The sequence below is a fragment of the Dendrobates tinctorius genome, unplaced genomic scaffold, assembly GCF_039654945.1.
Source record: "Dendrobates tinctorius isolate UK_male_01 unplaced genomic scaffold, ASM3965494v1 ptg000010l, whole genome shotgun sequence".
In the NCBI taxonomy this organism is placed as follows: domain Eukaryota; kingdom Metazoa; phylum Chordata; class Amphibia; order Anura; family Dendrobatidae; genus Dendrobates; species Dendrobates tinctorius.
This window is the reverse complement of record NW_027361678.1, coordinates 14,336,047-14,457,942: the sequence shown is the minus strand read 5'-3', so window position 1 is coordinate 14,457,942 and position 121,896 is coordinate 14,336,047. Positions and strand designations below refer to the sequence as shown.

At 47.9% G+C, this 121,896-nt stretch overlaps 4 protein-coding genes and 1 pseudogene across 9 annotated transcripts; 4 read left to right on the top strand and 1 right to left on the bottom strand.

Annotated features, from left to right (window-relative positions):
* The first annotated feature begins 3,274 nt into the window (after window positions 1-3,274).
* Window positions 3,275-11,860, top strand: VASH1 (vasohibin 1). 3 transcript variants are annotated; one of them, XM_073587576.1, is made up of 8 exons: window positions 3,276-3,467; window positions 3,981-4,081; window positions 4,165-4,253; window positions 4,812-4,868; window positions 5,143-5,217; window positions 9,298-9,679; window positions 9,756-9,862; window positions 11,485-11,860. In XM_073587576.1, exons 2-8 carry the CDS (start codon window positions 4,001-4,003, stop codon window positions 11,552-11,554), a joined length of 861 nt encoding a protein of 286 aa, XP_073443677.1. In that variant the 5' UTR covers window positions 3,276-3,467; window positions 3,981-4,000; the 3' UTR covers window positions 11,555-11,860. The 3 variants fall into 3 exon arrangements, with proteins under 3 accessions (XP_073443669.1, XP_073443677.1, XP_073443683.1); XM_073587582.1 differs by having other exon boundaries at window positions 3,277-3,435; XM_073587568.1 differs by having other exon boundaries at window positions 3,275-4,081.
* Window positions 11,861-11,913: 53 nt separating this feature from the next.
* ANGEL1 (angel homolog 1) lies at window positions 11,914-33,591 on the bottom strand. 3 transcript variants are annotated; one of them, XM_073587546.1, is made up of 9 exons: window positions 33,445-33,591; window positions 26,970-27,251; window positions 14,483-14,691; window positions 14,254-14,323; window positions 13,605-14,171; window positions 12,985-13,095; window positions 12,807-12,861; window positions 12,367-12,536; window positions 11,914-12,294 (listed from the first exon to the last, which is right to left on the bottom strand). In XM_073587546.1, the coding sequence occupies exons 2-9, from the start codon at window positions 27,208-27,210 to the stop codon at window positions 12,080-12,082; spliced, it is 1,638 nt and encodes a 545-aa protein (XP_073443647.1). In that variant the 5' UTR covers window positions 27,211-27,251; window positions 33,445-33,591; the 3' UTR covers window positions 11,914-12,079. The 3 variants fall into 3 exon arrangements, with proteins under 3 accessions (XP_073443647.1, XP_073443654.1, XP_073443637.1); XM_073587553.1 differs by having other exon boundaries at window positions 33,473-33,588; XM_073587536.1 differs by having other exon boundaries at window positions 33,441-33,586.
* A 145-nt stretch (window positions 33,592-33,736) lies between these two features.
* On the top strand, window positions 33,737-57,105 carry LRRC74A (leucine rich repeat containing 74A). Of its 2 annotated transcripts, none has more exons than XM_073587515.1 (13): window positions 33,737-39,416; window positions 39,603-39,781; window positions 39,871-39,978; window positions 40,046-40,139; window positions 41,409-41,458; window positions 42,377-42,458; window positions 42,892-42,977; window positions 45,004-45,198; window positions 47,445-47,540; window positions 47,626-47,769; window positions 51,566-51,670; window positions 52,023-52,108; window positions 56,274-57,105. In XM_073587515.1, exons 1-13 carry the CDS (start codon window positions 39,335-39,337, stop codon window positions 56,662-56,664), a joined length of 1,698 nt encoding a protein of 565 aa, XP_073443616.1. In that variant the 5' UTR covers window positions 33,737-39,334; the 3' UTR covers window positions 56,665-57,105. The 2 variants fall into 2 exon arrangements, with proteins under 2 accessions (XP_073443616.1, XP_073443624.1); XM_073587523.1 differs by having other exon boundaries at window positions 39,848-39,978.
* Window positions 57,106-57,619: 514 nt separating this feature from the next.
* On the top strand, window positions 57,620-70,974 carry LOC141099774 (uncharacterized; annotated as a pseudogene).
* Window positions 70,975-103,131: 32,157 nt separating this feature from the next.
* IRF2BPL (interferon regulatory factor 2 binding protein like) lies at window positions 103,132-106,680 on the top strand. The gene has a single exon (XM_073587501.1). It carries the CDS (start codon window positions 103,505-103,507, stop codon window positions 105,587-105,589), a length of 2,085 nt encoding a protein of 694 aa, XP_073443602.1. The 5' UTR covers window positions 103,132-103,504; the 3' UTR covers window positions 105,590-106,680.
* Window positions 106,681-121,896: the final 15,216 nt, after the last annotated feature.

The window sequence follows — 121,896 nt, the reverse complement described above, 5'->3', positions numbered from 1 at the left end:
TATCGGGGATGCCTCCTCATGTATTGGGGACCTCTCCTCATGTATTGGAGCGCATCTTCACGTATCCGAGACCTCTCCCTCATTTGAGATGAGCGACTTTGCCTTGTTTTAGGGTCGAGTCGGGTTTCATGAAACCCGACTTTCTCAAAAGTCGAGTTGAAAATCGGCCGACTATAGGGAAAAGTCGTGAAACATGAAACCCAATGCAAGTCAATGGGGAGAAAAGTCGGCAGTGAGTGGAGGACTGTAAACACACCTGGCATGAATTTTAACCCCAGAGGCGGCAAAATCTCTCTCTCTTCTCTCTCTCCCTCTCCCACTCCAGCTACGCTACGCTTCTCTCATTGGCTGAAAAATGTCATGTGCAAGCATTCGGCGAAACCCAACTTTGACGCTTGGGTTGCCGACCGCATGGCCAACTTCACACTGTGGTCGGGTTTCGGTTCATGAAACACGACTTTGGCGAAAGTCGGCGACTTTTGAATCTGACCGACCTGTTAGCTCAACTCTACTCCTCATGTATCGGTGACGCCTCATGTATCGGAGCACATCTTCCAGTATTGGGGTTGTCTCCTCATGTATCGGGACCTCACCTCATGTATCGGAGCACATCTTCATGTATCCAGGACCTCTCCTCATGTATCGGTGACGCCTCATGTATCAGAGCACATCTTCATGTATTGGGGATGCCTCATCATGTATCAGGGACCTCACCTCATGTATCAGAGCACATCTTCATGTATCGGGGACCTCACCTCATGTATCGGGGATGTCTCCTCATGTATTGGGGCACCTCCTCATGTATCGGGACCTCTCCTCATGTATCGGAGTGCATCTTCATGTATCGGGACCTCTCCTCATGTATCAGGGGAGCCTCAATGCACTAAAATGTCAGAAATCAGAGCAAGATCAGAGCTGGGAGAAACTGGAGTGAAAATGGCAAAACTCACGTTTCTGCGCAATTCTGAGTTGCGCCTTAATTTTATTTCAAAGGTTTTTTCTACAATTGAGGAGTGAAAGCCTCGATGATTCGGGGACTCAGATTTTCCCTCTTTCTGCTTCTGGGATTTGTGTGAAATTCTGATGTAGATTTAGGCTGTGTGCACACGTAGATTTTGGTCCTGCGGATTTTTCCGCTCAGATTTATAAAAATCTGCAGGTAAAATTTCAGGTCAAAAGACCTGCGGTTTAACACCTCCACAATGGAGAAGGTGTGAAACCGCTGCGGATTCCGCACAAAGAATTGACATGCTGCGGATTGTAACCCGCGGAAAAATCTGCAGCATGTGCACAGCGTTTTCCAGTTTACCATTGAAAACAATGGTACTGTACAACGCACCTAAATCTGCTGCGGACCCACAGAGCCTGAAACGCTGCGGATCCGCAGCAGAATCCGCACCGTGTGCACATAGCCTTAGGTGACATTAATGCAGAAATGTGGAAAAATATTTAGGCTGTGTGCCCACAGTAGCGTTTTTAGGGGTCAAACTGCTTCAAAAACGCTTAAAAGAAGCTTCCCAATCATTTTAATGCTTTTTGGCCTTTTTGTGCCAATGGATGCGTTTTTTACCGCTAAGGAAACACTTAGCAGCTAAAAACGCAGCATGTTCATTAATTTTGCGGCTTAGTCTGCGTTTTTAGCTATTTCCTATGGTCCAGAAGACGCGCAGAAAAAAACGCATGGAAAACGCGCAAAAAAAAGTGCGTTTTCTGGGAAGGGAGTCCGATTTTGTGACTTAGGCTATGTGCACACGCTGCGGATCTGCAGCAGTTCTGCTGACAATGTACAGTACAATGTAAGTCTTTGTGATTTACAATCTGCTGTGCACATGCTGCGGAAAAGCTGATGTTTTGAATCCGCAGAAATAAATGACGTGTCAATTCTCTCTGCGGATTCCGCTGCGGTTTGCCACCTATTCCATTGTTGAAGTGTCAAACCGCAGGGGAAAACCGCTGGCCAATCCGCAGGTAAAACTGCAGGTCATATTACCTGCGGTTTTATCTGCGGATCCGCAGAGTGTGCACATACCCTTAGGCTATGGGCCCACGTAGCGTTTTAAAACGCTCACTAAAAACCGGACTCCTTCCCAGAAATCGCACGTTTTTTTCCGCGCGATTTCACCCCGATTATGATCGCGATTTTCGCCTGCGATATTCAAGCACTTTCCAAGCGATTTGAAGCATTGCTTGGAAAGTGATTGACAGGTTGGTCACACTCGTCAAACATAGTGTTTGACGAGTGTGACCAGGTTTTTACTATTGAGGCCGCCGATGCGGCATCAGTAGTAAAAGATAGGATGTTAAAATGTTAAAAAAAAAAATAAACAAATCGGGGTATATTTACCTTCCGACGTCCCGCGCTGCATTCCCGGCCTCAGCGTTCCCAGTAATGCCTTGCGAGACCTGTGATGACGTTGTTCTCGCGTTACTATAGCGATCTCATGAGACCGCTAGAGTCACGCGAGACTACGTCATTACAGGGCCTTGCCGCAAGGCATTACTGGGAACGCTTAGGCCGGGAATGCAGCACGGGACGCCGGAAGGTAAATATACCCCTATTTTTTATTCTTTTTTTTTTTACAGGGGTATGGTACCCAGGGCCTGGAGGACAGTCTCCTCTCCTCCACACCGTGGGTACCAACCTCACATGAGACGCTTAACTTCCCGCATGGTGGGCATAGCCACATGTGGGAAGTCAGCGATTCTCATGCATTCCTATGGGTGCGGAATCGCGGCAATTCTTTGCGATTCCGCACAAAAGAATGAGCATGATGCGATTCCGCCGCGGAAAAAAACGCAGCATTAGCACAGCATGTGCGGAATGCCATAGGAATGCATGGGGGGCGTTCTGTACACGATTTTTAAGCGTTTTCGCGCCGAAAATCGCGGCAAAAACGCTTAAAAATCGCTACGTGTGCACACAGCCTTAGGGTTCACAAAGCTCCAAGGAGCAGAGTATGTGAGTGACGGCGAAGTCCATGAGACAGGCGAAGCACGGTGTGCTGGCACACAACAGGACGGCTGTCGGGCGGCCCCTCGCTGATTACAACGGACATCGGATGAATGTGCCGCGAGCGGAGGATCAGTGCCACCAGTCACACGCCGTCCCTTCTCGGCCGTTCACTCCAACCAGACTGGGTGAGGTGACGTCAGTTCCTGCATAGCTCCGCCCTCTGCTCTCATAGTCAGCTCCTCATTGGTCGTAGTTTCATGACGTAGTGTTCCGTGATTGGTTTCTGATATTAACACTGTCGTTTCTGGGCACCTCTTTAGAGCTGCTGGAGATAACGGACCCCATAGCATCTCAAGGGTTAATGATGCTCCAGCTGTGACAGGGCGGCTCCTCCAGGAGAGCAGGGGCTTTGTGTTCGGGACCCTGGAATCACGGAGCCACAGAGCAACGGGGCCGGAACCAGGACGGGAGGCGACTGCCGTGTGAGGGGTCCCGGGAGTAGGGGGTCTGCCCTGTGAGAGTCTCAGCATTAGGGGGTCTGCCGTGTGAGAGGTGTTAGGATTAGGGGTTATGCTGTGAGAGGAGGCTCCCAGGATTATGGGGTCTCCGCATTAGGAAGTCTGCCTTCTTAAGATCCCAGGATTAGGGGGTCTGCCTTGCGAGGGATCTCAGGATTAGGGGGGGGCTCTTCTTTGTGAGGGTCCTAGGATTAGGGGGTCTGCCGTGTGAGAGCTCTCAGGATTGGGGTCTGCTATGTAGGTGATCTGCTTTGTGTCCTTGTATTTGGGGGGCTGCGGTTTTGAGGCTCCAGGTATGAACAGTTGTGGAAAGTTGACTGTTCCGAGTTGCTTTAGGGCTCTGGAACAGGAATCGGGGAGTGATATGCGGGGGCCGCAGGCCTGCCAGGGTTTGTCTAGCACCTGCTGACAGTTGTGTGGAGTAGGAATGTCTGAGGGACTTCACAATGGGGTTGATGATGAGGATGGAGGGGTCCTATTTTATGTGAATAAAGGCGGTCTTCCCATAGATGAGCCCACATGGGAACGGATGTGGGGATACGTGGCACGGACTCATCCTGAGGGGGAGAATCTTGTTAGGCTGATACGGAACGCTGTGGATCTGCCTCGGGTAAGGGTCCTAATGGGGAAAAATCTGAGGCCCTACTTTCAGGAAGAGTCTAGGTTATCTAATGCTACTTCCCACATCCACAGTTGCCAATCCCAGCAGTGCCAACGCTGACGTCCGGAGCCTCTGTGCCGGAACGGGTGGAGGCCGTGCAGCGCTACATCCGAGAGCTGCAGTATCCTTCACCCCATTCTACCTCATCCCAGACTTTTATGAATGGAAAAAAGCAATATACTGGATGATGTGGTCATGTGAATGGTGGCTGGCACATTTCTGGTGGTGGTGGTATGACTGGTGGGTGGCACAGTCCCTGTGGTGGTGTGATGGGTGACCCATGAGTCGCACGGTCCTCAGGTGGGGTGATGTGGTCATATGACCAACACAGTTCTGGTGGTGGTCCCAGTCTTGGTGTGATCGATGTGACCAGTGGTTGCACGGTCCTGGTGGATGTTTGATGTGATCGATGGGTGATGTGGTCATGTGACTGGTGGTCGCTGCCAATTTTGTGTGATGAGAGCATATTTCTTTCCTCTTAAAAATCTTCTTGAAAAAACTTTAAATGTAAAACGCTGATGAAAACGGAGACGTCACACGCCATAGATCACTGAGATCCTAGAGAATTTTCCTCGTTTTGTCCATAGCAAACATCTGGTGGGCTCCGGAGGTGATGGTCTTCCTGATGGGGTCTCCAGGGTTCGAGACCGCCGACCTTTGACCTTAACTCTCGACTCAGATACAATCACACAGGGACCCAGTTCTTTGAAATCAAGAAGACGCGGCCACTCACTGGGTGAGATACACCAACGGTAACGTTTGGTTGTGGCATTGCACATGCCCCGTCTAGAATCCAGTGTCAGACGATTAGATATTGGGGTACAGAACCACACCTATGAACTACGATATGATGGGGCTGCAAAATAGTAATCGGGGAACATGGAGTGAAGGGAGCCGAATTAGCTGGTCTTAGACACATCCCCCCCTCCTCCTCTTGTGTGCCGAAATCTTAGCATCATGGTGAAAAGGGAATGATGGAGGTGACAGATTTTGTCTTCTCTCTTTCATAGGCTTATGGACCTGGCCAAAGAAATGACCAAGGAGGCTCTGCCGATCAAGTGCCTGGAGGCCGTGATTCTGGGCCTGTATCCTTTCAGAGGCAAATTTATACCATATATTGAGGGTAGAAGCATCACATCCAGAGCAGAATCCACAATTCTGCAACACAGGGTTAGGCCAGGGTCACACTTGCGTATGGCATCGGATGCGATACGCTAATGACCCTCGGCTCCTGCTCTGCTGCGAGCCGATTGTCATGCTACTGTGCTCCGAGCCTCTCGCAGAGAGAATTGGAGCACAGCTGTGGAGGTGAAGAAAGTAATTTCTTCATCTCCTCCGTTGCCGGCGTATATCGCACCGCACTCGGATGATATCCGAGTGCTGTGGAGTTGGTAAGCCAAACCTGCGACTCCAACTCCTCAATTTCCCTTACTCTGACTCCACGACTCCCACATATATTGCTTATATTTAAGTGAAAAAATTTATTGTAGTACAATGTGAACATCAGACATTTAATCATTTTTATGATACAATAATCAAGATATTTAGATAGAACATAATATATATTTATTGGAATACAACTTTAGGACACAAAAAACTAATAAATTGTAAATATGTAATACACTATGTAATATCGATTACATATATATTGTGTATATATATCACTATGTAATAATCTATATAAGTGGCAAAAAACAGTTTTCAACAAAAACATACTAAATAACATTTGTGCAGTCTATGAATTTGTTCTAAGAAATAGAATTGCCTCCATCAGATCCTCCTTCATAGAGGACCTCAAATCTGACCTAATCATTTTAAGGCTAGAGAACAACCTCTCTACAGTAACTTGGGTTGGAGGAAAAGCCGTAACTACATGGGCAACATCTCTAACAATTTCCGGGTATAAAGGAATTGCCTCATGCACAGTCAGTTTTGATGAACGGTTGAATTTTTCTATTTATTTGAGAGCAGGTGAAACATTTTGCTGAAATATGGTCAATCTGCTTGCTATAGGAGACGGAGTGAAATCTTTTTCTTTGCGGCAACGCTTTGCCTGCTCCATGTCATCCAAATACTTGTCAAAGTCAAACTCCTCATCTGATGATGAAGATATGGCAGCAGTAGCACTGTCAGGACCCAAGTCCTCTTGCGCCTGGCAGTCCTCCTGTAGGCCACTCATCCTAACTGCTACCTCACTCAGAGCTTCTTTTCCTTTAGTAAGCTGTTGATCATCAAGCAATATACGATGACTTGGGTCCACATAAACAGCTGCCAGAAGAATTTTATTTTCCAATAGCTGTGTCTCTCTCCGTTTCATTGAAGCAGAAATGCCATCTGCGATTAAACCTCCTCTTTGGAACAGGCAAAATAGCAAGTTCTTCCACTCTCTTATGAAAATGCCAGGAGTTAAATCCTCAGCTTGTAATTTTTTAGTCACGGTAAATGGGTGATTAAGCAATTCCTTCAATTCAGCCACCTGTGTCCATTGACCTTCATTTAGGGATACCTGAGGGTCGGCCATATCTATAAGAAATGGTTTTAGTCCAAGCAATCTCTCAATCATTAAATAAGTGCTGCCCCACTGAGTGGCTTGATCAACAATTGCCCCTTTCCCAGCACGTCTCTTCAAGATGGAATCAATTTTAGGGGTTCTGGCGGCAATAACCAATTTCCTCACTTTTCCAATCAGATTTCCAGCATGTCCCTCTTGCAGACTATCTCCTATTGCCACAGCTGCAGCGTGTGCACAACTTTCTCACTTTCTCCAGCTCGGGGCCCAGGAATCGGATCCTGTCCCCCTCCTCTCTCTGGTGAAGACGGCAGAAGACAGGACAGAGGAGGGGAGATTGCCCCCTGCAGTCTTGAGCCAGTGCAGGACGGGAGCACTGCAGCATACGAGTTTTGATAGGTGCGTGCCCGTTTCTAGGGGGGGCAGCTGCCCCTCGCTGGCTACGGCCATGATTCACACACAGCGTTTTTGCGGATCTGTTTTTTGCAGTAAAATGCAGTGACTCTGGGCATCCCAGCAAAGTCAATGGGTTTCAAGATATGACATTCAGACACATTGTTTTGTGAGGATCTGTTTTTGGGCTGAATGAGCATGTCAGTTTGTGTGGCGTTTTTCTAATCTGCTTTTGCTATTGAAAACATTATCTATGAGCTCAAAAAACTTTCAGGTGATGCGGTTTTTTAAAAATCTGATCTGCTTTTGCAGCTGAAAAACGTATCCTCAAAAAATGTAGGAAAAATGCTGTGTGTGAATGTAGCCTTAGATCAGGAATAGAACAGCCATTTATAGGACATTTCATAACTTTCCCAAATTCTTATGAAAAAATATTCAGCACATCCTGCATTGAACTACTGTACCCAATTTATTATATATTTTAGGAGTCGGAGTCGGTCCATTTTATATCAACTCCACCAAAATGAGCACCGACTCCACGGCCCTGATGTGCACTGCCACTCGCACCCTTAGTGAGTGAGCCGGGACTCGGTGCAGTTGTTCTCGCATGCCGATTCAGCATGAGAAAATAATCACAGATGTGATCTGCCACATAGATTAACACTGAGCCGAGTGCTATGCGATGTCTTCTTGCATAGCACTCGTCTGTATTCTACGGTAGTGTGACCCTGGCCTTAAGGCCCCGTCTCACTAAGCAATCTCGGTAGCGAGATCGCTGCTGAGTCACAACTTTTGTGACATAACAGCGATCTCACCAGCGAGATCGCTGTGTGTGACAGCGATCAGCGAGCGGCCCCCCTGCCGTTATCGCTGATCGCTGGAAGAAATCTCTGGACATTTCTTTGGTCGCTGGTCTCCCGCTGGCCAGCACGCATCGCTGCGTGTGACAGGCGGGAGACCAGCGATCAGGTGTAAAAAATAATTAAAAAATATAGTTATTCTCACCTTCCGACGTCGCGTTCAGCCATCCTGCCTCTCTCCACGCTCCGGTCCCAGTGATCCTTTGCACGAATGACCGCGAGACTTTGTTATCCCGCGAGACTGTGACATCTCGCGGTCATTCTCGCAAAGGATCACTGGGACCGGAGCGTTGAGAGAGGCAGGATGGCTGAACGGGACGTCGGAAGGTGAGAATAACTATATTTTTTATTTTGATTCTATTTTTTACAGGATGGCCAGCGATGCCGGGCGCTCGGCATCGCTGTGCTGATCGCTGGTGAAGCTGTCTGTGTGACAGCTCACCAGCGATCACATAGCGATTTACCAGCGATCCTGACACCTTCATATCGGTGTCGGGATCGCTGGTAAGTCGCTTAGTGTGACGGGGCCTTTAGTGTTGCACTCCGTGTACACGAGTAGATAAGTGACCTCGTGAGGCTTACATTGGCATAGAACTCAGTGTGGGAGGTTCTGAGAGGCTTACGTTGGCGTAGCGCTCAGTGTGAGTGGATTAAGGCTCCGCGAATCTTGTCGGTGTTGTGCTTAGTGTAGGTGAGTAAATGAAGGCTACACGAGGCTTACGTTGTGGTAGCACTCAGTGTGGGAAGTTCTGTGAGGCATACGTTGTCAGTAGATTGAGGTTCTGCGAGTCTAATTGGTGTAGCGGTTAGTGTAGGTGAGTAGATGAAGGGTACACGAGGCTTACGTTGGCGAAGCGCACAGTGTGAGTAGTAGGAGGCCCCGCGAGGCTTAAGCTGGCGCCATGCTCAGTGTTGGTGAGTAGATGGAGGCTTCACAAAGTCTTGCGATGGCAGTGTTCAGTGTAGGTGTGTAGATGGAGGCTTCTAAAGGCTTATGTTGGCACCATGCTCCGTGTAGACAAGTAGATTGAGGCTCCGCAAGGCTTTCATCGGTGAAACACTCACTGTAGGTTAGTAGATGGCGTGTTCTCGAGGCTTATGTTGGAAACTCAGCGAGGCTTACGTTGGCGCGTTTGTCTGTGGTTAGTAAAGGAAGGCTCCATGATGCTTGGGTTGGCGCAGCTCTCAGCGTTAGGAGGAGGAGGCTCTGCAAGGTTTATGTTGGCGCCGCGCTCAGTGTAGGGGAGTAGGAGACTCCGCGGGGCTTACGTTGGCGCTTAGTTCTATTATGTGTAGATGGGTGCTGCACTCAGTTTAGCCCTTGTGCTTCAATTCTGTGTTCATTCTGCACAGATCTGAGCTGATCAGACGTCTCCACTGTTTCCCTGAGCTCTTGTCGCCAGATATTTGACAAATCATATCTCCGGCCTTGAGCGCTTCCCCGTTAGCTTCAAGACTCAATTTGCAGGCGGCTGTTTTCGCCACATTGTGCTAGGACTGCACTGGGGCGGACACTTTGGCGCTATCGGCATCAGTCGCAGGGAAGATCTCATGTACAAGCCTCTTCGGCACAGGACTTTGAATGATCTGATGGTAGATTTCCAGGAAGCGTATGCTCGCTGCTGGCACATGCTCAAGAAGATAAAGATTGGTCCCTACGTGTCACATGACCCACACAGCGTGGAGCAGATAGACTGGAAGCACTCGGTGCTGGACGTGGAGGAACTGGGTGCAGAAGGGCTTCGCCGGGAGCTGGAGCGACACAGCAGAGACATGAGACTCAGGGTAATGACGGCGTACAGGTGGAGACATCCAGCAGGGCCTGGCCTTTTCCCATTTACAAATGTCTCTTTCTTCATAGATAATTAAGGGTCCCCCTTCACCTCCAAAAGAGCGAAGAAGAGAAGTCACCCCATCCCCTCAGAGAGGACAGGCGAGCCCTCAGCGCAGGGAGCGGCCGGAGAGACGGTATGGTGCTGCCTTTCTTTCCGCAGTTGCTTGTCGACGTTTCGCACAGATCTTGGATATGGCATTAACCCCTTTCTGCCAGCTGATGGGATAATACGTCAGCTGGCAGTATCCCCCGCTTTGATGCGGGCTCTGGCAGTGAGCCCGCATCAAAGCCTGGATATGTCAGCTGTTCAAAACAAGAAATATGCGCACCGCTGCCCCATCACGTGATCGGGGGTCATCGGTGCGTTGTCATAACAACCAGAGGTCTCCTCCAGACCTCTATGGTTGTTGATGACTGATTGCTATGAACGCCACCCTGTGGTCATTCTGTTACATAGAGTTGATCTGTGCATCACCTCTATGGAGCAGAGGCGATCGAGTAGTGGCAGTTTCTAGCCTCCCATGGAGGCTATTGAAGCATGCCAAAAGTAAAAAAAAAGTTTTTAAAAATATGAAAAAAAATTTAAAAAAAACCCAGAATTTTAAATCGCCCCTTCAAAATAAAATAAAATTAAACCTACACATATTTGGTATCGCCGCGTTCAGAATCGCCCGATCTATCAATAATAAAAAAGGATTAACCTGATCGCTAAACGGCGTAGCCAGAAAAAAAATCGAAACGCCAGAATTACGTTTTTTCCAAAAGATCTATCTGCACAAAAGTGGTATAATTAAAAACGTCAGCTCGGCACGCAAAAAATAAGCCCCACCCGGCCCGAGATCACGAAAATTGGAGACGCTACGGGTTTCGAAAAATTATGCATTTTTTTTTAGCAAATTTTGGAATTTATTTTTACCACTTGCATAAAAAAGAACCTAGACATGTTTGGTGTCTTATGAACTCGTAATGACCTGAAGAATCATAATGGCAGGTCAGTTTTAGCATTTAGTGACCCGAGTAAAAAAGCAAAACAAAAAACAACTGTGGGATTGCACTTTTTTTTTTGCAATTTCACCGCAGTTGGAATTTTTTTCCGGTTTCCGAGTACACGACATGGTGAAATCAACGGTGTCGTTCAAAAGTACACCTCGTCCCGCAAAAAATAAGCCCTCACACGGCCAAATTGACGGAAAAATAAAAAAGTTTTGGCTCTGGAAAGAAGGGGAGCGAAAAACAAAAAAAGCTCCGGTCATTAAGTAGTTAATGAGGCCAAATGGGTGGTGGTGAGATTGTGCGAACACTTGCTGATAATGCCCCATGCACATACATAATGCTCCTGCCTGTGCCAGATCCTGGCACTAAAGGTTCCGGCTGCACCAGAGACAGAGGGCAGTCCAGAACCATGGCACTATGGGCCAGAACTGCTGTACAAGCCGGTTAGCAACATGACATGGCTCTGTACCTCCCAGAGCTGCGGCTCATAGCTCTGCCCTTATGAAGCAGAGCTACAGTGTGAAGCATTGCGTTCAGACAGAGGAGTAGACCACACGAAAGTCTACAGCAGGAGCCCCATTACTGATCGTTCTGTTGCACATTGTCAGTGCTCAGCCTGGCTTCTCAGGTTATTAATGGACCACTGCCCGGTCAGCTTAACCACTGGGCAGTCATGATGGTGCATGGTACAACGGACTTTAGTGGAGATGTTTACGGGTGCCAGATCCTGTCCCTGATATTGGGATTCTGTTCTGTTTTTTAGGCCTTCAGGGGAAAAATCTGTGGACCCCAAGACTTTACCAGACCTCAGCAGCTACCAAATCCGGGTGTGAGGGACCGAGCCGGATGAACAGATGATCTTCTTACCTCGCCTCTCCCTGGACTTTCTCCACCCGGAGAATCCATGGAGCGACCCGATCTGACTCCTTGTGCATTATTTAGTGACAGGGTCACCACTACTGAGCGAGGGGCTACAAGTCAGAATTAACCCTTTACAGATTGCCTTATCACAAAGCCACATGTGCCAGCTTATCAGGGCCCAGCCCTGCTCTCACTCTGACCTTGACGCCGTGGCGTCGCACATTTGTCATCCCATTTATCCCAGCACTTCTTCTTCCCTAATAAAAGGTGTGATCTAAGCGTGGCCTCATCCGGCGTTAGTTCATGGGGGTTACGGGAGGAGCGCAGCCCATCTGGTCTCTTCTGTTTATTGGCGAGCCACATTCTCACACAATCCAGAATTAACATGACTTCTCATACACTGTGTACAGCCCCTGCTCCGGCCGGCGGCGCTGAAGACCTCCAGAGAGTAACTCTGCTATATATGAGAAAGGCTGGGCAGTAGTAAATCCTAAAACCTACAGAAGCACAGAGTCCTGTGGGGAGGGAGCAGCTGCTTTGGACTGCTGCGTGGTCCCTACTGACAGATCCAGGCTGAACCGCGCCAGAAGACACAAGTGATCGGAGCAACAGAAGGGGTTGGGGAGACCCTGCGCTGCCCACAAATCCTCCTCGGACAGAAGACACAGCCGCCCCAGAAGCTTCAGCTGAGCGTCCTTATAGAATCTCAGACCTGAAAGATACAGGACATGTGTGAGTCCGGCAGCACGCAGCAAACATGGCGGACGATGTACAAAGCACTCACCGTGCTTCAAGCTACACACTGGAATGGGCTCCGCCGAATAGAAAATGTAATCCACCACGCTGCCCGTGCCCAGCGGCATCGTCGTGACTTCAAAGCGACCTTTAGCTGGCAGAAAGTGGGTGTACACAGAGGTGAGGTCCAGATTGTGTTCCAGCAACAGGGGCTGTGACCTGCGGGGGGAGACATTAAGATAAAGGCCCCTCACACCAATGCTCCATTACAGAGACTAGTCACATCCAGAGCTGCAGTCACAGTGTTGATGGCAGCCTGTAGTTCTTCCATGCTGACCAATCACCTCAATGCTCTCAAAGACAGCAGAACTGGGAATGCAGCTCTAGCTGTAATGATGGACAGGGATCTGCAGCTAAAGGATGGAGTCATACCTGTCCCCCGGTATTGCTACTGTCCCACTTTGAGAGCAGGCGACTCACACTTAGTACCTGAATGATGGCACTCCATTGTCCAAGTGGTCGTGTGCCGGCTCCCTGCATGGATCTAGGAAACACAGCCGGGATGAGCGAGGAGACAGCGCACAGAGGGCGAAGCACAGAGGGCGAAGCACGAAGCACAGAGGGCGGAGCATGAAGCAGAGGGCGGAGCAGACACCACTCACCCTACCTGGCTTATTGTCAGTTACACCCTTCATCACAGTCAGGTGCTCAGGTCTCTGCAGGGCGCAGTCACAGTAACGAAGCTCCAGGAGGCGCTGACGACTGTATGTCTGTCTGTCTACAGCAGGAAAAGAGAGGTCAGTAATGAGCGTCCCCAGCTCCCATACGTAACATAGGCAGCAACACAAGCCCCCACCCCTCTCACAGAGGTCAGCGACACGAGCGGCCTGTGCCCCCACACTTCTCACAGAGGTCAGCGACACGAGCAGCCCGTGCCCCCACACCTCTCACAGAGGTCAGCGACACGAGCAGCCCGTGTCCCCAATCTCCACATTGGTCCCAGAACCCCTTTCTTGCTGGTTCATGAACTCAATATTAGACCAGCATCGAGTTCTGCAATCTGTCCCCAGTGCCACCTTGCACCCGCCATCAGACACAGCCTCGCATTCTCAGGACGCTCTGCACCCGTCGTCATCAGACATGGCCTCGCATTACCAAGGAAGTTCTACACCCGTCATCTGTGAACATGGCCTCGCATTCCCAGGACGCTCTGCACCCCTCGTCATCTGACACGGCCTCGCATTACCGAGGATACTCTACACCCGTTATCTGTGAACGCAGCCTTACCCTTCTTCTCTGCTGCCGGGTGAGTGATATACTGACAGCGGCTACTGATGCCCAGGAAGTCTGGCCACAGTGGGGAGGACAGGAGCCTTTGATTGAGGGTTGTGCAGTAGCGCTCCTGCCCTGACACCTTCCATGCGGGCACACCCCGGTAGCTGAGAACTCCGTTGTGCAGCAGTTGGTAGAGCAGAGAGTCTGGGGTGGCGTTCAGATCTCCGCACAGTATTATTGGGCAGTGAGAACCATCAAGAGAGCGAGACAGTTTCTCCACCTCTGCCAGGAGAAGTGCCAGCTGTGCCAGTTTAATGTCCCCTCTGCGTGGATTGTATAGGAGATGGGTATTGGCCACACACAGCGGGGGAGGAGCAGCACGGCCATCTTGTGTCCCTTCGGGAAGCCTTGGCTGCAGCAGTAGCACCAGTCCCACATTGTCGCGGTTTAAGACATCAATTGCGGGACGGAAAAATTCAACATGATTCTCGGCCAGCAGCATAAAACGTTCAGTCTTGAAGCAAGTGCAGCAGCCATCAGTCTTCCTGCCTGTGCGCCGCTTGTAGTGACAGCTGTAACCTGCAGGGGGAGACACAGTGCCCGTCAGGATCACATTGCACAACACTCCTGAGCCTCACACCAAGCAGCCAGGACACATTACCCAGTGCGCGGAGGCTCGGCTCCACCTGCTCCCGATAATGATCGCCCTGCACCTCCTGAAGACAGAGGATCTGAGGAAGAGCAGAGAGTAACACAGAGAACTACCAGGGGGCAGAACATGAAGGGCATGTACAGCAGGGGAGGGAGAAGAACAGCCCAGGCCCTCAGATGACACCATCCCATTCAGTGTATACTCATCATTGGGGGTCCCACTCCCTCCAGTGACTTACGTCGGCCTCCCAGTGCTGCAGCTCCTGGAGAATGTTGGGCCAACGGTAGTCCCAGCGCAGGATTACGGGGCTGCAGTGCAGGTACAGCTGGGGGTTCTGATCCACCAGGTCCTGGGACAGGATGTTGTATGACAGGACAGCAAAGTCAAACTGCTGCTCGTCAGGGAGAGGGGGTCCACACAGGTCCTGCCAGTCCCTCCACAAGAGCTCTGATCACACAGGAGAAGAGGATGAGTCCACACGTTAGGCCGGGATCACATTATGGCTGGAGTCACACATAACGTAAGAAAATCGGTCCGTTTTTTACGGCCGAGAATCGCATCAATGTTTCATGAACAGTGATCCGTATGTCATCTGTTTTTGATGCGAGGATGCGATTTTCTCACATCAAAATATCCGTGTGACATCCATATGGCATCCGTACGGTGAGATTTTCTTACCGGCTTGCAATATGGACATATAATGGAACCCAATGACAGGTTAAAACAGAAACGAAAGAATAGATATATACACATAGAATACATATATATACATCTGTGACCTCGTCTCCCGGTACTTTCCTGCACGAAACCTCTGATCCTCACAAGATCTCCTTCTCTACTCCCCTCTTATCTCCTCTTCCCACAATCGCATACAAGATTTCTCTCGTGCATCACCCCTACTCTGGAACTCTCTACCACAACATATCAGACTCTCACCTACCATCGAAACCTTCAAAAAGAGCCTGAAGACCTACCTCTTCCAACAAGCCTACAACCTGCAGTAACCACCAATCCACCAAACCGCTGCACGACCAGCTCTACCCTCGCCTACTGTATTATCACCCATGCCTTGAAGACTGTGAGCCCTCGCAGGCAGGGTCCTCTCTCATCCTGTACCAGTCATGACTTGTATTCTTTAAGATTACTGTACTTGTATGTATACCCTCCTCACAGGTAAAGCGCCATGGAATAAATGGCGCTATAATAATAATACATAATAATAACAGGTGTCCTGTTGTACAGAGCTTGGAGGATGGGTCCCTGGGGGTACTTGGGAAGACTTACCCAACATTATTCCTGATTTCTAAACTGTGGGAATGGGTTAAACAAATTTGTGGGGTCACCGGCCTAACCAGATCCTCTCCACTATGGTGTGTAATAATAATTTTCCGGAGTTTAAGGCACTGGGAAGTTTACCGGAATGGCAGGCAAAGGGGATATGCTACGTTTTCCAGATATTGGACCAGCGAGAGCTGAAACCCTTTTCTCAGCTGCAGGCGGAGTTTGGTCTTAGGGCCTCTGGGGTGTTTCAATATGCAAGGATGAAACATGCACATAGGGCTCAGAATAGGAGTGATCGTCTCAATATCCAGGGAGACTTGGTGTTGGAGTATGTTTGCGGAGATGGTTCTACGAGGGGGGTCATCTCCTCCTATAGACTTATTGCATACCCATCTGCTGGGATTTCCCATCAAGGCGAGGACTAAGTGGGAAAGAGAGTTGGGCTGCTTGGAGGATGAAATATGGGAGTCTGTTTTAGAATGGATACCGAAACTGTCTTTGAGTGAACCATACAGGCTGTCCCAGCTTTTTATTCTCCATAGAGTGTACAGATCTCCAGAGGTTTTGTATAAGGCTGATCTGCGATCTACCTCTGAATGAGAACGCTGGAATGTTTCATATGATGTGGACGTGTCCTAGGCTGTCTGGTTTTTGGGTGGGGGTTATAAGCCGGATAGAAGGTGCTTATAGATGCATGATCCCGAGGAAGCCGGTGGTTTGTCTGTTGGGATATGTGGAGGAGATAAATGTGGAAAATTCTTTCAAGTTGGCAATTGCCAGGCTGTTGTATATGGCTAGGAAGGTGATAGCGAGGAACTGGATTAGGGAAGAGCCACCGTTCGAGAGGAAAATATCTTAAATATGTAAAGCAGGTCACTAAGCTGGAGAAGGGAATCTACAAGAAGAGGGGAAAATTGGTGATGTATGATAAACTATGGATGCCAGGCTGGAGTTGGGGTGAGCTGAATGTATGAGTTATGGTCTTTTGGATATACGCCTATGGAATGCGCATCCACACTACTCTCCTTGATGATAATGTATGCTTTGGATGTATATAACAACACAGTTCAAGCTGACAAGATATCGTAAGCTGTCCGGGGGGAGGAGGGAGGGGCGGGGGGAGGCCTGTTTTTGCTTTGAGGGATTTGTTTGTTAAAACAGCAAATGTTTATCTCACTTTAATTATATTGATGTAAACTTAATAAAAATCTATTTGAGTTAAAAAAAATAAATATTTATAGTTCATAGAGTTCTACATATCATAATAGCTGCTAAATCAATTGCCGGCTTCTGTAAAATCATTACAGAACCTGACATGATATGGCACATGGTTTACATGTTTACATACAGTAAACCATGTCATATCAAAATGATTTATATATATCAGTGTTTAATAAATTTATTCGTTTGTGTTAGTAAAAATTTGGAACTATAGGGGTTAAATTTAAGGCTATATTCGCAGAAAAAAAATGCGTGAGCTCCCACGCAATTTTCTCCGCCAGAGAGGGAAGCCAGTGAGTGAGGACAGATATTAATATCCTAGGAAGGGGACGATGGTTATTGCCCCCCCCGGCTACAAATATATGCCCCCAGCCACCCCAGAAAAGGCGCATCTGTAAGATGCGCCTTTCCTGGCACTTAGCCTCTGTTCCCACTGCCTTTAGTGGTGGCATGTGGGTTAATAAGGGGTTAATGTCACCTTGCAATTGAAAGGTGACATTAAGCCAGGTTAATAATGTAGAGGTGTCAATAAGACACCTATCCATTATTAATCCAACAGTAGTAAAGGGTTAAAAAAGACACACACATTAATTAAAAAATATTTTAATGAAATAATTACACAAAGTTTTTGACCAAATAGAAAATTTATTATGCTGCCAATCCAACAGAATCCTTTGTTCTCCTGTAATCGAAAAAAAAAATAAAAAAACAACAATATCCATACCGCTCCGCAGTTAAGTCAGGTCCCCCGCTGCAATCCATCACAAGGGGTTAACTAGTTTACAACTGGGAACGGTACTAATGCTACCGACCCAGGCACTGGTCTCGGTTGTAAACTAGTTAACCCCTTGTGATGGATTGCAGCGAGGGACCTGACTGAATGGCGGAGAGGTATGGATATTGTTGGTTTTTTATTTTTTTTTCAATTACAGGAGAACAAGGGATTCTGTTGGATTGGCAGCATAATAAATTTGGTCAAAAACTTTGTGTAATTATTTCATTAAAATATTTTTTAATTAATGTGTGTGTGTGTCTTTTTTAAACCTTTACTAATATAGGATTAATAACAGAGGTGTCTTATTGACACCTCTCCATTATTAACCCGGCTTAATGTCACCTTGTGACATTAACCCCTTATTAACCCATGAGCCACCGCTAAAGGCAATGGGAATAGAGAGGCTAGGTGCCGGAATTGGCGCATCTTATAGATGCGCCTTTTCTGGGGTGGCTGGGGGCAGATATATTTAGCCGGAGGGAGGGGGGAAGCAATAACCATGGACCCTTCCTAGGCTATTAATATCTGTCCTCAGTCACTGGCTTATCCCTCTCTGGTGGAGAAAATTGCGCGGGAGCCCACGCAATTTTTTCCGTGATTATAGCCTTAAATTTAACCCCTAGAGTTCCGAAATTTTTCCTAACACAAACTAATAAACTTATTAAACACTGACATATATAAATCGTTTTGATATGACATAGTTTACTATATGTAAACCATGTGTCATATCATGCCGGGTTCTGTAATGATTTTACAGAAGCCAGCAATTGATTTTGCATATATTCTGCTATGTAGAACTCTATGAAATATAAATATACTAGCTGAAGAGCCCGGCGCTGCCTGGGCATAGTAACTAACTGTGGTTAGTTATAGCAAATTATAATTATCCTCCATCCCATAGTCCTGTGCCCATATACCCATCATACATATCCTCCATCCCATAGTCGAGTGCCCATATACCCATCATACATATCCTCCATCCCAGAGTCGAGTGCCCATATACCCATCACACATCCTCCTTCCCATAGTCCCGTGCCCATATACCCATCATACATATCCGCCATCCCATAGTCCCGTGCCCATATACCCGTCATACATATCCTCCATCCCATAGTCCAGTGCCCATATACCCATCACACATCCTCCATCCCATAGTCCCATGCCCATATACCCGTCATACATATTCTCCATCCCATAGTCCCGCGCCCATATACCAGTCATACATATCCTCCATCCCATAGTCCCATGCCCATATACCCGTCATACATATCCACCATCCCATAGGCCCGTGCCCATATACCCGTCATACATATCCTCCATCCCACAGTCCAGTGCCCATATACCTATCACACATCCTCCATCCCATAGTCAACCATTATGACATCATAATGAGCGAAGGGGCTTGATGACATCAGCGTCGCCATGGCAACTGTTATGAATGAGTCACTGGAGGAGAAAACAAAAATACAAGCTAAGTCGAGAAAACCGGAGAGGTTGGTAGCTATCGGATTGCAGACCCCTGATCCTATACACCACAACTAACAGTAGCCGTGGGGGGTTCCTACGGTGCCCTAGACCCCTCGTCACAGCCGGAGAACTACATAAGCCTAAAGAAGGAAAGGGGAAATCTAAACTGCCCCAGAGCAGACCCCAAAGCAATAGACAGCCCCCAACATGTATTGTCGGTGAAAAACAGATGAAAACACAAACACAGACAGAAAGACAGGCTGAGTAAACGATGGGGCCCAACTAACTAGATAGGACAGGACAGAAAAGATGCTGGCTGCAATCCGCAAAAAACCCTACCAAAAATGTCCCAACCGTCTGATAGGGAAAAAGGCCCTGAAGTCGCTAGACTTCAAAATCACTATATCAGCACTCAGGTATATTCTGAAAACAGAGCAAAGAGATCAACTGATCAGAGACAAAAATGGAATTCAGCCAGTCCCAACCAGGACTGGCTGAATACAAACACTAAGGAAACCAGACAAAATCTCAAGGAATAATAGCAGGGCAAAAACTTAGCTTTTAGTAGACAGGAACTAAGCTGGATGCAAGAGCTCAGAGCAGAAAGGATCACCAGCAGCCCTGCAGGGCGTCGGCTGCCTTATATCCACTCAGAAATTCCAGATGTCCAATCACACTCCGCCAGTTCAGATGACAGGTTCTTCCCATCCCAATCAATTTCACTACCTCTCTTCACCAGCAGAGGGAGTTCATCAGACATCAAAGGTGAAGGGGAGAATGAACTCACAACAGTACCTCCCCCTTGAGGAGGGGTCACCGAACCCTCATCCACGCCACCAGGGCAATCAGGATGGGCCCGATGAAAAGCACGAACCAATCTTTCGGCATGAATATCAGAGGCAGGGACCCAAGAATTATCCTCCTGGCCATAACCCTTCCACTTAACCAAATACTGGAGTCTCCGTCTAGCCAGACGAGAATCCAGTATCTTCTCAACCTCATATTCCACATTACCTTCAACCAATACAGGGTCAGGAGGTGCCACCACAGGAACTACTGGCTCAACAAACCTCTTTAACAGAGACTAATGAAACACGTTATGGATCTTGAATGTAACAGGAAGAGTCAATCGAAAAGAGACCGGATTAAGAATCTCCAAAATCTTGTAAGGTCCAATAAATCTAAAAAAAAAAAAGAGAGAGGAGCCAGCGCCGCTTAAGGATAGAACGCATAGGATAGAGTGCATATGCACATAATATCTAACTGTATTCAAAATGAGATATTTGGCAAAAAAATTGATCAATTCAATTGAGCCACCCCGCCGCGCCAAGGCAATCTCATGTGGGGGGTCCTACTCTACGTTTTTAATAAACACTGTGCCATACGGCCTCCTAAATACATTAAAAGCAAGACCACTTTAGGTGCAATCCGTACCTGAGCATATCTTGATCGCTCCCATGAAGCCAGATAAAGCAAGTGCAGATGAAGGCCAACCAGGTCTGAATGTAGACATGTCAGGTTTAGCCTCCACACTCAGCCCAACCAGGAAACATAGATGAAGGGCGATGCAGGTTCAAACACAGGTGCACAATTAAATAAAGCTTGGGGCAGGGTGGGGCTGCTGTGTGTGTGCACAGCAGCCTAGATCCATCACAGTGAATGGCGAACATAACCCAGCGCGCACGGCAAAAGTGGTGGTCAGCCACATACCAACATACAAAAAAAAAAAGAGAGGAGCCAGCGCCGCTTAAGGATAGAACGCATAGCATAGAGTGCATATGCACATAATATCTAACTGTATTCAAAATGAGATATTTGGCAAAAAAATGAATCAATTCAATTGAGCCACCCCGCCGCGCCAAGGCAATCTCATGTGGGGGGTCCTACTCTATGTTTTTAATAAACACTGTGCCATACGGCCTCCTAAATAAAAGCAAGACCACATTAGGTGCAATCCGTACCTGAGCATATCTTGATCGCTCCCATGAAGCCAGATAAAGCAAGTGCAGATGAAGGCCAACCAGGTCTGAATGTAGACATATCAGGTTTAGCCTCCACACTCAGCCCAACCAGGGTACATACATGAAGGGCGATGCAGGCTCAAACACAGGTGCCAAATATCTCATTTTGAATACAGTTAGATATTATGTGCATATGCACTCTATGCTATGCGTTCTATCCTTAAGCGGATATGCTCAGGTACGGATTGCACTTAATGTGGTCTTGCTTTTAATGTATTTAGGAGGCCATATGGCACAGTGTTTATTAAAAACGTAGAGTAGGACCCCCCACATGAGATTGCCTTGGCGCGGCGGGGTGGCTCAATTGAATTGATCAATTTTTTTGCCAAATATCTCATTTTGAATACAGTTAGATATTATGTGCATATGCACTTCATGCTATGCGTTCTATCCTTAAGCGGCGCTGGCTTCTCTCTTTTTTTTTTTGTCAAATAAATCTAGGTTTAAACTTTGGAGAAGCCACCTTCATAGAGATATTCTTTGATGACAACCAAACCATATCACCCACCTTAAACCGGGGACCAATGGTCCTATGCCGGTTGGAAAACCACTGGGCCTTTTCCTGGGAGAGAGACAACTTATCCACCACTTGGTCCCAAATCTGGTGCATTCTCTCCACCACAGTGTCAACACCTGGGCAGGCAGAAACCTCCACCTGCCCTGAAGAGAATCGAGGATGAAACCCAAAGTTACAAAAAAAAGGTGACAACAAAGTGGCAGAACTAGCTCTATTATTTAAAGCAAATTCGGCCAAGGGCAGAAATGAAACCCAATCATCCTGATCAGCAGAAATAAAACATCTCAAATACGACTCCAAAGTCTGGTTTGTTCTCTCCGTCTGCCCATTGGTCTGAGGGTGAAACGCAGAGGAGAAGGACAACTGAGTTCCCAGCTTGGAACAGAAAGTCCTCCAAAATCTAGAAACAAACTGAACTCCTCTGTCAGATACAATGTTCTCAGGAATCCCGTGCAAGCGAACCACCTGTTGCAAAAACAAGGGCACCAACTCTGAGGAAGATGGCAACTTAGGGAGTGGTACAAGATGGACCATCTTAGAGAATCTATCACAAATCACCCAAATAACAGTCATTCTCTGAGAGACAGGCATATCAGAGATAAAATCCATTGAAATATGGGTCCATGGCCTCCTGGGCACCGGCAAAGGCATCAACAACCCACTAGAGCGAGAACAAGGTTTAGAACGGGAGCAAGTCCCACAGGACTGCACAAAATTCCTGACATCACGAGACAAGGCGGACCACCAAAAAGACCGACTCACCAAATCTCTAGTACCAAAAATACCTGGATGACCAGCCAATGCGGAGCAATGAACCTCAGACATCACTCTCTTCCTCCACTGGTCAGGAACATACAATTTTCCAATGGGACAACGCTCAGGTCTGTCCTCCTGAAACTCTTCCAGAACACGTCTCAAATCAGGCGAGATGGCAGAAAGAACTACCCCCTCACCTAAGATGGTAGCAGGCTTGGTCACAATAGGAGAATCAGCAAAGAAACTCCTGGAGAGGGCGTCTGCCTTGACATTCTTAGTGCCCGGAAGAAAAGAGACCACAAAATCAAAACGTGTGAAAAACAAGGCCCACCTAGCCTGTCAAGGATTCAAGCGTTTGGCCGACTCCAGGTAAATCAAATTTTTGTAGTCAGTAAGGACCACGACTTGATGTTTAGCTCCATCCAACCAATGTCTCCACTCCTCAAATGCCCATTTCATGGCTAACAGTTCCCGATTCCCCACATCATAGTTACGTTCGGATGGGGAGAACTTTCGGGAAAAGAAAGCACAGGGATTCATTTTAGATGTTACAGGATCTTTTTGGGACAAAACAGCTCCTGTACCAATCTCAGAAGCGTCCACCTCTACCTGAAACGGGAGTGAGACATCAGGTTACTGCAAAACCGGAGCAGAAGTGAACCTTCGCTTCAGCTCCTGAAAAGAAGAAACAGCCTCCGAAGACCAATTCAGCACATCAGCCCCCTTCTTTAAATCAGTCAATGGTTTGGCAATACCAGAAAAATTAGCTATAAATTTACGATAAAAATTAGCACAACCCAAAAACTTCTGGAGGGCCTTCAAAGAAGTGGGCTGAACCCAATCATAAATGGCCTGTACCTTGGCCGGGTCCATTTCAATAGTTGACGGAGACAAAATAAATCCCAAAAATGAAATCCTCTGTACACCAAAAAGGCATTTCGATCCCTTGACATACAGGGAATTCTCCCTCAAAATCCGGAACACAGTCCGAACATGTTCCACATGAGAGTCCCAATCCCTGGAAAAGATCAAAATATCATCCAGATAGATGATCAAAAATTTATCCACAAAGTCTCGGAAAATATCATTCATGAAGCACTGGAAGACAGAAGGGGCATTAGTGAGCCCAAAAGGCATCACCAGGTACTCAAAATGTCCCTCCGGAGTATTAAACGCCGTCTTCCATTCATCCCCATGCTTAATGCGAATAAGATTATACGCCCCCCTGAGGTCAAGCTTGGTAAACTAGCAAGCACGTTTAACTCTGGAGAATAGATCAGAAATCAGGGGTAACGGATACTGATATTTAACAGTAATTTTGTTGAGGGAACGATAGTCAATACAAGGTCTTAATGAACCATCTTTCTTGGCCACAAAAAAAAACCCAGCACCTAAGGGTGAAGAGGGTGGTCTAATATGACCCTTCTCCAACGACTCCTTAATATAGGATCGCATAGCCTCGTGCTCGGGTACAGATAAATTGAAAAGTCGACCCTTGGGAAATTTACACCCAGGGATAGCTCAATTGCACAGTCATAACTCCAATGAGGAGGCAAAGACGCAGACTCATTCTCACTAAATACATCATAAAAATCAGCCAAATAGTCAGGAACATCATGCGGCTGGGGAGAGGTGGAGAAAATAGGAGCGTCACTAAGGGCACACCGACAACCCCAACTCACCACAGAAACAGATTTCCAATCCAAAACTGGATTATGGATTTGCAACCAGGGAAACCCCAGAACGATGGTATCATGCAAATTATGCAACACCAAAAATCTGCAATTTTCTTGATGGTCTGGGGCGACCCGCATTACCACCTGGGTCCAAAACTGAGGTTTATTCTTCGCCAAAGGAGTAGCATCAATACCCCTCAAAGGGATAGGCGTCCGCAGAGGTGTCATAGGAAACCCACAACGTTTAGCAAAATCCAAGTCCATCAGGTTCAGAGCTGCTCCCGAATTCACAAAAGCCTTAGCAGAAAATGTGGACAGGGAGCAGATCAGAGTAATTGCCAGAAGAAACTTAGGTTGAACACCACCCACCGCAAATGTTTGTGCAAAACGTTTCTCTCGTTTAGGGCAGACAGAAATAATATGAGAGACATCTCCACAGAAAAAACACAGCTTATTACGCCTTCTGAACTCCTGACGTTGCGCCCTAGACAAAACTCTATCACATTGCATAGGTTCAGACATTTGTTCAACAGATGGCAACACCGCTCGTGCAGTTTTGCGTTCACGCAAACGCCGATCAACCTGAATGGCTAATGACATAGAATCGTCAAGACCAGAGGGAACAGGAAATCCCACCATAGTATCTTTTATGGTTTCTGACAAACCCTTCCGAAAGAGAGCTGCCAAGGCACCATCATTCCAGGTAGTAAGGACCGCCGACTTTCGGAATTTTTGACAGTACAACTCTGCAGAATCCTGACCCTGGCTCAATGCCAACAGGGCCTTTTCAGCCTGATCAATAGCATTAGGTTCATCATACAACAACCCCAAGGCCTGAAAAAATGCGTTCACATCAGTCAGAATAGGATCATCAGGTTTCAAAGAAAACGCCCAATCCTGGGGATCGCCGCGCAGCAAAGAGATGACAATTTTAACCTGCTGCGCGGAGCTCCCCGATGAGTTAGGCTTCAAGGCAAAAAATAATTTACAATTATTCTTAAAATTCAGAAATTTAGACCGATCCCCAAAAAACACATCAGGAGTGGGGATCTTTGGTTCAGCAGCATGTGAATGAGCAAGATAGGCGGAAATTCCCCGCACTTCAGCAGCAAGCTGCTCCACACGATCAGACAACCGCTCAATCTCCATTGAGAAAAAATTCCCTCTACGGCCTCAGAGAAATAGAGGAAAAAATAAACACCAAAAAAAAAAAAAAAATTCTGACACTCTTTTCCTTTTTTCTTAATTCTTTCCTGCTATTGAGCACCCTAGAATCTGCGGTATGGCTGGTGATTCTGTTATGAATGAGTCACCGGAGGAGAAAACAAAAATACAAGCTAAGTCCAGAAAACCGGAGAGGTTGGCAGCTATCGGATTGCAGACCCCTGATCCTATACACCACAACTAACAGTAGCCGTGGGGGGTTCCTACGGTGCCCTAGACCCCTCGTCACAGCCGGAGAACTACGTAAGCCTAAAGAAGGAAAGGGGAAATCTAAACTGCCCCAGAGCAGACCCCAAAGCAATAGACAGCCCCCAACATGTATTGTCGGTGAAAAACAGATGAAAACACAAACACAGACAGAAAGAAAGGCTGAGCAAACGATGGAGCCCAACTAACTAGATAGGACAGGACAGAAAAGATGCTGGCTGCAATCCACAAAAAACCCTACCAAAAATGTCCCAACCGTCTGATATGGAAAAAGGCCCTGAAGTCGCTAGACTTCAAAATCACTATATCAGCACTCAGGTATATTCTGAAAACAGAGCAAAGAGATCAACTGATCAGAGACAAAAATGGAATTCAGCCAGTCCCAACCAGGACTGGCTGAATACAAACACTAAGGAAACCAGACAAAATCTCAAGGAATAATAGCAGGGCAAAAACTTAGCTTTTAGAAGACAGGAACTAAGCTGGATGCAAGAGCTCAGAGCAGAAAGGATCACCAGCAGCCCTGCAGGGCGTCGGCTGCCTTATATCCACTCAGAAATTCCAGATGTCCAATCACACTCCGCCAGTTCAGATGACAGGTTCTTCCCATCCCAATCAATTTCACTACCTCTCTTCACCAGCAGAGGGAGTTCATCAGACATCAAAGGTGAAGGGGAGAATGAACTCACAACAGGCAACCATTGTGACATCATAATGAGGGGCCGGGCTTGATAGCACACACTGTTTCCCCATTATGTAGATAGGGGCATTATGACATCATAACGAGGGGCGGGGCTTGACGCGCACACACTTTTTCCCCAGTATGTAGATAGGGGCAAAATTGTTTTGTGAATTGGAATGCGCGGGGTTAATATTTCGCCTCACAACATAGCTTAGGACGCTCTCGGGGTCCAGACGTGTGACTGTGCCAAATTTTGTGGCTGTAGCTGCGACGGTGCGGATGCCTATCCCGGACATACACACATACATACATACATACACACTTTGAGCTTTATATATATATATATGTGTATATAGCTATTCTTTAGTTTCTTTATTAAACATGTCAGTGTGATTGTATTGTATTGTGCACTGAATTTCCAGCTTTTCTAAAGGACACCGTTGCGCATTTCTTGCAAGTCACACGTATTTTTCTCGCACCCATAGACTTGCATTGGCGAGTCTCGGGCGTAATACGGTGCAAATCGAAGCATGCTGCGATTTCCTCCGCATGTATAATACGGTCGAAAAAAAAAAAATCGGATGATGGGAGCTGCCCCATAGATTTACAATGGGACGAGTACTATGCAATTTTTTCTCGCATAGCACTCGTCCATATTTTTCGCTAGTGTGACTCCGGTCTACCGTGTGTGATGCGAGAAACTCGCACGAGTCTCTCACATCAACACCCGGCGCTGCCGCCGGCAATCAGGACCGGAGCTACGGCTGCAGAGAAATACATGCAGCCACAGCGCCGGGTGTTGATGTGAGAGACTCGTGCGAGTTTCTCGCATCACACACACACGCTAGTGTGATCCCGGCCTTACCCACACAGACAACCTTCGCGTGCCCACACTGACCATGGTACATCACCGGCTGAGGGAGGGTCTGCTCCAGCTCTCCCATTCCCCATTTTCCATCTTCCTTCCTGTGCAGCATCCATTCCAGCACTGCAGAATCCTCCTGCCACGTGCCTCCCTCTATAGGTTTAGATGAGGGCTCCAACCGCAGTTCTTTGGGGGTCTTGTCTACCTCCTCGGGAGCACCCTCTGGAGATGACCCCAGGACCTCTCCACTGGTCGGGTTTTCTACACCGTCCATGGTTCCCTTCCTGCCAGCGGCACAGGAGCTAAAGAGAAAAACTGAGAGGAGAGCGTGTGACAGCGGCAAGAAAAGGAGATGCTGCAACGTCACTCATACACATCACGCATCGCTCGCACACACACGTCACCCATCACACTCAGCATGTTAAATATTGAACACGTCACCAATTTTCTAAGTAAATGTATTTGTAAAGGTGCTATTGTTATGAAATTATCCCGAGATATCGGTAACAATCCACACAGGAAAGAAATCACCATAAATTTCCATTAATTATACTGTATGTAATAATGAAAAATGACACCGGGAAAAGTACTGAATACATGAAGAGAGGAACAAAAATCCCTGGAAAGTCCTGACGCAGGCTGAGATCTATCAGGCCAGGTGCGCACAATCCGGAACTAGCAGCGTATGTTCGCTACGTCCAAAGCGCTGCCATCTGTTGAACGCAGGTGAATAGGCATGTGTTCACTGAACCGTGCGGCTTCACTGTGTTCAATACATTCTACTGGTGAAATTTCTCTTGCGAAGATTCGCGTCTTCGCAAGAGCAATTGACATACTGTGGTCTGGAGAGACATGTCGCATGTCTGGTGAGACTTGGGCGTCTTTCAACGCGTAGCAGGCATGGGCCTTCTGGAAATCCCATCCACTATGTAACATCTGGCACCTGCGGATTGGACGCTGCATAACTATGCAGCATCAAACCCGCAGCAATTCTTGATTGTGTGCACATATCCTCAGTAATTTTTGAGGCAATCCTGCCACTTAGTGACAAATAATATCAACTGGTTTACCTAATGGCCCATAAAAAGACGTCCCATTACTAAGGGGCCACACAAGAAACATCTCATGATGAGAAAAGTCAGTGAGATGTCTCAAGACCATCACAACCTTATTTTTGCAAAACATACCGATGGCATTGGTTACAGAAGAATTTCTTAACTACTGAAGGCTCCGGTGAGCACTGTTGGGGCCATAATCCAGAAGTGGAAAGAACATAATTTCACCATAAACCATCCATGACAAGGTGCTCCCAGCAAGATTTCACCATAAACAGGCCACAATCTGGTGCTCCCGCAAGATTTCACCATAAACCAGCTGCAACCAGGTACTCCCTACATAATTTCACCTTAAACAGGCCACAACCAAGTGCAAGATTTCACACTGCAGAGTGAAGAGAATTATCAGAAGAGTTGTCCAAGAGCTAATGACCACATGTGGAGACCTGCTGGAAGACCTGGAATCAGCAGGTACAAGAAAACTACAAGTAATGCACTCAACCTCCATGGCCTCTATGCATGCTCACAATGCAAATTCCATGACCTATATGCATGCTCAGCACGCAACCTCCATGACCTTTATGCACGCTCACCACGCACCCTCCCTGCTCTGTTATCATGCTCACCATACAACCTCCATGGCCTGTATGTACGCTCACCACGCAAGACCATGAAGGATCAGCACTTTGCTACCCAGCCTGACATCAATATTACGACAGCGGGATCACGTGGTAAGGTTTCTCCATTACAGACACCCCCTGTTCACACGGGCCCAGTGAGGCATGAGGAGTGAGGGTGTGGCCCATGCAGTCACTGACGTGGCACCACACTCGACGACAACCCTGACAGGCTGAGAGGTCCCATTCACTAGCAGCAGTGAAATAGCGCCTGGTCAGCCCGGGAAGACTGCCACCATTTCCTCGTTAGATATAAGACCGGTCCGTTAACAGGGTTATATTGGGCCAGAAACCAGCCCCGGCAGCATGGAAACCGGACATGTGGATCAAGATAAAAGAGCATACCAAGGTTAAATTCTATTTAATGGCCTTAAGGGCATACTAGACAATACACTATATACAAGATGGTTATACAAATACAGTGGTCAAATATGCAAATACAATAGTGGTAGGACAAGAGATATAAGCAGACTATATGGGTCAGATACAAGTAGATGAAAGGTCTGGCTTGCAGGGGAAAGGCTGCCACATGGTAGGCTTGTGGTTCTCTCTGTTGCTTGACCTCTCCCCAACACAATATGTCGTTGCGACCTCCCCAGAGAAAAAGCACTAGCCGAAGCTCTGCAGGAGAATTTAATCCCTTGGTTGGTCACAACTTTTTCCACCTACAGGATGGTCTTTTTCCCCTTCCCTTGGAGGTTTGAAACTAAATCTCCAAAACCTATGAAAGATTATAACTCTTTTCTGGACGGTCCTAGGGCAGCGGTTCTGGGTCCATCGGATCAGGTCTTGCTATGCGTTAAGACCAAACCTTCTTGTAGCTGTAGTGGTTTTTATAATCCCATGCCAAATAGGATACAAATGATTGACGTGGAATTATATCTCCTATATTCTTCACAAGCGCGTTTACAGTTTGCTCAACAACATTTAGACAAGCCTGTGAAATACTGGAGAATATAGTCTGGTAAGATTAGACCAACACTGAACTCTTTGCCGTAATACACACCGTGTTTGGAGGACACTGCAAAAACACCATACCAGCATTGGTGTGGAGGTGAGAACATCATGGTCTGGGGCTGTTTTTCAGTACACGGCACTGACAAACATCATATAACTGAAGGATGAATGGACAATTCCTGATAAAAATCTGCTGCCATCAGGATGATGAAGGTGACACGAGGGTGGGCATTTCAGAAAGACAATGATCCTAAACACACAGCCAAGGAAACCCTGAATTGGGAGTCAGAGACAGAAAATAAAGCTGCTAGAATGGAAGAGGCGATCACCGGACCTGAATCCAAGAGAAAATGTATGGAAGGAACTAAAGCCCAGAGTTCATAGAAGGAGCCAAGGAAGCTTCAGGATGTGAAGAGTGTATGTGTGGAAGAACGGGTCGAAGTCACACCTGAGCAATGCCTGTGACTAGTTTCTCCATACAGGAGGCGTCTGGAAGCTTCATCACCAACAAAGGCTTTTATATGAAGTATTAATTACATGTCAGTAAAGTGTTCAGTACTTTTCCCTGTGTCATTTCTCATCATTACACATAATTTATAGATATCTATGGAGATTTCTTTCCTGTGTGGACTGGAGGGGTCGTTACCGACATCTGGAGAGAATTCCACGACAATAGCTCCTTTATCAATAGATTTACTTAGAAAATTGGTGACGGCTTCAATACTTATTTCACCCGCTGTATAAGCACACACACACAAACACGATGTGTCAGCACACTGCGACTAATGAATACATGTCCCCCATTATTGCTGCAATTGTTAATAATGTAAAGGCACTTTATATTTTTTTAATCAAAAAATACAAACACCTCTAACCACGTCACGGTGCCCTTTTAATATGGAAGGTCCCTAACCACTACATATCCTACCTCTGTGCCAAAACTGCCCCATGTGAATGGGCAATGAAAAGGAAACCAGACATAGCTCGCAATTAAAACCTAAATGTGAGAAATAGAGGTGGATAAGGAGCTAAGCCCTGGAGGGCAAAAATGCTACGTACCTTCACGTTTATAACATTTGCAGCAATATTGGATTTCATGTATTCCTTAGTCGCAGTGCGCTGACACATCGCGTATGTATATGTGAGATGTTTGCATATTGGCTACAAAGCATTAATTTAACCCCTTACTGCCATCGGACGGAATAGTAAGTCAGCTGGCAGTATCCCCTGCTTTGATGTGGGCTCCGGCGGTGAGCCCGCATCAAAGCCAGGACATGTTAGATGTTTTGAACAGCTGACATGTGCCCACAATAGCCGCGAGCGCAATCGCGATCTGCCCGCAGCTATTAAATAGTTAAATGCCGCTGTCAAACTCCTGACAGCGGCATTTTAACAAGCGCTTCTGGCCAGAAATACGCTCACCGGTGACCCCGGTCACGTGATCTCGGGTCACCGGTGTGTCGGCATGACAACCAGAGGTCTCAAGGAGACCTCTATGGTTGTTGATGCCAGATTGCTATGAGCACCACCCGGTGGTCGGCGCTCATAGCAAGTCTGTAATTCTGCTACAGAGGCAATCTGAGCATCGCCTCTATGTAGCTGAGCCGATTAGGCAATGGCAGCTTCTAGCCTCCCATGGAGGCTATTGAAGCATGCCAAAAGTTAAAGAAAAATAGTTTTAAAAATTTTAAAAAATAAAAAATATATAAAAGTTCAAATCACCCCCCTTTTGCCCCATTCAAAATAAAACATTGAAAAAAAATTCAAACAAACATATTTGGTATCGCCAAGTTCAGAATCGCCCAATCTATCAATAAAAATAAAGGATTAACCCGATTGCTAAACGGCGTAGTGGGAAAAAAAATGAAAACGCCAGAATTATGTTTTTTTGGTCGCCGCGACATTGCATTAAAATGCAATAACGGGAGATCAAAAGAACGTATCTGCACAAAAGTGGTATCAATAAATACATCAGCTCAGCACGCAAAAGTCCTCACCCAACCAGAGATCATGAAAAATGGAGACGCTACGGGTCTCGGGAAATGGCACACTGTTTTTAGCAAAGTTTAGACTTTTTTTTCACCACTTAGATAATAAAGAACCTAGACATGTTTGGTGTCTGTGAACTCGCAATTGACAAAGGCTCTGGATGAGCTGAAACGTTTTGCTGCGATGTGGAATAAAGAAAATGAAATCAACACATGTGAGTGCCGGGGTTTCCTCTTTTCTTGGATGAATCATTCCCTCCACGTGCACGACGATAACGGCTGGAGTGCCGACTACTTTTCATTATCGTATGAACTCGTAATAGTAAAACCAATGGTTTCGTTCAAAAGTACAACTCGTCGCGCAAAAAACAAGTCCTCACATGGCCATATTGACGGAAAAATAAAAAGTTATGGCTCTGGGAAGAAGGGGAGCAAAAACAAACGCAAAACTGAATAAAGCTCCGGTCATGGTGGGGGTTAATGATAAAGGTCTGCAGGACCTATTTTTTTCTTTTAAGAGTGTGTGCCCACGTAAGCGGTTTTTTTCACGTTTAAGCGTTTTTACCTGCAAAAACGCTTACAAGAAGCATCCCATTCATTTGAATGAATTCTGTACTTTTTGTGCATATTGATGGTTTTTTTTCCGCGAAAAAAACGCATCGCAGTAAAAAAAAAACGCAGCATGCTCATTAATTTCGTGGAAAAATCCGCATTTCTAACTATATTCTATGAGACTGGGGACGCTCCGGAAAAAAACGCATAAAAACGCGCGTTTTCTGGGAAGGAGTCCGTTTTTTTGTCAGGAATTTTCTGCATACGTGGGTACATAGCCTGAGTGTAGCACATGCACACATCACATACAGCGCTGTGCAGAAATGGTAGACAGATACAGAATAAATGCGGCAGTCAGAAGCTTCAGACACAGAAGGGTTAACAGCCTATTATCAATTCACAAAATAAAAAGTGACTGAGGAAAAGAGAAATGTAAATCCCATCAGTGTGTGGTGACCACCTGTCACCTCCATCATCAGTATCTGCTCCCATCACCTCCACCATCAGTATATGGTAACCGCTCGTCGCCTCCATCATCAGTATACGGTGACCGCCCGTTGCTCTCCTATATTACACGAGACAGAGATACTGATGATGGAGGTGATGTGCAGTCACCAGATATTGATGATGGAGGTGGCGGATGGTCATCAGATACTGATGATGGGGGAGACTGGCAGTTACCAGATACTGATGATGGAGGTGGCGGATGGTCACCAGATACTGATGATGGAGGAGACGGGCGGTTACCAGATACTGATGATGGAGGAGAAGGGCGATCACCAGATACTGATGATGGGGGAGACTGGCGGTCACCATATACTGATGATGGGGGAGACTGGCGGTCACCAGATACTGATGATGGAGGAGACGGGCGGTTACCAGATACTGATGATGGAGGAGACGGGCGGTTACCAGATACTGATGATGGAGGAGACGGGCAGTTACCAGATACTGATGATGGAGGAGACGGGCAGTTACCAGATACTGATGATGGAGGCGACGGGCGGTCACCAGATACTGATGATGGAGGAGACGGGCGGTTACCAGATACTGATGATGGAGGAGACGGGCAGTTACCAGATACTGATGATGGAGGAGACGGGCAGTTACCAGATACTGATGATGGAGGCGACGGGCGGTTACCAGATACTGATGATGGAGGAGACGGGCGGTTACCAGATACTGATGTTTATATTTCTCTTCAGTCACTTTGTATGTTGTGAATTGATAATAGACCATTAACCCTTCTATGACTGCCGCATGTTTCTCACTCACTTGCCTGGGACTTTTGCACGTATCACACGTACGTCTCACACGTCACACGCTCCCGGCTCTGCCTTATGCTCCCGGATTCGTCGCCGCCTGGGGCTCCGCTCCGATCACTTCTCCTGGCAACTCTGCACGTGCTTCCGGCCAAAACAATAATACTACCATCCCAAGTCCGGTGTGACGTGATCTCTTCCGGGTGAGAGCAGTTGGAGATGCACGTTCTAAACGTAGTGACGTCAACGTGTTCACGCCCCCACATCATGTGACTCCAAGTTCTACACAGTGTACGCAGAGGAGAGCAGACGCCCGGAACACCCCACAGTTATGTACAGTCTCTCCCATATTTAGAGACCCCCGAACACCCCACAGTTATGTACAGACGCCCCCATATTTAGAGACCCCCGAACACCCCACAGTTATGTACAGACGCCCCCATATTCAGACCGCCGAACACCCCACAGTTATGTACAGTCTCTCCCATATTCAGAGACCCCCGAACACCCCACAGTTATGTACAGTCTCTCCCATATTCAGAGACCCCCGAACACCCCACAGTTATATGCAGACGCCCCCATATTTAGAGACCCCCGAACACCCCACAGTTATATGCAGACGCCCCCATATTTAGAGACCCCCGAACACCCCACAGTTATGTACAGACGCCCCCATATTCAGACCGCCGAACACCCCACAGTTATGTACAGAGTCAGACGCCCTCATATTAGGGACCCCCGAACACCCCACAGTTATGTACAGTCTCTCCCATATTTAGAGACCCCCGAACACCCCACAGTTATGTACAGACGCCCCCATATTTAGAGACCCCCGAACACCCCACAGTTATGTACATACGCCCCCATATTCAGACCGCCGAACACCCCACAGTTATGTACAGTCTCTCCCATATTCAGAGACCCCCGAACACCCCACAGTTATATGCAGACGCCCCCATATTTAGAGACCCCCGAACACCCCACAGTTATATGCAGACGCCCCCATATTTAGAGACCCCCGAACACCCCACAGTTATGTACAGACGCCCCCATATTCAGACCGCCGAACACCCCACAGTTATGTACAGAGTCAGACGCCCTCATATTAGGGACCCCCGAACACCCCACAGTTATGTACAGTCTCTCCCATATTCAGAGACCCCTGAACACCCCACGGTTATATGCAGACTCCCCCATATTTAGAGACCCCCGAACACCCCACAGTTATGTACAGACGCCCCCATATTCAGAGACCCCCGAACACCCCACAGGTTATGTACAGTCTCTCCCATATTCAGAGACCCCCGAACACCCCATAGTTATGTACAGATGCCCCCATATTCAGAGACCCCCGAACACCCCACAGTTATGTACAGTCTCTCCCATATTCAGAGACCCCCGAACACCCCACAGTTATGTACAGACGCCCCCATATTCAGAGACCCCCCCCGAACACCCCCCAGTTATGTACAGACGCCTCCATAGTCAGACACCCCCGAACACCCCACAGTTATGTACAGTCTCTCCCATATTCAGAGACCCCCAAACACCGCAGTTATGTGCAAACGCCCCCATATTCAGAGACCCCCGAACACCCCACAGTTATGTACAGACCCCCATACTCAGAGACCCCCGAACACCCCACAGTTATGTACAGTCTCCCATATTCAGAGACCCCCGAACACCCCACAGTTATGTACAGTCTCTCCCATATTTAGAGACCCCAGAACACCCCACAGTTATGTACAGACGCCCCCATATTTAGAGACCCCCGAACACCCCACAGTTATGTACAGACGCCCCCATATTCAGACCGCCGAACACCCCACAGTTATGTACAGTCTCTCCCATATTCAGAGACCCCTGAACACCCCACAGTTATATGCAGACGCCCCCATATTTAGAGACCCCCGAACACCCCACAGTTATATGCAGACGCCCCCATATTTAGAGACCCCCGAACACCCCACAGTTATGTACAGACGCCCCCATATTCAGACCGCCGAACACCCCACAGTTATGTACAGAGTCAGACGCCCTCATATTAGGGACCCCCGAACACCCCACAGTTATGTACAGTCTCTCCCATATTCAGAGACCCCCGAACACCCCACAGTTATGTACAGACGCCCCCATATTCAGACCGCCGAACACCCCACAGTTATGTACAGAGTCAGACGCCCTCATATTAGGGACCCCCGAACACCCCACAGTTATGTACAGTCTCTCCCATATTTAGAGACCCCCGAACACCCCACAGTTATGTACAGACGCCCCCATATTTAGAGACCCCCGAACACCCCACAGTTATGTACATACGCCCCCATATTCAGACCGCCGAACACCCCACAGTTATGTACAGTCTCTCCCATATTCAGAGACCCCCGAACACCCCACAGTTATATGCAGACGCCCCCATATTTAGAGACCCCCGAACACCCCACAGTTATATGCAGACGCCCCCATATTTAGAGACCCCCGAACACCCCACAGTTATGTACAGACGCCCCCATATTCAGACCGCCGAACACCCCACAGTTATGTACAGAGTCAGACGCCCTCATATTAGGGACCCCCGAACACCCCACAGTTATGTACAGTCTCTCCCATATTCAGAGACCCCTGAACACCCCACGGTTATATGCAGACTCCCCCATATTTAGAGACCCCCGAACACCCCACAGTTATGTACAGACGCCCCCATATTCAGAGACCCCCGAACACCCCACAGGTTATGTACAGTCTCTCCCATATTCAGAGACCCCCGAACACCCCATAGTTATGTACAGATGCCCCCATATTCAGAGACCCCCGAACACCCCACAGTTATGTACAGTCTCTCCCATATTCAGAGACCCCCGAACACCCCACAGTTATGTACAGACGCCCCCATATTCAGAGACCCCCCCCGAACACCCCCCAGTTATGTACAGACGCCTCCATAGTCAGACACCCCCGAACACCCCACAGTTATGTACAGTCTCTCCCATATTCAGAGACCCCCAAACACCGCAGTTATGTGCAAACGCCCCCATATTCAGAGACCCCCGAACACCCCACAGTTATGTACAGACCCCCATACTCAGAGACCCCCGAACACCCCACAGTTATGTACAGTCTCCCATATTCAGAGACCCCCGAACACCCCACAGTTATGTACAGTCTCTCCCATATTTAGAGACCCCCGAACACCCCACAGTTATGTACAGACGCCCCCATATTTAGAGACCCCCGAACACCCCACAGTTATGTACAGACGCCCCCATATTCAGACCGCCGAACACCCCACAGTTATGTACAGTCTCTCCCATATTCAGAGACCCCTGAACACCCCACAGTTATATGCAGACGCCCCCATATTTAGAGACCCCCGAACACCCCACAGTTATATGCAGACGCCCCCATATTTAGAGACCCCCGAACACCCCACAGTTATGTACAGACGCCCCCATATTCAGACCGCCGAACACCCCACAGTTATGTACAGAGTCAGACGCCCTCATATTAGGGACCCCCGAACACCCCACAGTTATGTACAGTCTCTCCCATATTCAGAGACCCCCGAACACCCCACAGTTATATGCAGACGCCCCCATATTTAGAGACCCCCGAACACCCCACAGTTATGTACAGACGCCCCCATATTCAGAGACCCCCGAACACCCCACAGGTTATGTACAGTCTCTCCCATATTCAGAGACCCCCGAACACCCCATAGTTATGTACAGATGCCCCCATATTCAGAGACCCCCGAACACCCCACAGTTATGTACAGTCTCTCCCATATTCAGAGACCCCCGAACACCCCACAGTTATGTACAGACGCCCCCATATTCAGAGACCCCCCCGAACACCCCCCAGTTATGTACAGACGCCTCCATAGTCAGACACCCCCGAACACCCCACAGTTATGTACAGTCTCTCCCATATTCAGAGACCCCCAAACACCGCACAGTTATGTGCAAACGCCCCCATATTCAGAGACCCCCGAACACCCCACAGTTATGTACAGACCCCCATACTCAGAGACCCCCGAACACCCCACAGTTATGTACAGTCTCCCATATTCAGAGACCCCCGAACACCACACAGTTATGTACAGTCTCCCATATTCAGAGACCCCCGAACACCCCACAGTTATGTGCAGACGCCCCCATAGTCAGAGACCCCCGAACACCCCACAGTTATGTGCAAACGCCCCCATAGTCAGAGATCCCCGAACACCCCACAGTTATGTACAGATGCCCCCATATTCAGAGACCCCCGAACACCGCACAGTTATGTACAGTCTCTCCCATATTCAGAGACCCCCAAACACCCCACAATTATGTACAGACTCCCCCATAGTCAGAGACCCCCGAACACCCCACATTAATGTACAGACGCCTCCATATTCAGAGACCCCCGAACACCCCACAGTTATGTGCAGACGCCCCCATAGAGACGCCCCGAACACCGCACAGTTATGTACAGTCTCTCCCATATTCAGAGACCCCCGAACACCCCACAGTTATGTACAGACCCCCATATTCAGAGACCCCCGAACACCCCACAGTTATGTACAGACGCCTCCTTATTCAGAGACCCCCGAACACCGCATAGTTATGTACAGTCTCTCCCATACTCAGAGACCCCCAAACACCCCACAGTTATGTACAGACGCCTCCATATTCAGAGACCCCCGAACACCCCACAGTTATGTACAGATGCCCCCATATTCAGACCGCCGAACACCCCACAGTTATGTACAGATGCCCCCATATTCAGAGATCCCCAAACACCCCACAGTTATGTACAGATGCCCCCATATTCAGAGATCCCCGAACACCCCACATTTATGTACAGTCTCTCCCATATTCAGAGACCCCCGAACATCCCACAGTTATATACAGTCTATCCCATATTCAGAGACCCCCGAACACCCCACAGTTATGTAGTCTCTCCCATATTCAGAGACCCCCGAACACCCCACAGTTATGTACAGATGCCCCCATATTCAGAGACCCCCGAACACCCCACAGTTATGTACAGACGCCTCCATATTCAGAGACCCCCGAACACCCCACAGTTATGTACAGTCTCTCCCATATTCAGAGACCCCCAAACACCGCACAGTTATGTGCAAACGCCCCCATATTCAGAGACCCCCGAATACCCCACAACCCCACAGTTATGTACAGATGCCCCCATATTCAGAGACCCCCGAACACCACACAGTTATGTGCAGACGCCCCCATAGTCAGAGACCCCCGAACACCCCACAGTTATGTGCAAACGCCCCCATATTCAGTGACCCCCGAACACCCCACAGTTATGTGCAAACGCCCCCATATTCAGTGACCCCCGAACACCCCACAGTTATGTGCAGACACCCCCATAGTCAGAGACCCCCTGAACACCCCACAGTTATGTGCAAACGCCCCATATTCAGTGACCCCCAAACACCCCACAATTATGTACAGACTCCCCCATAGTCAGAGACCCCCGAACACCCCACATTAATGTACAGACGCCTCCATATTCAGAGACCCCCGAACACCCCAAGGTTATGTGCAGACGCCCCCATAGTCAGAGACCCCCGAACACCCCACAGTTATATGCAGACGCCTCCATATTCAGAGACCCCCGAACACCCCACAGTTATATGCAGACGCCTCCATATTCAGACCGCCGAACACCCCACAGTTATGTACAGTCACTCCCATATTCAGAGACCCCCAAACACCCCACAGTTATGTGCAGACGCCGCTATATCCGGGACTTTCTCTGTGATGGGGGATGTTAGTAAAACCTGAGTTATTCGTGACGGAGGACGCTGTCATTACCGGAGGCCGTGGACCTCCCCACTAGGGGATATGTGATCCATGGTGTGGATTACATGCTGTCACACTTGTTGCCCACAGCAGCATGGCCGCCCTGTGCCCGCAGCTGCAGAGCCTCTCACTAGAGACCTCTGAGGACCAGTACGATACTGACCTGGACACTAGAGGTGAGTGCTCAGTGCCGTCATCGTCCTGCTGGGACAAGCGCCATGTTTTATCAGAGCCAAGTGTAAGTAGTGGAGTAATCCTATGCCATCCCCGACAAGCAGCCGTCCATCATGACTGCAGGCTGTCAGTGCCCGGGTGGTGCATGCCCTGCAGCACTGAGCAGAACTCTCCCCTTCACCCCTCAGGGTCAGAGAAGTCTCCCACCGAGTCCACTGACGGGAAGCACTTGTACATGCAGGCATGCCACGACGTGGGCGTTATACCTGCCTCGTACTTTCTCCGTCATATGTACAGGACACATGTGGATCTGAAGCATCATGGATTGGGGCCTCGTGGAGCCCGCGCTTTGGCTGCAGTCCTGCAGGTGAGTGTCCCACTGCAGTGTCAGTGGGCTGCAGTCCTATGTTAAGTGACTGCACATTCTCCGCAGCCGCCATGTTCTCTGTATTCCAGACTAACACAAGCATCACCCATCTCAGTCTGGAAGACAACTGGATTCAGGCCGAGGGGCTGATGCACCTTGTACAGGTGCTGAGAGAGAACAACTCCATCCAAGAGCTGGTAAGGATGGTGTGAATTAATGACTATGCCAGCGATATACTCAGGGCTGTACTCTTTGCTCCACCAGGACCTGTCTGACAACCACCTGGGCGTGCAGGGCTCAGATGTGCTCTCCTCAATGTTACTGGACAACCATTCCATCAATGGCCTCAATCTAGCGCGTAAGTTATTGCTCCACCCGTTGCAGGAAAGAAAACTCCTAACACAGCTGCTGGAAAACTACAACTCTCAACATGCCCTCGGAAGGAGGCTACTAATATATAACACTAGCTTGGCCCGTCCGAAATTTTTGCACATTGGTCGTCAGGTGCGCAGGCAATTTCAGAAAAAGCAAGCTGGTCAGATGTAAATGTATTTCATGAGCTGATGAACACAGACAGGTATTTATATATATAGATTGGTAATACAATAAATTGTTTTGATAAGTAGAGGTCAAAAAATGTCTTCTGGTTGAGGTGCCACCTGCAGGTCATTGTGTCTTTCTGCAGGTTTATGAAAATGAATGTTTAAACTGTATTTAGTGATAAAATCGTGAATGTGTGGTTTGTTTGGCTGTTTTCTTGCTGAAGGGGGCTAGTATACCTTTCAAATGGTGTATCATTTGTGTGTGTGTGTGCAGTATGAACGGGGATACAAAGGAATCACCGAAAAAGAGTGTTTAGACATAATAGAATAGATTACCAAAATAATGGCTAAAATTCGAAAAGAGCGAACAGTAACTCCCTAAACAGTTGTAAAGCCATAATGAAGGGAGATGACCCCAAAGTGTAAGACAATCTGACAACCTGCTTATAAACCATAGAAATGGCCTGAAGAGGGAAGAAAGGGGGCCGAAATGTGCAGGCAGTCAGTGGCCACATCAGCAGATCGCAGCGCATCCATACAACCTATAGCCATCCCCTGGACAGGCTCCAGCCGCACCTTTCTAGGTCACCAGTAAGTCAGGCCATTATGCACGTTACGTCATGTCGGGGAGGACATTTATCAACCATTTGGCTTTTTCACTTGTATTTATTTGAGGAATTCTCCTTAAACAGTATTTGGGCGCTTTGTGCTTCCCTCTGCCGTCCCTCCCTGCATCACAATACGACCGTCCCTCCCTGCATCACGATGGGACTGACCCTCCCGGCATCACGATGGGACCGTCCCTCCCAGCATCACAATGGGACCGTCCCTCCGGGCATCCTGATGGTAATGTCCCTGCCGGTATCACAATGGGACCGTCCCTACCGGCACCACGATGGGAATGTCCCTCCAAGCACCACGATGGGAATGTCCCTCCAGACATCACGATGGGAATGTCCTTCCCGGCATCACGATGGGACCGTACCTCCCGGCATCACAACGGGACCGTACTGGATGCTGAAATGTTGGAGCACAGCTACCTGTATAACAGTTTTCTTGTTCTTCATAACTTCTTTTTCTTTCAGACAATGGATTTGGCGATCAGTCCGCCAAGCACTTTGCCGAGGCCCTATCTGTGAGTATCTATGACCTTAGGATATGTGCACACAACATCTTTTTCAGGTGGCGCCTCTCTGAAAGCGGCCTGAAAACCTCTGAGAATGTGCTGAAGTCTGAGCCTAGGCATTTCTATGTACAATTGACTTGAGCACACTTTCAAGCTTTTGAACGCCTTGTAACGGTTTCTGGTTCTCAAAGACGTGAAGTGTTTATAAGAAGAGCTGGTCCATTCTTCAGTTGTTTTCCGCTCTTACTTTACAATACCAGTCAATAAGAAGGCTGAAAGACAGAAAAAATCCTAACAAGCACTAAAAAGGGAATGCATCAGGAGAAACCAGCACCATACCCTAAAGTGTGTTCCTCTTGAAAAAGTCAGTGGGTTCGTCTGTCTGAAAAAGACCTTGTGTACACATACCCTTAAACTTGTGTTCTTGTATCTTAGGGGCTTGTTGAGATGAGCATATGATATAGACGGTGCACACCAACCATCGCAGCTCAGAGGGCCGTCCACATGGCAGTGTTCTCACATGGACTGAATATCTGTTGAAATCATTCACATTTTCTTGAGAAAAATTGGGTGATTTTTCACACACTTTTCTGGACATGGCCTACAGCTGGGATTTCATACATTTATTTATTTTATTCACTTATATAGTGCCATTAATTCCACAGCGCTTCACGTACATTATCGGCACTGTCTCCATTGGGGCTCACAATCTAAATTCCCTATCAATATGTCTTTGGAGTGTGGGAGGAAACCCACACAAACACTTGGAGAACATACAAACTCCTTGCAGATATCATCATTGGTTGGATTTGAACCCAGTACCCCAGCGCTGAAAAGCTGCCGTGCTGCCCGTACATCACAGTAAAGACCCCCAGTTCCCATAATAGCAGCTTACATGACATGACACCCCACTTTCTCTGCCCACAGGCCAACTTCCGGGTGACCAAGCTGGATCTCAGCCACAATGAATTCTGCGAGAAAGGAGGAGAATATCTGGGTCAAATGCTCGGTGAGTGAAAGCTACACTCTGAGAGCGCAAAGATAAATGAAAATATATCACCCATTTCTTAATTAGTGCAAAACAGAGCTGATTAACAGATGTGTATATACAGTAGCTTGTAAAAGCTGGCATCTGGCATTGCTACTGCTGTGCAGAGGACTTGTCGCTGTGCGGCAACACATTTGAATTCAACTGAAATGAAGCTCTGCCTTCGACGGAGCCCTGGACTGGGCTGCAGTCGTGAAGGGGTCTAGAGTGCCTGCAGGCCACGTGAAGCAGCCTTAGGGGCTACATGCAGCCTGTGTGTTTGAGACCCCTGGTCTACACCATACTGTACATTGTAACAACCCATCACCTGTGTGATCAGAAGCAATAATGCTTGCAGCCTGAAGCCTTACTGTGAGTTGATGGACTCTGACTTTTCCTATACTGTCATTTTCAGCTGCCAGTGAGGGTCTCCGGGAACTGAATCTCAGCTGGAATCACATTCGGATGAAGGGTGCCATAGCACTCAGCGCTGGACTCAGGGTGACAATATACTTCAAAGATCTGTATTATACATGCACTATTTCATATACTAACCCTGTCAGTACCCCTCACCAGTGGCAGCCCTATACTAACACGGTGTCAGTCACCTTATCTCACCAATATCTTCCCCATAGTAATCCAGTGCCCATCACCTCTTCCCACCAACACTCACCCCATAATAGTCCGGTGCCCGTCATCTCTTCCCACCAACATCCACCTCATACTAGTTCGGTGCCCATCACCTCTTCCCACCAACACTCACCCCATAATACTCCGGTGCCCGTCACCTCTTCCCACCAACATCCACCTCATACTAGTTCGGTGCCCATCGCCTCTTCCCACCAACACTCACCCCATAATAGTCCGGTGCCCGTCACCTCTTCCCATCAACATCCACCTCATACTAGTCCGGTGCCTGTCACATCATCCTACCAACATCCACCTCATACTAGTCTGGTGCAAATCACCTCATCCCACCAACATCCACCCCATACTAATCAGGTGCCCTTCACCTCATCCCACCAACATCTACCCCATAGTAATCCTGTGCCCATCACCTCATCCTACCAACATCCACCCCATGCTAATCAGGTGCCCGTCACCTCATCCCATCAACATCTACCCCTTAGTAATCCAATGGCCATCACCTGTACCCACCAGCATCCACCCCATACTAGTACGGTGCCCGTCATCTCATCCCACCAACATCCACCCCATAATAATCAGGTGCCAGTCACCTCATGTCACCAACGTCCACCCCATACTATCCCAAGTCTTGTCAGCTCATCCCAACAACATCCACCACATAGTAATCCAGTGGCCATCACCTGAACCCACCAGTATCCACCCCATACTAATCAGGCGCCCGTCACCGCATCCCATCAAAATCTACCCCATAGTAATCCAGTACCCATCACCTCTTCCCAACAACATCCACGCCATACTAGTTCGGTACCCATCACCTCATCCCACCAGCATCCACCCCATACTAGTCCGGTGCCCGACACCTCATCCCACCAACTTTCACCTCATAATAATCAGGTGCCAGTCTCCTCATCCCACCAACATCCACCCCATACTAATCCAGAGCCTATTACCCCTTCCCACCAACATTCACCCTATACTAATCCAAAGCCTATCACCTCTTCGAACCAACATCCACCTCATACTAATTCAAGTCCTATCACATCATCTACCCCATACTAATCCAGGTCCTGTCATCTTATCCCACCAGCATTGACCCCATAGTAATCCAGTACCTGTCACCTCATCCTATCAACATCCACACCACATCAATCTAGGTCCTATCACCTCATCCCACCAACATCCACCCCATTCTAATCCAGGTCCTGTTACCGCATCTCACCAGCATTTACCCCATAGTAATCCGGTTCCTGTCACCTCATTGTACCAACATCTGCCACATACTAATCCAGGTCCTGTCACCTCATCCCACCAGCATTGACCCCATAGTAATCCGGTACCTGTCACTTCATCATACCAACATCTACCCCGTACTAACCCAGCGCCTGTCACCTCATTCCACCAACATGTACCCCATACTAATCCAGTGCCTGTTACCTCATTCCACCAACATCTACCCCATACTAACCCAGGTTCTGTCACCTCATCCCACCAATACCAATCCATGTCTTGTCACTTCATCCCACCAACATCCACCCCATACTAATCAAGTGCCTGTCACCTCATCTCAGCACAATCCACCCCATACTAATCAGGTGCCTGTCACCTCATCTGAATATCCTCCCCATACTATTTCAGTGCCTGTCACCTCATACCAACATCCACCCCATACTAATCAAGTGCCTGTCACATTACCCCAACACAATCCTTTCCATACTAATTCAGTGCCTGTCATTTCATCTGAACATGTACCCCATACTAATCCAAGTCCTGTCACTTTATCACACTAACGTCAACACATCTTACACAAAAATGTACTCTTTTAGATGTCTCCTGAGTCTTTGTTGAAAAGCCTTCCCAAGAATATTCTGATTCCACACAGGTGAATGGCATGCTTAAAGTCCTAGATGTGTCCTATAATGGCTTTGGCAATGAGGGAGCTCTTGCGCTGGGAGAGGCACTGAGAGTGAATAGTTCCCTGCTTCACCTCAATATCAGCTGTAACCGGATCAGTAACGAGGGCGTCAGACTTATTTGTAAAGGTCTGGAGAGTAACGAGACACTGGTCGTGCTCAAGGTAACACAAAATGATATGGGCAAACAGGTGGTGTGCAGAATCGTTCCGAGGGCTTATATTGAACTTATACAACATTATCAATCATGATCTACATCTTATACCTGCAGTCAGTATTATACACTATGGAATCACTGAGAAAATGGTGTCAGTGGACAGAGCCATGTCTTTATGTATTTAGGATTCCTTGTTCTTCTAAGGGTGTGTGCACACGCTGCGGTTTCTGCTGCAGACCCGCATTAGTTTTGGTCCTGCGTATCCACAGCAGTTTCTGCTGCGGTGTACAGTACCATTATAACCTATGTAAAATGAAATCCGCAGTGCAGACACTGCGGATTTTTCCGCACGGATTTGCTGTGGTTTCAAAACCGCAGCATGTCAATTCTTTGTGCGGATTCCGCAGCGGTTTGGCACCTGTTCCATTACAGGTGTCAAACCGCAGGGGAAAACCGCAGGCTAAACCGCCGAAAAACTGCAGATAAACCGCAGGTCTTTTGACCTGCGCATTTACCTGCGGTTTTCATCAAATCCGAGCGGACAATTCCGCAGCGTGTGCACACAGCCTTAGACAATCACACCTTATCTACCATGCTGGTCAAAAGTATCAAGAATTCTCCAGCATCCTCTTCTGTTCCTTATGTCTCACCCTGTGCTGCAGACACTTGACATTGAAATTTCTCTTTTGATCATGTTTCTCCAGTCCTCTTCCATGTTTGTGTTCTTTCCCTATTCTTGTACTGACCCGCCTCAGATGACACATCCCTATCCATCACGTTTCTTCAGTCTTCTCCTGTGTCTGGGTTCTTTTCCTTGTTCTTGTTGTGACAAGTCTCGGATAAGGTATCTCTGTCCATCAGATATTTCTCCAGTCTTCCCCCATGCCATCTTTTCCCTGTTGTGGTATTGTTTCTCCAGTCATTTCCAGAGTCCGCGTTCTCTGTTTTTGTATTGACCAGTCTCAGATGTTTCGTCTTTGTCCTTCAGATTTCGCCAGTCCTCTCTCATACTTGTTTTCTTTTCCTTATCTTGTATTGACTAGTTTCAGATGAGGTTTCTCTGTCCTTCGCACATTTGTCAAGCCATCCTCCTTGTGATATTTTCCCTGTTCTTGTATTGTTTCTCCAGTCCTCTTTCACGTCTGCGTTCTTTTACCTGTCAATGACCAGTGTCAGATGAGGCGTCTCTGTCCACCACATTTCTCCATTCCGCTACTGTGTCTGCATTCTTTTCCCTGTTCTTGTATTGCCCAGTCTCAGAGGAGACATCTGTCCATCACTAATGTTATACGCTCTGCTACATATAACTGGAGATGAGCAGTAATGGCAGCTGATCAGAGTGCTGTCTTCTCTGTCGAGATTTCATTTATAATCTGGTTCCAGATGTCTTTCTGGCAGTGTGTGTGTTACATATTCGTCATAGTTATACAGCATCCTTTCATCAGCCTTACTCATCTCATCCAATAGTGTCAACTGTCAAAGGAGGAATATATAGGTATAAAATACATATACTTTATTAATTACACATAGTAAAACATCATAAAAAAGTACAAAAAGTCAGTAATAAGGTGCACAAGGACGGAAAAAGGATGGACCCCCAGTGTCAGTTGCCAGCCTAGTAAGTAAACATATGAGCAGAGAGTTGCTCAATATAATAGATAATGTCAATGCTAAAATAATAACAGCGCTCATTAAAGCATAATGACCAATGCTTACCAATAATAGTAATAATAATAGCCCCCATCCTCTGGAATTCTTTGCCCCAACACGTCCAACTATCAACCACACTCGGATTCTTCAGACGGAACCTGAAAACCCATCTCTTCAGGAAAGCCTACAGCCTGCAATGATCCCTGCTGCCTCCTCACCACTACTGGAGCTACCGCCTCACTGGAGCTGCTGCAACCCCCCAACCTACTGTCTCCTTCTCCACCATCCTGTAGCATGTAAGCCTGAAAGGGCAGGGTCCTCTCTCCCCTCTATATCAGTCTGTGATTGTTAGTTTGTTTACTGTAAGTGATATCTGTAATTTGTATGTAACCCCTTCTCATGTACAGCACCATGGAATCAATGGCGCTATATAAATAAATAATAATAATAATAGAAGCAGGCAAAATGGACCGGGTCAGATCCTAAAAAGCCCCCTGGGCTTTTTATTGCCGCCGGCAATAGTGTCAACTGTACCTGATAGCTGAGCAGACACATTAAGAACTTTAGTTCTACTCTATTATATATGCTGTTTTCTCAATGCAGATGTCTAGAAATCCCATCACAGTGGAGGGTGCCATCACTTTACTAAATAGTATTACTAAGAGGCCAGAGAACAAGATTGAGGAGCTGGACATCTCTGTGAGTATACCAGGGATTTCTACAGAGCAACAAATGGATTTTATAGTGCATACATTAAAAGTCTTGTGCCTTCTTCAACTTCCAGAATGTTCTGGTTAATGAGCAGTTCTTGTCCCTCCTCAACTCGGCTTCCGCATCCCGTCCTGCTCTACATGTCCGGTTTGCTGGTAAAAAAGGGTTTGTCACCAAAAAACGTTCTGCTCGTCCAGATCCTATGAGGATCATTCAGGTGCCGCATATTATAACTTTAGACAGCCTTAGAACCTCATGTATGAAAACAATGGTCAGATGAAACCTGCCAGCCATAATACGCCACCCGATTTTGCCTCGTTTATAGAGGTAGACTGTCGTTCAGATGTGTACTGACCAAAATAATTTTACCGGTTGAACAAGCAGTTGGGTTGTTTGTTTAGACTGCGAGATTATTGTGAAATGAGTGTTTCTAGGGACACTCCTTCACTATAGTGTTACAGTGTAAATGGACCTTTAGGCCATGTTAGCACGTTCAGTATTTGGTCAGTATTTTACCTCTATTTGTAAGCCAAAACAAGGAGTGAGTGAAAAATGCAGAAGTGGTGACGTGTTTCTATGATACTTTTCCTCTGATTGTTCCACTCCTGGTTTTGGCTTACAAATACTGAGGTAAAATACTGACCAAATACTGATGTATGCACATGGCCTTATTGTCTGTGTAGAGTTTACCAGTGCGGTCAGCAACGTGTGCTGCTTCACAAAACTGTCTTAAAGTCAATCAGCTCTTGTTAATCCATGAGCTGCCATATAGTGCACAATTTTATATATATATATATATATATATATATATAATGTTAATCTTTTTTCTTCATAACAATTTTGGTTTTTGCAACAGCTATTTCAGTTTCATATATCTAATAACTGATGGACTCAGTTATATTTCTGGATTCAAATGAGGTTTATTGTACTAACAGAAAATGTGCAATCTGCATTTAAACAAAATTTGACCGGTGCAAAAGTATGGGCACCCTTATTTTCTTGATTTGAACACTCCTAACTACTTTTTACTGACTTCCTGAAGCACTAAATTGGTTTTGTAACCTCATTGAGCTTTGAACTTCATAGCCAGGTGTATCAAATCATGAGAAAAGGTATTTAAGGTGGCCACTTGCAAGTAGTTCTCCTATTTGATTCTCCTATGAAGAGTGGCATCATGGGCTCCTCAAAACAACTCTCAAATGATCTGAAAACAAAGATAATTCAACATAGCTTTTCAGGGGAAGGATACAAAAAGTTGTCTCAGAGATTTAACCTGTCAGTTTCCACTGTGAGGAACATAGTAAGGAAATGGAAGAACACAGGTACAGTTCTTGCTAAGCCCAGAAGTGGCAGGCCAAGAAAAATATCAGAAAGGCAGAGAAGTAGAATGGTGAGAACAGTCAAGGACAATCCACAGACCACCTCCAAAGACCTGCAGCATCATCTTGCTGCAGATGGTGTCACTGTGCATCGGTCAACAATACAGCGCACTTTGCACAAGGAGAAGCTGTATGGAAGAGTGATGCGAAAGAAGCCGTTTCTGCAAGCACACCACAAACAGAGTCGCCTGAGGTATGCAAAAGCACATTTGGACAAGCCAGTTACATTTTGGAAGAAGGTCCTGTGGACTGATGAAACAAAGATTGAGTTATTTGGTCATACAAAAAGGCGTTACGCATGGAGGCTAAAAAACACAGCATTCCAAGAAAAACACTTGCTACCCACAGTAACATTTGGTGGAGGTTCCATCATGCTTTGGGGCTGTGTGGCCAATGCCGGCACTGGGAATCTTGTTAGGCTGCGTTCACACGTGGCGTTTTTTTCGCGTTTCCGCAGCGGTTTTAACCGCGCGATTTTGCCGCGAAAACGCGAAAAATAAGCATCCCATGCATTCCTATGGGATTCCGCAATGCTGTGCTAATGCTGCGGTTTTTACCGCTGCGGAATCGCTTCGCGGTAAAAACCGCAGCATGCTCATTAATTTGCGGAATCGCGGCGATCCCGCACCCATAGGAATGCAATGTATGTGGCTGTGCACACCATGCGAAAAGTAAGCAGAACAATTGCGGATGGTACCCATGGTCCGAAGGAGAGAAGACTGTCCTCCGGGCTTTGGGTACCATATCCCTGTAAAAAATAGAATTTAAAATAAAAAATATTGTTATTCTCACCCTCCGACGTCCCGCGCAGCCTTCCCGCTTCTCTTCACGCTCTCGTTCCCAGTAGTCCTTTGCGAAAATGCTCGCGATGGCGTCCCTTCTCGCGGGATCGCGAAGTCTCGCGCTCATTCACGCGACGTCATCGCGAATTACCGCGAGACGTCGCGATCCCGCGAGAACTGACGTCATCGCGGGCATTTTCGCAAAGGATTACTGGGAACGGATGCGCGGGACGTCGGAGGGTGAGAATAACACCGTTTTTTGGTTTTTTTTTACATTCTATCTTTTACTACTGATGCCGCATAGGCAGCCTCAGTAGTAAAAAGTTGGTCACACTCGTCAAACACTATGTTTGACGAGTGTGACCAACCTGTCAATCAGTTCTCCAAGCGATGCTACAGATCGCTTGGAAAACGCTAGCATTTTGCAAGCTAAATACGCTTGCAAAATGCTAGTTTTTCCGCGGGAAAATCGCGGGAATTTAAAATGCGATTTTCCCACGGACTGGAATTCCGGAATTCTCGCGGTAATTTCCACGAGAGTTCCGGTACGTGTGCACTTAGCCTTAAAGTTGAGGGTCGCATGGATTCAACTCAGTATCAGCAGATTCTTGACAATAATATGCAAGAATCAGTGACGAAGTTGAAGTTACGCAGGGGATGGATATTTCAGCAAGACAATGATCCAAAACACTGCTCCAAATCTACTCAGGCATTCATGCAGAGGAACAATTACAATGTTCTTGAATGGCCATCCCAGTCCCCAGACCTGAATATCATTGAACATCTGTGGGATGATTTGAAGCAGGCTGTCCATGCTCGGCGACCATCAAACTTAACTGAACTGGAATTGTTTTGATCCAGGAACTCATTAATAGCTACAGGAAGCGACTAGAGGCTGCTTTTTTTTGCAAAAGGAGGATCTACGAAATATTAATGTCACTTTTATGTTGAGGTGCCCATACTTTTGCACTGGTCAAATTTTGTTTAAATGCAGATTGCACATTTTCTGTTAGTACAATAAACCTCATTTGAATCCACAAAAAAAAACTGTATAACTGAGTCCATCAGTTATTAGATATATGAAACTGAAATAGCTGTTGCAAAAACCAAAATTGTTATAAAGAAAAAAGGTTAACATTAATAGGGGTGCCCAAACTTTAACATATGACTGTATAATATAGTGTCCTGACAGCATCAGAGCGTTTGAACGAAGCTCAGAAAAAGATTGCCCCATGCAGTTATCATACTTTTCCCAATGTGTTCTGCAAAGTTCTGGCCTTTCTAATGGGATAAAAAAACCAAAGACAGAAACATAATAATTAAATACCCTGCAGTCATTAAATAGAATAGTGCATGAAAATAATATACAGTACTTAGTTAACATATTTTTTGATTAAAAAAAATGCAAATAGCAATCCCATCTCTTCACGCTGACTGTAATTGGGACACTCCTAACTCTAATATTAAAAACTTTACCGTTTGTCAAGTGACATGCATGTGGATAAGGGCTGAGAAGGATTGGCCCAAACGGTAAGGTTTTTAATGTTAATATTATTTTCATGCACTATGCTATTTATTTATTTACTGCAAGGTATTTAATCATTATGTTTCTGTCATTGTTTTTTTCTGTTCAGTGGCTAGTGTGAACGTGCGCTTACACACTGTGCATGCACACCAATTTATAGCCCAATTCCTACTTTTGTTTTTTTTTTCTATTTTTGGTTTTCAATGTTTGAGAATTTTTGTAGTCAAAGTTGTTATTGTGCGGTTTGATCCCATCCCCTGATGATTTGGTACAGTGACAGGAATATGTCAGTGTTGATCATGTATTAATGGAAGCTCTGTCATTCAGGATTTCCTAGATGAACACAAACTTCGATTGCTTGATTTTTTCAAGAACATGGACAAAGATGGCAGCATGAGCATTCCGGTCAGTGATTTCTGCAGATATATGGCAGTGAGTATTGTGCTCCATATCAAGTGTGAAATGTCTTTTACGGTCTTACAGACATTAAGGACCTTCATATGTAATTTTTTCCTTTATCAATAGCATTAGACTGTGATCAGTCATATAGTTTGTGCTGACATACTGTAGCTGCAGGAAGCAGCCTAGACACTTTGTGGATATCCCTTGACAATAGCAAGGGAATTCATAGCTTAACTTTCTGGTGCTATGTTCACTGCCAACTGCTGTAACATTGTAAACTCGAGACCAGTAAAGTCAGGGACTAAGAATAGGGTTGTGAATATCAATATAAATCATGGACAATAAAGTGCTACCTCAATTTCCCAAAATCTTCTTTCCCCAGGTGACAGGTCTGCCTTTGGATGCTACTCAGATGGATTCATTGGTGCAAAGATTGGATAAAGATCTGACGGGTACCATAGACTACAGGTGATATGATTGTCTAGTGTTCCCATCACTGTTTCCGGGTCTCTATTCTTGTCAGTCTAATATTATCGGAATGAAACTTTATCATTTTCTCTTGTGTCTTCTCTCCCTCCATTTCTTTTCTATCGCCATGATATTTCTCACCGAACCTCCTCTATCTTTTAATCTTCTTTCGTCAACATCCTCTCTTATCATCTCTTCTATCATTTCATCTTCTTTGTCCTGATATTATTATTTCCGTATTTTTCAGACTATAAGACGCATCGGACCATAAGACGCATCTAGGTTTTAGAGGAGGAAATTATAAAAAAAATTTGAATCAAAAAGTGATCAATTTTGTTCTTCTATCCCCTAGCCTGGTATATTTATCCCCATCCTGGTAGGCATGGCCCCTCATCCCCATCCTGGTATGCGTCGCACCAATCCCCATTCTGGTATGCATGGCACCCTCATCCCTACCCTGGTATGTGTGGCCCCCTCATCCCCACCCTGGTATGCGTGGCCCCCTCATCCCCACCCTGGTATGCGTGGCCCCCTCATCCCCACCCTGGTATGCGTGGCCCCCTCATCCCCACCCTGGTATGCGTGGCCCCCTCATCCCCACCCTGGTATCCGTGGCCCCCTCATCCCCATCCTGGTATCCGTGGCCCCCTCATCCCCATCCTGGTATCCGTGGCCCCATACCCATCCTGGTATGCGTCGCGCCAATCCCCATTCTGGTATGCATGGCACCCTCATCCCTACCCTGGTATGCATGTCCCCCTCATGCCCATCCTGGTACATGTGGTCCCCTCATCCCCACCCTGGTATGCGTGACCCCCCTCATCCCCTCCCTGGTCTGCGTGGTCCCCTCATCCCCACCCTGGTATGCGTGGTCCCCTCGTCAACACCTTGGTATGCGTATTCCCCTCGTCAACACCTTGGTATGCATGGCCCCCTCCTCTCCACCTTGGTATGCGTGGCCCCTATTCCCATCCTGGTATGTGTGGCCCCTTCATCCTCATCTGGTAGGCGTGGCCTCCTCAACCCCATCCTGGTAGGCATGGCTTCCTCATCCCTATCCTGGTAGGCATGGCCCCTCATCCCTAACCTGGTAGGCAAGGCCCCCATCCCCAGCCTCGTATGCATGGCCCTATCAGAAAAACATTAAAAAACCCAACTATTATACTTCCCTTCTCTGCGCTCCCTCACAGCGTCCTGTTGCAATGTCAGCGGCTATTTTATGCTTGTAAGCAGCGCATGGCAGTGACATCATGCGCTGTCTACAAGCCGAGGACAGCCGCCAAAATACTCACTGCTCCCTATGCTGGGACTTGTGGAGCAGTGAATATTCACTGATCTTTTATAGCGGGCACAGTTTTAGCCGCAGCCAGACGTTCATGTGTGCCCTTTACTAAAGGGAATCAATATTCACTGCTCTCCACTCCCATGGGTGTGGAGAGCAGTGAATATTCATTCTCTTTAATATCGGGCACACGTGATCACCCAGCAGCTGCAGGAGCCGGAAGCTGCTGCTCCTGTGCGCGCTATTAAAGAACAATGAATATTCACTGCTCTCCACTCCCATGGGCTTGGAGAGCAGTGAATATGAATCTCTTTAGTAGCATGCACAGGCGTTAGCTACAGCAGCCGGCTCCTGCCTCCTGTGACCCACTGCTCCGCTGTTGCCGCTCCCTCACCTCCCCATCCACAGCAGGTACATCCGGACTATAAAATGCACCCCCCATTTTCCTCCACATTTTTGGAGGCAAAAAGTTCATCTTATAGTCCGAAAAATACGGTATTATTTATATTTATTTTTTGAGTACCATTGATTCCATGTTTCTGTACATAAAGGGTTACATACAAAATATAAATTACCGTGAACAAACTAACAGTGACAGACTGGTACAGAAAGGAGAGGGCCCTGCCTTTGTGGGTTTACAGTCTATAGCATAAAAGGTAAGGAGACAGTAGGTTGGGGAGTTGCCGCAGCTCCGGTGGTGGTGAGGTGGCACGGGGTCATTGCAGGCTGTGGTGAGGCGGCAGCTCAGGTGGTGATGAGGTGGCAGCTCTGATGGTGGTGAGGTGGCAGGGGGTCATTGCAGGCTGTGGTGAGGCGGCATCTCAGGTGGTGGTGAGGTGGCAGCTCTGGTGGTGGTGAAGGTGGCAGCTCAGGTGGTGGTGAAGATGGCAGCTCAGGTGGTGGTGAGGAAGCAGCTCAGGTGGTGGTGAGGTGGCAGCGGGGTCATTTTTCAAGCTCCGTCTGACAGTTCCAAATGTGGTGGATAATCGGTTGTTTTGCGGCACAGAATTCCAGAATATGGGGGACACTCGAGAGATATCTTGGAGGCGATTGGGTGGGGATCGTATAAGTATGAAGTAGAGAAGGTTTTGAGAGCACCGGAGGTTGCGTGTTGAAGATATTGGGAGATTAGTTCAGAGATGTACGGTGGAGACAGCTTATAGACGACTTTGTAAGTCAATTTTAGTAGTTTGAGCTGGATACTTTGGGGAATTGGGAGCCAATGAAGGAATTTGCAGAGAGAAGTAGTGGAAAAGTGAGGAGAAAGGTGGATTAGTTGGGCAGCAGACTTAAAGAAGGACTGGAGAGGTGCGAGAGAGTGTTAGCAGGGAGACCAAAGAGAAGGATATTGCAGTAGTCAAGATTGGGAGATGATGAGGGCATGCACTAAAATGTTAGTAGATTCAACGTTGAGGAAAGAACGGATTCTGGAAATATTTTTGAATTGGAGGTGGCATGATGTAGTTAAAGCTTGGATGTGCGGTTTGAAGGACAGAGCAGAGTCAAGAGGTACTTTAAGGCAGCAGACTTTAGGTACTATAGGAAAGTGTAATGTAATTTATTGGGATAGATAGATCAGGTAGGGAAGATAGTGGAGATTGGGGAAAAACGATGAGTTCAGTTTTGCCCACATTGACCTTTAGGAAGCGTGATGATAAGGAGGTGGATATGGTTGATAGACACTCTGGGATTCTGGACAGCGGAGAGGCAACTTCGGGGCCAGGGAAGTAGACCTGAGTGTCATCAGTGTACAGATGGTACTGGAAGCCATGGGACTTTGAGTTGTCCCAGGCCAAAGGTGTAGATGGAGAAAAGTAGGGTTCTTAGGACAGAACCTTAAGGGACACCAACAGATAAAGGGCAGGATGAAAAGGTAGTATAGTGGGAGATGCTAAATGTGAGGTTAAAAAAGTAGGAGATCCAGGAAAGGTCAAGATCTTTGACGCCAAGTGAAGAGAGAATCTGTGGTAGAAAACAGTGGTCGACTGTGTCAAATGCTGAGGACAGATCTAGAAGGAGGAGTATAGAGAATTGCCTATTAGCTTTGGCAGTAAGACATTAGTAATTTTGGTTAGGGCAGTTTCGGTGGAGTGGTGGGGAGTCTGGGACAAAAGCCAGATTGTATGTTGTCAAAGAATGAGTTAGATTAGAGGTGGAAGGAAAGTTCAGCATGGACATGCTGTTAGGGAGTTTGGCGGCGAATTGGAGCAGCAATATGGGACGATAGCTGGACGTAGATGTCGGGTCGAGGGATAATTTCTTCAGGATAGGTGTGATAGTGGCATGTTTGAAAGCAGTAGGGAAAGTACCAGAAGTTAATGATAGAATGAAAAGATGGGTTAAAGCAGGGGTAGGGGTGATGGTGAGGTTGGAGAGGAGGTGGGATGGGGTCACGTGCACAAGTGGTGAGGTGCGATTTGGAGACATGAGTAAGCTGTCTTTCTGTGATGTTGGGAAGGAAGGATCTTCTAAATCTCAAGGACATCATCTTTTCCATCTCTATCTCTTATTCTTCTCCTGATCTCATTCCAGCTTCACGATCTTCAGGCCATCTTCTCTATCTCTTCTTCTTCCGATCTTATATCTCCATCTTCACTGTCTTCAGGCCATCTTCTTCGCTATCTCTTCCTCTTCTAACTCTCATGTTCTCCTCTCTCCATCTTTGCTTTCCCCAGGCAATCATCTTATCTAATGATTATATTACAGCGAGTTTCTCATTTTTTGTCTGTGCTGCTCTCATCTCCAGAACATCAAGACTTTTAGTGTCCATGTCCTTCTGTCATGACCACTCACAATACACAGTGGTTTCTTTGATCAACACAAACTGTATGTGATCTTTTTATTGGTTGCAGCAATTCTTGATTCCAACTTTCACATTTTCAGGAACTTTGTTGACTCTCGAAAAAAAATGATGAAAGAACAACGCAAACAACAGCGTCGCAGGGAAAAAAAAGAACGCCAGGAAAGACAGCGCAGTGAGAGAGCGCTGAAGTCCTTTCACACTGCAGTGAGAGCCCTGACTCCACCTCCTGTATTCAGACAGGCCCCAAGCAGTGCTGTCAGCTCTGCTCATTTTTCTGTCACTCCATGTAGCTCTTGGTATCAGGAAGGAGAGCCTGCAGAGGTAGCCAGTTCTCTACACATCCAAAATGCAGGCTCGGATGACATGGAAGTTGAGTGCAGTAACAAATCTCACTGGAGTTTAACTTCACAAAGTCAATCCGAACTTGTGACTCCAAAAAGAAACACCCCATCACCCACCAATATGAAGTGATAGGACATGCTATACTGAGGTGTTGAAGGTCAATGAAGAATGTCCAGTTAATATCCTGATTTATTAATCTCTTATGTTTATAGATGTAGTAGTCTCACCACCCCTGACCTTAGCAGCTTACAATCTAAACTCAAATGTGAGACAGTGTATTACTCCCATCATCCCTGCCTTCTAGACGCTTACAATCCAAGCTCCTTGAGTGTTGAAAACAATATTTAGCTCCTCGGGTCACAAATGTAAAGAAAAGTATTAGTGACCAACTAGACCTCACAGTAATGTGGAGCAGCAGGAGAAGAGGTAATGACACGTCTACCAGAATAATGCTGATCAACGCTAGATACCGTGTGCATTGAAAGCGCTGGAGAGGAGAAAAGTGTGCGCTCTTGTGCATTCATGGTGCACAGCTCACGACCAGAAATAAAGCTTCGGTCGAACATTTTCTGTCTCTGTATTTCTGTCTCATGACGATTTCATGGCACATAAGAGCTGCAGAAAGTGAGAGGGTTGATGACATGGCTATGGCATTATCTGCAGGGGCCTCCTGTGTATGGGCAGCTCCATGCCAGATTTTCATGAGTATTTTTTTTCTCCAATAATTTGACAGAAATTAAAGATTGGATCAGAAAATCTCCTAGGTTTCATGACTGTGGCCATGAGATATTGAGTTCTAGGGGTGTCTAGAGAAAACTGCAGTGTGGCCGCTGTTATATAAAGAACTCACAGCGTGACTGCTCTTACAGTACAGAGCTCCATAGTGTGACCGCTGTGAGGCAGTGAGGGGTGTTATAAGCGAGGGACGTTATGTGTCCCCCAGGATGCGCATAAGGCCGCTGGAGTGCATTGGAGTCATAGGCATAGCTGGTTCAAGAATACGGGCAGTGTGAACTGAGGCATATCCCAATGCCTGCTGTATGTTGTTTATTAGGCAACGCTGCAGCCCAAGCCTGCTGACAAGATGGAGGAAATACTAAGACAGTTGGCCCACTCGCAAGCGCAACAGCAGAAGTTGCAGGAGTGTCAGCAGCAGATCAACGCTTTGTTTCTGCAACAGATTGCGGCTCTGCGAGAGACATCCTACCCAGCGACCACGGTCCGTTCGGATGCCCAGCATAAAGTATGGTCAGCCTTGAGGAAGATGAGCCCTGAGGAGGATTTGCAGGCGTTCCTTACCGTGTTCGAGCACACAGCAGAGCTGGAGAGCTTGCTGATGTCCCAGTGGGCTGAAAAGGTGGCACCCTTCCTGACGGGAGATGCCCAGAAGGCCTACTTGGACCACAGTCGGGAGTATGCATTGGACTATGAGAAGTTGAGAGGTGAGATCTTTGCCCGACTTGGGGTTAATACTTATGTGCGGGCTCAGCGGGTGTTCCAGTGGTCCTTTGCAGAGTCTCAGCCTGCCAGGTCTCAGGCATATGACTTCCTGCAGCTGGTAAAAAAATGGCTTCAGCCTGAGGCCTTAACCCCTTTCCAGATGCTGGAGAGGGTGGTGGTCGACCAGCTGGTGATGGCTCTGCCAGCAGCCATACAGCATTGGGTGGGGCAAGGGAACCCGGGCACTCTGAGCGGTTTACGGACAATTAAAACTTTATACGGGACTCTAATTCACCTCGGCTATCACTTGGAGCCCCGCCAGCCCAGGAGCCTGGGAAAAGTCAGCAACCCCTTGCTGGGGACAGACAGCCCTGAGTCCATACTGAGGGGGGTTCCTGGGGTGAGAGTGGCAGGAGACCAAGTTCCCCTAAAACGATAAGAAAGTATTTTTGGCGTGAACTACAGGATAGTAGTGGGGCGGTTCACTCTCTCCAGCCGGGTCTTACAAGTGGCCCATGGCCGCATATCACATTTAAGAACCTTGCAGCAAAGGGTTGGGTGGGTCAGTGTTGGTTTGCAAACTGCAGAGCAGGTGGCTCTGCAACATCTGGCTTAAGTGTGCAGTTAACACAGCCAAAGGAAGCGATCGCCTGGCGCCCCCTCAGTGTGACACGGTGGTGCAGTCGCCCACGGCAACTGGTCTCAACTATGGATTGTTTTGACGCCCCGTCTGCAATCCAGAGGATACCGTTTTCCCTGTTCAATTTGAGTTTTTGGACATTAAAAGGCATTTTGCTTTGAACTTTACTGGGTCACTGCCTCATAACTGCACTGTATGAACACTTACCCGACCTGGTAAGGATCGCTGCTGCGTCGCTAAATGGTCGCTAGTAAGCTGTCAAACAGGCAGATTTACCCAATGACGCAGCAACGATCCAGCGATCCGTATAACGACCTCATCGTTGGGACCTTGTCACACAGCAGCGATTCTGACGACTCTGCCTGCATCCATGATTTCTGAGTCGCTAACGAGGTCGCTCATTGGTGTCAAACACAGCGATGCGCGCTGGCCAGCGGGACACCAGCGATCAAAAAATGGTCCAGGACATTCTAGCACGATCAGCGACATCGCAGCGGGGGCCTGGTCGCCGCTACATGTCACACGTAGCGAGATCGCTGGCGAGGTCGCTGTTGCGTCACAAAATCGGTGACGCTTCAGCGATCTCGCTAACAATCTCGCTATGTGAGATGGGGTCTTAACAGTATAAAGCTTTATAGTGTGACTGCTCTTACAGTACAGAGCTCCACAATGTGACCATTCTTACAGTACAGATCTCTATAGTGTGACCGCTCTTACAGTACAGATTTCCATAGTGTGACCACTCTTACAGTACAGAGCTCCATAGTGTGACCGTTCTTACAGTACATGTCCTCATTATATCTGAAACTGAACCTGTCAAAGACTGAACTCCTTGTGTTTCCTCCCTCTTCTAATGTACCTATACCCGACATTGCCATTTCTGTGTGTGGCTCCACTATTACTCCCCAGCAACATGCCCGCTGTCTTGGGGTCATACTTGATTCCGAGCTTTCCTTTGCCCCCCACATTCGATCACTGGCTCGCTCTTGTCATCTGCACCTCAAAAACATTTCTAGAATTCGACCTTTTCTTACTTTTGAGTCTGCAAAAAGTTTCTCTTATTCATTCTCGTCTCGACTATTGTAACTCTCTGCTAATCAGTCTCGCTCTTACCAAACTCTCCCCTCTCCAATCTGTCTTGAATGCTGCAGCCAGGATCATATTCCTCACCAATCGTTACACCGATGCCTCTACCTTGTGCCAGTCATTACACTGGCTACCCATCCACTCCAGAATTCAGTATAAACTTATTACCCTCACCCACAAAGCCCTCCATGGCTCAGCACCACCCTACATCTCCTCCCTTGTTTCAGTATACCACCCTACCCGTGCCCTCCGTTCTGCTGATGACCTGAGGTTAGCATCCTCAATAATCAGAACCTCCCACTCCCGTCTCCAAGACTTTACACGTGCTGCGCCAATTCTTTGGAATGCACTTCCCAGGTCAATACGATTAGTCCCCAATCCCCACAATTTTAAGCGTGCCCTGAAAACGCATTAATTCAGACTGGCCTATCGCTTCAACATATTAACCTAATCTATCCCTGTGTGGCACAGCCAAAAGTTTTACCATAACCAGGTTCCCCGCATCATGTTCCCACATGCGTTATGCATCCATTAGCCCTCTGTGTCTGTACTGATACACACTTAACATTATGGCTGGTCCATACAATCAGGGCAACTGTTACCACCCACCTTTCGTGTCTCCCTTTTTTTCCTCATAGATTGTAAGCTTGCGAGCAGGGCCCTCATTCCTCTTGGTATTTGTTATAATCTATGTGATTATTGTTATGCTGTAATGTCTATTGTCTGTACAAATCCCCTCCGAAATGTAAAGTGCTGCGGAATATGTCGGTGCTATAGAAATAAAATTTATTATTATTATTATTATTACAAAGTTCTATAGTGAGACTGCGACCTCAATAGCAGAGCTTTATAGAGTATTCTACAATATGTTGTATCAAAACACATTTTACTGCAAATCTTATTCACAACAGAGACCCATGTGTTCTACTCTATTCCCAGTACACATCCTCGTAGTCACCACTGTTCCCAGTATATATTCTTGTAGTCACCACTGCTCCTAGTATATGTCCTAGTAATAGTCACCACTGCTTTCAGTGCGCATGCTCATAGCCACCACTGTTCCCAGTACACACCCTCGTAGTTAACACTGCTCCCAGTAAACATCCTTGGTCATTCTATGAGACTGCAGACTTCTGAATTCTCACAGTGCACGCTGCACGCTATCAGGATTCTCTGGTGCCGGTGATTTGCATACATGTGGTCAGGGGCTGGCTGGCACTTTTCAGCCTGGGGGGCAATCACAAGCCAGTGGCCCTCCAGTTGCGGTGCTTTTGCCCTGCTTATCTCTGGCCGCTGCATTAAAGCAGCAGAGATAACAGGCTTTAATAACAGGCTGGTACATAGATATGGGAACAGAACGGAGCTAGCTGCATATATATGGGAGCAGAACCAAGTTTGCTGCCTACATAGATACTGTAACAGAAGCAAGCTGACTACATAGACACGAGACCGGAACCAAGATTGCTACGTAGATAAGGAAACTGACTGGAGCTTACTACAGAGATATGGGAGCAGAACACAGCTTACTACAGAGATATGGGAGCAGAACCAAGCTTGCTGCATACATATACTGTAACAGAAGCAAGCTGACTACAGAGATATGGAAGCAGAACCGAGCTTACTACAGAGATATGGGAACAGAACAGAGCTTACTACAGAGCTATGGAAGCAGAACCAAGCTTACTACAGAAATAAAGGAGTAGAACCGAGCTTACTACAGAGATAAGGGAGCAGAACCGAGTTTACAACAGATGTAAGGGAGCAGAATAGAGCTTACTACAGAGATATGAGAGCAGAACCAAGCTTGCTGCCTACATAGATACTGTAACAGAAGGAAGCTGACTACAGAGGTATGGAAGCAGAACCGAGCTTACTACAGAGCTATGGAAGCAGAACCAAGCTTACTACAGAAATAAAGGAGTAGAACCAAGCTTACTACGGAGATAAGGGAGCAAAACCGAGTTTACAACAGAGATAAGGAAGCAGAACCGAGCTTACTACAGAGCTATGGAAGCAGAACCGAGCTTACTACAGAAATAAAGGAGTAGAACCAAGCTTACTACAGAGATAAGGGAGCAGAACCAAGTTTACAACAGAGATAAGGGAGCAGAACCGAGCTTACTCCAGAAATATGGGAGCAGAACGGAGCTTACTACAGAGATATGGGAGCAGAACGGAGCTTACTCCAGAGATATGGGAGCAGAACGAAGCTTACTCCAGAGATATGGGAGCAGAACCGAGCTTACTAGAGAGATAAGGAAGCAGAACAGAGCTTACTACAGAGATAAGGAAGCAGAACAGAGCTTACTATGTCTACTACAAGATACAGAAACAGAACCAAGCTTATGGCATACATATTGTACCAGAATCTAGATTACTACATCAATACAGTATCAGAACCAAGGTTACTGCTTAGATATGGTACCATAACTGAGCTTACTTACAAACAATGCAAAGACCAATATGATCAATATTACTACTATAAAAGGCCAAAACAATATGTCTGCACAATGCTTCACTACCATCACCACCACACCGCGAATACATAATATAATATGACCATTACCTCTATTTAACAAAACACTCTAATCAGACCAATGACACCACCATACACCTTCTACTACATAATGACCGAAACACATTAGGCCGGTTTCACATTAGCGCTTTTTAAGCGCACGCACGGCCGGGGGTAGCTCCGCCCCCGAGCCGGCTCTCTGCCCGGCGTGCCCGCCCCTTGCTTGTAGCGCCGCCTCCTAGCGCACAGCGGCGCCTGCGATCGGCGCACCCTATCTTTAGCATAGGGTGCGCAGATCGTGCGCAGGCCGTGCGCTAGTTGCGCTTTGACCTGCGCTGCGCACTTTTGACGGTGCGCCGTGCGCGCCAAAATCAAACTTTTCGGACTTTGGCGCGCACGGCATACTGGCAACATTTTCGGGACCCCTTGAGACTCCACCCAGGCACCACCCCAGTTCTGCCTCCACACCTCGAGCCTGCCATAGTCCCACCTCTCGCTCTTGGAAAACTCATCTTCTATACCACGTCCTCATCTATTAACAGTTCCCAGCAAACACCAGATCACATACATAACCAGCAGCTTTTGTTTTGGCCAAAATAATTTTTAAGCCGCCACCACAACAAGGTAGACTCTTTTGGCCGGGCCATATTCTACTCTTACTTATTAAACATTTCCTAAATATCCAATACTCTTTTTAGGTTTATTTTTATTTATTTTTCTTTAAGGGAATGAGTCGCATATATTTTTTAGAATGACCACATACAAGGGACAAAAACTCACACCATGACCAGACCATATATTACCATCACATAGCGACCGAATAATACCATATATAAGGAACAAATACCTCCATACCATGACCAGACCACATATTACCACCACATAGTGCCAAATAATACCACATACAGGGAGAAATACCACCACACCATAACCAGATCACATACTACCACCATATAGTGACCGAATACTACAATACAGATCATTAATAAAAAAATACACAACACTAATGCCATTAAACACAGGAGCTTTGTATATAATGTACAGGTAATACAGAGCTCATCAGTGACATTATACACAGGAGCTCTGGATACAGTGTCAGTGTCCAGGTAATACAGTGATTACCTGTGACATTATACACAGAAGCTCTGTATATAGTGCACAGTGAACAGGTTATAGTGTCAGTGTACAGGTAGCACACTGACTCACCAGTGACGTCTCCAGCTGATGTCCCTCATCTTTGCTTTTCTTTTTTATGCAGGGCAGACCGCCATCATTTCTTTCAGGCAGTACTCGTCTCTGCATAAAATAACACAAAGTTACCTTGAGCACGGCTTCCAGAGCACATTCCTCATTTTTCCCCTTTCTTCTACACTACACATCTAAATATAGATGTGCACCCACCATTAATATATAATAATCCACCATTCCAAATATAAATTATAATTCACCACTGCGCCCCCACCGACAATAAATAGCAATTTCCCCACCTAATATATACATTAATTAGCCCCTGTACTCTTCCTCCAATTCATTACCAATCACTGCAACCTCAATGTCCCCCATTATGTGCCTCCCGCTCCCCCAATTCATTATAGTTATATTCCCCTTCCGCCCCAATTCAATGTCATGTCTTTCTCGCCCACCCTCTATTCATTATCAACTGCTCTACCCCACAATCAATACATCATTTACTCCCATCACCCTGAAAATTCATTATTTGCTCTCCCCCAGGTCCTCATTTGTTCTCCCCATCCCCCACCTTCAATTCAATTGCTGTCCCCGTCCCTCATTTCATCATTTGCAGTCCCCCTCACTTCATCATTCGCTGTCCCCCTTCCCCCCTCTCTTCATTTGTAGTCCCCCTTACCCCCTCACTTCATCATTTGCAGTCCCCCATTCTCCCCCCATTTCATGTGCAGTCCCCTTTCGTTCATGTGCAGTCCCCTATCCCCTCCCTCACATCATCATATGCAGCCCCCCTCCGTCATTTGCAGCCCCTTCCAACATTTGCAGGCCCCATTCCATAATTTGCAAATTGCAGCACCCCCTCCATCATTTGCATCCCCCCTTTCATCATTTTCAGCACCCCCTCCATAATTTGTAGCCCCCTTCATCATTGGCAGCCCTGCTGTCATCATTGGCAGCACCCCCCTCCATCATTTGCACTGCAGCACCCCCCTCCATCATTGGCAGCACCCCCCTCCATCATTTGCACTGCAGCCCCCCTCCATCATTGGCAGCCCCCTTTATCATTTGCAGCCCCACTATCATTTCCAGCTCCCCTCCATCATTTGCTGGCCTGCTCCATCATTTCCAGCACCCCCTCCATCATTTGCAGCCCCACTTTATCATTTCCAGCACCCCCTCCATCATTTGCAGCCCCTTCCATCATTTGCAGCCCCCTCCATCATTTCCAGCACCCCTTCCATCATTTGCAGCCCTCGCCATCATTTCCAGCACCCCCTCCATCATTTCTAGCACGCCATCCATCATTTCCAGCACCCCCTCCATCATTTCTAGCACGCCATCCATCATTTCCAGCACCCGCTCCATCATGTCCAGCACCCCCTCCATCATTTGCAGGCCTGCTCCATCATTTCTAGCACCCACTCCATTATTTGCAGCCCCCTCCATCATTTCCAGCACCCCCTCCATCATTTGCAGCCCCCTGCATCATTTCCAGCACCCCCTCCATCATTTGCAGCCCCCTCCATCATTTGCAGGCCCCTCCATCATTTCCAGCACCTCCTCCATCATTTGCAGGCCCCTCCATCATTTGCAGCACACCCTCCATCATTTCCAGCACCCCCTCCATCATTTGCAGGCTTGCTCCATCATTTCCAGCACCCCCTCCATCATTTGCAGCCCCCCTCCATCATTTCCAGCACCCGCTCCATCATTTGCAGGCCTGCTCCATCATTTCCAGCACCCCTCCATCATTTGCAGCCCCCCTCCATCATTTCCAGCACCCGCGCCATCATTTGCAGGCCTGCTCCATCATTTCCAGCACCCCTCCATCATTTCCAGCTCCCTGCATCATTTCCAGCACCCCTCCATCATTTGCAGCCCCCTCCATCATTTGCAGCACCCCTCCATCATTTCCAGCACCAGGCCAGCTCCATCATTTGCAGGCCTGCTCCATCATCTCCAGCACCCCCTCCATCATTTGCAGCCCCTGCATCATTTGCAGCCCCCTCCATCATTTCCAGCTCCCGCTACATCATTCGCTGGCCCCCTCCATCATTTCCAGCACCCCCTCCATTATTGGCAGCCCCACTTTCATCATTTGCAGGCCCCCCTCCATCATTTGCAGTCCCCCTCACCCATTTAATTCATTTGATAAAGAAAAAGAAAACGTTTTTCATACTTACCTCACCAGTGATCCCCAGCATGCACAGCTCCTCTTGTCATAGTAGACGCTGTACCTGGAAGGAGCCCATACATTGTATCATTGTCAGCAGGTTATCAGCTAGGCTGTATGGGCTGCTGAGAGGAACTGAAAAGAGCCTATACAGTCTAGCACATTCACTACTGAGACAGCTAGAATGTATGGGCTGTAGTCAAGACCTGCAAGGATCCCCTACATTCTAGCTACAGCCATGTCACATGACCAGTCCAGGGAGGGCGGAGGGAGAAAGTCGGAGCTGCGCAGCTGTCAAGGTAAGACAGCTAGTATGCACAGCTCAGAGAAAGCTGCCGGCCCACGTGTGCGCCTGGGGGAGCGGCCCGGGGGGGCATATGCCTCCCTGCCACCCGGTCCTGCATGTGGTCACGTGCTGACTAGACATGCGTGGCCTCAATCAATAAAAATGAATTGAGTAGTCAGAATGGGGCCAGAAGTATACAAATCACATACTTGTGCAAGGAAGAATCCTAAAAGTGTGCTGTGCATGCTCTGTAAGAATTCAGCAGCCCGCAGCCACCTACTGTGACTGCAGATTTTCATCTCAATCCTGGACGCACCTTTTATGGTGTAATATCCTCATGGTTAGGATTCAGCTCTGCAGGTTCCAGCAGTCATCACGTGGCCGCCTCACTCATATGCGACTTTCATACTTAGGCTATGTGCACATGTTGCAGATTTTGATGCGGATCAGCAGCGTTTTTTTCCGCACAGATGTGCATGAAATCTGCAGTGTAGTGCACATGCAATGTTAGCCTATGGTAAATGAAGAATTGCTGTGCACATGCTATGGAAAAATCAACTCTAATAATCATGGCAGAATCCGTACTACCTTTAGTTATGTGCAGTCAAAAACAATGTGTTTCCATCAAGAGATGCTTCCTCTATGTGGCTTTTTTTTTCTTGCGTGTTTTCGGTAAAACCTTTGGTAAAAGCTTAAGCATGGGTTTTATTGCGGTGGATTCTCTATCTCTCTCATCTGCAAGCGTTTTCCCCTGTAGTTTCTGCCAAGATATGCGAAATTGTGCAGAAAATTCTGCAGATTAATCTGCAATGTGTGCACTAGGGTGACCGCAAAAAATCGATGTCCCAATTTTGTCCGTCTGGACCCCACAAAACGATTCCCCTTTCCAGATATTGAGAGAGCCAAAATTTGAGCTCGATCAAACGACGATAACCCGTGCCGCTCGTCGCTCAAAGTTTGAAAAAATCCAAATTGAGGTATTTTAAGATTTAGGTATTTTGCATAGTCTGTTAGACTATAAAGAATGTGACAACAACATTGCAGAAATAGCCCTGACCAAATTTTCGAACCATTTGTGGTCTTTGAATGCAGAGTTGGTGGGATTATCGTTTTTTGATCCCACCATTACAGACAATGAAAAGTTGTTAATGGCTAATAAATTGCTCAGTAGCACAGATGAACCAACAGCACGCTAGGGTTGTAAATCCAAAAGTTAGGAAAGAAAAATTAAAAGAGGTAGGAAGTAACCGACTTTAACGACCTTCTGACAAAAGATGAAGAACAAAAGCAATATGTCCTGCAAGTTGTAAGCAAATGCCGAGCATTATATTCTGACGTTTCAAAAACTACTTTAACAAAAGCTCTAGAATAGATTAGATAACTATTTAAAATTATCAACTCATGTAGGTTAGCGTGCTCTGATGGTTCATCTGTGCTACTGAGCAATTTATTAGCCATTAACAACTTTTCATTGTCTGTAATGGTGGGATCAAAAAACGATAATCCCACCAACTCTGCATTCAAATACCACAAATGGTTCGAAAATTTGGTCAGGGCTATTTCTGCAATGTTGTTGTCACATTCTTTATAGTCTAACAGACTATGCAAAATACCTAAATCTTAAAATACCTCAATTTGGATTTTTTCAAACTTTGAGCGACGAGCGGCACGGGTTAACGTCGTTTGATCGAGCTCAAATTTTGGCTCTCTCAATATCTGGAAAGGGGAATCGTTTTGTGGGGTCCAGACGAACAAGATTCTGACATTTTTCCCCCCCCCCATATGAGATCCGGTCACCCTAGTGTGCATATACACTTACGCTGTTGCGTGACAATGAGCTTCTCTTCCTGCTTCTCCTAGTTTTTCACTGAAAATTGAATTAGGGAGAGCAGCTCATCAGCATGTAAAGAAGGGTGCAAATTGCATATGTACTTGCGGGAAGGAACGGGGCGGGGGTGCACCAAACTGAATTCTTGCCCCACTGCCAGAAAACCTAGATACACATTTGCACAATCGCATACCTGGCAACAAAAGGGAATTTTTCCTATTGGTTCCTTTTGCTCACTGTGATAGACCCTATCACAGTGATAGAAAAAATAGTAAATAAAATCCCCCTTTGTCTCTTCCTTAGGCCCCTTTCACACATCCAGTTTTTTGCTGTCAGTCACAATCCGTTGGCTCGACGGATCAATGGATCCGTCGCAGATTGTGAAAAACTGATGAACCGAATTCATTTTTTCGGTGGATCCGGTGAAAAAACGGATCCGTCACATCAGTTTTTTCATCCGTTTCTTCCGTTTTTCGACAGATCCGTTTTTTAAAAACGCCCAATGGGAGACTCCCAAACGTTATGGCCTACTGAAAACCTATATATACAGTGTTTCTACACCCCATCTTTGACAGGTTGTAGCGCAAGTGGCAAAAATGATTGCAAACATTGTGAAGATCTATGTGGATTTTACTTTTGAGGCGAATCGTTTGGAAGCGATCGTTCTGGAAAAGAGCGAGAAAGACAGCGCATCATGCGTCTGCGCCGTTTTTGGATCCACCCAATCACTGCACTGAGAATGACACATGGGGTGTATTCTATGTTCTATATGGAGTTGAGAGGAAACCCCGAGAAGTTTTTTTTAAGGAGAACCTATCACCCCCCCAGGGCGTTTTTCCGTTTAAGAACCACCTTCAGCAGCACTAAGGCTGCATTCAGTGAAGGTGGCTCTTGTTTTTCTGACCCCTAGTAATGCTGAAATATTGACTTTTATAATTAGCTCCTCATACCTGTAATGTGTCCCCCTGTATCAGCTGCCTACCATCCATCCATCATGCCTGTCCTGTGTGGGCGACTCCCACCATCTGTCCATCATGATGCCCCTGGGCGCCGCTGCATCCTCCTGTTTTGAATGCAGGCGCCTGCGCTGTGACAAGACTTCTCGGGCATGCACAGTGCGCGCTGCCCAAGAACCGACATCAGGCTATTGCACCTCCGCGTTGTGGAGGCCCCAGATCCCGCCCCGCAGTGTGTTATGATGTATTCACACTGCAGGGCTGGGGCCTTCGCAACACGCAGGCGCAATAGCCTGATGTCGGTTCTCGGGCGGCACGCACTACGCACGCCCGAGAACTCTTGCCACAGCGCAGGCGCTGGGATTCAAATTAAGAGGAGGCAGCGACGCACAGGGGCATCATGATGGACAGATGGTGGGTGGCGCCCACACACAGGACAGGCATGATGGATGTAGGCGGCTGATACAGGGGGGACACATCATACCTATAGGACACATTACAGGTATGAGGAGCTATTTATAAAAGTCGATATTTCAGCGTTACTAGGGGTCAGAAAAAGAAGAGCCACCTTCAGAGTGCAGCCTTAATGCTGCTGAAGGTGGCTCTTTAACTGAAAAATGCCCTAGGGGGGGTTACAGGTTCCCTTTATGTTCGGATGAAAGCGGAAAACTTTGATATTTTGGTTGCACATGTTACTTCAGCTGTAAAAATGACACGTATTGACGCTTCTCAATTTCCCTGGCGGAGCGTTTGATGGTTACTCTTCGGTAAGCCATTTTTATTGTAGCTCCTGTTAAAGCAGACTTATAACTGTAATGTTGTTGCTGGTAGTTTGTAGTAATTATTGCCTTGCCTTTTTTAACAGATTCCTTGCAACTGGCGCATCCCTTTCCTCACTTCATTTCGAATTCCGACTTGGGATTTCCACCATATCGGGGATTATAAAACACACCTTCCCCGCATTGTGGGACTGTTTACATGAGGAATATATCCCAAATCGCACAACGGAGAGTTGGCTGGACATTGCTGAAAATTTTCAAAAGATTTGTCAGTTTCCCAATTGCTTGGATGCACTGGACAGTAAACATATTCGGATCGCTAAACCAGCTGCATCTGGCTCTGAATATTTAAATTATCAGAAATATTTCTCCATCGTGCTTATGGCCATTGCAGACGCACAATACAAGTTAATAGCGGTTGATGTTGGGGCCTATGGCCGCTCCAATGACTCTCAAGTATTATATGGAAACAGCTTCCAATTTCCACCACCAAGACCGCTTCCTGAAACCTTTGGGCCACCAATGCCATTTGTATGTGTTGGAGATGAAGCGTTCCAACTCTCGCAACACCTGCTGAAGCCATACGCAAGTAGTGGCTTGACGCCAACGAAAAGAATGTTTAATTATCGCTTAACACGAGCTCGAAAAATGGTTGAGTGTGCTTTTGGCTTTCTCTCATCCAAATGGCGAGTTCTGTTGACCGCTATTAACCTCAAGACTCACACTGTGGATGAGGTGGTGAAAGCTTGTGTGGTCCTGCACAATTTCCTAATATGCAAGGAACAGATTGCAATGGATGACAATTTGGTAGAAACCTCCTCGTACGATTATCAAAATATTACTTTTCGAAGTCCTGTGGCAGTTTCAAGAATGAGGGACAAATTTGCAGAGTACTTTATTTCACCTCAAGGAAGAGTAGACTGGCAGGATTAGATGAGAAAACAAACTATGATGGCCACAAAGTGAACTCACCATAAAGAAGCGAACCACAAAATAATATAAAAAATAATTTTAGTAACAAAATCATATACATTAAAAGGGCCACATACCCATATTTGAAAAAATAACCCAGAAAGGGGACTGCAGCATTATTTTACTGGTATAATACATAGGTAAGAAAGTCTATTGACACTGTGAGGGTGCGGTCCATATCATTTCATCAAACATCAATATATAAATAAATCCACTAATACCAAAATTGGTTATGATTATGACTGATATTATCCTTATTACAACAGTGGGCCACCCTCAGAAAGTCAACACACCTGTTTCCATATATAGACTCATACAACACATAACTAAATCCATGATGGCAGAAAAAGGCATAATTAATCAATGCTAGATAAATCCACAGCATTAACCCCCATACTCCGCTATATAATATATTAGTGGAGCAACAAACACATTAATGACAACCGCCAATTAGGAATTTTAAATAAATAGAGACATATGGATACCTATAATGTGCTAAGTATAATCCAGCCGCTGTCCCCTTGCCGAGAAACAGCCCCAAAGCATGATGTTTCCACCACCATGCTTTACAGTAGGTATGGTGTTTGATGGATGCAACTCAGTATTCTTTTTCCTCCAAACACGACAAGTTGTGTTTCTACCAAACAGTTCCAGTTTGGTTTCATCAGACCATAGGACATTCTCCCAAAACTCCTCTGGATCATCCAAATGCTCTCTAGCAAACTTCAGACGGGCCCGGACATGTACAGGCTTAAGCAGTGGGACACGTCTGGCACTGCAGGATCTGAGTCCATGGTGGTGTAGTGTGTTACTTATGGTAGGCCTTGTTACATTGGTCCCAGCTCTCTGCAGTTCATTCACTAGGTCCCCCCGCGTGGTTCTGGGATTTTTGCTCACCGTTCTTGTGATCATTCTGACCCCACGGGGTGGGATTTTGCGTGGAGCACCAGATCGAGGGAGATTATCAGTGGTCTTGTATGTCTTCCATTTTCTAATTATTGCTCCCACAGTTGATTTCTTCACTCCAAGCTGGTTGGCTATTGCAGATTCAGTCTTCCCAGCCTGGTGCAGGGCTACAATTTTGTTTCTGGTGTCCTTTGACAGCTCTTTGGTCTTCACCATAGTGGAGTTTGGAGTCAGACTGTTTGAGGGTGTGCACAGGTGTCTTTTTATACTGATAACAAGTTTAAACAGGTGCCATTACTACAGGTAATGAGTGGAGGAAAGAGGAGACTCTTAAAGAAGAAGTTACAGGTCTGTGAGAGCCAGAAATCTTGATTGCTTGTTTCTGACCAAATACTTATTTTCCACCATAATATGCAAATAAAATGAAAAAAAAAACAGACAATGTGATTTTCTTTTCTCAGTTTGTCTCCCATAGTTGAGGTCTACCTATGATGTAAATTACAGACGCCTCTCATCTTTTTAAGTGGTGGAACTTGCACTATTGCTGACTGACTAAATACTTTTTTTCCCCACTGTATATGATTTTGTTAATAAAATTATTTTTTATATTATTTTGTGGTTCGCTTCTTTATGGTGAGTTCACTTTGTGGCCATCATAGTGTGTTTTCTGATTTGATGAAGTGCCATTATTTACAATTGGACATAGTGTTTAAATATGGCAGGATTAGATGGTTTGATATGTTTGTCTTTTAATATAATGTATGTTGGAGTACCAAACTTATTGCAGTTTTCATATTTGTGATTACACCATGAATTTTTGCTATTAACCAGTTTTGTACCGTTACCCAAAGTATTGTACCTTATTAAATAAATGAAAGACAATAATGCTTTTTATAAAAAAATATATATTTTTATTTATTAAATAATTATAAATTAAGATAGTTTGCGATGGAGAAAATACTGGAGGGGCTTGCTTGCTGGGACATGGATGAGTGAAGCCCTACCTGGCAAGTTCATATACCTTTCCTAATTGTGGTCTGGCTAATTGGATCCTAAATAAATCGGAGCATGCTTAGTTAAAAAAAAACGGAATCCGTCGCCCATAGGCTTCCATTCGAGCTGGCAACGGATCGCTGTCCGATTTTTCGACGTACACAAAAACGTTACTTTGTCCGTCGTCTCCGGCCGCCCGACAACCAATTTTCGACAGATCTGGCGAATGACGGATGAAACGTGTGGCAATCCGTCACTAATACAAGTCGATGAGAAAAAAACGAATCCTGCGGCATCAGTCGCCAGATTCGTTTTTTTCAAAATTTGACGGATTGCGACTGACAGCAAAAAACTTATGTGTGAAAGGGGCCTTAGTTCGATAAAAATTATAAAAATAAAATAATTGTAAAAAAATGTTAATGTTTTCCATTCTTTACAGATAGAGTTAGGGTTGTGGTTGTGTTATGGTTGTGGATACAATTGCTTTTTTTTTTTCAAAAGTAAAAAAATGATGACGATATGACGGCTAGTGTTGAGCGCAAGTGCTTGCTACTCGATTACATTGGGTGCTCGGATATGCATGGAGTATTGCGGTTCCCCGCATGTTTTTTGGGGGGTATCTAACAGCCACAAAACATGCGGGGTGGAGACTCGAGCATCTCACTCCAGCACCCGCGATATTCGGTGCATACCTAAGCACCTGACGCAAACTAGAGCAGCGAGCACTTGTGCTCAACACTAAGGGTACGTGCACACGCTGCGGATTCCGCTGCGTTTCCGCAGCAGTTTTGGCCGCTGCGGACCCGCAGCAGCTTTAGCTGCGGTGTACAGTACCATTCTAATGAATGGGAAATAAAAACCGCTGTGCCGACGCAGCGGAAAAATCCACGCGGATTTGCTGCGGTTTGAATCCGCAGAAAGAATTGCATGTCAATTCTTTCTGCGGAAACCGCTGCGGGTTCCTATCTCCACCATTGTGGCGATAGTGAATCCGCAGGACCAAACCGCAGGCAAAACCGCAGGTCTTTGGACCTGCGGATTACCTGCGGTTTTTGCAAAATCCGTGCGGATTAATCCGCAGCGGAATCCGCAGCGTGTGCATGTACCCTAATGACGACATATTCAATATGACAATCTACTGTTATCAAATTCTGTGTCGTACCTGTGAGTTCAAAATGCTCAATATACCCCTGGATAAAATTGTTGACGGGGTGTAGTCAGGGGTGGGATTCGGCCGGTTCTCCCCAGTTCGATGGAACCGCTTGTTAAAAAAACCAGAGGGTTCCCCGAACCGGGGAGATTCAGAGCCGCGATCCGGTACTGAGGACTATACACGGGGCAGGAGCTGCAGCCAGCACAGTGCGAGGATCGCCGTGTCACATCCACAGGGAGCACAGAACACTACACAGCAGCCCAGAGCTCACCTCCGGCACCGGAGCACCGCAGGAAGAAACAAATATCACCGAGATGCGCCCCGTCCTGCAGCGAGTGCCCAGAGAGTGGGTGGTGCTGTGAGGACGCGGTCAGGCGCTCAGGTACACGTAACATGCTGTGTAGGAGTCTTGGGGGGGGGGGAGTGGAGTCTCAGCGAGAGAGAGAAGTCCGGAGGGGACAGAGCGAACTAGAGGGGGCAGAGAGGTCTGGGGGGGAGAGAGGGGAGTCCGGAGGGGACAGTGGAGTCTGGGGGAGAGAGAGGAGTCCGGAGGAGACAGAAGGGACAGAGAGGACTAGAGGAGTCCAGAGGGGACAAAGGAGTCTGAGGGAGACAGAGGAGTCTGGAGAGGACTAGAGGGGACAGAGGAGGCCAGAGAGGAATGGAAGGTACAGAGAAGTCCGGAGTGGACAGAGGTATCCGGCCTCTGCGGTCACAGACACCCGGCCTCTGCGGTCAGATACACCCAGCCTCACTGCTTGTTCCTAGAAGACTCGGCCTCAGATGAAAGTTATCAGACGCCGCTCAGCCAGGCGGATCCTGCAGCAAGCGAGGAGACCGCACCGACAAAACGGGAGTAAAATTATCTAATGAATTAAAGTGACTTTAGAGGAATATTGAAAGGATGAGAGATAATGTCTGGGGTCTGATCGCCGGGACCCTGCATTGATCGGCAGAAGGGGCACCTTTAGTATCCAGCAATAGTGCACCGGGGCCAATAATTCTACACAGGACAGCCGGAGAAAGCCGAACACAACGTCCCATTGAGAATGAAAGGAGCGTCTATCGTGGGGGGGTTCACCACCACCGGAATACCACCTTATTTCTCTCACAACAGTGAGTGTCTGTGAATCCAAGCAGCCAATATATCCAAGCAGTGTGACGCTAAATGCTGAGCTGCTGTATCTAATCCTATCAGTTGTGATGCACTGTGCCGAGTCCCCATATTATCATTATTTATTTTAAAGCAAAATTAATCCCAGGGGGTTAAATAAAGACCAGGTCACAGGCACACAATATATAGAATATACAACAAGTTCAATCGGGTGGGATTCGGCCGGTTCTCCCCGGTTCGATGGAACCGCTTGTTAAAAAAGCAGCTGGTTCCCCAAACCGGGGAGATTCAGAGCCGCGATCTGGTACTGCCATGGGCGGACATACCGCCGGTTCAACCCAGAGCCTGTAGGGCGGCTAATGATGAGGGCAATCTGGCCGGTTTCTCCGGGCCCGAGGCTCCGGGGGGCCCCTGGCCAGATTGCCCTCAGGTGCGGGGGGAAAGGAGCGATCCAAGTAGCTCCGCTGCCTGCAAGACAAAATAGCAGCGGAGCTGCAAGGATCCGTCCTGCTTCCTGCCCGCCGCCCGCGCTTCCTGTCTCTGACACAGAGAGGAGCACCGCTGAATGACGTCATCATTCAGCGGCCGTTGCTGTGCCAGAGCGAGGCGATGCTGCAGACAGGTGAGAGGTGCTGCTGTGTGTATATGTATGTGTGTGTGTGTAGGTGGAGCCTGTCCCCTGGAGGAGAAGGCAATGATATGATGGGGACATGGGGAGAAGGCTGTGATGGGGAGAGAGGGCCACGATGATGGGGTGATGGGGAGAGGTCATGATGGGGAGAGGTCATGATGGGGTGATGGGGAGAAGGCCTTGATGGGGTGATGGGGAGAAGGCAATGATGGGAGTGATGTGGAGGCCATGATAGGGGTGACGGAGGAGGCCATGATGGGGTGATGGAGAAGGCCATGATGGGAGTGATAGTGAGAAGGCAATGATGGGCGTGATGGGGAGAAGGCAGTGATGGAGTGATGGGAAGAAGGCAATGATGGGAGTGATGGAGAGAAGGCAGTGATGGGGTGATGGAGAAGGCAATGATGGGGTGGTGGGGGAAAAAGCAATGATGGGGTGGTGGGGGAGAATGCAATGATGGTGGTGGTGGAGGAAATGATGAAAGTGGTGGAATGGGAAATTATGGGAGTGGAGGGGAAGAAAGCAAAGATAGTGGTGGGGGAGAAGAAAATGATGGAGGTGGTGAAGAGGGCAATGATGGAGTGAAGGAGAGGACAATAATGGGATGCAAGGGGAGGAGGACAATGAGGGGTGTGTAGGATTGGGATGGGAGGAAGGGGGACTTATAATGGCCTTAGGAACAGGGGGAGGTGGAGGAAGACATTATTATCGCTTATTATGTCTAACACAGTCCCTTAGTATATAGTGTACTCACTATGTCTAACACAGTATCTTAGTATTTAGTGTACTCACTAATTCTGTATAACACCATCCTTAGTTACATAGTTTCCTCTTTTATTATGTATAACATCGTCCCTTATTACGTACCATCCTCTCGTTATATATGGTGCCGTACCTTATTATATAGGTTCCTCTGCTGTTATGTACAGTGCTGTCTCTTACATAGTGTATTCTTGTTAATTTTGTTATTCACAGTGCCCTCTTTTATTACATAGTCCCCTCTCTTTTTAGATATACGTAAAATGACGGTCACCAGACTACCAGTCCATCAGCTCCTCCATTAGAAAGGACACTTTCCCATGCTCCATCAGCCATCATTGCATTATACAGCTAACAAGACAGGACGGGATGTAATAAAAAAAACAGGGCTCTATATAATCCAATATGTAAGGGACTGTACTGTACATAACCAGCGAGGGCACTGTATAAGGGACAGCAATATACATAATAAAGGAGACTATGTAATATATATGCATGTATGTGTGTGTGGTTATAATATATATATATATATAAATATATATATATATATATATATATATATACATAATATATATAAAACTCAATGTGTGTGTGTGTATGTATGTATGTATGCATGTGTGTATGTCCGGGATTGGCATCTGCACCGTTGCAGCTACAGCCACAAAATTTCACACGTCTGGACCCCGAGAGCGTCATAGGCTATGTTGTGAGGCGAAATTTTAACCCCGCGCGTTCCAATTCACCAAACAATTTTGCCTCTAGGTACATAATGGGGAAAAAGTGTTTGTATGTATGTGTGTATGTCCGGGATTGGCATCTGCACAGTCATAGCTACAGCCACAAAATTTTGCACAGTCACACTTCTGGACCCCAAGAGCGTCATAGGCTATGTTGTGAGGTGAAATTTTAACCCCACGCGTTCCAATTCACCAAACAATTTTGCCCCTATCTACATAATGGGGAAAAAGTTAAAGGAAAAGTGTTGGAGGCAAATTGACAGCTGCCAGGTGTGAACAAGGGGGACTTAAAGAATGAGAGCGATGGCTCCAAAGAGTATATACCGTACAGTTGGTAAGGTGGGGCCCTTACATGGGATACTCACCACACACGGGGATATGAACGCACACACAAAATGCGCCATACACTACCACGTGCTTCAACACATATACCACCCTCAGCACACATTTCACCACACATACACCAACCTCGCCACTCAAAACTCGCCATGCTGTCCCAGAGCTGTTTAAAAGATGAAAAATGAGCTGTGATTGGTTGCTATCAGCAACAGTTTTCTTTGTAGACAGTTGTGGTAACTAAGGCCTATTATTATTATTATCATTTCTATGGTGTTATCGTCCTTCTGTAAAGCTGGAAATAACACAATTTATTATCGTGCCAACACAGACCACCCTCTGACACAGACTGCAGGGGGAGCCCAGTATCACACAGGATAGGATTAGATACACAGCTCAGCAGTCAGTATCACACAGGAGAGGATTAGACACATGGCTCAGCAGTCAGTATCACACAGGAGAGGATTAGATACACGGCTCAGCAGACAGTATCACACAGGATAGGTTTAAATACACAGCTCCGCAGTCAGTATCACACAGGACAGGATTAGATACGCAGCTCAGCACACAGTATCACACAGAATAGTATTAGATGTACGGCTCAGCAGACAGTATCACACAGAATAGGATTAGATACACGGCTCAGCAGACAGTATCACACAGGATAGAATTAGAGACACAGCTCTGCAGTCAGTATCACACAGGATAGGATTAGATACACAGCTCAGCAGTCAGTATCACACAGGATAGGAATAAATACACGGCTCAGCAGACAGTATCACACAGGATAGGATTAGATACACAGCTCAGCACACAGTATCATACAGAATAATATTAGATACACGGCTCAGCAGACAGTATCACACAGAATAGGATTAGATACATGGCTCAGCAGACGGTGTCACACAGGATAGGATTAGATACACAGCTCAGCACACAGTATCACACAGAATAGGATTAGATACACGGCTCAGCAGTCGGTATCAAACAGGATAGGATTAGATACATGGCTCAGCAGACGGTATCACACAGGATAGGATTAGATACACTGCTCAGCAGTTAGTATCACACAGGATAGGATTAGATACACGGCTGAGCAGTCAGTAACACACGATAGGATTAGATACACAGCTCAGCAGAAAGTATCACACAGGAGAGGATTAGGTACACAGCTCAGCAGCAGACATTATCACACAGGATAGGGTTAGATAAACAGCTCAGAAACAGGATGTGCCAAAGGAGAGGACATTTTCATTCCAAGAATTCCACTCATTCCATCTGATTTGTTTTTTGATTTTAAACGCCTCCAGTTTCCAGTTCAATTGCTATTTGCAATGTCCATTAACAATGCTCAGTGACAGTCCTTGAAAGTAGTAGGGATCGATTTAAGTAGTAGGGATCGATTTGCAATCTCCATGCTTTTCTCATGGTCAACTTTACGTGATCTGTTCAAGAGTTGGAACTGCCAAAAATCTGTTCATCTTTGCACGGAAAGGAAAACACTAAACATGATGTTTATCAAAAGGCTCTTGAATAAGTTGAAAATAAAATACTATCAATACTTGGGTAATCGTTTAGTTAATTTGTGTTGCAAATCTGTAGTGTTGAATATATGATGTGAAATGTTTTTATGTGCAATATAATCATTATAATTTGTTATAACTAACCACAGTTGGTTACTATGCCCAGGCAACGCCGGGCTCTTCAGCTAGTATATATATATATATATATATATATATATATATATATATATATATATACACACACGTAGCTTTGACGCCAAAAAAGGTGGGTGGCCCAGACACATTTCTTGCACAGGGGCCCCAAGCTATCAGTGTCTGCCTCTGGGTACTGCCACTAACTTCTCTCAGTCTCCTCTCATGCTGGCCGCATCAGTACTGACTACTCCGCCCACGGCCCACACAGAAGCCTGGACGTGACGGTGACGTCCCATAAACTAGCATAACCACGCCTTCTAGCCTGGCAGAGCTGGATGGTTATGAACCTCATCGGTTACATCATCAGTGTGCGCTGTTGGATTGCGCGCGTCCTCAGGAGAGCCACTGGTCAGAATGTGCACTGTTCTGAACTTATTCCAATTTATTTATTTTCAACTGTTTGCCTGTGCCCCTACTTGTATATGTTTGAGAAAAAGGTGTGTGTAAATGGGTGTGGCTTAAAAATGGGTGTGGTTTTCCTACACACAAACACAAAACCTGTTGTTAAAAATTTGAATCCCACCCCTGGGTGTAGTTTCCAAAATTGTGTCACTTGTAGGGGGGGGTTTCCACTGTTTAGGAACATCATGGGCTTTCCAGGCAAATTTGCCTTTAACATGTCAAACGGCGCTCTTTCCCTTCTGAGCCCTGCCGTGCGCCCAAACAGTAAATTTTCCTCACATATGGGGTATCGGCGTACTCAGGAGAAATTGCATAACATTTTGTGGTCCATTTTTTTTTTTGGTACCCTTGTGAAAATAAAAAAGTTTGGGTCCAAAATAAAAAATTTTATGAAAAAAGTTAAATGTTCATTTTTCCTTTCACGTTGCCTCAGTTGTTGTGAAGCAACTGAAGGGTTAAAAAATTTTTGAATGTGGTTTTGAACACCTTGAGGGGTGCAGTTTTTAGAATGGTGTCACGTTTGGGTACTTTCTGTCATACTGGCCCCTCAAAGTCACTTCAGATGTGATGTGAGCCCTATAAAAAATGGTTTTGTTAATTTTGTTGGAAAAATTAAACATCGCTGGTCAACTTTAGCCCTTCTAACTTGCTAACAAAAAAAAAATGTTTCCAACACTGTGCTAATGTAAAGTAGACATGTGGGAAATGTGATTTATTAACTATTTCATGTGATTTATTTCCCTGATTTAAGGGCACAAAAATTTAAAGTCTCAAAAATAAATAAATGCAAGTTATATCGAAGAAATTGTATCACTATTATGAAGTACAATATGTCACAAAAAAAAACAACAATCTCAGAATCAGTGGGATCCGTTGAAGTAGAACACTAGAGTTATTACCTCAAAAAATTGACATTGGTCAGAATAGTAAAATTTGGCTTGCTCATTAGGGGTTAAACATATGAATCTGCTCTCATAATAGTTTTGTTCTATAAAACAAAATAAAGTCTATTATAATTCCAGCAAGAATAGGGAATCATGTATAAGTTTGGCTAGAAATAAAAAAAAAAAACTTTGCATAAATTAATAGTACAAATTATGACAAATAAACATTTTTAATATATGTTATTAGAACTTTCATTCTCAGGCACTTCTCAGGGTACAGCTCAGTAAATATTTCACATCATGTTGCTTCACAGTATATGAAGAGGGGAGCAAGTTTGCGCTGAGGCATACCCCAAAAAGAAACTGAAACTGCTAGCAGAGCTAATAACATGAAGAGCATCAGCTCCACTAATCTCTCCAAACATGAGCTCAGAGGACAAGCAACTTAAAATATGAAGCATACAGAGAAAACATATACTGGACTATTGATTTATGCACAGTTTATTCAAAGTTTAGCTATGCGTTAATAAGTACTTGCCTTAATCCTGTTCACACTAGCAGTGCTTGAGATGAGTGCAGGGCTGCAGGCATTTGTCTAATCTATAGAGGAGGAGCTTTACTACTGAGCATGCACATAAAGTACAGTACAGATTCATCTCAACTAAAAGCTGAGATCCTTAAGGGGGTTTTACACATAGCGATATCGCTAGCAATATCGCTAAAGCGTCACCGATTTTGTGACGCAACAGCAATATCGCTATGTGTGATACTTACCTCCGACCACTCCCCCGCTGTCTGTCGCTGATCGCGCAGCTCCATTTCTCGTCGGGCGCAGACGAGCGACGCGTGGACGCGGACGGAGGACATCATGGTCACCGCGTCTGAAAGGTAAGTAACGACTGCTGCTGCATCTCTGTGTCACTAGTGAGATCTGCCTGGGTGGCAGCTCACTAGTGACCACTTAGCGATGCACCAGCGATCATATCGTGGTCGGGATTGCTGGTGCATCGCTAAATGTAATGGGGCCTTAAGATCAGGTATTGAACAGACATATGACATTTTATAACTTACCCAAATTCTAATGAAAAAATATTCAGCACATACAGCATTTAAAGTGCACCTGTCACCTGTTTTGGCCGCTATTAGGCTATGTGCACACGTATGTAGAAAATTTCTGCATAAAAACAGGACTCCTTCCCAGAAAACGCGCGTTTTTGCCGCGATTTTTTGCCGCAATTTTTTTCGCGCATCCCCAAACACATAGAAAATAGCAAATAGAAAATGAAGCATGCTGCGTTTTTTACCGCGAAGCGGTTTTTTCGCGGTAAAAAAACGCATCAATATGCACAAAAAGTGCAAAATGCATTAAAATGAATGGGAAGCTTTTCTTTTACCAAAAAATCTGCGGTAAAAACGCGAAAAAAACCGCTGTGTCTGAACACAGCCTAAGAAGCGGCCACTGCCTCTCAGGGCTTATCTACCGCATTCTATAATGCGGTAGATAAGCCCCCAGTCTGACCTGAAAGATAAGAAAAATAAGTTTTATTATACTCACCCGGGGGGGGGCAAATTTTGGTGCCATTTTTACCCACTTCATGTGTGAAAATGTAAAATCTTTGGTTAAAACAACATTTTGGTGGCAAAAATGTAGTTATTTTGTCTTCACTGGCCAATGGTATAAAATTCTGTAACACACCCATGGTGTTAATGTGATCACTACACCCCTAGATGAATTCATTGAGAGTTGTAGTTCGTAAAATGGGGTCACTTATGGGTGGTTCTGCTGTTCTGGCACCTCATGGGCTCTCCCAGTGGGTCATGGCACCTGCAAGCCATAACAGTGAAATCTGGCGCTCCTTGCCTTCTGAGTTTTGCACTGTGCCTGAAAAATATTTCCCGATTACATGTAGGGTATTGGCACACTCAGGAAATAAAGGACCTCAGTTTGTTGTAAAAAAAATTTCCTATTATGCCTTAGAAAAATTAAACATTTTGGGCTAAAACAGTTTAGTGGTAAAAATGTAATGTATTCTTTCATCGCTCAGTGGTATAAAATTCTATGAGGCACATGTGGTGTTAATATGATCACTGCACCCCTAGATGAATTCATTGTGGAGTGTAGTTTGTAAAATTAGTTCACATACAGTCATATGTAAAAGTTTGGGCACCCCTATTAATGTTAACCTTTTTTCTTTATAACAATTTTGGTTTTTGCAACAGCTATTTCAGTTTCATATATCTAATAACTGATGGACTCAGTTATATTTCTGGATTCAAATGAGGTTTATTGTACTAACAGAAAATGTGCAATCTGCATTTTAACAAAATTTGACCGGTGCAAAAGTATGGGCACCTCAACATAAAAGTTACATTAATATTTCGTAGATCCTCCTTTTGCAAAAATAACAGCCTCTAGTCGCTTCCTGTAGCTATTAATGAGTTCCTGGATCCTGGATGAAGGTATTTGTGACCTTTCCTGTTTACAAAACAATTCCAGTTCAGTTAAGTTTGATGGTCGCTGAGCATGGACAGCCCGCTTCAAATTATCCCACAGATGTTCAATGATATTCAGGTCTGGGGACTGGGATGGCCATTCCAGAACATTGTATTTGTTCCTCTGCATGAATGCCTGAGTAGATTTGGAGCGGTGTTTTGGATCATTGTCTTGCTGAAATATCCATCCCCTGCGTAACTTCAACTTCTTCACATTATTTGTCAAGAATTTGCTGATACTGAGTTGAATCCATGCGACCCTCAACTTTAACAAGATTCCCGGTGCCAGCATTGGCCACACAGCCTCAAAGCATGATGGAACCTCCACCAAATTTTACTGTGAGTAGCAAGTGTTTTTCTTGGAATACTGTGTTTTTTAGCCTCCATGCATAACGCCTTTTTGTATGACCAAACAACTCAATCTTTGTTTTATCAGTCCACAGGACCTTCTTCCAAAATGTAACTGGCTTGTCCAAATGTGCTTTTGCATACCTCAGGCGACTCTGTTTGTGGCGTGCTTGCAGAAACGGCTTCTTTCGCATCACTCTCCCATACAGCTTCTCCTTGTGCAAAGTGCGCTGTATTGTTGACCGATGCACAGTGACACCATCTGCAGCAAGATGATGCTGCAGGTCTTTGGAGGTGGTCTGTGGATTGTCCTTGACTGTTCTCACCATTCTTCTTCTCTGCCTTTCTGATATTTTTCTTGGCCTGCCACTTCTGGGCTTAACAAGAACTGTACCTGTGTTCTTCCATTTCCTTACTATGTTCCTCACAGTGGAAACTGACAGGTTAAATCTCTGAGACAACTTTTTGCATCCTTCCCCTGAAAAGCTATGTTGAATAATCTTTGTTTTCAGATCATTTGAGAGTTGTTTTGAGGAGCCCATGATGCCACTCTTCATAGGAGAATCAAATAGGAGAACTACTTGCAATTGGCCACCTTAAATACCTTTTCTCATGATTTGATACACCTGGCTATGAAGTTCAAAGCTCAATGAGGTTACAAAACCAATTTAGTGCTTCAGGAAGTCAATAAAAAGTAGTTAGGAGTGTTCAAATCAAGAAAATGATAAGGGTGCCCATACTTTTGCACCGGTCAAATTTTGTTTAAATGCAGATTGCACATTTTCTGTTAGTACAATAAACCTCATTTGAATCCAGAAATATAACTGAGTCCATCAGTTATTAGATATATGAAACTGAAATAGCTGTTGCAAAAAACAAAATTGTTATAAAGAAAAAAGGTTAACATTAATAGGGGTGCCCAAACTTTTACATATGACTGTATATGGGGTTTCTGTTGTTCTGGCACCTCAGGGGCTCTGCCAATATGACATGGCACCCTCAAACCATTCCAGCAAAATCTGAACTCCAATATGGGGCCTCTTCCCTTCTTAGCTTTGCACTCTGCTTCAAAAGTAGTATTTCCCTATATATGAGGTATCAGCGTACTCAAGATAAATTGCACAACATTTGGGGTCCAATTTCTTCTGTTACCCTTGCTGAAATAAAACACTAGGGGCGAAAAGATTATTTTTGTGGAAAAAAATATGAATTTTTATTTTCACGGCTCTACGTTATAAACTTCTGTGAAGCACTTGGGGGTTCAAAGTGATCACCACACATCTAGATAAGTTCCTTGGGGGGTTTAGTTTCCAAAATTATGTCACTTGTGGGGTTTTCCACTGTTTAGGCCCATCAGGAGCTCTCCAAAAGCAACATGGCGTCTGATCTCAATTCCAGCCACTAACATGAAGTACAATATATCACGAAAAAAACATTCTCAGAATCACCGAGGTCCATGGAAGCGTTCCAGAGTTATTACCTGATAAAGGGACAGTGGTCAGAATTGTAAAAATTGGCCCGGTCATTAACATGCAAACCACCCTCAGGGGTAAAGGGGTTAATAGTTGGAGTCATTTTATACCGACTCCACCAAAATGGACAGTGACTCCGACTCTACAGCCCTGCAGGCAAGATGGTCATTGTTCTTCCTCAGATTCAACTTTGTGGTGACTTAAGGGGGCTTCACACACAGCGATATCGCTAGCAGTATCGCTAAAGCGTCACCGATTTGGTGACGCAGCAGCGATATCGCTACATGTGATACTTACCTCCGACCGGCTCCCCCACTGGCTATCGCTGATCGCACGAGAACGTCCTGGGCCGTTTCTTGTTGTCGGCTTCCTGCTGGCGCCGACGAGCAACTCATGGACGCGGGTGGAGGACGTCAGGAGCGCCGCGTCTGACAGGTAAGAACGACCGCTGCTGCGTCGCTGCTGAGATCTGCCTGTTTGGCAGCTCACTAACGATCATTTAGCGATGCACCAGTGATCCTGACCGGGTCATATCGTGGTCGGGATTGCTGATGCATCGCTAAATGTAACGGGACCCTTACAGGTCAAGGGATAACAACATTAAGACGGATGCTTTATCTCATCTTGTTTTCCAGGGGGAGGCGGTATTTGTGAGCCATTTCCTACATTACAGAAATGTGTAGTTATTGCTACTATATGTTCTTATCTAGAGAAGGAGGTGGTAGAGGCTCCTGCTGCCTGTCTTACAGATAAACTGTTTGTCCCTGTGAATCTCCATCTTAATGTCTTGGGTGAACATCATGATTCGGTAGTTGTCAGACATTCTGATAGTAAAGCCACCACAGATCTTCTTACTAGTCGTTTTTGGTGGCCTGGGGAGCATCAGGATGTTCAGTTGTATGTAGCTGCCTGGAGTACTTGTGCACATTGTAAGACCCCACATAGTTGACTGTCCAGGGATCTTAACCTGTGCCGATTCCTTGTAGACCATGGACTCATTTGTCTGTAGATTTTATCACTGATCTATCCGTGTTAGCAGGTTACACTGTAATATTGGTGCTGGTGGATAGATTTAGCAAGATGGCTCATTTCATTGTGCTACTTGCTTTACTGAATGCTAAGACTTTGGCGCAAATTTTTATTAAAGAAATCATGACATTACATGGGATCCTATCTGATATCGTTTCCCATGGGGGGGGGGGTTCAATTTATTTCCAAATTTTGAAAAGCATTTTGCTCTCCTTTGGGGATCTATCTTTTTCTTTAGCCTTTCATCCTCAGTCTAATAGTCAAACAGAACAGGTGAACCAGAATCTTGAGACTTACCTTAGGTGCTGTGTATCCAAAAATCAGTAGGATTGATTTTTCCACCTGTAGCTGAGTTCGCCGAGAATAAAAGTTGTCATGAGTCTACTAGTAAGTACCCGTTCTTCGTGGCATACAGTTTTCTTCCTCAATTCTGCTCCTTCTTTTGGAATTATTCTTCAGGAATACCTGAGGAAAAACATTTTTCTTCATCTATTACATCAGTGTGGCAAGGGGTTCTTAATAATTTAAGGAGGATGGGAACAAATATGAGTATGGCTGATGACTTTTGATGAGTATGGACCTAAGTGTTGGTGATTTTGTGTGGTTTTCCTCAAAGAACATTGAGTTGAAGGTTCCTTCTTGGAAACTGGGCCCAAGGTTTTCATCAGCCCTTATAAGATAGTTGTCGTCGTTAATCCAGTAACGTTTCACCTTGCTTTACCTACTTTCAAGATTCATAATGTGTTTTCACAGATCACTTCTCAAGAAATATATTGCTTCCTCTGAACCATCACCACCACCGCCTTCCTCAGTCTTTGTTGTTGGGAATCTGGAAATACAGATTATCACTTTGTACGCTGGCCTCTTCAGTATTTGGTATATTGGAAGGGTTAAGGTCCTAAGGAGAGAATGTACGTAGCAGGCGTTTGGAAAGTTGTTCAAGAGATAGTTGCGTTGAGTTTTTGTGTAATCATCCTCTCTTATTTGGGTTCACCTTCCTATACCTCCCATGTCACACTTTTTTTTAGTGAGTGTATTCTGTATGATTGTTATATTAATTTATCCCTGTCCGTCTTCCCTTGTTTGTCTGGTTAGTGGCGTCTAAACCTTCCGGTGTAATCTGGGGGACAGGGATAGACCAGGACGCCCCTAATTCACCCCGATTCCGCAGCACTTTACATCTTATAGGAGACTTGTACAGACAATAAAAGACATTACAGAGTAACAATAATCACATAAATCAACAAATACCAAGAGGAGTGAGGGCCCCGCTGCTCACAAGCTTGTCAATCAAGAGATCTGCTGGATCGTTTCTGTGCCCAAGTCTTTGGGCAATTTGTATATACCAAGAATAAAGTCACAGTATTTAAGAGCGGTACTCACCTAAATCTGCCCCTGGGTACATTGGCCCGGCAGGATAGCCACTTACCAGTGTGCACATCATAGAGTAATTGAGCCTCACAGAAAGACCATAGCATCTCTTAACATCACCTCCTGCATTTCCAGCACTGACCACTGGATGTCGCAGTAGTTCCATCACATGTCCAGCCAATGAAAATACAGAGATGTCCTATTGTACTAAACTGCACAAAAAAAAGAGACGCAAAGCAGAAACGTAACAAAAACAAGAGAAAGGATATGCATAACACTAGGGATCAACCGTAACAAATAATCTTTATTACACATACAAGTACAAAAAGAGCATAGAGAGCATCATATTTAAAACATTTAAAAGGCCCAAAGGTCAAAAAGGCCAAAAGTGAGACAGACCAATTGTGGTCCTCCTCAGGACAAAGATGTATGTATCTCATGCACCTTAAAACACAAAAGCAGAAACGTGACACAGTTATCAACTCCGAACGCCGACAGCTCCCAGGACCACAGTAGAATCGTTGCAGACCAGAGGCCTCTCACACAAAACTCCATTCACCCAGTCCGGCTTTTATGCAAGTTTTACAAAATTACTTTTTTCTGCCCTGCCATTTATAAAGTCTCTGCTTGCTGGTAGTGGATAGAATCAGAAGCTGGATGCAACGAGAGGGGCCTCACATCCTCACTAATAGTCAATATGTTCAATTATCACATATGCCATGAAATAAGGGGCCTGCAGGGGCACACCTCAATTTTGGTGGTATAATTTGTACTGTCACCTCTACACTGCCATACAGCACAGTGAAACATCTAATATATAATTACCTAGTAATGTCTTCACTTGCTGTTCCGTCCAGAGTGTCCGGATCCCAGAATTCCAAGCGGCAGGAGCTCACCGATCCCCATACTGGGACACTCAATATGGAAACTGCTGGTGGTACCAGCCTCTTGCGCACACACGCACACTGTATAAGCCGTACGCAGCCACTTTCGCGGTACCACCAGCGGAACACCGTCGCAAACAAGCCGCGCAGGGATCAGCCGAATGATTCACTGACCGCTGCCATCTTTGTACAGGATAAGTGCATATGCAGTTTTAATGTGACCACCGCTATCTGTCTGCACAAAGATGGCAGCGGTCTGCTTTACTGCACTTCCGCGCATTGAATCGTTCAGCTAATTCCGGCGGCAAATGCGTGACGTGTCTACAGGCAGAGGAAGCCGGTCACATTAAAGGGGTTTTCCCACGAAAGAAAGTTCATTTTAAAAATTGTCTGTGTCTGACTGTGTACAGAGCATACCACATCTCCTGGGCAGAGGAGGAAGCAAAAGACAATACTGACATTACAGCAGGGGATCACAGAGGATACACTTTGTGAGGTAAAATATTCACTGACTGTTTTTAAACAACATTTTACCTCACAAAATGCATCCTCTGCAATCTCCTGCTGTAATGTCAGTATTGTCTTTTGCTTCCTCCCCTGCCCAGGAGCTGTGGTATGCTCTGTCAGACACAATTTTTAAAATGAACTTTCGTTTGTGGGAAAACCCCTTTAAAAAGCAAATATCAACACCAACATCAAAAAATATCAAGAATATACCATCAAAGAAAAGGACGGCTATCCAAGTTACCACAGAAATATGACAAGAGGGATAGCACATGGGGTAGACAGGTCAAAGAGAGCACATACGGGAGAAGTCAGCACATGGGGTAAGAGAGAGTGGATAGGTGGGTGAGCACATGGGGGGGGAGTTTCCCAACGCTGCAAAGCCTGCCCCCATCGTGACATTACCTCCCTCCCGATAGCATCGGGCCTCCATCTAGTGGGCCTATATCTGCAATGCAACATACTGGACCTCATGTGTCCTGCCCCATCCAATGCCATATTACAGTGTTACTTCTATCTGTACAGGGCCTGTGCATGGTGAGGTGCAGCACTGGATAAGACTAGTTTCACACTAGGGTTTTGAGGCGGAGCAGACGCTCGCCGTGAAGCTCCTCCCCCTGCCGCGCCTCCTCCGGTCAGCTCCGCCTATGGGCGCATGACGCTGCATGCGACCTGCGTACCCTATCTTTAGCATTGGGTATACAAGGCTAAGCGAAGGTATGCTTTTGCCGGCGCAGGCGTCCTTTTGACAGTGCGCCGACCTGCGCCAAACGCATCGTGTTGCATTTTGGTGCGGCCAACGCAGCGTCAAAAGGACGCATGCGCCGGCAAAAGCATACCTGCGTACGGCCTGTGTACCCAATGCTAAAGATAGGGTACGCAGGTCGCATGCAACGTCATGTGCCCATAGGCGGAGCTGACCGAGGGAGGCACAGCAGGGGGCAGAGCTTCACGGCGAGCGTCCGCTGAGCCTCAAAACGCTAGTGTGAAATTAGCCTAAGAGGACATGACGAGTGCTGCTCGTTCTAGAGTGGATGTGGTCAGATCCATAACAGGACGTTTCCCCTGATGGTGAACGGTTCTTCTGATGGAGACTGGGTCTTTTGATGGAGGCTGGTTTTTCCGATGGAGAACGGTTCTTCTGATGCAGGCTGATTCTTCTGATGGAGACCTGTTCTTCTGATGCAGGCCGGTTCTTCTGATGCAGCCGGTTCATCCGACGCAGACCGGTTCTTCTGATGGAGGCCGGTTTTTCTGATGGAAGCCGATTCTTCTGATGGAGAACAGTTCTTCTGATGGAAGCCGTTTCTTCTGATGGAGGCCGGTTCTTCTGATGGAGGCCGGTTCTTCTGATGGAGGCCGTTTCTTCTGATGGAGGCCGGTTCTTCTGATGGAGGCCAGTTCTCCTGATGGAGGCCAGTTCTTCTGATGCAGGCCGGTTCTTCCAATGGAGAAAGGTTCTTCGATGGAGGCCTTTTTTTATGGAGGCCGGCTCTTCTGATGGAAACTGTTTTTTCTGATGGACGCCGGTTCTTATGATGGATGCCTGTTCTTCCAGGGACCAATATTATGGCCTGATGTTTTGCTGACATCAGGACAGATATGGAAGGATGGAAAATGGCGGTGGCAGCACTCGGTTGGAAGGTTGGACTGCGTTTGCTGCCAGTAACAGTGAGCAGCAGCGCCCAGTGCGATGATTTCTCAAACAAGTTCTAGGAAAACAATCACAGAGCAGTCCTGAGCCAAGACACACCCGATAGAGGCTCACAAATGCTGCCTGTGTCCGCTGGTGGAGTGGCCAGGATATGGGGCGGCAGCTGGAGCCAAAGCAGTTCAGCTAGGGTGAGACATGTCACACGTCCTGAGTGACTGCCAAAGAGGCGGCAACAGAGGCGCAGCACCCTGCAACATGAACAGGATGCCAATACACAGTCATATAAAGACCAGAGGAAGCGAGCGGAGCCGAATATATCACGCATGTATTATACCGTGTCTGCAATCATCACTATGGAGCTAGGAGGCAGCTCTCAAGCATGGAAATAAGGCTCTCCAAGCTTGAAAAGCAATATGGCCACCACAAGGGCCCCAATACACTGCCAACCTTCTAAGAGTCCTAAAAAGCAAATGTGTGTAAATCTGTGCATCATTAGAGTATGAGGCGGTATTGCTGGACGCCTGGCCAGAACTGCCACTCAGGAGCCAGGGAAAGCAGGCAACATTCCCGGGAAGTGTCACTGTCCCCAGGATCTCCCATCACTACGACCAGCCAGGAGTGGGCACCACTATTTATCAGATCCACAACCAGAATCCCCACCCTGCTGGTGGCCTACGCTGGGACATGAGGGTGGGCTATGACAGGATGCAATCCTTTCGCTATGTTTTGTCCAAGACTGGCGCATAAAATCCCCCGTTATTTTTACAAATATGTAAACTGCTCCAATACAGAGCGTTTGCCCCCAAAGTAGGCTGGGAATTACGCTAGGGATAAGGCGAAGTTCACACTTGCGTTTGGGTGCTCTGCGTAGGGCTGCGTACTTCTTCCCTTCAGATCCGCATGCGTCCTGCGTACCTATGTTTAACATTGGGTACGCAGGGACATGCGTTGTATGTGGATGCGTCCGCGTGCGTCGTTTTGGCGTGCCCGCTGACCACACGGGAACGCAACGTGCATCTATGCGGATCTGAAGGGAAGAAGTACGCAGCCCTACGCAGAGCACCCAAACGCAAGTGTGAACTTAGCCTAACACTACCGTCTCTTTATAGCTTCATGCTCCTTTTTACCTCTGCTCTCTGCATTCTCTCGTCTCTCTTGTCAAACACCAGCAGTCAGGGAGGCTCACAGTCCTCCTAGTGTGGCCATATTTAAAGCTGCAATCAGTCCCAAGAACAGAGGAATTAGTGCAGTGATCAGACATCAGTCATATGTCCGCCACAAATGCTGCTCTGAGCGCCTGTTCAGAATAAAAGGAAAAACTGTGCAGAGTTCAGCAAGAAGGACAGAATCTGAAACGGATCCAACACCAAACGAGAAGAAATGGCACACTGCAACAATCCCGACACGAGCTGATTACAACCTCACTGTTACTACATCCTCCACTGTTACTACAACCTCAAATATTACTACAATCTCCAGTTACTACAACCTCAAATATCACTACAATCTCCAGTTACTACAACTTCAAATATTACTACAACCTCCACTGTTACTACAACCTCCACCTTTAAACTACAACCTCCACTGTTACTACAACCTCAAATATTACTACAATCTCCACTGTTACTACAACCTCCACCTTTAAACTACAACCTCCACTGTTACTACAACCTCCACTGTTACTACAACCTCCACCTTTAAACTACAACCTCAAATATTACTACAATCTCCACTGTTACTACAACCTCCACCTTTAAACTACAACCTCCACTGTTACTACAACCTCCACTGTTACTACAACCTCAAATATTACTACAATCTCCACTGTTACTACAACCTCCACCTTTAAACTACAACCTCCACTGTTACTACAACCTCCACTGTTACTACAACCTCAAATATTACTACAATCTCCACTGTTACTACAACCTTAAATATTACTACAATCTCCACTGTTACTACAACCTCCACCTTTAAACTACAACCTCCACTGTTACTACAACCTCCACTGTTACTACAACCTCAAATATTACTACAATCTCCACTGTTACTACAACCTCCACTGTTACAACCTCCACTGTTACAACCTCAAATATTACTACAATCTCCACTGTTGCTACAACCTCAAATATTACTACAGTCTCCACTGTTACTACAACCTCCACCTTTAAACTACAACCTCCAGTGTTACTAAATCCTCCACTGTTAGTACATCCTTCTCTGTTACTACATCCACCACTATTACTACATCCTCTGTTACTACATCCACCAGTTACTACATCCTCCTCTGTTACTACATCCTCCACTTTAACTACAACCTCCATTATTACTACATCCTCCACTGTTACTACACCTACCACTGTTACTACTACCTCCTTTACATCCACCTTTACAATTTACAATACAATCTCCACTACTACGACAATAACTGTCACAACAATCACTACTTATACAACCACTACTATTACTACCAACAACCACTATTGCAGCCATCATAACAACATCTTGTAATACTACCACAAACATTACTATCATTACCACTTCCACTAACATTACTCATAATAAAAATACAACCACTGTCACTATTACTTACTACTACCAGCATTACTACTATCAACACTTCTAATAATACCAATAAGTCACCAACCCTACTAATATATCTACCACTTCGACCACCATTACTAAAGAAAAACTAAAAAAACATTGAGCAGCACACCTGTTAGTATTAGGCTATGCGCACACATTGCAGATTCTGCTGAGTTTCCGCAGTGTTTTTGGCCCTGCGGAAACGCAGCAGTTCTGCAGACATGGTACAGTACCATGTTAGCCTATGGCATTTCAAATCCGCTTTGCTCACGCTGCGGTTTTTTCCACGCGGTTTTGCGGCGGTTTACAAACCACAGCATGTCAATTGTTTGTGCGGATTCCGCAGCGGTTTTACACCTTTAACATAGTAGAGGTGTGAAACCGCAGGGCAATACCGCAGGCCAAACCGCAGCAAAACCGCAGGTCACTTTACCTGTGGTTTTACCTGCGGATCCATGCGGAAAAACCCGCAGGTGAATCCGCAGAGTGTGCACATAACCTAAGTGTAATATGTAGGTGCACATACTCACTAGGCCATTATCAGACAAAGAGAACCTTAAAGGGAACCTGTCAGCAGAATTGTGCACAGCAACCTATAGACAGTGTCAGTTTGGCGCCATTATACTGATTAACATGATACCTGGTGATGAAATCTGTCTTGTGGTTGTGGTTTAATCTGTATTTGTAGCTTTTAGTTAATGATATGCTTGTGCTCTGGGGAGGGCTGTGGGCAGGGCTGAGGAGGCCTTCATGTGGTGCTCTGATTAATATAAGTGCTTCTCCCAAAATTAGAATATCATCACAAAAAGTTAATTTATTTCAGTTCTTCAGTACAAAAAGTGAATCTCATATATTATATTATAGAGTCATTACAGACAGAGTGATCTATTTCACGGGTTTATTCCTGTTAATGTTGATGATTATGGCTTACAGCCAATGAAAACTCAAAGGTCATTATCTCAGTAAATTAGAATAATTAACAAAAAACACCTGCAAAGGCTGCCTAAGTGTTTAAAAAGGTCCCTTAGTCTGTTTCAGTAGGCTCCACAATCATGGGGAAGACTGCTGACCTGACAGATGTCCAGAAGGCAGTCACTGACACACTCCACAAGGAGGGAAGCCACAAAAGGTCATTGCTAAAGAAGCTGGCTGTTTACAGAGTGCTGTAAGCATATTAATGGAAAGAAGAGTGGAAGGAAAAAGTGTGGTAGAAAAAGGTGCACAAGCAACCCGGATAACCGCAGCCTTGAAAGGATTGTTAAGAAAAGGTCATTCAAACATTTTGGGGAGATTCACAAGGAGTGGACTGCTGCTGGAGTCATTGCATCAAGAGCCATCACATACAGATGTATCCAGGACATGGGCTACAAGTATCGCAATCCTTGTGTCAAGCCACTCATGACCAATAGACAACGCCAGAAGCGTCTTACCTGGGCCAAGAAGAAAAAGAACTGGACTGTTTCTCAGTGGTCCAAGGTGTAGTTTTCAGATTATAGTAAATTTTGCATTTCATTTGGAAATCAAGGTCCCAGAGTCTGGAGGAAGAGTGGAGAGGCCACAATCCAAGCTGCTTGTGTCTAGTGTGAAGTTTCCACAATCAGTGATGGTTTGGGGAGCCATGTCATCTGCTGGTGGAGGTCCACTGTGTTTTATCAAGACCAAAGTCAGTGCAGCCATCTACCAAGAAATTTTAGAGCACTTCATGCTTCCCTCTGCCGACAAGCTTTTTGGAGATGGACATTTTCTTCTCCAGCAGGACTTGGCACCTGTCCACTCTGCCAAAAGTACCATACCTGGTTTACAAAGAACAGTATCACTGCGCTTGATTGGCCAGCAAACTCGCCTGACCTTAACCCCATAGAGAATCAATGGAGTATTGTCAAGAGGAAGATGAGAGACACCAGACCCCACAATGCAGATGAGCTGAAGGCTGCTATCAAAGCAACCTGGGCTTCCATAACATCTCAGCAGTGCCACAGGCTGATCACCTCCATGCCACACCGCATTGATGCAGTAATTGATGCAGAAGGAGCCCCGACCAAGTATTGAGTGCATTTACTGACCATAAATTTCAGTAGGCCAACATCTCAGATTTTAAAATCATTTTTCAAGCTGGTGTTATAAAGTATTCTAATTTACTGAGATAATGACCTTTGAGATTTCATTGGCTGTAAGCCATAATCATCAACATTAACATTAATAAACACTTGAAATAGATCACTCTGTACTGACTCTATATGAGTTTCACTTTTTGTATTGAAGAACTGAAATAAATTAACTTTTTGATATTTTAATTTTGTGAGATGAACCTGTCTGTACGTCTATCTCCTGAACACATTGCAGATTTGGTGCGTTTTTGCCATGCAGATTTACTAGCAAAACCTGAAGCAATCCTGATGCCAGTAAAGTGAATGAGAAACGTGAATTTTCGTGCACACGTTGCTTATTTGTGACTTGCAGATTTGGTGCAGAAAATAATCCACAGTGTCAATTCTCTGTGTGCTTTTGCTCGGTGTGCTTCATCAGTGACTTCAGTAAAATGAGTCAAAAACGCTCCAAAAACGTGGAAAAAAAACGCACATTTTTGCAGCTGCGTGTTTCCAGCCAAGAACTGCAGAAATGGTGCAGTGACCAAGCCACTGCACGACCACCTCTACCCTCACCTACTGTACCCTCACCCATCCCGTGTAGACTGTGCGCCCTCGCGGGCAGGGTCCTCTCTCATCCTGGTCATGATTACTGTACTTGTTTTTATGTATACCCCTCCTCACATGTAAAGCGCCATGGAATAAATGGCGCTATAATAATAAATAATAATAATACATTTCTGCATCGTTTACTCAATGTGTGCACGTAGCCCAAGTCTCTCTCCTTGGTAGCTTTCCCCCCTCTTCCTGTATTTCTCTTGGTACCACTCTCCCCTCTCCCTGTATGTCTCTCTCCTCGGTAGCTCTACCCCCTCTCCCTGTATGTCTCTCTCATCAGTAGCTCTCCCCCCTCTCCCTGTATTTCTCTCTCCTCAGTAGCTCTCTCCCCTCTCCCTGTATTTCTCTCTCCTCAGTAGCTCTCTCCCCTCTCCCTGAATGTCTCTCTCATCAGAAGCTCTCTCCCCTCTCCCTGTATGTCTCTCTCCTCGGTAGCTCTCTCCCCTCTCCCTGTATGTCTCTCTCCTCGGTAGCTCTCCCCCCTCTCCCTGTATGTCTCTCTCATCAGTAGCTCTCCCCCCTCTCCCTGTATGTTTCTCTCCTCGGTAGCTCTCTCCCCTCTCCCTGAATGTCTCTCTCGGTAGCTCTCTCCCCTCTCCCTGTATGTCTCTCTCCTCGGTAGCTCTCCCCCCTCTCCCTGTATGTCTCTCTCCTCGGTAGCTCTCCCCCCTCTCCCTGTATGTCTCTCTCCTCGGTAGCTCTCCCCCCTCTCCCTGTATGTCTCTCTCCTCGGTAGCTCTCCCCCCTCTCCCTGTATGTCTCTCTCCTCGGTAGCTCTCCCCCCTCTCCCTGTATGTTTCTCTCCTCGGTAGCTCTCCCCCCTCTCCCTGTATGTCTCTCTCATCAGTAGCTCTCCCCCCTCTCCCTGTATGTCTCTCTCCTCCGTAGCTCTCTTCCCTCTCTCTATATGACTCTTCTCCTCTCCCCCTCTAACTGTACTGAGCTCTCTCCCCTCTTCCTGTATGTCTCTCTCCTCGGCAGCTGCTCCCTTCTCCCTATATGTCTCGCTCCTCAGTAGCTCTCACCCCTCTCCCTGTATTTCTCTTGCTCAGTAGCTCCCTCCCCTCTCCCTGAATGTCTCTCTTCAGTAGCTCTCTCCCCTCTCCCTGAATGTCTCTCTTCAGTAGCTCTCTCCCCTCTCCCTGTATGTCTCTCTCCTCGGTAGCTCTCTCCCCTCTCCCTGAATGTCTCTTGGTAGCTCTCTCCCCTCTCCCTGAATGTCTCTCTCCTCGGTAGCTCTCCCCCTGAATGTCTCTCTCGGTAGCTCTCTCCACTCTCCCTGTATGTCTCTCTCCTCGGTAGCTCTCTCCACTCTCCCTGTATGTCTCTCTCCTCGGTAGCTCTCTCCCCTCTCCGTCTCTCTCCTCGGTAGCTCTCTCCACTCTCCCTGTATGTCTCTCTCGGTAGCTCTCTCCCCTCTCCCTGTCTGTCTCTCTCCTTGGTAGCTCTCTCCCTTCTCCTAGTCTGTCTCTCTCCTTGGTAGCTCCCTTCGCCTAGTCTGTCTCTCTCCTCGGTAGCTCTCTCCCTTCGCCTAGTCTGTCTCTCTCCTCGGTAGCTCTCTCCTTTCGCCTAGTCTGTCTCTCTCCTCGGTAGCTCTCTCCCTTCGCCTAGTCTGTCTCTCTCCTCGGTAGCTCTCTCCTTTCGCCTAGTCTGTCTCTCTCCTCGGTAGCTCTCTCCCTTCTCCTAGTCTGTCTCTCTCCTTGGTAGCTCTCTCCCTTCGCCTAGTCTGTCTCGCCTCGGTAGCTCTCTCCCTTCGCCTAGTCTGTCTGTCTCCTCGGTAGCTCTCTCCCTTCGCCTAGTCTGTCTCTCTCCTCGGTAGCTCTCTCCCTTCGCCTAGTCTGTCTCTCTCCTTGGTAGCTCCCTTCGCCTAGTCTGTCTCTCTCCTCGGTAGCTCTCTCCCTTCGTCTAGTCTGTCTCTCTCCTCGGTAGCTCTCTCCCTTCGCCTAGTCTGTCTCTCTCCTTGGTAGCTCCCTTCGCCTAGTCTGTCTCTCTCCTCGGTAGCTCTCTCCCTTCGCCTAGTCTGTCTCTCTCCTCGGTAGCTCTCTCCCTTCGCCTAGTCTGTCTCTCTCCTCGGTAGCTCTCTCCCTTCTCCTAGTCTGTCTCTCTCCTCGGTAGCTCTCTCCCTTCGCCTAGTCTGTCTCTCTCCTCGGTAGCTCTCTCCCTTCGCCTAGTCTGTCTCTCTCCTCGGTAGCTCTCTCCCTTCTCCTAGTCTGTCTCTCTCCTCAGTAGCTCTCTCCCTTCTCCTAGTCTGTCTCTCTCCTTGGTAGCTCTCTCCCTTCGCCTAGTCTGTCTCTCTCCTCGGTAGCTCTCTCCCTTCTCCTAGTCTGTCTCTCTCCTTGGTAGCTCTCTCCCTTCGCCTAGTCTGTCTCTCTCCTCGGTAGCTCTCCTTCCTCTCCCCTGTATGTTTATCCTTTGCTTCTCCTGGTGATTTTCCCAGATCTCCTATATGTCTGTCTGTACATTTCTCCTGTATGTCTCTGCCCTCTCTTTGCTATCTCTCTTCCCTGTTTCTGCCCTCTATTCAGCAGCTCATCTCTCTGTCCTGACATCTGTCCATTCCAGTAGCTCTTTCCCCTGTATGTCTCTCTGTACATTTCTCCTCTGTCTCTGCCCTCTCGTTGGCACCTCTCCTCTCTGTAGGTTTATGCCCTCTCTCGTCAGTAGTTCTTCCCCAGTATGTCTCTTCCGGTGTCTCGGTCTCATCCAGTAGTTCCCCACCTGTATGTCTGTGCACGTTTCTCCTAGGTCTCTTACGGTATCTCTTCCCTCTGTATGTCTGTCTCTTCAGGTATCTCATCCCCCCCAACCCCCTCCCCTTGTCTCTTTTCGTAACTCTCCCATCATATGTCTCTGTCTCTACCAGTAGTTCCCCCCTGTATGTCACTGTCTCTTTTGGTAGCTCTCCCCTTCTATGTCTCTTCCGGTAGCTTTCCCCTCGTATGTCTGTCTCTTTCCATAGCTCTCCCTCCTGTATGTCTCTGGTCTCTTGAACTAGCTCTCCCCCGCCCCCCCCCCCCACGTCTTTGTCTCTTCCTGTATCTCTCCCTCCTCTATGTCTCTTGCAGTAGCTCTCCCCCTGTATGTCTGTCTCTTCCAGTAGCACTTGCCTCTGTATGTCTGTCTCTTGCAGTGGCTCTCCCCCTGTATGTCTGTCTCTTGCAGTGGCTCTCCCCTGTATGTCTGTCTCTTGCAGTGGCTCTCCCCTGTATGTCTATCTCTTGCAGTGGCTCTCCCCTGTATGTCTGTCTCTTCCAGTAGCTCTCGCCCACCCCCCCCATCTCTTCCTGTAGCTCTCTCTCCTGTATGACTGTCTCTTGCAGTAGCTCTCCCCCGTATGTCTCTGTCTTTTGCAGTAGCTCTCCCCCTGTATGTCTCTGTCTCTTGCAGTAGCTCTCCCCGTATGTCTCTGTCTTCTGCAGCTCTCCCCCGTATGTCTCTGTCTTTTGCAGTAGCTCTCCCCCTGTATGTCTCTGTCTTCTGCAGTAGCTCTCCCCCTGTATGTCTCTGTCTCTTGCAGTAGCTCTCCCCCGTATGTCTCTGTCTTTTGCAGTAGCTCTCCCCCTGTATGTCTGTCTTCTGCAGCTCTCCCCCGTATGTCTCTGTCTTTTGCAGTAGCTCTCCCCCTGTATGTCTCTGTCTTCTGCAGTAGCTCTCCCCCTGTATGTCTCTGTCTTTTGCAGTAGCTCTCCCCCTGTATGTCTCTGTCTTCTGCAGTAGCTCTCCCCCTGTATGTCTCTGTCTTCTGCAGTAGCTCTCCCCCTGTATGTCTCTGTCTTCTGCAGTAGCTCTCCCCCTGTATGTCTCTGTCTTCTGCAGTAGCTCTCCCCCTGTATGTCTGTCTTTTGCAGTAGCTCTCCCCCTGTATGTCTCTGTCTTCTGCAGCTCTCCCCCGTATGTCTCTGTCTTCTGCAGTAGCTCTCCCTCCTGTATGACTGTCTCTTGCAGTAGCTCTCCCCCTGTATGTCTCTGTCTTCTGCAGTAGCTCTCCCCCTGTATGTCTGTCTTTTGCAGTAGCTCTCCCCCTGTATGTCTCTGTCTTTTGCAGTAGCTCTCCCCCTGTATGTCTCTGTCTTTTGCAGTAGCTCTCCCCCTGTATGTCTCTGTCTTTTGCAGTAGCTCTCCCCCTGTATGTCTCTGTCTTCTGCAGTAGCTCTCCCCCTGTATGTCTGTCTTTTGCAGTAGCTCTCCCCCTGTATGTCTCTGTCTTCTGCAGCTCTCCCCCGTATGTCTCTGTCTTTTGCAGTAGCTCTCCCCCTGTATGTCTCTGTCTTCTGCAGTAGCTCTCCCCCTGTATGTCTCTGTCTTTTGCAGTAGCTCTCCCCCTGTATGTCTCTGTCTTTTGCAGTAGCTCTCCCCCTGTATGTCTCTGTCTTTTGCAGTAGCTCTCCCCCTGTATGTCTCTGTCTTCTGCAGCTCTCCCCCGTATGTCTCTGTCTTTTGCAGTAGCTCTCCCCCTGTATGTCTCTGTCTTTTGCAGTAGCTCTCCCCCTGTATGTCTCTGTCTTCTGCAGCTCTCCCCCGTATGTCTCTGTCTTTTGCAGTAGCTCTCCCCCTGTATGTCTCTGTCTTCTGCAGTAGCTCTCCCCCTGTATGTCTCTGTCTTTTGCAGTAGCTCTCCCCCTGTATGTCTCTGTCTTTTGCAGTAGCTCTCCCCCTGTATGTCTCTGTCTTTTGCAGTAGCTCTCCCCCTGTATGTCTCTGTCTTTTGCAGTAGCTCTCCCCCTGTATGTCTCTGTCTTCTGCAGTAGCTCTCCCCCTGTATGTCTCTGTCTTCTGCAGTAGCTCTCCCCCTGTATGTCTCTGTCTTCTGCAGTAGCTCTCCCCCTGTATGTCTCTGTCTTTTGCAGTAGCTCTCCCCCTGTATGTCTCTGTCTTTTGCAGTAGCTCTCCCCCTGTATGTCTCTGTCTTTTGCAGTAGCTCTCCCCCTGTATGTCTCTGTCTTTTGCAGTAGCTCTCCCCCTGTATGTCTGTCTTCTGCAGCTCTCCCCCGTATGTCTCTGTCTTTTGCAGTAGCTCTCCCCCTGTATGTCTCTGTCTTCTGCAGTAGCTCTCCCCCTGTATGTCTCTGTCTTTTGCAGTAGCTCTCCCCCTGTATGTCTCTGTCTTCTGCAGTAGCTCTCCCCCTGTATGTCTCTGTCTTCTGCAGTAGCTCTCCCCCTGTATGTCTCTGTCTTCTGCAGTAGCTCTCCCCCTGTATGTCTCTGTCTTTTGCAGTAGCTCTCCCCCTGTATGTCTCTGTCTTCTGCAGCTCTCCCCCGTATGTCTCTGTCTTCTGCAGTAGCTCTCCCTCCTGTATGACTGTCTCTTGCAGTAGCTCTCCCCCTGTATGTCTCTGTCTTCTGCAGTAGCTCTCCCCCTGTATGTCTGTCTTTTGCAGTAGCTCTCCCCCTGTATGTCTCTGTCTTTTGCAGTAGCTCTCCCCCTGTATGTCTCTGTCTTTTGCAGTAGCTCTCCCCCTGTATGTCTCTGTCTTTTGCAGTAGCTCTCCCCCTGTATGTCTCTGTCTTCTGCAGTAGCTCTCCCCCTGTATGTCTGTCTTTTGCAGTAGCTCTCCCCCTGTATGTCTCTGTCTTCTGCAGCTCTCCCCCGTATGTCTCTGTCTTTTGCAGTAGCTCTCCCCCTGTATGTCTCTGTCTTCTGCAGTAGCTCTCCCCCTGTATGTCTCTGTCTTTTGCAGTAGCTCTCCCCCTGTATGTCTCTGTCTTTTGCAGTAGCTCTCCCCCTGTATGTCTCTGTCTTTTGCAGTAGCTCTCCCCCTGTATGTCTCTGTCTTCTGCAGCTCTCCCCCGTATGTCTCTGTCTTTTGCAGTAGCTCTCCCCCTGTATGTCTCTGTCTTTTGCAGTAGCTCTCCCCCTGTATGTCTCTGTCTTCTGCAGCTCTCCCCCGTATGTCTCTGTCTTTTGCAGTAGCTCTCCCCCTGTATGTCTCTGTCTTTTGCAGTAGCTCTCCCCCTGTATGTCTCTGTCTTCTGCAGTAGCTCTCCCCCTGTATGTCTCTGTCTTTTGCAGTAGCTCTCCCCCTGTATGTCTCTGTCTTTTGCAGTAGCTCTCCCCCTGTATGTCTCTGTCTTTTGCAGTAGCTCTCCCCCTGTATGTCTCTGTCTTCTGCAGTAGCTCTCCCCCTGTATGTCTCTGTCTTCTGCAGTAGCTCTCCCCCTGTATGTCTCTGTCTTCTGCAGTAGCTCTCCCCCTGTATGTCTCTGTCTTCTGCAGTAGCTCTCCCCCTGTATGTCTCTGTCTTTTGCAGTAGCTCTCCCCCTGTATGTCTCTGTCTTTTGCAGTAGCTCTCCCCCTGTATGTCTCTGTCTTTTGCAGTAGCTCTCCCCCTGTATGTCTCTGTCTTTTGCAGTAGCTCTCCCCCTGTATGTCTCTGTCTTTTGCAGTAGCTCTCCCCCTGTATGTCTCTGTCTTTTGCAGTAGCTCTCCCCCTGTATGTCTCTGTCTTTTGCAGTAGCTCTCCCCCTGTATGTCTCTGTCTTTTGCAGTAGCTCTCCCCCTGTATGTCTCTGTCTTTTGCAGTAGCTCTCCCCCTGTATGTCTCTGTCTTCTGCAGTAGCTCTCCCCCTGTATGTCTCTGTCTTCTGCAGTAGCTCTCCCCCTGTATGTCTCTGTCTTTTGCAGTAGCTCTCCCCCTGTATGTCTCTGTCTTCTGCATCTCTCCCCCGTATGTCTCTGTCTTTTGCAGTAGCTCTCCCCCTGTATGTCTCTGTCTTCTGCAGTAGCTCTCCCCCTGTATGTCTCTGTCTTTTGCAGTAGCTCTCCCCCTGTATGTCTCTGTCTTTTGCAGTAGCTCTCCCCCTGTATGTCTCTGTCTTTTGCAGTAGCTCTCCCCCTGTATGTCTCTGTCTTTTGCAGTAGCTCTCCCCCTGTATGTCTCTGTCTTTTGCAGTAGCTCTCCCCCTGTATGTCTCTGTCTTTTGCAGTAGCTCTCCCCCTGTATGTCTCTGTCTTTTGCAGTAGCTCTCCCCCTGTATGTCTCTGTCTTTTGCAGTAGCTCTCCCCCTGTATGTCTCTGTCTTCTGCATCTCTCCCCCGTATGTCTCTGTCTTTTGCAGTAGCTCTCCCCCTGTATGTCTCTGTCTTCTGCATCTCTCCCCCGTATGTCTGTCTTCTGCAGTAGCTCTCCCCCTGTATGTCTCTGTCTTTTGCAGTAGCTCTCCCCCTGTATGTCTCTGTCTTTTGCAGTAGCTCTCCCCCTGTATGTCTCTGTCTTTTGCAGTAGCTCTCCCCCTGTATGTCTCTGTCTTTTGCAGTAGCTCTCCCCCTCTGGCTTACAGTGGGTGACCGACCCCCCCCCCAGTGCTCTATGCCTAGCAGGAAGTCATCCCGCCACTCCTCTTGCTGTCATGTGTGCATCTTTCCTAGAGTGTCAGCTCCCACAGAATCCTTGAATGTCATAGTTGGAAGGGACCCCCAGGGTCATCATGTCTAAATGCAGGACTCACTAAATCTCACACAGATGTCTGTTCAGCCTCTTTGAAGACTTCCATTGAAGAACTCACCACCTCTTGTGGCAGCCTGCTCCCCTCCTCACGACACATGGAGCCCCACCCTCCTGACCACACAAACTGGGCCACGCCCTCCTGATGACACGAGAACCCCTCCCTCCTGACTACACACACATGCAGCAGCACCCTCCTGACTAAACAAGGCGCCTCCTCCCCCTGACTTCACACATGGAGCACCACCCTCCTGACCACAAACCGATCCTCCTCCTCCTGACACATGGAGCCCCTCCCTCCTGACTAAACACAGACAGAGCCTCTCCCTCCTGACTAAACACAGACAGAGCTTCATCCTCCTGACTACACACTGAGCCTCCTCACTCTATATCTGGGTCTGAATTAGAGATGGGCCACACTAGCGTCATGTGAGGACACAGACCCTTCCTCTCTTCACAGTACACAGGCGCGGTATATGGAGGTCTCCGCACAGACAGCGCGAGCTGGGACTCGTAAAGTTAGTAAAGCCATTTGTGTCACGTGTTGTGCCTCTTCACGTGTGCTCAGGGCCGCAGACGGGGCGGGCAGTGCCGATGCGCATGCGCCAGATAATTCCAGCGACGCCACGGCTTGTTTGTGAAGGCGGTGACGTCACGGCCAGGTGGCATTCCTCGGCTGGAGGGGGCGCGGCGTCATCACGGAGATCTACACGTACGCATGCGCGGAATAGCAGCCCTGCCTGATCGAACCTGCGCGACCCCGAGATTGCGCGCTCCGGGCGGGCTGCGGCTTGCAGAGAAGCAGAGGAGAGACGGAGGCAGAGCACGCCGGGCGCGGAGCGGAGCAGACAACCAGCCGGAGCCGCCGCCTTACAGCTAGCCCGACACACGGCCAGCCCGTCACACGGTCGGAGGGAGGCAGGGAGGCAAGCAGCGCCCCCTGCATGCAGGGCCCCTCACAGCGACTGACCCCTCCCTGCGCAGCATGTCAGCCGCACAGGTGTCCTCGTCACGTCGGCAGTCCTGCTACCTGTGTGACCTGCCACGAATGCCATGGGCCATGATCTGGGACTTCACTGAGCCGGTATGCCGTGGCTGCGTCAACTACGAGGGCGCAGACCGCATAGAGTTTGTTATTGACACCGCACGCCAGCTGAAACGCAGCCATGGCTTCCAAGATGGACGCTCTCCGGGGCCACAAGGGCCCGGATCTGGAGGTGCAGCCAAGCAGCACCCGGCCGTACAGGCAGCGCTGACCGCCAAAGACACGGCGCAGCTCAATCACCTGGACGGGGCCTCCAAGGCGGCTTCTGGGCTGGACCGCTACGGCCTGGCTACTGACCGCGGTCGCTTCGAGTACACTCTGGCCGCTGCCGCACGTCTTCCCAATGGCCTTAATGGGTTCCCTAAACCGGGAGAGGACGGGCCTCCGGAGCTAAACCGTCAGAGCCCCAACTCACGAGGCCGCACAGGCCATGGACTAATCCCACAACTGGGGCCTGGACAGCTCAGTGTGCCCCCAAATCTGCTTCCACAGACCTTGCTGAATGGTCCACCGTCTGCCTCATCCGGGGCCCCACATGTTCTTGGCAGGGGCCCCACTGGCTCTAGTGGCCTTAATGTCCCACCACCTCCTACAGCAACGTCTTCAGGTGACCCCAAGCGCCCTGGCTCGGTGTCCAGCACTGACCAAGAGCGGGAGCTGAAAGAGAAACAACGTAACAGTGAGGCTCTCTCCGAGCTGACGGAGAGCCTGCGGAGCCGAGCCGAAGAGTGGGCAGGGAAGCCCAAGGCTGTGCGGGACACCCTGCTTACCCTCTCAGCCTGCACACCTTTTGACGTTCGCTTCAAGAAAGACCACTCTTTGTTGGGACGAGTCTTTGCATTTGATGCTACGTCCAAGCCGGGCCTTCTGGACTACGAGCTGAAACTGTTTGTGGAGTACCCCAGCGGATCGCTCAACGTCTTCAGCTCGGCCTCCGGGGTGGCCAAACAGATGTATCAGGACTGCATGAAAGACTTTGGCCGTGGCCTTTCTTCTGGTTTTAAGTACCTGGAGTATGAGAGGAAGCATGGCTCCGGGGACTGGCGTCTGCTTGGAGACTTGTTACCTGAGTCTGTGCGCTTTTTTAAAGAAATGGTAGGAGCTGACATGTTGCCACAACCTTATCTTGACCCTGGCTGCCCCATGCTACCAAGTGCACTAGTGAACTTGCCCCGAGCTCTGGCCGCAGCTGCTGCAGCAGCCTCATCCTCCGCTGGGGCCAGCAGTCAGGCTAGAGGTGGAGTAAGGAAGCGGAAGGCCTCCCCTGAACCAGATTCTGCTGATGGACAGGTGTGGATTGGTCAGTCAGATGCTTTAAAACTAGGCCTGTCGACTGCTGGGGGCACTCCATCCTCATCAACTTCAGCAGGATCCTATGGTGGTCCTGCCCCACCACCTCCACCTCCGCCCCTTGGTCCCGGACACCCACAAAGAACCACCCCACCTGAGAGTGCCCCACCAAATGGCCCATCACCAATGGCAGCACTGCAGTCGGTAACAGACACTTTGGGTACTGCTCATTCTCCAAAGGATGGTCAAGTGGGTGGAGGGCCTCCAGTGCACTCCACCACCTCATCTGCTCGCAGGAATAGCAGCAGCCCAGTGTCACCGGCATCGGTGCCTGGAGCAAGACGATTGAATTCTCGAAATGGTGCGGGCTCAGGAGAACTCAACCTTCCAGTGGCTCCTGCAGGTGGAGCGCCTCACCCAGGAATGGACCAAGTGCACCCCCAGAACATTCCTGACTCGCCCATGGCCAATAGTGGCCCTCTGTGCTGCACCATCTGCCATGAACGTCTGGAGGATACACACTTTGTCCAATGCCCATCTGTACCCAGCCACAAATTCTGCTTCCCCTGCTCACGAGAAAGCATCAAGGCCCAGGGAGCAACTGGTGAGGTCTACTGTCCTAGTGGAGAGAAATGCCCCTTGGTGGGATCCAATGTTCCTTGGGCTTTCATGCAGGGGGAAATTGCCACAATTCTTGCAGGAGATGTAAAGGTGAAAAAGGAGAGAGACCCATAGTACCCATGGATAACAAGTGACCCATGTTTAATCAAACCTGCGTCCCCCACCTGTAACTTGCAGAGGAAGGACAGGCGTCTGGTGGTGGGGGCTCTGGGGTCCGGAACCTTGTACATTTTGCATCTTGATCATGTGATCCCATTGTGCCCTGGACCCTGCCGTACACGAGCCCATGATTCTCTAATGTAAGCAGTCCGTCAACAGGTCTGGGAGCCATTTTTGGGGATTGGAGCTGTGATATGGGACTGCTCTTTTCAGCTTTTTGTGGATAATGTACTAGAGATTATCCAGACTGAAAACCTCCCTGCCCGGGGCAGGACTTGGATTTTGGAGCACACGTAAGTCTCCAGGCAGGATGGAGCTGTACAGAGATTTGCAGACCCCCGTGACTGTCGGCCATGGCCATAGACACTTAGTCTTATGTACAGATCTTATTTTGTGGTGTTTTGGGGAGACACTTATTATGTACAGTCCATGTGGTGGGGCACAGATCATGTGTGGGGTGTTGTGGGCTATTCTCTCTTTATTTTCCCCTTTTTGTCTTTTTACAGCTTTTGTGGCGAGTGTGTCCACTAGGTAATGGTTCTAGCACTTAGCCATGCTGCTGGTGTAACTTCTTGTTCATGTTCGCACTTATCCTGGGGTGGGAGGGGGCTGTAGACCCCGATCCAGAGAGTATATATATATGTAGTACACAGCTGTGCCCCTTGCGGAGGAGGGTGCGGACCCATCATCACTAACCACCCCCCACCCTTTATGATTTTTCCTTCTGATACGATGGGAGGGTGTATAATCCGGTGTAATTATCGGTTGGCTCTACACAATGCAATTTTAATTGGTTTAACCCGTGAAGTGCTGGCAGTACTTGCTGTCTCCAGGCCAGTAAACGGTTACATATTTCTTTATATAGATGATATAAATATATATATTTTTTCTTTTTGCACGGATGCTTTCAAGCAGTAGAGCGAGTTGCCGTCTGTCCATTTTAGGGTGGGAGAAGTTTCCTTTGTCCAGAATACATTTCTGTAGTACACAGACCACTGTTATGTGCCTTGGAGCTGATGACATTGTAATAAATCTGATTCATATTATTGCTTTTGGAGCAGTTGGTACTCTTGTTCGGCCTCCGGCGTGATGTGTTGTCTGAATGTGTCACGGCCCAGCCAGTATATAGACTGCTTTACAGCCCCAGTGCATGGACTATGCTGGAACCACTGATCCCTCGAGGTCCATACTGGGGTGTTTGTGGCCTTGTGCTGAGGCTTAGAGCCTGTCTAGTGTGCATGCGGGTGAGGCCTCTGGACATGGCGGCTGTTAGGTTACAGTGCTAGAGGCTGCTGACGCAGCATTTCCTGCCATCTCCAGTGACGCTCCATGTGCCCTGGTGCAGGCTCTGCGCAGTACGGAGCGTCAGCTCTTCCTGCACAGGCCAGTCTGTGTATTTATGGCCGTGACATAATACGGAGGATGAATTATGAATTGTGCGTGTGCAGATCTGTTCCCAGGAAGGTAACAACATTGACTCATCGATGGAGGAGGGGCGCTGGCGGATGAGTAATGGCTTTCAGGAAGGTGGGGGGGGTCAGAGTTAGAAGTGGAGTAATAAACAGTCACCCTGGAAATGAGGGATGTTCCCGCGATGTGAATGTAATGCACAGACAATGAGTATTGCTGCAGGCGTACGGTGTGTAATGGGGCTGTACAACCTGATGTAGGGTGTGCAAGGTGTGTAATGGGGCTGTAGGATCTGGTGTAGGGGTGCAAGGTGTGTAATGGGGCTGTAGGATCTGGTGTAGGGGTGCACAGTCTGTAATGGGGCTGTAGGATCTGGTGTAGGGGTGCACAGTCTAATGGGGCTGTAGGATCTGGTGTAGGGGTGCACAGTCTGTAATGGGGCTGTAGGATCTGGTGTAGGGGTGCAAGGTGTGTAATGGGGCAGTAGGATCTGGTGTAGGGGTGCAAGGTGTGTAATGGGGCTGTAGGATCTGGTGTAGGGGTGCAAGGTGTGTAATGGGGCTGTAGGATCTGGTGTAGGGGTGCACAGTCTGTAATGGGGCTGTAGGATCTGGTGTAGGGGTGCACAGTCTAATGGGGCTGTAGGATCTGGTGTAGGGGTGCACAGTCTGTAATGGGGCTGTAGGATCTGGTGTAGGGGTGCAAGGTGTGTAATGGGGCAGTAGGATCTGGTGTAGGGGTGCAAGGTGTGTAATGGGGCTGTACGATCTGGTGTAGGGGTGCAAGGTGTGTAATGGGGCTGTACGACCTGATGTAGGGGGTGCAAGGTGTGTAATGGGGCTGTACGATCTGGTGTAGGGGGTGCAAGGTTTGTAATGGGGCTGTACAACCTGATGTAGGATGTGTAATGGGGCTGTACAACCTGATGTAGGGGGTGCAAGGTGTGTAATGGGGCTGTACGATCAGGTGTAGGGGCGCACGGTCTGTAATGGGGCTGTAGGATCTGGTGTAGGGGGGGTGCACGGTGTGTAATGGGGCTGTACAACCTGATGTAGGGTGTGTAATGGGGCTCTACGATCTGGTGAAGGGGCGCACGGTCTGTAATGGGGCTGTACAACCTTATGTAGGGTGTGCAAGGTGTGTAATGGAGCTCTACGATCTGGTGTAGGGGGTGCAAGGTGTGTAATGGGGCTGTACAACCTGATGTAGGATGTGTAATGGGGCTGTACAACCTGATGTAGGGGGTGCAAGGTGTGTAATGGGGCTGTACGATCTGGTGTAGGGGCGCACGGTCTGTAATAGGGCTGTACGATCTGGTGTAGGGGGTGCACGGTGTGTAATGGGGCTGTACAACCTGATGTAGGGTGTGCAATGGGGCTCTATGATCTGGTGTAGGGGCGCACGGTCTGTAATGGGGCTGTACAACCTGATGTAGGGGGTGCAAGGTGTGTAATGGGGCTGTACGATCTGGTGTAGGGGCGCACGGTCTGTAATAGGGCTGTACGATCTGGTGTTGGGGGTGCAAGGTGTGTAACGGGGCTGTACAACCTGATGTGGGGGGTGCAAGGTGTGTAATGGGGCTTGTACGATCTGGTGTAGGGGCACACGGTCTGTAATGGCGCTGTAGGATCTTGTGTAGGGGTGCAAGGTGTGTAATGGGGCTGTACGACCTGATGTAGGGGGTGCAAGGTGTGTAATGGGGCTGCATGATCTGGTGTAGGGGGTGCAAGGTTTGTAATGGGGCTGTACAACCTGATGTAGGATGTGTAATGGGGCTGTACAACCTGATGTAGGGGGTGCAAGGTGTGTAATGGGGCTGTACGATCAGGTGTAGGGGCGCACGGTCTGTAATGGGGCTGTAGGATCTGGTGTAGGGGGGGTGCACGGTGTGTAATGGGGCTGTACAACCTGATGTAGGGTGTGTAATGGGGCTCTACGATCTGGTGAAGGGGCGCACGGTCTGTAATGGGGCTGTACAACCTTATGTAGGGTGTGCAAGGTGTGTAATGGAGCTCTACGATCTGGTGTAGGGGGTGCAAGGTGTGTAATGGGGCTGTACAACCTGATGTAGGATGTGTAATGGGGCTGTACAACCTGATGTAGGGGGTGCAAGGTGTGTAATGGGGCTGTACGATCTGGTGTAGGGGCGCACGGTCTGTAATAGGGCTGTACGATCTGGTGTAGGGGGTGCACGGTGTGTAATGGGGCTGTACAACCTGATGTAGGGTGTGCAATGGGGCTCTATGATCTGGTGTAGGGGCGCACGGTCTGTAATGGGGCTGTACAACCTGATGTAGGGGGTGCAAGGTGTGTAATGGGGCTGTACGATCTGGTGTAGGGGCGCACGGTCTGTAATAGGGCTGTACGATCTGGTGTTGGGGGTGCAAGGTGTGTAACGGGGCTGTACAACCTGATGTGGGGGGTGCAAGGTGTGTAATGGGGCTTGTACGATCTGGTGTAGGGGCACACGGTCTGTAATGGCGCTGTAGGATCTGGTGTAGGGGTGCAAGGTGTGTAATGGGGCTGTACGACCTGATGTAGGGGGTGCAAGGTGTGTAATGGGGCTGCATGATCTGGTGTAGGGTGTGTAATGGGGCTGTAGGATCTGGTGTAGGGGTGCAAGGTATGTAACGGGGCTGTACAACCTGATGTGGGGGGTGCAAGGTGTGTAATGGGGCTTGTACGGCCTGATGTAGGGGGGTGCAAGGTGTGTAATGGGGCTGTATGATCTGGTGTAGGGGCGCATGGTCTGTAATGGGGCTGTATGATCTGGTGTGGGTGCGTACGGTGTGTGAGGATGTACGATCAAGTGTAGGGGCGCACAGTGTGTAAAGGGGATGTACGATCTGGTGTAGGGGCACACAATGTGTAATGGAGTTGTACGATCTGGTATAGGGGGTGCAAGATGTGCAATGGGGATGTGCGATCCAGTGTAGTGGGTGCACGGTTTGTAATGGGGATGCATGGTGTGTAATTGGGGATCAATGGTATGCTGTATGATTGAGTGTACGGGAAACATAATGTGTAATGGAAACATACAATCCGTCACAGGGGCGCACGGTGTGTAATAGCGATGTACAATCTGGTGCAGGGGGCACACGGTGTGTAATGGGGATGTGTGGTTCGGTGAAGAGGGTCGCACAGTGTGTAATGGGGGATGTATGATCCAGTGTAGGGAGCGCACATTATGAAATGGTGGATGTATGACTGTGTGTAGGGATCGCGCGGCGTGTAATGGGACTGTGTGATCGTGTGTAGGGGGCGCATGGTGTGTAATGGTGATGTATGATCCGGTGTAAGGTGAGCACAGTGTGTAATGGGGATTATGTGATCCTGATACATAGAAGTGGGTAATGTGAATCAACGATACTGTGTAGAGGCGATCTGTGTGTAATGGGAAATGTGTGGTCCTAATACAGCATGTAATGGGGAGTATGATACGGTGTAGAGTGCGCAGTTTGTAATGAGGGTGTATGATATGGTGTAAGGGGTTACTGGGATGCGTGAGCTAAATACAGTGTTGGGGGCGCATCGTGTGTAATGGAGAATGTCTGATCCTGATACGGTGTAGACAGCGCACAGTATGTATTGGGGGGTGTATGATACCGTGTATACTGGGGATGTGTGAGCATGGGGCGCGTGGTGTGTAAATGGGAATGTACGCACAGTGTGAAACTGGGATTTGTGGTCCTGACGGTGTAATGGGGGATCAATGATATTGTATGGTGGGGAGTACGGTGTGTAAGGGTGTGTATTATCGTGTGTATGGGGTGCACAGTGTATAATGAGTGATGTGTAGTCCTGATGCGGTATAGGGGTCACATGTGTAATGGGGGATGTATGATCCTGTGTAAGAGGTGCATGGTGTATAATCCTGATATGGTGTAGGGGCGTACGGAGTTTATTGGATGTGTTATTCAGAAATGGTGTGTAATGGAATGGTGTGATCCTGATACGGTGCAGAGGACGCACAATCTAAAATGGAGGATGTATGAGCCGGTGTAGGGAGTGCATGGTGTAGAAATGGAGATGTAGGATACGTTGTAGGGGGTGCACGGTGTGTAATTGAGATGAGTGAGCCAGATACGGTGTGAGGGGCGCACAGTCTGTAATGGAGTATGTGATCCTGACACGGTGTAGAGGGCGCATGGTGTGTAATAGGGGATCAGTGTTATGGTGTAGGGGGGCGCAAGGCGTGAGTTGGGGATGTGTGATCCGATGCGGTGTAAGAAGCACAAAATGTGTAATTGGGTGTATGATACGGTGAAGGGGAGACTGGTGCAATTGGAATGTGTGAGGCAAATATAGTGTGGTGGGTGCACAGTGTGTAATAGAGGATATGTGATCCTGATACCGTGTATACTGGGGGATGTGTGAGCATGATACAGTATAGGGGGTGCAGAGTCTGTAAATGGAAACATAATACCATATAGCGTGCGCAGTGTAATAGGGGTGTATGATGGGGTGTAGGAGGGCGCATAGTGTGTAACTGTAGAATGTAAGCCCACAAGGGCAGGGTCCGCTTCCCTCTGTACCTGTCTACCTTTGTTAGTTTGTCTACGGTAAGTGATATTTGTATTTTGATGCAACCGATTCTCATGTACAGCATCATGGAATCACTGGTGCTATATAATTAATAACTGGGATGTGTGAGCCAAATACATTGTTGGGGGCGCAAGGTGTGTAATGGAGAATGTCTGTCTGATCCTGATACGATAGCACATAGTATGCAATGGGGGTGTATAAAACCATGTATACTGAGGGATGTATGTATAGAGTTGTATGTATAGAGTTTAGGGAATGCAGTGTGAAATGGTAATTTCTCAGTGATGTCACCGCTGATCTCTTGTGATGGATAGGAGGCATTCTCAGTGATGTCACTGCTGATCTCTAGTGATGGATAGGAGGCATTCTCAGTGATGTCACCGCTGATCTCTAGTGATGGATAGGAGGCATTCTCAGTGATGTCACTGCTGATCTCTAGTGATGGATAGGAGGCATTCTCAATGATGTCACCTCTGATCTCTAGTGATAGGAGGCATTCTCAGTGATGTCACCGTTGATCTCTAGTGATGGATAGGAGGCATTCTCAGTGATGTCACCTCTGATCTCTAGTGATGGATAGGAGGCATTCTCAGTGATGTCGTCACTGATCTCTAGTGATGGATAGGAGGCATTCTCAGTGATGTCGTCACTGATCTCTAGTGATGGATAGGAGGCATTCTCAGTGATGTCACCGCTGATCTCTAGTGATGAATAGGTGGCATTCTCTGATGTCACTGCTGATCTCTAGTGATGGATAGGAGGCATTCTCTGATGTCACTGCTGATCTCTAGTGATAGGTGGCATTCTCAGGGATGTCACCACTGATCTCTAGTGATGGATAGGAGGCATTCTCAGTGATGTCACCACTGATCTCTAGTGAAGGATAGGAGGCATTCTCAGTGATGTCACCTCTGATCTCTAGTGATGGATAGGAGGCATTCTCAGTGATGTCACTGCTGATCTCTAGTGATGAATAGGTGGCATTCTCGGTGATGTCACCTCTGATCTCTAGTGATGGATAGGAGGCATTCTCAGTGATGTCACTGCTGATCTCTAGTGATGGATAGGAGGCATTCTCAGTGATGTCACCGCTGATAGCTAGTTATGGATAGGAGACATTCTCAGTGATGTCACCGCTGATCTCTAGTGATGGATAGGTGGCATTCTCGGTGATGTCACCTCTAGTGATGGATAGGAGGCATTCTCTGATGTCACCTCTGATCTCTAGTGATGAATAGGTGGCGTTCTCTGATGTCGCCGCTGATCTCTAGTGATGGATAGGAGACATTCTCAGTGATGTCACCGCTGATCTCTAGTGATGGATAGGAGGCATTCTCAGTGATGTCACCGCTGATCTCTAGTGATGGATAGGAGGCATTCTCAGTGATGTCACCGCTGATCTCTAGTGATGGATAGGAGGCATTCTCAGTGATGTCACCGCTGATCTCTAGTGATGGATAGGAGGCATTCTCAGTGATGTCACCGCTGATCTCTAGTGATGGATAGGAGGCATTCTCAGTGATGTCACCGCTGATCTCTAGTGATGGATAGGAGGCATTCTCAGTGATGTCACCGCTGATCTCTAGTGATGGATAGGAGGCATTCTCAGTGATGTCACGTCTGATAGCTAGTTATGGATAGGAAGCATTCTCAGTGATGTCACCGCTGAGCTGAAGAATATTCATTGTTCATGGCTGATTATATCACACTAATATGCAGGTGTTGAATAACATGCTCTGTATGACGTGCAGCAGAGCTGTGCAGTGTTGGTGACGACTCTGGAGGAGGGGGAACTTGTATGTGGAAAGACTGGTTGAGGCTGGGGGAGGGGCACAGGGTGTGACAGGCGGCTGCTGTTGTGCAATAATGTGAATTCCTGTGTACACAGTGAGCACATGAGGAGCCTCTAGCAGGTACTGCTGTCCCATGTGGCTTGGTAACATGTTAACCCATTATTGTAGATGGCACCAGCTGGAAACTGTAACACGGTTCAGAACCAAAACTTGTCAACAGCTGCAATACTACAAGCCCCAAGCTCTCACAAGCTGTGCACTCCATGTCATGGCTCCACATACAACTTACTGAGCACTATAACACTGTGCACACATTGCAGATCTGCGGATCCGCGAGTGATTTACAGTACAATGTAAAACAATGGAGAAAATAAAATGCTGTGGAAAATTCTGTAGGAAACCGGAGCGGTTTATTTTAAATAGCATGTCAATTATTTTTGCGGATCCGCATGCGTTCTTACACCCATTCCATTTTAGAAATCCGCAGGTGTAAAAACGCATGCCAATCCTCAAAAAAAGTGCATATTTTGACCTTGGATTCTGCCATGAGATGCAGATTCTGTGCAGAAAATTCTGCATGCAAATCTGCAACGTGTGCACATAGCCTAAGCCTCCATGTCCTGACTCCACATACAGCCCACTGTGCAGTATAAGCCCCCCACATCCCGGCTCCGCCTACAGCCCACCGTGCAGTATAAGCCTCCACGTCTCGGCTCTGCATACAGCCCACTGTGCAGTATAAGCCCCCCACGTCCCGGCTCTGCATACAGCCCACCGTGCAAAATAACCCTCCACGTCCCAGCTCTGCATACAGCCCACTGTGCAGTATAAGCCCCCCACGTCCTGGCTCCGCATACATCCCACCGTGCAGTATAAGCCCCCCACGTCCCGGCTCTGCATACAGCCCACCGTGCAGAATAAGCCTCCCACGTCCCAGCTCTGCCTACATCCCACCGTGCAGAATAAGCCTCCACGTCCCGGCTCTGCATACATCCCACCGTGCAGTATAAGCCCCCCACGTCCCGCTCCACATACAGCCCACCGTGCAGCGTTAGGCCTCTTTCACACTTCAGTTTTTTGCATCAGTCCAAATCCGCCAAAAGGACGGATGCCGGATCCGTTTTAGAACTGATGACAACGGATGCCACCCATCAGTTTTTTTGACGGATCCGACAAATGAAGAATTTTAAAGGAATCGCAGCCTGGAAAAGGAGAGAGAGAGAATCCGCCACAGAGAAAAAAGTTGCAAGCTCCGTTTTGAAAACTTTGAGGATGGTGACAGACAGCAACTTTTGGCGGATCCGCAAAAGAAACGGATGCAACGGACGGCAATCCGTCACAATCCGCCTATAATGAAAGTCAATGGGGAAAAAAACGGATCCTCAAAAGAAAATTGCGGATCCGTTTTATTCAAAACCTGGCGGATTGTGACTGATTGTAAAAAACTGAAGTGTGAAAGAGGCCTAAGCCTCCACACAGCCCACCGTGCAGCATAAGCCCCCGCCTGCACATACTAGTGAAGAGTTGTTCGCGAATAATCCGAATAATACTAGTGAAGAGTCGGCTCCCTGCTGTGAATAATGGGAGGTGGCACCCCAGTGAGAGCCACTAAAATCCCTGAATGGCTTTCACTGGGTGTAAAATCCCGCTGGTCAGCAGATGTAATTCCACCCACTTAGCAAATTCAATGGTTCATAGAAAGTGGGCGGGGTTAATCTGGTAGGTGAGCGGGGTTTCAGACGCCTGAACACATGCAATAGGGATCCAAAAAGAGCTGGACTGCCCATCACTAGCACATACACAGCATGGTGGGCTGTAAGCCCCCACATCCCAGCTCTACACATAGCCCACCGTGCAGTTTAGGCCCTACGTCCCGGCTCTACATATGGCCCACCGCTCAGTATAATCCTCCATGTCGCGGCTCCACATACGGCCAATTTGGTTAAACCCGCAGGTCAAAAGACCTGAGTTTAACTTGCGGATTAGCCTGCGGTTTGACACCTGTACAATGGAGAAGGAGTGAAACTGCTGCGGATTCCGCACAAAGAATTGACATGCTGCGGATTGAAAACCACAGCAAATTGGCACAGAAAAATCTGCAGCATGTGCACAGCGTTTTTCACTTTCCATAGAAAATAAAGGTACTGTACAACGCACCTAAAACTGCAACGTGTGCACACAGCCTCCATGTACAACTCACAGGGCAGTATAATTAGCCCCCAAATTACGCCTACCGCACAGATAAAGGCCCCCATAACCCAGCTCCATATACAGCCCAGTGTAAGCCCCCACACCATGGCTCCACGTAAGGACTACTCCACAGACAAAGTCCCCCATAACCCGGCTTCACATTCAGCCCACAGGGCAGTGTAAGCCCCCACACCATGGCTCCAGGTAAGGACAAATGCACAGTAAAAGCCCCCATAACCCGGCTTCACATTCAGCCCACAGCCCAGTGTAAGCCCCCACACCATGGCTCAAGGTAAGGACTACTGCACAGTAAAAGTCCCCCATAACCCGGCTTCACATTCAGCCCACAGGGCAGTGTAAGCCCCCACACCATGGCTCCAGGTAAGGACTACTGCACAGAGAAAGTCCCCCATAACCCAGCTTCACACTCAGCCCACAGGGCAGTGTAAGCCCCCACACCATGGCTCCAGGTAAGGACTACTACACAGTAAGTCCCCCATAACCCGGCTTCACATTCAGCCCACAGGGCAGTGTAAGCCCCAACACCATGGCTCCAGGTAAGGACTACTGCACAGTAAGTCCCCCATAACCCGGCTTCACATTCAGCCCACAGGGCAGTGTAAGCCCCAACACCATGGCTCCAGGCAAGGACTACTGCACAGTAAAAGTCCCCCATAACCCGGCTTCACATTCAGCCCACAGGGCAGTGTAAGCCCCCACACCATGGCTCCAGGTAAGGACTACTGCACAGAGAAAGTCCCCCATAACCCGGCTTCACACTCAGCCCACAGGGCAGTGTAAGCCCCCACACCATGGCTCCAGGTAAGGACTACTGCACAGAGAAAGTCCAACATAACCCGACTTCACACTCAGCCCACAGGGCAGTGTAAGCCCCCACACCATGGCTCCAGGTAAGGACTACTGCACAGTAAAAGTCCCCCATAACCCGGCTTCACATTCAGCCCACAGGGCAGTGTAAGCCCCCACACCATGGCTCCAGGTAAGGACTACTGCACAGTAAAAGTCCCCCATAACCCGGCTTCACATTCAGCCCACAGGGCAGTGTAAGTCCCCACACCATGGCTCCAGGTAAGGACTACTGCACAGAGAAAGTCCCCCATAACCCGGCTTCACACTCAGCCCACAGGGCAGTGTAAGCCCCCACACCATGGCTCCAGGTAAGGACTACTGCACAGTAAAAGCCCCCATAACCCGGCTTCACATTCAGCCCACAGGGCAGTGTAAGCCCCCACACCATGGCTCCAGGTAAGGACTACTGCACAGAGAAAGTCCAACATAACCCGGCTTCACACTCAGCCCACAGGGCAGTGTAAGCCCCCACACCATGGCTCCAGGTAAGGACTACTGCACAGTAAAAGTCCCCCATAACCTGGCTTCACATTCAGCCCACAGGGCAGTGTAAGCCCCCACACCATGGCTCCAGGTAAGGACTACTGCACAGTAAAAGTCCCCCATAACCCAGCTTCACATTCAGCCCACAGGGCAGTGTAAGCCCCCACACCATGGCTCCAGGTAAGGACTACTGCACAGTAAAAGTCACCCATAACCCAGCTTCACATTCAGCCCACAGGGCAGTGTAAGCCCCCACACCATGGCTCCAGGTAAGGACTACTGCACAGTAAGTCCCCCATAACCCAGCTTCACATTCAGCCCACAGGGCAGTGTAAGTCCCCACACCATGGCTCCAGGTAAGGACTACTGCACAGTAAGTCCCCCATAACCCGGCTTCACACTCAGCCCACAGGGCAGTGTAAGTCCCCACACCATGGCTCCAGGTAAGGACTACTGCACAGTAAAAGTCCCCCATAACCCAGCTTCACATTCAGCCCACAGGGCAGTATAAGCCCCCACACCATGGCTCCAGGTAAGGACTACTGCACAGTAAGTCCCCCATAACCCGGCTTCACATTCAGTCCAAAGGGCAGTGTAAGCCGCCACACCATGGCTCCAGGTAAGGACTACTGCACAGAGAAAGTCCCCCATAACCCGGCTTCACACTCAGCCCACAGGGCAGTGTAAGCCACCACACCATGGCTCCAGGTAAGGACTACTGCACAGTAAGTCCCCCATAACCCGGCTTCACACTCAGCCCACAGGGCAGTGTAAGCCCCCCACACCATGGCTACAGGTAAGGACAACTGCACAGTAAAAGTCCCCCACAACCCGGCTTCACACTCAGCCCACAGGGCAGTGTAAGCCCTCACAGGGCAGTGTAAGCCCCCCACACCATGGCTACAGGTAAGGACTACTGCACAGTAAAAGTCCCCCACAACCCGGCTTCACACTCAGCCCACAGGGCAGTGTAAGCCCCCACACCATGGCTCCAGGTAAGGACTACTGCACAGTAAAAGTCCCCCATAACCCGGCTTCACACTCAGCCCACAGGGCAGTGTAAGTCCCCACACCATGGCTCCAGGTAAGGACTACTGCACAGTAAGTCCACCATAACCCGGCTTCACATTCAGCCCACAGGGCAGTGTAAGCCCCCACACCATGGCTCCAGGTAAGGACTACTGCACAGAGAAAGTCCCCCATAACCCGGCTTCACATTCAGCCCACAGGGCAGTGTAAGCCCCCACACCATGGCTCCAGGTAAGGACTACTGCACAGTAAGTCCCCCATAACCCAGCTTCACATTCAGCCCACAGGGCAGTGTAAGCCCCCACACCATGGCTCCAGGTAAGGACTACTTCACAGTAAAAGTCCCCCATAACCCGGCTTCACATTCAGCCCACAGGGCAGTGTAAGCCCCCACACCATGGCTCCAGGTAAGGACTACTGCACAGAGAAAGTCCCCCATAACCCAGCTTCACACTCAGCCCACAGGGCAGTGTAAGCCCCCACACCATGGCTCCAGGTAAGGACTACTGCACAGAGAAAGCCCCCCATAACCCAGCTTCACACTCAGCCCACAGGGCAGTGTAAGCCCCCACACCATGGCTCCAGGTAAGGATTACTGCACAGTAAAAGTTCCCCATAACCCGGCTTCACATTCAGCCCACAGGGCAGTGTAAGCCCCCACACCATGGCTCCAGGTAAGAACTGCTGCACAGAGAAAGTCCCCCATAACCCGGCTTCACATTCAGCCCACAGGGCAGTGTAAGCCCCCACACCGTGGCTCCAGGTAAGGACTGCTGCACAGAGAAAGTCGCCCATAACCCGGCTTCACACTCAGCCCACAGGGCAGTGTAAGCCCCCACACCATGGCTCCAGGTAAGGACTACTGCACAGAGAAAGTCCCCCATAACCCAGCTTCACACACAGCCCACAGGGCAGTGTAAGCCCCCACACCATGGCTCCAGGTAAGGACTACTGCACAATAAGTCCCCCATAACCCGGCTTCACACTCAGCCCACAGGGCAGTGTAAGCCCCCACACCATGGCTCCAGGTAAGCACTACTGCACAGTAAAAGTCTCCCACAACCCGGCTTCACACTCAGCCCACAGGGCAGTGTAAGCCCCCACACCATGGCTCCAGGTAAGGACTACTGCACAGAGAAAGTCCCCCATAACCCGGCTTCACATTCAGCCCACAGCCCAGTGTAAGCCCCCACACCATGGCTCCAGGTAAGGACTACTGCACAGTAAGTCCCCCATAACCCAGCTTCACATTCAGCCCACAGGGCAGTGTAAGCCCCCACAGGGCAGTGTAAGCCCCCACAGGGCAGAGTAAGCCCCCACACCATGGCTCCAGGTAAGGACTACTGCACAGTAAAAGTCCCCCATAACCCGGCTTCACACTCAGCCCACAGGGCAGTGTAAGCCCCCACACCATGGCTCCAGGTAAGGACTACTGCACAGTAAAAGTCCCCCACAACCCGGCTTCACACTCAGCCCACAGGGCAGTGTAAGCCCCCACACCATGGCTCCAGGTAAGGACTACTGCACAGTAAAAGTCCCCCATAACCCGGCTTCACACTCAGCCCACAGGGCAGTGTAAGACCCCACACCATGGCTCCAGGTAAGGACTACTGCACAGAGAAAGTCCCCGATAACCCAGCTTCACACTCAGCCCACAGGGCAGTGTAAGCCCCCACACCATGGCTCCAGGTAAGGACTACTGCACAATAAGTCCCCCATAACCCGGCTTCACACTCAGCCCACAGGGCAGTGTAAGCCCCCACACCATGGCTCCAGGTAAGGACTACTGCACAGTAAAAGTCCCCAACAACCCGGCTTCACATTCAGCCCACAGGGCAGTGTAAGCCCCCACACCATGGCTCCAGGTAAGGACTACTGCACACAGAAAGTCCCCCATAACCCAGCTTCACACTCAGCCCACAGGGCAGTGTAAGCCCCCACACCATGGCTCCAGGTAAGGACTACTGCACAATAAGTCCCCCATAACCCGGCTTCACATTCAGCCCACAGCCCAGTGTAAGCCCCCACACCATGGCTCCAGGTAAGGACTACTACACAGTAAAAGTCCCCCATAACCCGGCTTCACACTCAGCCCACAGGGCAGTGTAAGCCCCGACACCATGGCTTCAGGTAAGGACTACTGCACAGTAAAAGTCCCCCATAACCCGGCTTCACATTCAGCCCACAGGGCAGTGTAAGCCCCCACACCATGGCTCCAGGTAAGGACTACTGCACAGTAAAAGTCCCCCATAACCCGGCTTCACATTCAGCCCACAGGGCAGTGTAAGCCCCCACACCATGGCTCCAGGTAAGGACTACTGCACAGAGAAAGTCCCCCATAACCCAGCTTCACACTCAGCCCACAGGGCAGTGTATCCCCCACACCATGGCTCCAGGTAAGGACTACTGCACAGTAAAAGTCCCCCATAACCCGGCTTCACATTCAGCCCACAGGGCAGTGTAAGTCCCCACACCATGGCTCCAGGTAAGGACTACTGCACAGAGAAAGTCCCCCATAACCCAGCTTCACACTCAGCCCACAGGGCAGTGTATCCCCCACACCATGGCTCCAGGTAAGGACTACTGCACAGTAAAAGTCCCCCATAAACCGGCTCCACATTCAGCCCACAGGGCAGTGTAAGCCCCCACACCATGGCTCCAGGTAAGGACTACTGCACAGTAAAAGTCCCCCATAACCCAGCTACACATTCAGCCCACAGGGCAGTGTAAGCCCCCACACCATGGCTCCAGGTAAGGACTACTGCACAGTAAAAGTCCCCCATAACCCAGCTTCACATTCAGCCCACAGGGCAGTGTAAGCCCCCACACCATGGCTCCAGGTAAGGACTACTGCAGAGAAAGTCCCCCATAACCCAGCTTCACACTCAGCCCACAGGGCAGTATAAGCCCCCACACCATGGCTCCAGGTAAGGACTACTGCACAGTATGTCCCCCATAATCCGGCTTCACACAGCCCACAGGGCAGTGTAAGCCCCCCACACCATGGCTCCAGGTAAGGACTACTGCACAGTAAAAGTCCCCCACAACGCGGCTTCACACTCAGCCCACAGGGCAGTGTAAGCCCCCACACCATGGCTCCAGGTAAGGACTACTGCACAGTAAAAGTCCCCCATAACCCGGCTTCACACTCAGCCCACAGGGCAGTTTAAGTCCCCACACCATGGCTCCAGGTAAGGACTACTGCACAGTAAAAGCCCCCATAACCCGGCTTCACATTCAGCCCACAGGGCAGTGTAAGCCCCCACACCATGGCTCCAGGTAAGGACTACTGCACAGTAAGTCCCCCATAACCCAGCTTCACATTCAGCCCACAGGGCAGTGTAAGCCGCCACACCATGGCTCCAGGTAAGGACTACTGCACAGTAAAAGTCCCCCATAACCCAGCTTCACATTCAGCCCACAGGGCAGTGTAAGCCCCCACACCATGGCTCCAGGTAAGGACTACTGCACAGTTAAAGTCCCCCATAACCTGGCTTCACATTCAGCCCACAGGGCAGTGTAAGCCCCCACACCATGGCTCCAGGTAAGGACTACTGCACAGAGAAAGTCCCCCATAACCCAGCTTCACATTCAGCCCACAGGGCAGTGCAAGCCCCCACACCATGGCTCCAGGTAAGGACTACTGCACAGTAAGTCCCCCATAACCCGGCTTCACATTCAGCCCACAGGGCAGTGTAAGCCCCCACACCATGGCTCCAGGGTAAGGACTACTGCATAGTAAGTCCCCCCATAACCCGGCTTCACATTCAGCCCACAGGGCAGTGTAAGCCCCCACACCATGGCTCCAGGTAAGGACTACTGCACAGAGAAAGTCCCCCATAACCCAGCTTCACATTCAGCCCACAGGGCAGTGTAAGCCCCCACACCATGGCTCCAGGTAACGACTGCTGCACAGTAAAAGCCCCCCATAACCCGGCTTCA

What these genes read in the sequence shown, in the direction of transcription:
- VASH1 (XM_073587568.1), top strand. Translation starts at nt 3,899, where the DNA reads ATGTCTGAGGGACTTCACAATGGGGTTGATGATGAGGATGGAGGGGTC. An exon ending in AAGACGCGGCCACTCACTGG is followed by an intron (nt 4,869 to 5,142) that starts GTGAGATACACC and finishes TCTCTTTCATAG; the next exon opens with GCTTATGGACCTGGCCAAAG. An exon ending in AGGGAGCGGCCGGAGAGACG is followed by an intron (nt 9,863 to 11,484) that starts GTATGGTGCTGC and finishes TCTGTTTTTTAG; the next exon opens with GCCTTCAGGGGAAAAATCTG.
- ANGEL1 (XM_073587546.1), bottom strand. Translation starts at nt 27,210, where the DNA reads ATGGACGGTGTAGAAAACCCGACCAGTGGAGAGGTCCTGGGGTCATCT. An exon ending in TGTAACTGACAATAAGCCAG is followed by an intron (nt 12,862 to 12,984) that starts GTAGGGTGAGTG and finishes TGTGTTTCCTAG; the next exon opens with ATCCATGCAGGGAGCCGGCA. An exon ending in AATGGAGTGCCATCATTCAG is followed by an intron (nt 12,537 to 12,806) that starts GTACTAAGTGTG and finishes CTCCCCCCGCAG; the next exon opens with GTCACAGCCCCTGTTGCTGG.
- LRRC74A (XM_073587515.1), top strand. Translation starts at nt 39,335, where the DNA reads ATGGCCGCCCTGTGCCCGCAGCTGCAGAGCCTCTCACTAGAGACCTCT. An exon ending in ACAACTCCATCCAAGAGCTG is followed by an intron (nt 39,979 to 40,045) that starts GTAAGGATGGTG and finishes TTGCTCCACCAG; the next exon opens with GACCTGTCTGACAACCACCT. An exon ending in ATTTCTGCAGATATATGGCA is followed by an intron (nt 51,671 to 52,022) that starts GTGAGTATTGTG and finishes TTCTTTCCCCAG; the next exon opens with GTGACAGGTCTGCCTTTGGA.
- IRF2BPL (XM_073587501.1), top strand. Translation starts at nt 103,505, where the DNA reads ATGTCAGCCGCACAGGTGTCCTCGTCACGTCGGCAGTCCTGCTACCTG.